The sequence below is a fragment of the Syzygium oleosum genome, unplaced genomic scaffold (assembly GCF_021117445.2).
Source record: "Syzygium oleosum isolate NSW1041296 unplaced genomic scaffold, Sole_v2.1 Sole_v2.14, whole genome shotgun sequence".
NCBI lineage: Eukaryota > Viridiplantae > Streptophyta > Magnoliopsida > Myrtales > Myrtaceae > Syzygium > Syzygium oleosum.
This window is the reverse complement of record NW_026607498.1, coordinates 50,364-194,542: the sequence shown is the minus strand read 5'-3', so window position 1 is coordinate 194,542 and position 144,179 is coordinate 50,364. Positions and strand designations below refer to the sequence as shown.

Here is a 144,179-nt window from a genome sequence, read left to right as displayed (position 1 = left end):
GATTTGAAATTCAAATTGGAGGTTAATAACCAGTTTCAGGGTCTGGAGTCCACAAGAAGTAACCTAGAGATGATTAGAGCAGTATATCTCTTTTTTGTGCAAGCATTTAGAGACTTAGCCTTTGGACAAAAGTAGAAACCTCCAAACTGGTAATCTCCTTTTGGTTCAAGGATAGCAGACTGATTGTGCAGCGACTGCAGTCTATTGGCGGCTGAGGAGAGTCTTGCATCCAACGGTTGGATTAAGAATTGGCAGATTATAAGAGGGCTCAAGGATTGCTGAGAAAAGTGGCAGAAAATAGAAAGCTTCTATTCCATCTTGTCTTGAATACTCTCGGGCTCTTTAGTGTGATTGCTGTTAGTATTTTGATTTACATTCTCTGAAAGGTATCCTCAAAAGAAGTGGACATGTGATATCTTCTGAGTCTGAGCCTTATGTGCCAAAAGATAAGTCCTCTGTGCCATTCAATGTGGAGCTTGAGGCGTTACGATATTTTGTTGAACTGTTTCTTTAGCTAATGGAAAATGGTAGGGAGAGGCGACTATTGCCAGCGGTCTCGTCTGGATGTTACCATAAGGGTTTCACACTCTCTACGGAATGTTTAATTTTAATCATAGCTACTCTATATAATCCACAACCCAAAGGTTCAAGCTTTGCGAACGCGTCATGCAGCCCTACCAAGGTATTAGTAGCCAAGAAATCTACCCACACGAGATATGCTACAGTTAGGAAACACAGCACAAGCTGTTCAGAAATCCACTCACTACGTGAATCAAATTCAAGACCTTGTGGAAGACACGTGAACCCTTTGTCAAAAACCTTGGCGTTACAAATTCCTCAAGCATTAAAAGGGTTTTAACAATATGTTCCTAAAGACACATCCAGATAAGACACAAATAAGGTTGACAAATAAAACGAGAGCTTTATGGCTTGAAGTTAAGCGAGTATTGCATGGAATTTGATTTTCACAGGGCAAAATTGACTAAAACTTTTGGGGAAACTAAAAGATTAATGCTCACTAAATTGTAAGTACATATACGTTATTTGACACAATTTGTTTTTTCGCGACTTGTCTACCTAAAATGGGCTTTCCTCTCGTAGAAAGTAAACATGATAATATATCTTGCGTTTAGAAGAAACTTCCGGACATAAGCATTATAATAGTAAAAGCTGCAAAAACCCTTATAGACTACTAACAGAATCACCTTTTAAACCCCTCATGGTCTCTGAACAAAACAAAAAAAAAACCCTCATGGTTGGCGCAATTTGTTGGGGCGTTTGAAGATTTTTAGCTCAAGAACCAAAGGTCACTTAGGGGGTGTTTGGTTCAACTTTGGGAAGGGGCTTTGAGCCTCGAAAGCCCCTTCCCAAAATGCTGGGGTGTTTGGTTCATCATTTGGCCTAGCATTTAGCCAATGCTAGCATTCCAAATGCTGAAAGCCCAAAGCTGGTCCGGACCAGCCTTGGGCTTTCAGCCTTTGCCAAATGCTACTGTTCATGCATCACTGTTCATCTTCTTCGGCAAGGGAGGGCGACCGGCAACTGGATCGCGCCGGCAAAAGGCCGGCGAGGTCGCACAACCCAGGCGACAGCCGCCGGAGGTCGCGCGACCTCAGGCGGCCGTCGTCTGGGTCGTGCGACCCCCGCCGAGGGTCGCCTGGCCTCGAGCGACCGCCGGTGGCGGTAGATCTGGCTCACCGGGGGTCGCCCGACCTCGCGCGACGGCCGCCGGCGCCAGATCAATCTTGCCGGCGGCCGTAGGCCATCGCCGGCGGCCGGCTCCGGCGATGGGTAGGTTAGTTTTTTTTTTTAATAAATAAGATAATTCTCAAAGTCCATTTGCAAAAAAAATTCACCAAACACTATATTTTGGCAAAAATAGCTTTACAAAATATTTTTATCAAACACCATTTGCATTTCCCCAATGGGCTTTCACCCAAAGGTATTTGCATTCCCCCAAATAGCATTTTCAAAGTTGAACCAAATAGGCCCTTATTTAAATCTCATCAACTACATGAAAACTATTCTAAATCAAGACAACTTGCATAGGCCAAAAGCTTAAAATCCAGCCTTGGACTTAACCTGTTTATTGAGCTTGCAAGGTGTCCAAATAGTCGGATCCCGACACTTGTTTAAGCTTCTAATTGCTTATGATCTAGCTTTTCTTGGCTGACGCTTGGAGCAATCGTTGCTTTGAGAAGAAGTCCCAATGCACTCTAAGATGCCGTTTTTCTAGATAAGTGGTCAACGAGAGATAGATAGCCCTCGCTTTTGTGAGCCAAAACTTACTAATGAATGTGTATTATGGAATTGTTTCAAATTTTAAAGTCAAGGGATGTGTTGAAGTATAGACAAACAAGGGTATGTAGTGTACATATCTAGTAAAATAACCAATTCAATAAAATCAACTCTTTGTTGGAACGTGGATCGAGTTGGCCAAAAAAACTAGTCACATATTGGAAAAACTCTCTCTCTCTCTCTCTCTCTCTCTCTCTCTCTCTCTCTCTCTCTCTCTCTCTCTCTCTCTCTCTCTCTCTCTCTCTCTCTCTCTCTCTCTCTCTCTCTCTCTCTCTCTCTCAATTCAATTTCCCATTTGTCGAATCGTGTTTGAATTTCCTTCTCATTCTATGCTAGAAATTTAAAATAGCTTGTTGGAGTTAGATATACATTTTTTTTAGTCAAATAGATTTAGATATTTTGTGACTAATTGATTAGTCATAATTTTTTTTATAATTTAGGAGACTTAGCTAATGGAAAGCTCATGAAACATCTTGTCACTCTTATGAATCAATTAAGTCTAAACTTTTAACTTGTGTGGATAGATTTGACTCAGAACAGTTTGCATGTTTTTTTGTAGGATTTGAGCAAGTAACCTTTGTTGTAAAACAACAAGAAAACTAACAAATTGTCTAATTCAATATCAAACGTGAGAGGACGAAATTACCGGAATAATTGATGAAGAGTGATAAGGACATCAGTACGTGGTTCGATTCGAATATTGATGTCTCAATGAGGAGAGCCAGCTGCAATGAATCCACTAATCAATCGACGAATTATAGATTATTTTCAATAGCTCAAATACTCATGTGTTTTCCAAGTCCGAGTACACAAATTCTCACAAGCTCTTATGCTTCTCTCACCAAGTTTTGCTAGAAAACCGTAATAGAAAACACCTCTCAGCTGTGATTATGTTCTATCTCAAAATTGGCCGACCTAGGCTCTTAAAGCATGAATTTTTGCTAAAACGGGAAGAAAACGACACCTCCAAACGTCCAGCCAAGGTAGCCTAATGTCCTAGACCAATATGGCGGAGATCTTCCAGATCATATGTCTGACCAACAATAGGTGCCTCAATAAGAAGAGCCGGTTGCAAAGAATCCACTAATCAATTGGAGAATTATATAGTCAATAGCTCAAATACTCATGGGTTTCCCAGGAGTATTTTTAAAACAATCATCTTTTATTTTTTTCAATGAAAAAAAAATCACCTTTTAATTGCTTAACATCGAGCTTTTCTTGGCTGATGCTTGGAGCAACTGTTGCTTTGAGAAGAAGAAGTACCAATGCACTCTAAAATGCCTTTTTTTCTTGAAAGGTGGTCAAAGAGTGAGATATCCCTCGCTTTTGTGAGCCAAAACTTACAAATGAATGTGTATCATGGAATTGTTTCAAATTTTAAAGTTAAGGGATGTGTTGAAATATAGACAAAACAAGGGCATGTAGTGTACATATCTAATTGGCCAAAAAAATCAACTAGTTGTCGGAACGTGGATCGAATTGGACAAAGAAATTAATCAAATATTGGAAGGAAAAAAGAAAGTACCTTTTTCTCTCAATTTAATTTCCCATTTGTCGAATCGTGTTTGAATTTCCTTTTCATACTATGGTAGAAATTTAAAATAGCTTGTTAGAGTTAGATATTTTGTGAGTAATTGCTTAGTCATATGTTTTTATAATTCATAAGTATGAGCACAGAGACTTGACTATCCGGAGGCTTATAAAACATCTTGTAAGTCCTATGAACCGATTAAGTCCTAACTTTTGACCTGTATGAACTAATTTGACTCCAAACAATTTGCATGTTGTTTGTAGGATTTGAGCAAGTGACCTTTGTTGTGACATAATACGAAAACTAACAAACCGTCAAATTCAATACCAAATGTGAGAGGACGCAATTATCAAAAAAATTAACGAAGAACAATAAGGACATCATACGTGGTTTGGTTCGAATGTCGATACCTCAACAAGGAGAGCTAGCTACAAAGAATCCACTAATCAATCTTGGAGTTATAGAGTTACAGTCAATTGCTCAAATACTCATGTTTCCCAAGTCCGAGTACACAAATTCTCACAAGTTCTTATGCTTCTCTCACCAAATTTCGCTAGAAAACCCTAAGAGGAAACTCGTATCAATTGTGATTGTGTTCCATCTCAAAATAGGCCAAACTGTGCTCTTAGAACGTAAATTTTTGCTAAAGCACGAAGAAAACGACGCCTCCGGACGTCCGACCATAGTAGCCTAACATCCTAAACCAATGTGGAGGAGATCTTCCGGATCGGATGTCTGGCCAGCGACATTCAAGCCCGCCATAGCTCCTCAACTTTCCGAACCTTTTGTCGGTCGTCCGACCCATAATCAAACTTCGACATCCTCTGTATGTCAACTTGAGTCGATTCTTGCTCAAATTTTAGCTAAAACTCGAGCCACAAGATAAAAACCTCAAGTTGGTTGAATTCATATTTGTGAATATTTGATGATATTGGTCAACATTAACCATCAGATTTGCACTTCTCATGTGGCATTTTTTAAGCAAGTAAATTGAGAGGATCCACAATCCTTAGAACGTGATCCCTAAAGCGGTCGTTGCTTGTGTGACGCTACTAAAGGGTGGGATTGCCGTCACTCAAGTTGTGCAAATGACCTTTTACCCAAATCACATCCACAACCGCTAATTTCGAAAGATACGAAGTTGTTAGGGTCTGTTTTTTTTTTTTTTGCAAAAAAATCCACGTCTTGGAAAGCATTTTTCGAAAAATGATTGTTTATATCGCTTAAAATAATTAGTTAATAAAAACACCGACAACAATTTATATATAAACATTCTTGTAAAGATGAAACTATTTATCGTTTATTTATTTTTATAAGTAATACAAACGATCAATTTTAAGAAATTATTTTATAAATCATTCATGTTCCACGTAATACAGGGATCCTAAAAGTTTAACTACTCGTATGTACGGCTTAACCAACGGCTCAACCGAAGAAAGTAAAACCCTTATAAGCAATATTTTACTCAGCCGGTGTATCTACGACGAATCTATAATAAATAAATAAAAACTAAACTGTACATAATGATTTTATATATCCAGAAAGCGTCTGGTCATGTTTGAAAAGCATCGTTCTGTGTAGGGACGAAGAAACGGCAAACTCCCAACAGGTTGGGTCTCCTTTGGGGCCAAAATATTAATAATTTTATAATAATTATAACAAAAATGAATATAGAAATCACAAAAAAAAAAATTAAAGCATGTCGGGTGGGTCGCCCTCACTTTGAACTTTGATTTACTAAAATATTCATTTTTTTGCAAAAATAAATAATTAATAAAATAAAATAAAAAGAGAGGTAGGAGCCTCATGCTTTCCCACCCTTCTTTTTCCTTACCAACCGAAAGACCTAACGGTAGAAACTGTGTCGAGTGGCGTTGACTATTGTCGCAATCCCATCATTACGACCGTACCACAACCGCTAGAAAAATCATTGAACTCGCCAATTACCTTCCATTCTTTTTCTCTCTCTCTTTTATTCGACAATTTTGACCGACGGGGGATTAAAATTAGGTATTGTCTAAAATAATTAGAAAATAAAAAAAATTGTGAAAGTATTTGCATGATTGCTCTTCACCTAATTGACCTGCTGAATCATGTCGATATTTGCACATGAGCTGCACATGAGCTACACATGCATGCTCGTATTCGATTGCATTGTCTTTTAGACTCCTTATGGTCACACCTCGGCCAAATTTGATTTTGAGCTTGTCAAATTTGAAAAGGGTCAAAATTCTCATTCTCGAATTATGGTGTTGGCTAATTAAAGGGGATTGAGTCCAATCCCACGGCTTGTCACACGATCATGGGAGATCATGGAAGTGCCAAGTTTTTAGGTTAATGACATGATGCACACATGCTTTGTAAGTATGATTTAGTGTGGAATAATGTGGTTCTTAGGTTCCGCTAATTTGCTTCGACATCGAACTAATCGGGAAAATTGCCCAATCGATCCTAAACTTATTGTACTGATATTGATTTAGTCATAGAGTTTCTAATTTTGCCGATTTAGTTGTGAACCTTTGCAAGAAATTTCAATGTTGTCCTTCCGAATCATTTTCTCCAAAAATCACCGACACGGCAAATCGGATGCAATTCATTACATGTGTGTTTGGTCAGCATTGGAATGGATTGCGGTGGTTAAAATAGTGAAAATAATGTAGCAACTTGAATGGGAAAATAATAAAAAATTTGAAATAACTATGAGAGAGGGGCTAACTATTGAGGACTTTGAGCTTCGTCACTACAGTCCCATTGCTGCCGATGATGACGTAGATGGAAACTAGTATTAATATTTGTCCTTCATTCCCTCTTTGCCAGTTAGTTCCATGGAAAAAATTGGTATAATGTAATGGAAATCGTTGTGAAATAACGTGGAAGCTAACAAAAAAATCAACGAGGAACTACGAGGAACGCCAAAGTTTCACATGATTTGATTCGAATTTCAGCATCTAATTCACCGTGAGAGCCAACTGCACAAAAGAAAAACTCACTATGAATCCGAAAAATTATAGAGTTACAATTGTTCAAGTGTTTCGCAATTTTAGATTACATCCAAAGCAAAATCCACAAGTATTATCTCATAATTTCTCATAGAGAACTTCCTCAAAAAATTCACGAGAGAAAACACTAACACTTTTCTCATTTGGTTCAATGTGCTAAAACCAAAATCCACCTTCGTATTTGATGCGTTACAAGGGGTGGATACTCATCTCGAAAAGCTATCTTGCCAGAATAGGGAAGCTAACCCATTATAAGCCTTAGAATATCTCCTTAGTTGCTCAATGTGGGACTTTGCCAACATCATCCTTCCACTCTTCAGGATTCTGTGACCTCACAGAACGGCCCCAAGGACGTAGCCTTGGGCCATTACCAAAGGACTGCAATCTCGAGGTTAAAGTGCTAGAAAGTGGGCATCCAAGGAGTGGCTCTGATACCATGTTAATACGTTGCCACGGTGGTGGAAGAACTCATCCTAAAAAACTAGTTTGTCGAGATAAGGAACTCAAATCATTATAAGCCCTAGAATATTTCCTTAGTTGCTCGACGAGGAACTTTGCCTACATCATTTGCCCTCCCTTCAAGATTCTGCGACATTGTAGAATAGCCCCGAGGACAAAGCCTCGAGCCACCACCAAGGGACCGCAACCTCAAGGATAAAGTGCCAGAAGGTGGGCGTCAAAAGAGTGACTCTGATACCTTGTTGATGCATTACCACAAGGAGGGGAAGCTTGTACCGAAAATGTAGCTTGCCGGGATAAAACCCAACCTATTATAAGTCCCAGAATATATCCTTACTTGTCCAATGTGGGACTTTGCCCACATCATTATCCAAAATAGAAAATCCCTTTAGCCGACTCAAACTGAGAATCCAACTCCAACAAGGATTTGTTATTGTTTCATCGGTACAGTTAACCAAAAGTACCAATCAAGACTTTCCGAATTTAAATCACGTGGTTGGGCTTCGAATCGGGTTTTATTCATGAATTCAAACTCGAGATGTAATTTGACAATTCTCCATCTCAGCTCGACATCCATAACCATATCATAATGCTCATCATCCATACCGACTTTCCTAATGCCCTAGCAAGCACTCAACTATCACAGACATCTATCAATCCTAGCTCGAAGTTGGACTCATATAAAGGGTTGAACTCAATTCACATGTTCGCAGGATTCCCGGCAGCAAGAAGGTCACCATTTGAAGATAAAGGTTGGTCCACACAAATCTAAGCCAGGCCATCGCAACATTTTTAACAACGATTTTGTTGACAAGTTTAGTGAATGGTTAAAAATATTAAAATAAAGAGCTTGTCATTTTAAAATGAAGTTTTTATGCAACACGAAAATACATCTTTGTTATGCATAAATGTATTCAAAGAACTTGTTAACACGACCCTTTTAATATAGATGTGTGTTTGTCTATATATATATATGACTCACCCGACAGATGAGCTTTCCTTTCACTTATTTGTTTATTTTTTCCCTTCATCACCTTTTCGATCTTTGCCAATTCCTTGCCATCATCATGAGAGGCTGTTAGGTCTTTTGAACGAGTGGGGAGAGCTAATCGATTTCACTGTTGCAAGGGAGGGAAGCACACTGATTGACCAAAACGCAGGTGAGGGTTGACTCAGACAATGATTATTGATTTGGATCCCAAGACCCATGCCATTGAGCACCTCATCATTATGAGGTGGTTTGTCCCCTGGACATCCCCTTTTCTTAAAAACATTAATTTTCCTTTTTCTAACAACTAATGATGATGTTAAATTCCCTTTTTTTTTTCAATCCTTAAAGTATAAAATTATTGTACGTGATCTAATAAATCCCGCATGCATGCTTTTGCGTGGCGTGACATAGGTCCAAGCAAAAAGGAGAGGAAAAAAAAATTAATTATACGTGCGCCTCCTTTAATTTCCGCTCCATTTCTGTTGCATAATGATGTAAAGCCCTATATTTCAGACCATTGAAAGGTACAGAGATGAAAAGTATAAACATCACCAACAAGGGTCATCTTCTTCTCGGCCAAATATTTAGAAAAACGCATAAATTTATGCCTTCATGACATAAATATTCTCAATTTTTTACGGTCCTACAAAAATGTACGAAGTTTCACTTGAGGAGCACAAGTACGAACCTTTGAGTTTTCCATCCATACTAGATGATATGGCATTTGATGTGGTTAACGGCGCTGAGGTGTACTATATAAACGTCGGCAATGCAACACAAGGCCACTTCTTTTGAACCAAATGATACCATTTTTGAGTTTTCTAAATCAAACACTTGATCCATTTCAATATAATAAGAAAAGGAGACAAAAAAAAAAAGCAGCACAAAATTTGAAAGAGTTAGGGCTTTTGAACTGAGTCATTTTTACCGCAAATGTATATTAGTTTTTGAAAAGGAAGGATAGTTTTGTTCAACAAGTATAAGTTCATGCATTTTTTTTGAAATATTTAGCCTATTTTCCTCCCACCCTGTTTGGAGAATTTCTCCAACTAACCTTGTGACCGATTGCTTACAAGTATAAATATCATCAGCCTTTAATATATATACATATATATATGGGTGATGTCCACACTGGAAACCTATCTATCAAAGACGTGATAGAAGGAAGTTGTCACGAAACTCATAAAACAAAAGGGCAAAATACATATAACCCATCTTAATTTTAGGCTCCGTTTGTTTCGTGAAAATAAATTATTTAGAAAATATTTTCCGAAAAAGAATTGCTTGTATCTTTTGAAATAATTAGCCAATTAATAATATTTTTATTGTCGGTAACAATTTATATCTAAATAATTTCGTGGATGATAAAAATATTTTTCGTTTGTTAATTTTTGTAAGTGATTCAAGCGATTATTTTTTGAAAAATATTTTTTAAATTATTCATTTTCCGTGAAACAGCTGTACCTTTAATAATTTTATCACTTCATATCCTCTCCTTTTACAAATGCATCTTCGCATCCTCGGGCGAATTCACGTTATTGAAAAGACCAATTAGTTCTCCTTTAAGGAAACCCCAATCGCTCACAACCCCTTATCTTCCCACCACCCCATCAGTACCACCCGCTATCTTCATCTGCCTCCAAGCATTGTACGCATTCTCAACACCGCCTCGACGACTGTTCTCGGCTCTGCTCTACAACAATTTGGGCTTTTTTTATTTTGCGGAAAGTGAGTGATTTGTAAAATGTTTTTTTTTAAATAATTAATTGTATCGCTTGAAATAATTAATCACTGAAAAATATTTTCATTATCGACAATAATTTACGTCTAAATAATTTCGTGGGCAGTGAAAAAACTTTTCATTCGTTTATTTTTGTTAGCGATATAAGCGTCAAATTTTAAGAAAATATTTTTCAAATCATTTATTTTCCACGAAAAAAACAGAGTATTCATCACTTTTCATCCATCTGTTATAGATGCATCTTTGCATCATCGGACAAGTTCGCATGACCGAAAAGACCAATTTGTCGTCCTTTGATAAACCCCAATCGCCCACAACCCCTTATCTTCCCACCATCCCATCACTACCACCCGTGATCGTCGTTTGCGTCCGAACGCCATCTGTACCCTCAGCACCGCCTTGACTATCGCTCTCGGCTCTGCTTTGCATCATCTCTCTCTCTTGACTGAGGAAGAAACAACCTTAGATTGAGGTTCTTTGTGACAACTAATAGGGCTGGACATATAAAGAAGAGAGTTGATGATTCCATTTTCATCGGGCAAGGAAAAATCGTCCAAAAAGTCCTATACCAACTGCACTTATGCCAATTCAATTGTGTCAAGTTAGTCCTAAGACTTTTCACATTTTACCAAATGAGTTCATCTGATTGATTTTGGCTGGAAATTACTGACATGGATGCTAGCCGTCCTACGTGATACAGCCGACGTTAACGTGAACAATTTTTAATAATATTTTAATATTTTTTCGATTTTTTTATTAATTTTTTTATTTTTCCCTTTTTTTCTTTTCATCTATATTCCTTCTTGTCATCAGCCATCAATGAGGCCCGACAATGGCCGGCGGAGGAAAAAATAAAAATAAAAAAATAAAGAAAGAAGAGAAAAGGAAAAAAAAAGAAAAAAGTAAAGAAGGAAAATAGAAGAAAAGAAAAAAATTAGAAATTTAAAAAATTAAAATATTATTAAAAGTTGTCAACGTCAGCACCAGCCGTATCACATAGGACAGTCAGCGTTCACATCAGTGATTTCCGGCCAAAATTGGTAGGATGGACATAATTGCAAAACGTGAAAATGTTTAAAATTCAATTGACATAATTAAAATGTTTATGACAGATTCGGCAAAAGTGTAGCACATTTATGAATTTTTGGACAATTTTCATGATCAGGCAATAGCCACTCAAACAACAATTAGCTACTATCCTTACACACTCAAGGCCTCTTTCTGTCTTTGTGGTCGTTGTCGTAAGATCTAATTTGTGGGTTTTAAGCAAAAGATTACAAAACCTCAAACACACTAATGGAAAAATAAGGAAAAATGTATAAAATGTCCTAAACCTATTATATGACCCTTAATTCATTCGTTGACATGGAAGCTAGCCGTCTTACGTGGCATGACCAAGAATCCAATGTGTCTGTTGGGGCTCAAAATGACATTTTTCCAAGAAAAAATTTCAATTTTTTTATTTTTTTGTTTTCTTTCCTTTCTTTTCATTTTTTTTCTTCATCTTCTCAGATTTTTAGCTGGCCGAGTCGCCAAGGTCTCGGTGATGACCGGCGACCCTCGCCTATGACTCGCCAGCCATCACCTGGCTCGGGCGACCCTGTCGATTAGAAATCTAGGAAAATGGAATGAAAAAAGAACAAAAGAAAAGAAAAGGAAAAATAAAAGAACTTTAAAAAATCTCAAAACAACGTCGTTTTGAGCCCTGTTGGACACGTCAAATTGTCGGTTGTGGTATGGCTGGTGCTAACTAGACGCCATGTCAACTATTTTCGGCTTAAATTAGCTAGATAGATTACTTAAAAAAAATTGCCAAAAAATTTAAGGCTACATTGGTCAAATCGGAAAGCTTAGGAGTAATTGTTGGTTGTACAATAGGCTTAGGACTTTTTAAACAATTCTCCCGTGAAAAATCTACCCTAAACACCACTAGAGAGAGAGAGAGAGAGAGAGAGAGAGAGAGAGAGAGAGAGAGAGAGAGAGAGAGAGAGAGAGAGAGAGAAGGTGCGGATTCAGTCATTTGTAGTGTTATTTGTTTCAATTTAAAACAAAATCCATATTGGGGGCCTCTGCAATCTGTCTGTTTGCTATGTAGTAACGGCGGGCTCTACGGATATATTTTTTATTTTAACGTACCGATGACCGCACGCCCCACTCCGCCTCATAAGTTGGGGGATAATTTTTCTTTCCTCACCCTAGGAAATACCCCCGTGTTTTAACGACCTAGAAGTCATACGAAACATTTTAAGGACAAGCTTAGATCCAAAATATAAGCATATTAGAGCAATAGTAAAAACGGAGCCTTTTGATTGGAAAAATCATAAGAATAGCTAAAGGAGGAGGCGCTAAGATTCGATAGTACTAGTCTAAGGCTATGAAGCCTTCACTTTATGAGATTCTCCAACTCTCTATATTTACTCATCCATTGGCTAGCCATTCGAGTACCAATTAGTCAACGTCCGTAATTATCAAAATTAAACATATTCTAACAACTAATAGCAATAATCTACAAAACTCTGGAAATAAAAAGGGCAAATGAAAAGGAGAAACTAAAATTGAGAGGGGGATGTCATATGTCTTGGTAATACCAAATTAATATAGAAAACTTGCTCATTAAAAATTTATCATAGAAAGAGATCCTCGCAGTCAAGCCCCTTTTCCAAATAACAATTCATTTATAATCATAACTAACGACCACACGAGCTATCGAAGAGTTGGTACCCTCCATATAGTTAAAGGCATCGAGATTTTTGCGAAAATTTTTGATATTTTTGGATTAGTATCAGTAATTTTATTATAATATAGAGAAACATGGGGCGAGGCGAGTGTGCTTAGTTAATATTTTTCGTCTTTCGTATTTAATAGGTACGAATTGACACATGTCAAGTTAAGATATCGAGATAGAATAGAGGGATAGGGGGCGGGATCGATCTATCCATCGTTGCACAACCTCCGCCTCAACTAGATGAGAGTCTCCTCACGCAAGATCGGCCACGGTCGTCGAATCACCTCGACCATCTCTCTCTCTCTCTCTCTCTCTCTCTCTCTCTCTCTCTCTCCTTCTCTTCCTTCGGCCGCGCCCGCCGTTCCCCAGTCAATCGCGAAAAGAATAAAAAAGAGAAAAACAAAAAGAAAAAGGGAAAAAAAAAATCCAAAGTGTGGGACAAAACATCAACAAAGGAGAGGGAAAAGTCATTATATCGCTAAAGAAAAATTGTCAAAAGGTGTCACGGCTGTGCCCTGATGTCGCCCTCGACACAAAATTCTCCCTGCTGCGCACTCATCCTTTGCTCTTCTTTTGTATTACTTGAGAGGAGGTGAGTGGGGCATTGCTCAGGTGATCCTTCCTATATATACATATAAATCCCACCTCCCTCCTTCAAGCTCCCTCTACACCTCTCCCCCTACCCTTTTTCCCTTTCTTTGTTTCCTTGAACTTCCTGTTGTCTTTGCTACTTTGACTGAGCCTAAAAGGCAAAACATATCAACCCCATTCACACACACGCATAGAGGCAGAACCAAGCAAGCAAAGCTGAGCGCACACTCAGACCAGAGAAGAGGAGGAATGAAGGAGAGCGGCGGGGGAAGGAAGCAGGGGACGCCGTCGCCGTGCGCGGCGTGCAAGCTGCTGCGGAGGAGGTGCGCGCAGGACTGTGTGTTCGCCCCTTACTTCCCGGCTGACGAGCCCCACAAGTTCGCCAACGTCCACAAGGTCTTCGGCGCCAGCAATGTCAACAAGATGTTACAGGTTCATCCCCTCCCCCCCTGTTTTTTTCTCTTTTCTCCACTCCACTCAAACTCTCTGACTTCACCAAGTTTACATAAAGTGATAGGTTATGCACCTCATCTCTATAAGATCATGTGCTACTTGTTCCATACAATCGTTGATGTATCTTAGATTTCTTTAAGCAGAAGGTTCGCGTGAAGCGTTGAGCTATTAGTATAGTTCTTTGCTTCTTGCATTGCTTGTCATGAGGATTAGTTACATGCTTTAGGTCCTTTCACTAACTTTTTCTCCTTATGGTCCACTTTTCTCCTTATATTTTATGGTGGTAATACGCGGTTTGTGGAGAGATAACCAATGATCGTAAACCAAATAATTTTGTTTTTCTATATAATTCTCCCAAGGTTTAGTTTTGTCTCCCCCGTGTTAAAAGATTTAGACATGAAAGGGATTGATTTGACTCTTATAACTTGAGAGATTTAATCTATACCTATAAAAAAAAAATAGGAGCTAGTAGAGACATATGGTAGGCTCACTAAAGTCCATCAGCTAGGTGGATAGGATAACAAGTTTCTACAGACACAACAGACGAGACAGAAAACTATATAGCGCTTGAATACATGTACTATTTGAATGTTGAAATTAAAAGTTTAGGCCATTAAGTGAGAGAAAACTATATTCATGTAAGGAAAAATAAAGCCCATAGACCAACAATTTGAAATCGATGAACATGGAGTTTCACAAGCAAAAATCAGGTTATGATATCATTTCAGAATGTCCAATTTGAAAATTTAAGTTATTAGGTAGAAGAAGACTGCGTTCATATGGTGCAAAATATGAACCCCATAAATTAACAATAAGAGCTACTTTATGTGCCATCCTATGTACAGAGCGTGACTTGTTCAAACATACGTGTCAAAAGAATTATCTTAACACTCAATAAATAATACAAGTTGGGTGAACTTTCTTATTAAAATGTCTCTGACATTGCTTAACTAGTAAACTTAGGGACATTCTACTTCATTGCCAGCTTCCGTACCAAGGTCCACATGAGCACATTTGATGCCACTCGCATCAACCTTTTTCAACAAATGTTTAGATATAATCATCTCGCTCGCGTCATTTTGATAAAGGGTTCAAAGTCATCTCTCTCTCTAGATACAACTTTAATCTCAATTCTTTTCCCACTGTTCGATTTTTTTTTTTTTTTTGAAAAACATGGTTTCACACTCTATAGTCAAATCGCATGTTCATCTAACAATATAAAGTTTTTAAGATAATTGGAAGTAGTCTCACAAAATTTTACACGGTATCGGAAGAAAAGGTCCCGCTCTAGACCCCTTATTTGCTTACCGTATTGTACAAAGTCCAAGACCAACTTACGTGTAAAAAGAAGTATTATAATATTTAATTATTAGATCACACATTCATTTAATAATTTAAATTTTCAGAGTAATTGATAGTGATCTGACAAAATTTACCGGGCAGCAATTCTGTTCTCGGTCTACTCTGAAAATTCCTGCATACTAATCAAAAGAAAAGAAAAAGGGGAAAGAAAACCCAATTTTCTTTATCTTGTTGGGGATAGCTTTTTTGAAAAACGCCTAAAGCCATACACACATCATGACAAAGCAGGTACATCAAAAGAAGTTTCAGGACTACATGTCTTCATCTTTGATGTCCCATTCATTGTTAACCCTCACCTTTTTGACAGTTTGTTGCTAGGACAAGTGCCCTTCGAGAGAGAAAAAACCAAAGCACAAAAGAGAACGTAGAAAAAGGGTCGGTCCACACACATACGCCAGTAAAATATTCAGATTTGGTTTCTAGATCCTACCCTTTTTCTACGTTTTCACCATTTTTATTGGATCACGTGAAGCTGTTTCCAACCAAAAACAATAGCATTCTCTCGCAAGAAAATTGGACATTCCACTTCTAGATTTTTCTCTGGGGTCCCATTTGATTTGCGAACATGGAAAATTCCGAAGAGAGTAACTTTTCAGTAGCCACTTACACGTGGTGTGGGCCACGCATAAATAGTCTCTTATATATAATAACAAGACATGGAAATCCGGCTTATCGATCTGCGTCGTCACGAGTTCAATTTAATATGCTTTACTTTCGTAAATTAGGAGAATTACAACAGTGAAGATTATTTAATTGGTATGAGGACAAATGATTTCCACCAATTACTGGAGAAGTTCCCGACATAATGCCGTGCGCCCACTGTCGGCAAAATTTGAACTCCCACGGTTCATAAAATCCTCGATTTTGTCGACAAGAAACAGAGGAAAAAATTACAAAAGAAAAACCAATTTTGATCTAAGTCTATGCTGTAGATTTAATCTGTAGTTGTCCATGGAATTTGATACAAGTGTTACTTTTATAATTTTTTTTTCGAAGTTTAGATTAGTTTTTCGAAAAATTAAAGAAATACTTCTTTAAATTTATATTCCCATCATCTTCTTTTGGGTTTAAACTTTGAAGAATGTCTTAAGAGAATATGTTCCATCTCAAGTCATTTAATTTTGATTTTTCTTGATGTTTGTATGAGATGTACTAAGTTCCTCAAGCAATTCCAAAAGAACGTTAAATTTATTTAGTCATAAAGTTGACTCAAATTAATTAATTAAGCTCTATAATGCATAGTCATGCATCACCATGTACGTGTGATCATTGACTCACTTGTGCAAGAGAAACTTTCCAGGACCTACCGGTGCACCAGCGCGGAGACGCTGTGAGCAGCATGGTCTATGAAGCCAACGCCCGAGTACGGGACCCGGTCTACGGCTGCGTTGGGGCCATATCGTCTCTCCAGCAGCAGATCGACATGCTCCAGAGCCAGCTCGCCCAGGCCAAGGCCGAGGTGGTGCACCTCCGGGTCTGGCAGAACGCGACCCTATCTAACCACGGTCCGAACCCGGCCAGCCCGAGCAACAGCGGGTCGCCTTCCTCGCGGCTCATGGCCTCCCAGGGCAAATCGATTTTCGAAATGGACATGATGGTGGACCAGCCAAGCTTGGGAGATACAATGTGGTGAAGCTTACCTTTTCCTAAACCACCATATACCGAATATACTTTTGGAGCCTATGATTCTAAACCAGCTCTCTCTTTCTTCTTTCTTCTTTCTTCTTTCTTCTTCTTCTTTTTTTTCCCCTCATTTGAAGAAATCTTAGATTTCGATTCGATGTATATCCCACATGAGCCGTAGAACGGCGGCGCCGCCACAGTGGATGATGGCTGAGCGGCCGCGGTAGGAGGAAAGGGTGAAGGCTATTCACCCGCAGTTTTTATTTTCTAAAAGGGTCACTAATTACTATTGACCTCAATGTAGCTATAGTCTTTTTTCGACTTTACCAATGTGAGTAATACTATATAATTATAGTGGATTGTGCACTTATGAAACAAAGTGTGTTGCATATGGATTCACCTTGTCGTGTACTTTTTTGTTTTTTGTTAATGTGGGCGAGTGGCAAGAACACGTCGCTAGGCAGTATATAATATTATTATGATAATAATGCTTGTTTATTTCCTCAAGGATTAATACCACAAAAAATCCCAAATTGATATAGTTGTAATAAATTTATTATTAACTAATTTTTTAACCACCAAAATCCCAAATAAGTATACCTATAATAAATTTATTCCAAACTAATTTTTTGACCATCAAAAATCCTAAACTGGTACAATTGTGACAAATTTATCCTTCGTTAAGTTGGATTAATACCACAAAAAATCACAAATTAGTAAACCTGTGTAAAACCTTAAATTGGTACACCCGTCAATTGTTACGTGTTATCCAACTCGGCAATTTGAAGGTAAAATTTAACGAAAATAAACGGAGGGTAAATTTGTCACATATCTATCAGTTTGGGGTTTTTTATGGTCAAAAAATTAGTTTTGAGTAAATTTGCTACAGGTATATCAGTTTAGGGATTTTCATGGTATTAACCATTTTGTTTATTGGGTATTCTTGATTCTTAGCAAAAGTTTTAATATTTTTTGTTGTTGTAGGAGTGCATATCACAGGTCACCTTTGGGAGCCAAAGGAAGAAAAACACAGCCACTTTTCTTAAGGATGGAGTTACTTTCACATCATTTTTTGACTAAAACAAGTCCTTTTTTTAGGTTGATTGATCAAACGAGCCTCCAATTTTGATTAAGTGTGTGTGGATATTTAGTGGGTTAATATCACAAAAAACCCTAAATTAATACACCTGTGACAAATTTATACTAAACTAATTTTTTAACCACCAGAAAGCCCAAACTGATACACTTGTGATAAATTTACCCTCCGTTAATTTCCATTAAATTAGATTAATAAACTGGTATACCCGTGATAAACAGAGAGTAAAACCCCAAACCAGTACACCTGTCAATTGTCACGTGTCATCCAACTCTGCAATTTGACGGTAAAATTTAACGGAAACAAACAAAGGATAAATTTGTCATAGGTGTACCATTTTGAGGTTTTTGTTTGTCAAAAAATTAGTTTTGAGTAACTTTATCACAAGTGCATCAGTTTGGGATTTTTCGTAATATTACCGCTTTCATTTATTGGGTATTCTTGATTCTTAGCAAAAGTTTTAATCTTTTCTATTGTCGTAGGTGTACATATCACAGGTCACTTTTGGCAGCCGAAGGAAGAAAAACACCGCCTCTTTGCTTGAGGATGGAGTTACTTTCACACCAATTTTTTTGACTAAAACAAGTCTTGTTTTTAAGTTGATTGATCAAACTAGCCTCCAATTTTGATCAAGCGTGTATGGATGTTTAGTAATTACACCTTAGGAAAATTAATCATCCATGAATTGCTACAATTTTTTATCTTAATATACTTCAAATTTTTTTTTCCTTTTGCTTTCCCATCTGCACTTAGCATGAAAATAATAATTTACTTTGTCCTCCAAAGGGACAAAAAACAAAACCTATCAAATTTATTTAGCTAGAAACTAGTTAATAACTTGGGTAGAATAGTACTTCGACTCTCCTATAGCAATTTGTGGAACATGCAACTCTTCGATGTCGTTTGGTTATACTTATATAAACAGTTCTTTTTAAAAAAATAAAAACAGTTTCTTATAGGCAAAAATCCTCTTCTCTCCATTCATAATTCGCCGACAATCATGTGCACACGTAGCACGTGCCTCGACACTAGTAAATAAGAAATTAATATTTCTTATTAAATTATTTATAACTGAGTATAAATTTTATTTCATTACACGATAAAATTTAGTTAACAAATAACTAGCTCTATTTAATGATGATAATTAAATTGATTTTAAGGAAAAGATTCAACTTATTAAAGTAAAATAGTAAAATAAGAAAAATGTATGAATCTACCCAACCAAATGTTAGCACAATAAAAAGTATATCTACTACATTACGTGAAGAAATTAATCTTTATTTACTTGATTCAATTATATAATAATTTGTTATGAAAACATTAAATTGATAAATTAGCTTAACTTATTCATATTTATGTTCTTTTTATTTCTTATTTCTTGATCCGATTAAATAAGCTCTAAACGAAATGAAAATAATGAAAAATTGAAATCTATATAGCATATTCAAAATATATAAATGTTGTTTTCATATAATTTATTTACTGCTATGGAAGAGTAGTTAATTTTACCATATATTCCATTGTTTTAGATTAAAAGAATGAAATTTTGGGACCAAAAGGCTCTTCTATTTAAAACATGTATTTCTTATTCTTGGCCACGAAAGGTAAGAGCTATTAGCACCTTTGAAAATTTTGTGGACGACGAAACTGCAAATTCAACCGTAGCCACATTTCATTACCATGACACCTCTCGCATTGATAAAAGCTATTAGCACGTTTAAAATTTTCGTTCATTTTTTTTATAATTAGAATTTGCTAACGTCTAATATAACAATAATTGCACTATTTCGATCCCAGAAATAGACTAATATTTTTAGTCTAATCAAGAAAATATGTTGTTTTGTTGGTTCTAACTAGTAAATATATATTTTAACTAAATAACTTATGAGTGATGTGCACAACCTGTAACCCATCAATCAATGTATGGTTAAAGGATTTTCCTCTAATTAAGAATAGAGAGGATAATATAACCTGTTTGTATAGCAATCACAATAAGCTTTTTAGCATTAGTCATGATCTCATATCAAATTTTCTCGTGACAGATTGCGTTACTAGAATTAGATCCCCATTGTATGCGCTGATCCGAATAAGGATGTGACTTATCAACCCTATATGTTCAAATAGAGCTGACGGGTCTTGTCACAACACGAGATTGTGACTTAAACATGATTGAAATTCACCGATAAAAATTCGAGCACAACACAGTACGATTAGCTCAAAAGTGGCACGAGTTGAGATATGTTTATTATTTTTTTTAAGGAAAAAAAACCTATAAATGACAAAATGCCACCGTTTGTTTTTTCAAATACCCCATTTCGGAGTGCATGAAAAGTAAAATAAGAAAATGGTGGAAAACAAGGAGCTCAATCACCTACCTTTGGTCCTGAGCAGGACCTTAAAAGACTCAAGGAGAAATAGGGGAAGGGACTTCCCGGTATGGTGGAGGCTCCTCCTTGCAAGTTCTCTCCGTATTCCCACTCTCCAAGGATGAAAAAGATTTGGATGGAACTTAGGGGGCTTCCTAGGTGGAGAAGGTAGACACCACGTTAACTTTGGTTGGCTATCGCCGGGTAGACAAGGTTTAGTAGCTTGTCATGCCTAGGATAACCGGAGGGGAAGTTTCGACTTCCTGCAGGTCAGCCTATGCTTCACACAGTGTCTATATGACCGACTTGCTGACCTGTACCCCCAGTTGTATAGACACCGTGCGAATAAGGATGTGACTTATCAACCCTATACATTCAAATAGAGCCGACGGATCTCGTCACGACACAAGATCGCGACTTAAACGTGATTAAAATTCACCGAGAAAAATTCCAACCCGACATGACACGATTAGCTCGAGAGTGTCACAAGTTGAGATATATATGTTTATTAAATTTTTTTATAGAGAAAAAAAAACCTATAAATGACAAAATGCCACCGTGTGTTTTTTCAAACACCCCATTTCGGAGTGCACGAAAAGTAAAATAAGAAAATGGTGGAAAACGAGGAGCTCAATCACCTACCTTTATCCGACCAAAAAAAAAAAATCACCGCCCTTTGAAATTAGCTTAGCAATTCTTCAACCCATTCGCATCCAGACTTTCCCTTTCAAGCATTTTTGTTGGACGAGCCTATTCCTTCTCTTTTCTTTCAAGTGTATTGACTCTGCAAATCTGACCAGCTGTGATTGTGAGCAGTTAGGTAACGATAAGTCTCTCTCTCTCTCTCTCTCTCTCAATCATTCTTAAGAAAACTGAAAACTCTTTAGACAATTTTATAGGGGATAAAAGAAAATTACGAGAATTAGCAACTCAAAAACTTAAGCTAAGGTGGAGCAACTACATATGGATAACGCACATGGTAACCACGCATTCAAACGATGCCAGATTATACTTAACACTCTTCCTCGGATGTAAGCCAATCCCTTACAAGCGCACGACTCGGCTCAATTGCTGTGAAATGGGTAGGGCTCCTATTTTCTACGAGCTAGTTGTTGTGAACCCACCACGGGCAATGAATTTGAGAGAAGAGGCGAGTGTTGGGTTATTAATTCTCGACCTGTGTTCTGGTATTATATTAGAAAGTCCGACCTAATACATTGGGAGAACCGACTCTAATACGATATCAGAAAGTTCAACTCAAAATTTTAAACTATTAGGTGGAGGGAGACTATATGTAAGTAAGGCATATCATAACTATATTTACGTGATGTGGAGTATACTTAATAATTAGAAAGTCTACATGATTTGTTAAACCATCTTGCTTGCTTAACAAAAGAAAATTAGTACATAAATGATCTTAAATTCCATTTTACTCCTTTAAAAATTGGTCAAATCTCACTTTGTCTCCTAAAAAAAAACTTGTGTGCTGCCTTTGTCCACTTTTTCAGCAGTTTCGGTCGTTTTTTCAATCCCCGAATTTCATCAACTTCTTGTAAAGGTTGACAAAAACTTTTCCCAAATTCTGCCTAAATAAAACTGAATCACGCATTTTTTGGAGGAAAAAAAGTTATAAGGCTACAAACTTATTTGAAAAGTACTAGGTCTCACTCGTTTAAGATGTTAAAAAATGAGTTTTGTGATACATCTGAAACACATTTTTCAACACATGTTTAGCACGTAAAACGAGTTTTTCAATTCAAACATAAAAATTATATATCCATAATCACATTAAACAGATGACTCGGGAGCGAAAGCATGTGAGCTAGGAAGACTCTTTTCGAGAAAAAAAAACTCAGGATTCAAGCTTTAATGACCCAATGTTAAACATCGTGCAACAAACTAATGTTGTGTTCAAATTTAAGGAGGTAAAATGCATCTCTCTCTCCCTTAATTCTTCGAAACTATATATGATCTGGAACCTAGTATTACAGCGGCAGGCCTTTAGTAGCAACGTTCGGTATTGTCAAAGACAGGTAAGGATCTCTCACTTTCGATTAACCCACCGTCAGCATAGAATCAGTCTTCCCTGGACCAAGATCCATATGGATCGGGTCAATCTCCACTATTGATTAAGTGAGTTCCACATGTGGGGCAGACAAGATCAATAATGGAGATCGATCTATTTCAGTGAACCTGGATCCATGCAAAGAATTTTAGTCGGCAGATCCAAGTCCGCACCGAGAGCGCCATGATGGGAGCTACGTGCATCTAACAACCTCAATCAGCTTCATGAGTAACCTAGATTTGGCATCTCTTTTAGACTTTCATCATCTTGGGGTTTGCTGGGAAAAAAGAATAGTAAACCTTGGAGTTTTTCCCCCTTATGTGGACTAAATGCCTGCCCAAACTTGACAATTTTCGTCAACTAGGAATCATGTCCTCACATGAACCAGCTTTGATAGGGAAAATTCTCTCATATTGTCTCGGAAGGTTGACTTTCGAACGCTGCTTTATGTCACAGTCCAGATTTTTTTTCCCTAATTCATAGGTTTTCTGTGTAGCACATTGCTGTTATGCTTGCCTACTTCTGGAATTTCTCGATAACACGTGGTATTACCCGGTCAATCAAACTTTCCCCCATGTGCTGGCATAACTTTCCTTAATGACATTTGATAGATCAATTTTTGAAATGTGAGTGGCAGGATGATATCATAATAGTAAGGCGCTCGATATTATTGGTGCGCGATTCTTCTCACGTGACTTACGGCTCAACGTGGTTCGAGAGGTGATATGATAGGGTACTCTTTGTCTAAGGTGTTTGCTTTTTGACCAACTACAGGAACTGGGTATTACTCAAATCATTTTGAAATAAATAATAAGTAGGCTACGTCTCAAATGGTTAGGGATGACAATTTGACATGTGTTACTAATAAGTACCCGGCATCGCTCGGTCTCCAATGGAGCAGACAAAAACCAGTGACTCCGGAATCTTCTGTGGAATTTGAGGACCGAATATGTTGGCTTACACGTGAAGGGAGGTGGTAATTCTCTGACATACTAAAGTTCGTCCTCGTTGTAAAATGGATCTTGATCGCCATTGTCGAAAATTGTCAATTAAATTACATTTTTGACAATCTTGTTTTCTTCGTCTCCGAAGGATCAAGTCTCCGGAGGATCAAATGTCTTGCAACACACTAACATTCGGCAATTTTTGGGTTAGAGTTAGGATTAAGATGGATATAAGATGAGATAACACAAGCTAAGATCCTCTTATGCCCCATGAGGATGGGGTATAAACTGACAGGTCATGAGCCACAAGTAGAGGTGATCAATGAGCGGTTTCGAGTTAGGCTGAGCTAATAGATCGGGCCTAGAGTGTTGCCCAAGTTTGCCCACAATAAAATTTTTATGTACAACATTGTTGGGATGGGCCGGGCTTCTATAGCTAGAAGTCTTGTCCAAGCCCGCTTAAAGGTGACTTTCGGACCACAGTAGCTCGGGCGGGCCTCTAAGCTGAAAGGTCTATGATAAGATCTAGACGCAGATAGATATGGAACATCCCCAATTATCATGGGGGCTGTGGAGATGTACCTCCCCCATTCTAGTACAAAAAAAAAAAAGTGAACTTAGTCTTGTTGAAAGCGGCAAAACAAGAAACATAAGACTAAAGAGGCAAATGAATTGCTGGAAAATCTTGAATGGATCTCTCATGGTGTCTCTGTCTCCTTTTTGACTTTTTGAGTGGCACACTTCGATCACCCCATGTTCTCCCCCTTTCAGCTTATTGGTGATCAGATTGATAAAATAGATCCCGCCCAACTATTGCACGAGGCAATTTTATTGACAAGTCGGTGCGATTTTATAGATTACGATTTGACATGTTGCACATTTCACGTGGTGACACAAGAAATGATTGATGTGAAATGCTAAATTGAACGGTCAGATTTGATGGCGACGACTTGAGATCCAAGTGAGACCCATCAATTTTAATAATATAGATTTAGTTAGTGTATATACTCCACTCATATAACAATTTCTCGTGCTAATTGAATTATATTTTTATTTTTCTTAAAGAAAAAGAAAACAATAACGGCATTGATGCTTCGTGTATTTCAAAATATTTTATTATAAATGAAAAATGTGGGAAGGGGTGATCGGTGGGCCACTTCTCTAGACAATATCACCAGCGTTGCACATTTGTGTGATCAGAATGTTTGATTTGAATCATCACTATTATTCATTTTAAGCAGACTCGTTACCATTGCATCACCGAATGCAAGTTGGGATAGAGCTAGAGTGATCGTACACCTGATGTACAAATAGAACCTAAGCCACAGACGCACCATGATTTTCTAAGACCAAGGAACGGCTAGGGAATTTGAACTCGTAATTAATAGAGGTAATCGGTTTCGGGGTGGGTCAGTTCTCACCCTGATCGGGAACCCAAACAATCAGATCAGACTGGACTGGTTCTCTGTTTATGGAACCGGGAACCGACCCTATCCATTGTGGCCCGGTCTGATTCTCAGATTGGACCGAGACTGACAATAGACCCTTTTTTTTCTTTCAATAATAATACCTGCATCAACAAGTGTATGTTTCTTTAGTCTTTGGTTCCTTTCGTAAAGTTTTTTTCTACTTTTATTTTCCAAACTAAAGCTGGAGGCAAAACATAACCATAGCACCTCCTGCGGCTCTCTCGCTCTCAATAGGGTTGGTCGCATCGTCTAAAGGTTTCTCTAATTTTTGCCAAAAGGATGTTTGTCTACCGGACCACATCCAATAGAACTTATTGACAAAAAGATGTTTCTCTGGAACTGTCTAGAACCGCATACCGGTTCAGTCCAGTTGGTTGGTTTCTCGTGCCAAATCAGGAACCGTCTAGAAGCGGCCGGTCCGGTCCGTTCCCAAGTTGGATCGAGACCGTGCTCACCTTGAGTAATCAAGGGAGCTTCAAACCACATTCGAGTAAATCTCATCCAAATCGCCCAACCACATCAATAGTGTAGAGAATATGGGAGCAAGGACCACCTCTAATGACCTTCAATATGATAAATGTTGAATTTGCCATGGGATTGGATAGTCGAATTTGATAAAAGGAAAGCTGACGTTTATTCTTTTTATTTACAAATATTCGATTTATTAAAAAAAATAAAAAAAAATCCATCTTCACATTGCCTAATATCAAGTCATCAATTCCAATACATAATATCTAGATGAAAACTTGATAGCTCAATACGAATTCACAAGTCCATTGCAAATTTTGGATGGAAGCAATGAATGTGGAGAGGGGACAATTGTTTCACTTTACTGTTTCTTGGGCTTTTTTGGGCCAATTTTTGTGGGCTTTCACCATTAGTATTGGCAGCACAAATTTAATTTTGTTAAGTTCCTTGAAATTATTCAACTATAATTCCGTGCTGATTACTATTTTATGCATTTATCATGATGAAAATTACACAATAGTGGCATATGCATATATGTATATTATACATGATCATGCACTTCCGAAAGTCATTTAGTTAGGGGTGCAAATAAGATAGTTTATAGGGTTAATATCACGAAAAACCCCAAACTGGTACAGTGACAATTTTGTCCCAAACTATTTTTTTGTGACCACAAAAAATCCTAAACTGGTACACTTGTGACAAATTTACCCCAAACTAATTTTTTGACAACCAAAAATCCCAAACTGTTACATTTGTGATAAATTTACTCTTCGTTAGTTTCTGTTAAATTGAATTAATACCACAAAAAATCACAAACCAGTACACATGTAACAAATGGAGGGTAAAGCATAAAATCGATACATCAGCTAACTGTCGCGTGTCATTTAACAAAGTAATTTGACGGTAAAATTTAACGGAAACAAACTGAGGGTAAATTTGTCACAAGTATACCAGTTTGGGGTTTTTGGTGGTCAAAAAATTAGTTTTGGGCAAAATTATCACAGGTGTACCAGTTTGGGGTTTTTCGTGGTATTAACCTTAGTTTATTTGAGGTCTGCTCAATTTTTGTTGTTATGAGTAGCTTGGGTATCATAACAAGGAGAAATTGTTCTTGCCTTCTGATTCTAAAGTTATGGAGATGCAACATTGTTCAAACGTGATCCAATGCTGCCCTAGTACCCAGTTAAGTAGATATTAAAAAGATACGGACGTTAGACAACATCGTTCTCTTCAAAAACTTATTAAAACTGTTACGAGACGGAGTAATAATATTTTTGTATAGCATCCCAATTAATACTTCTCCTCACGTGCAAGCGTGTAAGTGGATTCCTACACGCACGAAACAAGATGTAAACATAATCACATCAAAGAGACGGCTCGCAATATTGCATGTTAAAGATTAAAACTAAGAAACGTGGCGTCAAAAATGCATTGTCGGGCCGGCGCAAACCCTTTCTCTAAGTCTAATTGAATCCCTAGACCCTTAGATTTTGGCTTATGCATTTTTTTTTTCTAGATTAGCTTACTTTAATTTTGAGTCTGGATTTCCTCCGGCACTTGGAATTTTGAAGTTTCCAATCGATCTAAAGAAACTAATTGGTGGCAACCTAGTGCAAAGCAGTTGTTAAGAATCGAATTCCCTTCGGCTTGCCCCAAACCTGAAGAGGGGAAGTCTTTGGGAGCTTTAGGTGGATGTATATCCTTGGGTTGGATCGTTTTCGAGCAATTCACCAAGCGATAGCGATTAGGGCATTTGTTTAGTATGTTAATCTGTTAATCAGTGAACATATGTTTTGCAAGAATTCAATAAATATTGGTTGACATAATTCGGATAATCTTGTTCAACTTGCATACGCATGTAGGCATGCATTAGTACCACATGTTTATTCCTATTTTACTTCTATATATGAGATGTAGATACACAAAGCAAAACAAGGAGGATTTGAAAATATTAGCGGGTAAATAATTTATTTCAGATACATTACTTTCAAAGTTGTTAAACCAAGATCGACATAGAGCGATTGATTATCATGTTAGCCTCTCTCTTATTAACAGAGAATTGCATTATGGCCAAGCTTGTCATTATAGAGATTAATGATGAGGGTGCATTCATTACCCAACAATGGCCCAAATTACAATGTAAAACGATTCTTGAATTTTCTCATGCCTACTAAATCTAAATTAAATTTTACCCATACTGCGACGATCAATAAGTATTACTTAAAAAAAACTCTAATTATATTGTTTTTCTCTTTTTCAGTTAATATATAGAAAAAGTTATAGCGAACTCAACCGGTTCCTATGGCTTTAAAAAGGTAATGAAATCGAGACTCATATGCGATGTTCCTCAACGCATTCTACCCTATCGACATATATTCGGCTGGCTCATGAGGGGAGGGCTAGCCGGTGCCGATGAGCCCTCGCTCTCGTTCAGTGTCCGACGGGACGCATCCACGCCACGTGTCGCATTTCTATCGCATAGCATTGACGCGTCAGCATATACGACGGAGTCCTAATAAAATGGTTCTATTACACCGAACCATGCATGTAAGTTAAGGGTTTGTGCCCAGGAGCATCTCTGCTTTGTGAAGCGAGAAAGCCTTGGAGGGACAATGCAATTCCATGTCTCCACTAGTATATGTTACGTCCCTAGATTTCTTTCATTAAGGCCGAAACCATATACTATGTCGCCCTTTATCTGTCATTAGCATATATTTTCTGGGTTTGAATTTGGTAATTAACTCGATAACTAGATTTTAATCGTTCACACCCCATTTAAAAATTAATTTCGAGCCCAATTCTTATTCTTCTTATTCCCTCAAATTCAGCGCCATACGCATCAGATATACGCGGTCCCGTGATGAGATGCGTGCGAGGACGAATGTTAAGAACACACGTGATTTGTGGGGGCTTTCGCAACACATGTAGTCATTTTTTGCGCGATAATTTAAATTTTTTCACTCGACTTTCTAACGAGGTTAAAAAGTTTACGAGCGGTTTTTGGGGAGAAGGAAAGCGAATTATGAATATACCATACTGATTAATGACAAACTATAGGTAATTTTCACATTAAAAAAATTGGCTCATGACTTTGTCCTCAAGTACACTAACGCCAAAACCGGCTTTCATCAACGGAAAATTTTCCCCGATGCCCATGCTACAAGAGGCTTGGAAAGATTTGAACTCGTGACATTTTGTTCTGATACTACGTAAAATTTTGTGAAATCACCGCCAACTATTCTAAATAGTTAAATTATTACATGAATGTGTTATTTTATATTTAAATATCCTAATAAAGTGGCGGTCGAAGCAAGGAAATAAGTAATTTAGTGATAATATATCTCATATCTCGTGCGCAATAAAGCCACGAAACAATTCGTCCCCATAAGGTTCAAAGACCACGAACCCATTTGTCCTCACATATAAATTTGGCAAATTCGATCTTTTTCAAGAAAAGTCTTTAAATGTAATTATTTGAGAGAGAAAAAAACATGAGAAAAGAATTCAAATGATAATTCGACAAACAAAATATATAAATTGTAAATGCGTCGGTCGCATTGCGCTCTACGAAATAAATTAATCGAATTATGCAGAAGAAAAGACTATTAATTTCAGTAATTTTAGTATTCTGCATCGCATAAGTATTAAACTTTGTTACGAAGAGAGGGACCAAAGCCTAGCAAGCGATGCGGCAATTAAGGTGCTACTTGTCCGAAATTGTTACCGCGACTTTGTACGAATGAAATTGTTTAATTAGTAAAAAGTCATACATAAAAATAATAATAATTTACGCGGTATTCCGTAATGATTTCACTAAAAGAGAGCATTTTTACACAAAGTGCGAAAAGGAAGACCTCTTCTTTTAAAATAGGAATGAAAATTGAAAAGAGAAATGGTGTAATTTGAAGAGGAAAAAAAAAACTTATTAAATCCAAACAGTAAATTGTCTCGCCAGAAAAAAATCGAACAAATTATTTTCCTTTTCTTTTCTTCGAAAAGGTATTAAAATAATTTATTCTTTTTTCCAGTCTTCTTGAGGTTCCATCAAATTACATAATCAAAATAATTTAAGGAAAAACCAAGGAAATTCTTTTTCCAGATTAGGAAAGTCCCACTCCAAAGAGTGAAGTTTCAAAACTTGACTGTCAAGATTGGCGACGTCACTCGCCGCGTCCCATTCCAACGGTAAACTATATTGCTCCTCTCCTCCCTTAACCTCCGCCACCCTTCCTCGTCTTCCTTCCTCTTCTGTTCTCTCCAACGTTGTCTGTCTTCTCTCTTCTTCAGCTCTCTCTCTCTCTCTCTGAATTTCTCCCGCAGCTCTTGCCGTCTGTCGTCCTCGCTGAGTGCTTCTCTGTTCCTTCCACCGAAACCCCATGAAGCTCATCGATTTCTTGGGCCCCGGATCGCCGACCATCGGCGACGGCCCGAGATGCGATGTCCACTCGCCGCCGCCGCCGTCGTCGTCGTCGTGCGTTTCTTATCTGCACGGTCAGGAGAAGAAGAAACCCATCGGCGACCGCCCGAGAGTCGATGTGCACTCGCCGCCGTCGACGGATTCTTGGTCGTTCGTTCCTCGTCATCTGCACGATCAGGAGAAGAAACCCATTGGCGACGGCCGGAGAGGCGAGGTCCGCTCGCCGCCGTTGACGGACTCTCGGTCGTGCGTTTCTTATCTGCACGATCAGGAGGAGAATCGCGACGAAGGGTCCGGAGAAATTTCGTCCGCAAAAGCGGTGGTCGTGGCTCGCGAATTCTTCCCCCTCACGCCTGATCGGAAGGCTTGCGACCCTCGTCAAGAAATCGCTCCCGCCCAACCGAAGCGAAAATTTACGGCCTCCCTCGCCGGCGATGAGACCTTAATTGTGGAGAAGAAGGCGAGGTACAATACAAAGCAGAAGGACAAGAAAGAGGCCTCGCAATGTGAAGAAGAGGAAGATAGACGCAACGGCGTTTCCACAGAGTTGGTGCTGCTCTTCGACCCTTATAAGATCAAGAAGAAGCTTACAAAGAGCGATCTTGGCCACCTGTCGAGGCTCTTGATTCCGAGGGCTTGCGTGACGACCCACGTGCTCTGGTGCATGAGCGAGGAGACAGTGACTCGAGTCATGAGCGGCGAGGGTGCTGAAGTCGTAGTATGGGATGCGGACGTGCGATCCGAGCACCGACTGGTGTTTGCTTTCTGGGCGTCGTCAGGGGCCTACGTCCTGAAGGGGTGTTGGATCAAGGAGTTCGTGCAGCGGAGGGGTTTGGCGGCTGGCGATGAGATTGGGATTTATTGGGATCCTACTGCTAACAGGTTCCATTTCAGCCTTCTCCGCAAGGCGAATTAGACTTGATCTTGAATTAGTATTTCTCTTGTTCGATGACCAACAGAAAAAAAGTTTTGATCTTTAGAAAAGGATTTTAGTGATGGAATTTTATTGTATGCAATCAAGCAATCTCTTTCCTCCGGAAATTCAATTTTAGATGAGTGTTTCTTTTGAAACCTGGTTCCATGTCTTTAATTTTCTTGTGTGAGTTTCTTAGTCACTGTGGTGATATATACAATTTCCTGTTTTGAATGGGCAAAGTCGATTATGGTAAAGTAATCACTGTGGTGATCGTGTAGATAAGAAACGCACGACAAAGAGTCCATCAACAGTGGCGAATGGAGAGAATTTACGATACAGACTCGGAGGTTAGAGAGAAATATTTAGTTTACTGTTTCAATGGGATGGTGAGTGACGTAATCAATCTACACAGTCAAATTTTAAGAGTGCACTTGGAGTGAGAGAGGCTTTCCTAACTAGAACATTACTTGTTTGGTCGTCTTTTATGGCAGCTCCTTGTCAGGGACTGTTTGTATGTTGTAGGAAGAACAGACATAGCCAGAGCCGAAATTTAATTCTTCAGAGATTGTGCTGTTCAATAGGCAGTTTTGAACAGGAAGGAAGAAATATCAGATGCAGAGATTAGCTCTGTTTAGATTTATAGTTGTAGAGGTAAATGATTGTTGAGCTATGTTGGCCTTTCCGTTAAATAACCGAGTCATTGTGAAGTGAAAGATTACAATCCAAATAGATATTTGGTCATTGCATCGATATATTTTGATTATGTAGTAGCTGGGTTACTTGGCACATATGCACCAAGAGGCTAAGCACCCTTTTGGGCAGCATATTCTAGATTATTTCCTGCGGCCTTCACTTCATACAGGCTCCACCCTTGGCTAGAGATTAAACTAGCTACTCTTGGTTGTTGTAGCAAATGTACAGCATATGATTTGTTTCCCTTCCCATGTGTACTCGAGCAGACTGAAAAATCAACTACATTGATCCCATTTCTGTGACTGAGAATAGTGAGCAACCATATACATGTCCTGTAGAATTTCACTGTTGTGCTTCCATAAGGGCACGATGACAATGTCCATGTTGACTGTGCAATCAAATTCTGAATGTTGGTGCACTTTTTTGGTCTAGCTGATTTGCAATTGATATTTTATGGCAGTCTTTGGTGTATGTCTAAACTCAAATTTTCATGCACTCAAAATATTTAGCTTCTCTGTAGAGCGGATGATGTCACTGTATTTATAGACCAGCAGTTTCAAAGTGAAATTAGACAAACTGCTTCAGTTTATTTAGTTTGGCAGAATGATCACGGCACCCTAGTCCCTGGTGGTGTCATTGTTCATATGTAGCATTGTGCCTTTCTTATTTTGAAAATGTACTGATTCTTCCTGCTATTAGGCTATGAGATCGAACCTCCATCCCTTTGCCCCTGCCCCCCTCCTCCATCCACTAGACCAATTTCCCTGAAGCTTTTATCAGTTACAAGAATTAGGGAAACGGCCATATGAGTAAAGCGTAATGAAACTTTAAATTTGCCACAATTATAGTGAACAACTTTGTAGATCAGACAAATACTTTAAGCTGAGTTTGGGGAAAGAAGTTGGACTTCCTGGTTGAACTATATGAAGACTATTTGCAAAAATACAGGGAAGACTATGCTTTGCATCTTGTAATGGAGCATCCCATATTTTCAGGGATAACTCTTCATACCGTAGGATAAAATGGTGTTACCATCTTTTCTGGAATAGCGAAACTGCTTGTACCGATGTCTTTGGTCGACACCTGAAAGAGTAAATGAAGGGGAGGAAAAGAGAATAGATGTCACAAAAGAGTACAGATTTGTTTGTGTACTGAGAGTAGCCAAAAGAACCATTGCATATGTGGCAATTATGGGTTTTCAGTTGATTGACGCAAGGAGTTTTACTTCGGCTAATGGATAGCTGAGTAGCATCAGATGCCAAAACCGAGTTTTGCTCAATATACAAGCAAAAGGATGTGTAGTGTATTTTTTGAAAGTAGTGAATGCAAAGTGTGATTATAGATACTAGGGTAAATAAAGTGTAATTGTCTCTTAAAATGTATGCAGAAGGCCTAAGAAAGCATCTAAGTTCTATTATTTGGTCTCTTAAATGATTCATAAAGGATTCGGCCCCTCAGCTTTCTCTGGGCTTCCGGTGTTTTGAAATTCATTGGAATGGCAATTGACATCAATGACTTTTGCCTTCTGGCTGTTCTTTGTTGAAACATTTGCGTTTCAACCTCTGTTAGCTTGGCAATTCTACTTCCTATTTAATTGCAAGATTTGGCATTGCTGTTTCAGCCCCCGAAAGACCGTGTTCTCTCTTCTTTAGCCTTTCTACTCCCTACTACTCAGTTCATTTGTCTATGAATCTCTAAGAAATTGTTATCTTTCTGTGTAATCATTTGTTTTCCTTTAGGCTCAGTCGCTGAAGACATGTTTCACTGGCAAGCAACGTGTCTTTCTTGTTCCAATTCACTTCCCATTTCCCACCAGCCTATCCATTTAAACCACCAAAGGTATTGAAGGATGATGACCTAGCTGTACGTTGTGATACATTACCATATTATTGCTCTCTTCCTTTGGGCCTTTGCCATCTCATTTCTTCCTGTAATTACCTAATCTTGCCCTAGATGTTATCCTTTTGTCAATCATAAGTTCTTCCTCCATTGCTTTGGAAGGACCTGATCAGATAGTTGAGCCATCTTACAAATCTTGGCTTTACTAAATTCTCAAATATATTTTCTTCCTTATTTCCTCTTTGATGTCCTTCATTTCCTTGTCTGCATTATTACATGTGAGTAGATTTTGCTAATACTCCCTCCTTTGTGACGATAGTAGTATTTTTTTTAAATGCATCAACCAAGAGCCCTATTGGAGCTATTTGATCAATTTCATTTTCTAGTAACTTGACGATTAAATATATATTGAAAGACGGCCTGCTATTGAGTCATTGACCTTGGATATGGCAGTCTGTTGGAAACCATCAGTTATTGTTATGGCAGATGCCTTTTTCAGATGCCTACACCGAGATCTGCTTTCCTTGCTTCACTAAGGTCTGAGGACTGATTGTTGTGGCATTTAATGTGTTTAACACGTTAGAAGTCTAAATAAGGGAATAAGTTATCTGAATGCTGCCGATTGAAACTTGTCAACTGAGCGTGCTTTTAGGAAGTACCGAATTGGCAAATGCTGAAATCATGAATGTGGTGATTATATATTTCTGCCATGTGTTGCGTGCTATTTAGACTGGTAGAACAGGAATTATGTCCACTTCTTGCTGTTGCTGCTACTGCTGCTAACACAATTTCTGCCCATATTTTCTTCTTAATTTTTTCCTCAAGGTTGTTGCTTAATTGTTCCTTGGTTTTCACATGTTTGATTCAGGATGGAAGTCTTTCACCCGATATTTAGCATTTGCCTTGACATATTGAAGGAGCAGTGCAGTGGAGCCCTGCCCTCACCATTTCGAAGGTGAACTTTTAAAATGAGCTGATCTTATCTGGCTATTAGGCTATGAGATCGAACCTCCAACCTCACGCCCCTGCCCCCATCCTAGTTAAGGTAAATCTGAGGCGTCCAAGTACTGATGTTGTTTGTGAAAACAATCTGTACATTTTTATTTCCACGTAAACATCAAGGCGCATTTGAGATGGTGCATTTCTAGCCTTGGTTCTCTTGTACTTTGAGTGTATATGTCTTACCCCATATATACTTTGAAAAACTATTTTATCAAACTGCAATTTAGTTCCTGGAAACTGCAGTGTTACCTGATGGCCAATCACCAGTTTCATGCTACTTTGTTCGAGGCTTTCCCTAAAGACCTCAAAAGTTTTGTCAAAGACTACAGATTGTTCTTTTCAAGGAAGTCGGTTGGAGAAACCTAGTACCGAATTTTTTTGTAAGTATCCTAAATGCTGCTTTGCATCCTAGAATGTCATCAAATGTTTGGTTCTGTATGTTCAGAAGTGTCAATGTTGCTCTGTTGTGATCACTATCTGTTAAATGTGACCACTACCGCTGGGTGGACAACTGTTCTTATTTCTGATTTCCAGGTGCTGCTCTCAATCTGTTCACCATTGACAGACCCAAATCCCGACGACCCTCTGTCCCAGAAAACGCGCGCATGAACAAGACCGACAAGGCCAAGTATGAGCGAGCCGTGGGTAATTCAAGTAGGGTTTCGGGTCTCTGTGAACTTTGGTCTCGCAGTTCATATCTGTCAGCGAAAGACCGTCGTCCTTAGATCCGAACAAATGAAGTCTGTAAGATCACCCTCCTGAAAACACATGCTCCTCTACATTGTTTTGCAACATGATGCCATGAAGAAAGACTTATCTGTAACACCATAACCAAACCAAATCTTAACTTGGACAGCTCTATAACAATGGGAAAATGTCATCTGGTTCAACATCTTGACTTTAGGCTGTGGCTTGACTTTGGATATCAACATGGTTGAACATCTTTTATAAATATTATGCTCATTAATGCTTTTGAATAGTGAGCAATTTTGGTTATAAGAAATTTAGAGCTTCATTCTGAAAATATGCTGTTTAGAATATTTATTGGCTTTGTAGAGAACATGACTCTTTGGCTATGATTAATCTAGAACGTAAAATGCAAATTCCTAGTTATCTAATTTATATTGGCTGCAAATAGTCTTGAAGTCTTGCTTCCTAGGTGGAAAAATATCAAACATAAAGAACGCACTCTCTTATCCACTGTATGATGTCATAAATAATAGACATTCATTCTTGACACTGCAAAATGATTAATTATATGATGCATAAGCTTATACGAAGAAATCAATCATTAAAAGTAGGATCGGTTGCGCGAATTGCCAATCTCTCGCTACGATTGATAATTCCATACATAAGGAGACGATAAATGAGCCATTGTCCATACAACTTGTATGAAGCGTACAGATTTATGGAGCGAAAAATTATGAATAGACATTCAGTTCAAAAGTATAGAGATTGAAAGTGAGATTCAAATTGTTAATAGACATTCGGTTTAAAAGTATAGAGATTAAAATACGTGAGATATTTTAATATCTGCTTTTACATTTGTGCATAAAGCCCAAAATACCCCTTAACACATGCTCCATGTTTGAGGTAATCAGTATGCGTGTTTAGTATGTTTGAGGCAAGATGAGTAATTTCGCTTCATGTTATGTCTTGAGCATATTACTGATTAAAGGTTTTTTTTTTTATGTTTAACTTTTGTATCCCTATAATATATTTCTATTTTTGGACCTAAGCAAGTCCTTAAAAGGTTTCATCTCAATTCTCGTCCGGATCTCGGGATCACCAAGATGTAAAACTTTTAGAGGGTATTCTTTCTCCCTAAAGAAAACAAAAATATAAGGAGGATTGGAAGAACAGGACGTGCGAACATCGGCATGTTAATTAGAATTTGATCTCCAGAGCTCCTTTTTCAAGTATTGGATAAGAGCATACATTTTGTGTGACCTCTACACCACGCAATAATAACACGCAAAACATTACATCAATCAGAAGTCATTGGTTCCAAAATGAAGGCACCGTGCTATCGAGCGAGGCGGCGTAATTGATCTGTCACAACATATTAATTGTCCAATTCGCAGCACAGAATTTTTTTTTGACAAGAAAACATGTTTTATTCCTCTTTTCTGGAAAAAAAAGAAGGCTCGCGCTATTTTAACTCCCTTATTGGCTCCCGACACCCCCTTTGTATTGAATCGATTATATTATTCCTTGCAAGTCTCACTTTTGATTTAAAATAATTTCTTACCTTTTTTCCTCCTTTTTTTTTCAATTTTTACTGAAAGAAAAAACTTATCCACGTCTCTTCCGAACAACTTTTTTGCAAAGTAGTAGCCATTTCCCGATCCCTTCTGAACTTATTCTCCATTATAATAATCTAAGTGACCGCTAATTTTATAATGGAGTAAGGAAATGATAGTTTTATATGCAAATTGTTACTTTATTTCAATAGATCATCCTCATGATTGTTAATTTTTTGACTTCGATTTTTTTGTACAAATTTACGAGAATTTACTTAAAAATTGAATATTGTGGCAGATGTATGCATTATATACAATTTTCTCAAAGATTATTCTCTTATTTGTGCTTAAGTTATTTTTTGAATGACAGTTTTTTAGTAAAAAAAAGAAATATACAACACATCAACAAAATAATTAGTTTTTTTATCTGAAAAAAAAGTAGTTAGCTATCTACCAAATAAACTACTTTTTTGGAAAAGATATACACCAATTATAGAAGAAAACCTAAAAAAAAAAGGAAAAAAAAGAAGGCAAACATTAGTCTTATATCAAGAGTGGCCCCACAATTTAACCTTAATAAATGTTGTTCGAGAGGAGCACAGTAGTTTGTCCATAGTAGAATTGAAACAAAAGAAAAAAAAATAAAAGAGTTAAGAAATAATCTTAAATTAAGAGTGAAACTTGCAAGAGAGACCAATTGAGTTCTCTCCCCTTATTAATAATGTGGTAGCAAAGCTATATTGAGATTTGCCAAATTGATACAAGAACGTTTTCCTAAGGAATCGGGACTTTCCTATGTCCCCATTGTCATCCTAGAAGCTTGTCGAGAGGTGTATTTTGTCTAAGCACGCTTTGCTCCGATGATTTACTCTTTGCCCTCATAGGATCGGGGTAGACCACATGTGTTTCTTCGACTTTAACTCACTTACTGAAAGGATCTTGCTCTCATCTGTCACGGCCCCACACTTCCTTAGCTGCGTACAGCCTGTGTGATAGCACGACGGATAGCTTTATCATATCGGATCGTACCACTTCCAGTGTAAGTTCGAGTGTCTGGTCTATCGAGCAAAATACGCAGAATACTTTAGACACGATAACTGATTTTTGCCTGCTATGACCTCATCAGAAGAGCCGATTGGTTCGATCAAAATAAAAATTCAACCAAAATAAAAATTCAACGTAAAAGAGGTGTCGGGAACCGATAAGGGAGTGGAAATAGCGCGAGCCAAACATAAATAACATTTTGTACAACTGCAAAATCGGCATCATAAATACGTTTGTACATTTCCGCGCGGCCGGAAACAGATAGAGAATAATCGGCGGCCGGCTTTGCTGCGAAATGCAAGAGAGGAGTCCGGAGCGAAGTCATTCCACAGAACCGGTAGTCGTCTCTTGTGCAGTGCGCTCCTCTCTGAATCGAAATCTCCGGCGAGCCGTCTCGCCGGCGTTTCCTCCGACCGGTCAAGCTCCGTCGATGGCGGCTTCCGCTTCAGCTTCTTCCTCCGAGCTTTGACCTTCCCCTCTCTCTCTCTCTCTCGCTCTCTCCATCCATGGCGGTGGCCGCCAAGTCCCGGACCGTCGTCGAGCCCTCCTCAGCCCAGTTCGATCTCTCCGGTCACTCCCGCTCGCCGGTCCGATCCGTCGCCCTCTCCACCCTCTCCGACGCCCAAACCCTAGTCTACCTCGGGACCCAGTCCGGCGCCCTCCTGCTGCTCCAGGTCGTCGCCGCCTCCTCCTCCTCTCCCACCGACGCTCCTCCTCCCCCCTCCTCCGCCCTCGGCGGCGGCGGCGGCGGCGGGAGCGTGTCCTTCCTGCGGAGCGCCGCGGTGGCTCGGGAGTCCCCGGTGGACTCGGTGCACGTCCTCGCGGAGATCGGGAAGGTGCTGGTGCTTTCGGACGGGTGCCTGTTTCTGATCGATTCTCTCCTGGCGCAGCCCGCGAAGAAAGTCCCGCCTTTCAAAGGGATTTCGGCCGTCGCGAGGAGGTTCCGAGCGGGCGGTGCGACCGGGGGCTCTGATTTGTCCGATTACTCCGTCAATGCTTCGGATAATCCTAGCGCCGGCTCCCGGTTTTTGCAGAAATTAGGGAGTGGCATTCGCGCGAACGGGGTGAAAGTCAAAGAAGCGGAGCAATCGAGACAGCAACCCGAAGGTAGCTACATTTTTGCGATTGTGATCGGTAAAAGATTAGTCATAGCCGACTTCAGTGCTATTAGCGAGTCTTTGGTTGTTTTGAGAGAGATGCAATGTATCGAGGGTGTTAAGGCGATGGTGTGGCTGGATGATTCGATAATGGTTGGCACGCATAGTGGATACATTCTATTCTCGTGCATCACGGGGCAGAGTGGTGTAATATTTTCATTGCCAGACGTGGCTAGCTTGCCGCGGCTTAAGTTGCTGCGGAGGGAGTGGAAGGTTCTGTTACTGGTGGATAATGTCGGAGTGATTGTCGATTCGTATGGCCAGCCTGCTGGTGGGAGCCTGGTATTCCGGCGTGGTCTTGAGTCAGTAGCGGAAGTACCTTCCTATGTCATGGTCGTGAAAGATGGGAAGATGGACGTGTATCATAAAAAATCTGGGAGTTGTATTCAGACTCTTCTCTTTGCTGGGGAGGGTGTTGGGCCCTGTTTTGTTGCTGATGAGGAGAATGCAAATGGCAATCTGGTTGTTGTTGCATCACCCTCTAAGGTACGAATAATTCTGATCTAATTATGCTGGACATGATTTTGGATTATAGGAATGTATTCTCGACAGGTAGATTAGGTAAATGTATATCCACTTTTGAGTCATGGCTAAATAAATTGGTTAATCAATGCCGGTAGGGCTGCTATGAGCGAATGGTCTGTCTCATCTATGGAGATTGTAGCCTTAACTAAGTTTCTTTGATTGTTAGAGAGGAGAGGCATGTGATTGATCTTATAGAAGAAACCAGTTAGATTGCAGTATCATATACTTGTTATTAAGATCGTATACTTCCCATTGTTATGGACATTAGATGTAAATGGTTATTTGTGCTGTCCGATTTCTGTGCATTAATTAAATTCTGCCACAAGTTAATGTCTTTACTTTTTTTTCCTTGGATAAAAAGAGCACCATCAAATTGGTAATTAAGCATCGTTTTAAACCGGACGGAATTACGCCCTGATAGCCGAATATATGAAAGAATGTTTAAGCATCATTAATGTTTTTTCTTTTAAGAGTGGATGAGTAGTCGTATGCATTTCTGATTTTAGGCACACTAGGCGTTCTAAGGGAAAGAATCTTTTGAAGGAATAAGATATTGATTAAGTATCTGATACTGACAGAGAAGGAAGAAAACCATTTCTTCATATGTTTTCGCTTATACCAAATATGGAGTAGAACACCTATTTTTTTTGGTAGATCTTATTTCTTGAATGTATAGTGTCTCTACGAGTGTTTGTAAACCTGGACGGGGCCGACTTTTTTAACCGGTTAGACAAGGAACCAGACCATGATCCCATCAGGTTTTACTCAATCACCCTGACTAGTCAAGAACCGTTCAAACTGGTGTTGACCCGGTTCAACCGATCAATCTTTTGAACTGGTCAACAGTTTTAGCAGATCTTTGACCATATTGTTGACCTTGTGAAAAGATTTGAAGATGGGGCACGGGGGATTGATCCTCCAGCTTCATGAAAGTGAAAAAGGAATCTTAATTATCTAAGCTGGTAACTCATATTGGTCTAAATGGGTATACTTGGATGTATTGTATGAACTGTAGTTAATTGTCCAACTTGTAGACCTGGTGATTCATCTGGTTGAACCTACCGACTCGAGAACCAGAGATCAGGCCTGTCCGTTGACTGGTCTGGGATTAGAAACATTGGTCTCCATACATTCTACAGTCCTATTGAAAAAGATGATGTTATTATTGACATGTTAATTTGGCTTAGCCTTAGCATGTGTCCTTCTCGATAACATGGAAAAATAGGATTAGCTTAGCATCCCTAATTTGTTTAAAAATCTCCAAAGTAAATTTTCCATACGGAAACATACTTAGTAATCTCATGTGGACATCTGCTCCTTTGGCAAAGATGTTGCATAATGGTTGTCTCATAGGAAGAGAGTGGATACTGGAGAAAGAACTAGTATATCCTCCTTTCCTCTTGTAATATCTTTGTATGAGCTTGTCATCTACTCTCTTTTGAGGAGTTATCATGTTTAAACTTTGGTTCTTGGTAGCAAAATTTGTGTTGTAGACTACATTTTCTAATGGGATGACTACAGAAAAAGTTGAGCATAAACTTTAGCAATTTAGGTCCACATGTCTGGACAAAACTATTTACAGGCTAAATGTTTTTAGCTGAAAGTTTTTTCAAGGGAAACAATTTTCTCAGTAATATTGTCCAGTATTTATTATGTGCACCGAAAGAGAATTTCTTTCACAAATTTTGGATGGGTGGTCAGTTTGTTAGTAGAGTCTAGGGGTACCAGTGGGCTGGTTCACTACAGGCTGGGGGATATCTGAACCAAACCGGATGAATCATATTGGAAAAAAAGTGGCTCAATGAGGCCCAAACTTGGTATTTAATTGAGATAAACGTTATGGGGAAATGCATGATAGGTAGAGGTTCTCATGTAAAAGCGACTGCCTGATGCTCAAATAGCAAACTGCTTAGCAAAATAGTCTTATAGATACTGGAAGTCAGGATTAGGCCAAACTACACTTCAGCAGGCATGGTTGGGCCAAGTGCTGTGCCATGGCCCATTGGGAGGTGTTTGGATGTACTTTTAGCTACGTAGTGGTTATTGTTCTTCTACAAAATGAATTTGCTTCATTTTGTCATTATTACCTAATTAATTGCATAATCTGATGGGAAAGTAACTGATTAAATTTCTCCTTGGTGTCGATCATTTCTTAGGTGTTTTGTTATCGGAAGGTCCCTTGGGAAGAACAAATCAAAGACCTTTTAAGAAAGAAGAGCTTCAATGAAGCGATATCCCTGGTGGAAGAGCTTGAGTCTGAAGGTGAAATGTCCAAGGATATGCTCTCCTTTGTTCATGCTCAAGTGGGTTTTCTGTTGCTTTTTGACTTGCATTTTGAGCAGGCGGTGAATCACTTTTTGCAGTCAGAGATAATGCAGCCTTCTGAAGTCTTTCCTTTCATAATGCGAGATCCCAATCGCTGGTCACTGCTGGTAGCGGTCATATACTCTTATTACCATCTTGTTGTCTCCATAGTAGTCTGTTATCATTTTTGTTAAAAAAGTGTGTCGTAACATCATGGCGAGAATCCTAGAAAAATGTGTAACATTGCATTCTGTAGCGAAATTGGAAATTGGTTGCTTAGGGCAAATCGAAAGTTCTGCAGAAGCAGACTTCTCGTGGCAAACGTTTGAAGTCTTATGCTGCTCTTTGTTCTGCATTATCTAATGCTGAATTATCAGTACAAATGGAGGTGACTTTTGTCCTTTGTGTGCCCTTGTGCTTGTGCCCGCATGCGTGTTTAACACCATTTTAACAACCTTTTGTCGTCTCTAGTGCAAAGATTGAATTTGTGGAATTTTTTTTATTTCAAAAGAGTCAAAATGAGAACTGAGAAGATGTAGGTAAACGTTCTAGCTTAGCACTTTGTCTGTAAGGGTATTAGAATCAGGGGCAGCACAATGGCATAGAGATGCTAGGATTAGTGTCTCCTTTCTTTTTAAAATCCTGTATATAATAGAGGGAAAAAGGAAGTGCTAGGAATAATTAGAATAGACAAAAAAAATTTGGAGTAACATTGCCAATTTTCTATTTTCACTGGTTCTCATTTTACTATTCCAGTTGTATATTCATGTTAATCCGATTTAAGAGCTTGGAGTTGTTTCTTGCAAGTACTGGATGAAGTCATGTACATTGTTTTATTATGAACCTGAACAGAAAGCTACATGGATATACTTGTGCTGAGTAGCGATGTTATCAAGTTTTTTTAAGTTTGGTTCTCTCTCATGTATTAATCTTATAAGCTTCTTGAGTTTCCAAGAGTCTTTGGTGATATAGAGCAGACTAATTTTTTAGGTACCAAGAAACCGATATTGGGGTTTGCATCCTCCTCCTGCACCTCTTGAAGATGTTGTTGACAATGGATTAGCAGTTATTCAAAGAGCTATATTTCTTAGAAAGGCTGGTGTTGAAACTTCGGTGGATCATAATTTCCTTCTGAGTCCTCCCAATAGAGCTGATCTACTGGAGGCAGCGATCAAGAGTATGATAAGGTGTGTCTGATTCTTGCTCCGTCTATTTGTTATTCTCTGGATCTATTTTGTTGTTTCCTGTATATGTTCCTACTTCCTTTCCTTTTAAGCTGCTGATTTTAATGTTAGAATGTCATTTAATTGCATCTTGAGTATAATTTAAATATAATGCAGGTATCTTGAGGTTTCTCGGAAGAAGGATTTGACCTCATCAGTGAAGGAGGGAGTGGACACACTTCTGATGTACCTTTATAGAGCCTTGAACTCTGTTGACAAAATGGAGGAGCTTGCTTCCTCTGAAAATAGTTGTGTTGTGGTACGTTTCTTGATTAGCTTGGTTGGGAAATGGAAACATAAGATATTTGAAAGATCCTTTGAACTGAAGGTTTTGCACATGATGAGAGAACACTTGTGAAAGTTCAAGTTGCAAACTGTTCTTAAGTTAAATTAAGCTTCGCCTCCATCACTATTTTCGGCTTTTGCAATCTGCCCCATCAGATTTGGTGATTATCTATGGAGTCAGCAAACTTACATCTCTCATTGAGTTTGACGAAAAACTTAGAAACTTCCATTGAGATATTATGGAGAGTCTGAATTGAGTTTCATCAAGATTATTTATGGTAGTGAAAATTACTGTAGTATCTTTGATTCTATTGATATTTGTTAAACATCAAGAATGGAAGAGCCATCTAATACCTGTTTTTCATTTCTTGAATGGCCTATTAGGTATCTGCAGAATTATTATACCAAAAAATGGGGACGGGTTTTATTCTCTTTTGGATTTATCAGAGAAATCTCTTGATATGTGCCTGCATTTAGATGAAGCTACTCCTGGAATCGAACTAAAAATGTATTTCTTTAAAAAATAATAACTGTATCATAAGTTGAAATCCACAATAGTCTTATTGATTTGGAAAATATCCTTTTTAAGTCCTCTGGACCTGGAATCATTTTATAAGCCCCAGAATGTCACTCCGTCTGGTTGTTAAAATATGATGTGGTATTCTCACATTGTAAAACAGTGGTCCATGTTTAATGTGTTGCAAATTGGAGTTGCTGTTTTCAGGAGCGTGCCTGAAAGATTGACTGTATGATGTATGTGTGTGGTGCAGGAGGAATTGGAGAATCTGTTGGATGACTCCGGGCATCTTCGGACGCTTGCGTTCCTGTATGCCAGTAAAGGCATGAGCTCAAAGGCTCTAGCTATATGGCGTGTCTTGGCTAGAAATTATACATCTAGCATCCGGAGGGAGTCTGCATCTGATAATGAACTTCAGAATAGGAGTTCAGATACTCTAAATGCTCGGGAGACTGCTGCAAGTGAGGCATCAAATATTCTTGAGGAATCTTCTGATCAAAATTTAGTTCTGCAACATTTTGGATGGGTATGTGGTAATTTTTGAAATTTTAAAGAAACTTTTAACTATTTTTCTACTGTTTATTTTGCAATTGAACCACTAAAGGAGTTTTATCCTGGCATTAGATTGCAGATATCAACCAGGTTCTTGCTGTTAAAGTTTTGACATCCGAGAAAAGAGAAAAACAACTAGCACCAAGTAAGTATTACACCTGCAAACCTTTTTTAGCCTTCAGCAACTAATGTTGGTGTGTTTAATTTTGTACACTGGTGCTTATTGGTCCCTTTGTGCTTTACTTTTTCTCTTTCACCGGCCTTCTACCGGTGCCTTTTAAGTTTTTTCCTCCTTTTTTTCAATAAGTTTTTCTCTCTTTTATTTGTTTATTGCATATCATTGACGCCAGCACCATTGCCATCATCATCATAGGTGTAGCCATCATTGTAATGTTTATCTTCATCATCTTCTTCGACATGGATAGGTTGGAATATTACTTACCTTTACACGTCTCTAGAATTTATTGTGTCAAAAGGGTTGAAGTCCGTGTTGGAGAGACATTATAAAGGGAACAAACTTATTAAAGTCATAAAGTAGCAATACTTCCTTGTTTTGGGTGGGCGTGATATTCTTAGATTCTAGAACTCACTACTCAACAATCACAATGTGGTCCGCCATAATCATTTTCTTCCCACGATGATTCTTGGTCATCACTTCTTAAGATTGTCATCAAGCTTCCCTTCACAGATAAAACTGAGAGGTGACTTTAGCAGGAGCTTCCTATCATCTTTTCTAGGGTACTCCCACAGTGTGAACTCATATTCCACTTCTTGGCTGTCTGATCCTCTTTGTTTAGCTCCGAGTCAAAAAGTGGACTCTTTCCATGTTCCATTCCACTATCTCTTTCTATTATAGAAATCTTAGTACAAGTTACCACAAGCCTTATGTGGTACGGTTGTTTTCAGTTTGAGAAAAGACTAAAAGATGATTGCTTTTGGTGCTTTTACACTGCATATCCGGTGATATTTGGTTGTTAAACATGGATTACCAGGTGCTTCAGCAGAGAAATATCATACTTTTATTCAAACAAGGAGGTTTTACTATTTGACCTGCACTTTTCTGGTCACCTCTGTTGTATTCTTTTGGTGCAGCAGCTTCTATGCTTGTCTCCCAAGAATAAGGTTCTTTGCAATAGCTTGACTGCTCAAGTAGTTGCTTCTAGTGGGACTATGGGCCCGTTTGGTTCAGCATTTTCAATGCTCATTTGGAGAATGCAAATACCTTTAGGTGAAAGTCACTTTGGGTAAATACAAATGGCGTTTGGTAAAAAATCATTTGAAAGCCATTTGAGAAAATGCAATTGTGTTTGGTTATTTTTTTACAAATGAGCTTTGAGAGGTTTTTTTTTTTCAAAAAAAAGATATTCTTTGGATGAACAGTTCCGGCGAAGGGCTACAGCCGCCGGCGAGCCAGATCCGACGCCGGCGGCCGTCGCCCGACCTCAGGCGACTGTTGCCTGAGGTCGCGCGACCCCAGGCGGCGGTCGCCGGGATCGCGTGACCCCAGGCGGCGGTCGCTGGGTTGCTCGACCTCGGGCGACGGCCGCCTCAGGGTCGCGCGGCCTCAGGCGGCCGTCGCCCGAGGTCGAGCGACCGAGCGGCTCCGAGGTCCGCGACCCCGGCGGCGATCGCCGGTGTCGCGCAACCCCCAGGCGGTGGTCGCCGGGGTCGGGCTAGCCCTCAGGCGGCGGTCGCCGGCCGCCGGAGCTGCTGCAGGGAGAAGAGAACAGTTCCAACAGTACCAGTTGCATTTCGAAAATGAGCATTCCCAATGGACCTTTCAAGGTGCTTTGGCCAAATGAGCATTGGAAATGTAATTGCATCTCCCCAAAGTGAGTAAAAAAATTTGCCAAACACCATTTGCATTTGGCCAAGGGCCTTTAGAGCCCAAATGAGCATTGGAAATGCTGAACCAAACGGGGCCTATGTGCATTATCTGAACTAGTTCAGTGAAGTTTGTACTTCTAACCCACTCTGCCGCATAGCCTCCTTGGGTGTTTTCTTAGGCAATCACTTTCAGCACAAAAGAGATTTATGATTAAGACGACATTTAAATTCTAATCTGCTCTGCCTCATGTCCTCCTTTGATGTTTTCTCTGGCTATTAGTCAGCAAAACAGAGATCTTATGAATAAGGCGACATTGAAATTCTAGAATTATTTGATTCGGATTCTTATTGGGCTGTTCACAGATCTAAAAGAGAAACAAAATGAACGGAACATCTGAGGCTTTGAGCTAGAGCACTTAATCAATATGACTTGATACATATGTATAAATGTTATGCTGGCAGTTTGTCACCTAGCTTAATAGACTTGAAATGGGATTTGACACTTATTTGATGGTTGTCTCCAAGGGCTGCAACCAGTCTCAAAGTGAGTTATCTATGGCTGATATGCATGCAGTTAGTCTTTCCTAATTTATATTCCTGGATACATCTTCAAGGATGCAAATAGGCATGATTATACCATACTTGGTCTGGTCAGAGTTTTTTGTAGAATCTACGTACTCTAAGGCTCCGTTTGTTTGGCGGAAAATGTGACATTTTTGGAAAATGTTTTCCGAGAAGTCATTTTCCTAGAAAATGGCATAATTTTCTAGTGTTCGGTGACCGCCGCCGCCGGTCACTGGCCACCCGGCGGTAGCCGGCAACCGGAGGCGGGGGCCGGCGATCGGCGGCAGTGGCCCTGACGGCCGGCAGGGAAAGGAAGCTGGCGGAAAATGTTTTCCGCTTTTCAAAAGAGGAAAACATTTTCCTTACTTTTCTTCGTGTTTTCACTCGTTGAGGGAAAATGTTTTCCGGGGTTAGTTTATTTTCCGCCCCTGAACACCGGAAAACCCGGAAAATGTTTTCCTGGAAAACATTTTCCGAGAAACGAACGGAGCCTAAGTTATGTGAACTTTTGTTTCTGTCTGGCTGTAATTCACTCTCATCTGTTTATAGTGGAACCTTAAGTGTAAAGCAGCATTCCAATCTGTAATTTGGTAAAAGAGATCTACTTTATTATTGAGATAAACCAAGTATATATAGACTTAGGGTTAAGCCTTGATACAAAGACCTAAATACCCTTTCCCAAAATAAACCCAACTTGCTAATTATCTAATAATAAAACTAACACTCCCCCTCAAGTTGGGGCATACATATCAAAAAGACCTAACTTGCTGCAAATATATGAAACTCGTCCATGCCGTAGAGGTTTCGTGAAAATGTCTGCTAATTGCTCCTCAGACCGTGTATGTACCAGCTGTATATCACCACAATTCACCTTTTCCCGAACAAAGTGACAATCAATCTCTATATGCTTAGTTCGCTCATGAAACACTGGATTACTAGCAATATGAATGGCGATTGATTGTCACAATGGAGAGTAGACGATCCCGCCATATGTAATCCAATCTCGCTCAACAACATACGAATCCACCGAAGCTCACTTGTAACGTTAGCCATAGCACGATATTCGCTTCGCACTAGATCGAGAAACAACCGATTGTTTCTTACTCTTCCACGACACAAGATTACCTCCAAGGAATACACAGTACCCTGATATAGACCGGCGATCTACAGGACAACCAGCCCAATCTGCATCAGAGTATCTTGTCACCTCTAAAGAGTCTAGCTCAGAATAACCAGCTACATTAAGATGACCCCGATTATGGAATACAAGCCCTTGACCCGGGCTCCCTTCAAATATCGTATAATATGTAAGACACTTGCCGAGTGAAAGTAGTACGAGGAGAGCTCATGAACCGACTCACCACACTAACAACAAATGAGATATCTGGACGAGTAATGGTAAGATAATTCAACTTGCCTACCAACCGACGATATTTTTCTGGATCATGAAGAAGCTCCCCGTGTTCGTTATCAAGCTTCACCCCAGGGTCCATAGGTGTATCACCGGGCTTAGCATCGTGCAAGCCCACCTCCTTAAGAATATCAATGGCGTACTTTCTCCGAGAAAGAGCAATACTATCACCAAGATATGCAACTTCGATACCGAGAAAATATCGAAGTAGACCTAAGTCTTTAGTATTAAACTCCTTTTGTAGAAACCGCTTGAGTCGTTTTATGCCTTCAACATCACTCCCAAGAACAATGATATCATCAACATAAACAACCGTAATAACATACCCCTTCAAAGATGACATACTAAATACGAATGATCCACATTGCATCGATGCATACCAAAACCGGTAACAAAGATCACTAAAACGACCGAACCAAGCACGAGGAGACCGCTTTAGTCCATATAGAGCTTTACGCAATTGGCATACCTTCTCCCCCTGAGCAACAAACCCGGGTGGTTGCTCCATATAGACCTCTTCTTGAAGATCCCCATGAAGGAACGCATTTTTAACATCAAGCTAATGAAGAGTCCACTTAAAACGAGCAGCCAAAGAAATAATGACACGAACAGAAGGAATTTTAGCCACTGGAGAAAAAGTCTCGTCATAGTCAATGCCATAATTTTGAGTATAGCCCTTCGCAACAAGACGCGCCTTTAAGCGCTCAACAGAACCATCAGGATGATATTTAACAACAAATACCCACCGACAACCTACCAATTGCTTGTCAGGAGGTAAAGAGACAAGTTCCCAAGTCTTGTTGTGTTGTAGTGCAGCCATTTCTTCCTCCATAGCACGAGCCCAACCTGGATGAGCTAAAGCTTCCTGCACACTATTGGGCACAGACACAGATGCGAGAGACGACACAAATGATGACATTTGAGGAGATAAATTATGATAAGACACAAAATGAGCAAGAGGATACCGAGATCGAGTACGGTGTGCAACAGGAGAGTCAACTGGAGGTGATGGAAGAGGATCAGAAGCCGGGGCCGGAGATAGTGGTGAGGCGTCTGCTGATGGAGAGTCATGATTCCAAGCACGGCGAGGACCACGTGTATAGACCTGTAGTGGCTGAGATGAACTTGGATTTGATGGAACAACAGTAGAAGAGACATGGTGATTCTGCTGGAGATATAGGTAGGGGAACTAACAATGTTTGAGAAGGTGAGGAAGACGGTGCAGGACAAGAAACATTACCAAAAAAATGTCCGATCCTCGAAGAAGGTAACATCAGCAGAGACGTACTCTCGACGAGAAGTAGGATTATAACAAACATAACCCTTTTGGGTACGAGAGTAACCAACGAAGACACATTTTTCAGCACGGGGAGATAATTTGTCTAGGCCAGGAGACAACTGATGGACAAAACAGACACAACCAAAAATACGAGGACGAATAGACCATAAAGGTTGATTAGGATGAAGAAGAGTAAAAGGAACAGCTCCCTTTAACACAGAAGATGGAAGACGATTAATAAGATGACATGCTGTACGAATAGCATAGCTCCAGTAAGATTTAGGTACATGTGTATGAAGAAGAAGACACCGGGCAACATCGAGTAAATGACGATTCTTACGTTCAGCAACTCCATTTTGTTGTGGAGTGAGTGCAAGAACTCTGATGTAAAATACCACGAGATTCAAGGAAAGGAAGAAAGGTGGAAGAAGAAAAATACTCACGAGCATTATCTGTACGTAAGCATTTAACAGGATATCCATACTGAGTAGTAACTTCATTGTAAAATTGACGAAAGGAGTGAAATACCTCAGTACGATCTTTTATTAAATATAACCAAGTGGTACGAGTACAATCATCAATGAAAGTGACAAAATAACGAAAAAGTATAAAACTATAATAACTGTGTTTTGTAGATTGAATTCTATTTCTTATTTCTTACACTCAGTGTGGATGGAGTGATTAGGGTGGACTATAGAGGAAGATAAAAGACTAGAAAAAGTATTTCTTGTCTGGTAGGAGGGATTGAGATCAAGGGATTTGGAGGGATTATAGTCTAAAATTTCCTTGCTTTCTTTAATCTTATCAAACCAATCCAGATTTGGAGGGATTGTGGGAGATGCACAATTTTTTTTCTCTCTTCCATATATGTCCTCTATTGTATCAAAAAAATAAAATAACCTGTCATTTGAACATTGCTCCCCTTTAATGAGTAAAACACACTTTTTATTGTTGATTTTCATTTTTTATTTCATGTATTTCTTTTTTTAACTTGCCATGTTGTAATCCTATATCATTTGTTGTGGACGATGCATCTCCGACAACTTTGTCCAAAGTGTTTAAGCATTTTCAGATAAGTCACAAGACACTCCTCATTTTTATTTTTTTTTAAAGTAGTTTTCTTCTGTAACTTTTTTAGGTCGTAAGTGTGACATGCTTTTTTGAACTTGTTTTCATTATGTGCTTTGTTTTTTTTTTTTTGGATCACTTGAAAGCAATGTGTACTTTAATCGTTGAAAGTGCATGATTTCTGTTGGTTCACTACTTTAACATTTCTATCATTAACTCACACCTTGTCGCAAACAAATTAGAACCTATTTATGATGCAATTATTAGATAAAAATGTATGGACCTTTGTATTTACTACCATGGAGAATTCTTGCTGGAATTTTCTTAATAGTCAAGGTGAGAAAATTTGAAAATATTGCATATGGTTATGGTCATAGTATTTTAGGTTGTTTAGTTTGTTTTGTGTTATAACTATGAATGTGTGTCCTAATTTGTTGGCTTTTTGGGTTGAGTGAAGTGAACTTTTTATGCTACTATATCTTTTTTGATGAGTCAACTATTACATTATTTAATTTATTAAAGTTAATTTTTATCTATTTTTCGTATGATGAAGAAGGACAAAATAGTCATGAAGATATAGTTATATTCCTTTCCACTCTTCTCTCTTCAACCAAACATTATATGACTAAATTCCCTTCATTTCCTTTCTTTTGTTTCATAAGCATCCCAATTACAATAAAATCAAATCCTCTCCTTTCCTTTCTTTTGTTTCATAAGCATCCCAATTACAATAAAATCAAATCCTCTCCTTTCCTTTCTTTTCTCTCTTGAGCTCATTATCCGAATCCTTTCTATTCCTTCCCAATCACTCCATCCAAACCGAGTGTTAATTTGACCAAACCTCTGTGCTTGTAATTTAAGATTCTGTGGCTAGAGGTAGCTCTGTTTTTCCGCATGGACAGTTTGAGTAAGATATAGATTGGCCAATTATTTGTTATACCATGTAGCTTTACTTCTGTAGTCCTTATTATAAGCTGAAGATGTAAAAGATAGCAGGATATGTTCTTCTCGGTATGGATGTTGTTATGCCCATTATATAATATTATTAACTGAAACTCCAAAATTGGTATGCATAGAGCACTCTTTGATTGTATTGATCATGGTATATTTTTTGTAGGTGAAGTGCTTGCTGCAATTGATCTTAAGAAAGTTGAAATTCGCCAAAGGTATGACAGAATTATTCCGATAAATTATTCATACAAAATTGCAGTGGCAAACAGCCTTGTCCTTTAAGGATTTTTGAGATTTGGGAGTATTGGGGCAAACTTCTTACTACAGTCATTTCAAAAGAAAAAAATAAATAAGAAGCAGTTGAAAATTTCAATGTCGGGACGAGAAAGCAGTGAAAATGTCAATGAACTGACCTCCGAGTTCTTTTTGACATGCTTTGTGTTCTGTCTTGTGGGTTATGACATTTTTAACTCTAGATTTATCCAGTATAGGAATAATCTTCTCTTATACTTCCAATAGCGTATTTGACTTACTTTTTGTGTCTTGTTTAGTTGATTTTTGGCATCTGTTGTTTTCATAGAAACCTTTTAACTGTGTATTAGGCTGTAGTTTAATGAGGATTGCTTTCTCAGGTACCTTCAATGGTTGATTGAAGATCAAGACTCTGATGACACTCACTTCCATACGATGTATGCTATTTCACTTGCCAAATCAGCGCTCGAGTCTTATGAAAGGGAAAGTATGTACGGTGAACATGATGTGGGAAACATAGGAGGAAAGAGCACCTATGATTCAGGATCAAATTCAATTTTTGAAAGCCCTGTCCGGGAAAGATTACAAATATTCTTGGAATCCTCTGACCTCTATGATCCATTGCAAGTATTGGAATTGATTGAGAATTCGGAGTTATGGTTGGAAAAGGTTTTGCTGCCCTCTCTCTTTTCTTGTTTTTTAGCTATTAATTTGTATGGCTTGACTGCTTATAGGGCATGGCCATGATGGTGGGACATGCATTCGGCAACTAAAATGAAGGCTTCATATTTCCTCCAATTCATTTAAAGTTCTGTTTACCTTTTACTTTTTGAGTTCGTAGACATGTCTCTTTCTGGTGATTTGAAGCATCATTCGCTTTCTTGTGTGATCTTTCCTCAATTTGAGGCTATGCCACTGTTTATCGTGTTCTGCATTAGGGATATAACAACAGTTACAACCTTTCTTTCTCTTTTTTATTTTTATATGGATGCATGAGTATTCTAGCTTTTTAAGACGAAAGATGGGTATTTTTACTTGTTGCTTCTGGCTTTTGATACTATTGTGCTGTTTGGCAGGCTATTCTTTACAGGAAATTAGGACAAGAGACATTGGTTCTACAGATATTAGCCCTGTAAGTTCCATAACATTTTCAGTATTTTATGAATATTGTGGTTATCACTTTGTAAATTTTTCTTGGGCCCTTTCTCAATCCCACTATGGCATATTGCCATAGTTTTAATGCCAGTTTTGGTATCTTGGTGGTGCCTTTTGAATGTGGGAGGTGCTATTGCACCAACAACCACTTTGGATCATCACTTTGTACATTAGCATATGTGGTTTAGGCTATATTTACTGAATGATTTGTCGAGTCATATAAAGGCGGCGGAACTTTCTTTTAATTATGCTTATCATGAAAAGAGTTAGTTTGAGTTCTTTGTGTTTCGCTCTTGTAATGCCAATGATGGTGTGGTAATTAGACTTCATTTACAAGGAAAGAGTTGCATGGTTGATTGGTCTATGAAGCTTTAGGATGTCATGAACAACAAAATTAGTAAAACTAATTCTGCGTGCATCCTCTGAGTGCGCGCACGTGCGCATGCGCATGTGCAGTGTGTTGCTTTTGTGTGCATCCATTTAAGATGATTGTTTACTAAATAGTTGTTGTATGTACGAGGGCTCAGGAAGCTTGAGGACAGTGAAGCTGCTGAACAATATTGTGCAGAGATTGGCAGACCAGATGCCTATATGCAGTAGGTTCTATTCTTTTGCTACTTTTCTTTGGATTCTGAAAGAAGAATGTACAGTTATGATTATGAAAATATACTCTGCGTTCCTCACTTTAATATGATTTAATTCAGGTTACTTGATATGTATCTGGATCCACATGACGGTAAGGAGCCTATGTTTAAGGCAGCTGTTCGGCTTCTCCACAACCATGGTGAATCTCTTGATCCTCTACAAGTACTTGAGGTATTGAGCCCTCCCTTGTTTTCTATATTCTCTCACATTGCTTATTTTACATTGATTTCCTTCAAAATTTATTTGTTGTGGTATTGTTTATGCCATGCTCAGTGTGATGAAACCCTCGATAATGACAGTTTGCTGAAATTTAATAATTAATGTAGGTTCAAAATGCTGATTTGTGTATAAGGATTCTTGGAAAAAGAATCACTGTAAAGCCCTAGTGTAGGAGGTTACATGTAACATTATCATCAAATACACCGGCCTTATCTGTGTTTTCAAACCGGACTGCCAAGTTTCAACTAGTTGAACTGGAAATCAAAGCTGAGTTCCTTCGGGTTAGCCGTCATGGTGAAAACCAGAAATGAATCAGGTTTGACCACAGTTCAACAGGTAAACTGGTAACCCGATCAACCTGGTTCAAGTGGCTCATAAATTATGAAATTCAAAAATAAACAATTCTTTGTCATGAGTGTGGATCAGCCCAGCAATCTCACGGAAGTGGCTCCACCCCACTCATTTAAATCTCTGTCACTTTCTGATGTCATTTTTTTTCCTCATTTGAACTTCTAAACAAACCTGAAAAGCCAAAAAACCTCAAATGGGCATAGCAGAGAGCTCTGGACGTTATATGTCTTCACTTGCACGCATGTATTAAGTGGGCTAGGGTGAAGTTCTTGTTCTGATCTACCAATAACTTTTTTATAACCCTTGCATTACATGATGAAGTTATCAAATTCTGACCTATCAGTTCAACCAGTTAAACCGGGGTAGGCACGTGAACTGGACTCCTCACTGGTTTTTGCTCTGGTCCAGATTTGAAAACACTGGTCCTCATTGATTCTATGTGGAGTTCTTGAGTCAACATATTTTTGGATTAGTAACTTTGGGAAGGTTAAATTAGGAGTAACACTGATGTTTTCCTTATATATGGTTTTATCTTGCTGCATGACGTGTTTGAAGTACTTTTAATGTGTATTTTAGGATATAAAGGCCTGGAGATGTTGCATGGATGTGTGTTGGGTACAGTTCTTGCTACATTGTAACAATAAATAATTGTCATGGACATTGCAGAAATATTTTACACCTAATTGATAATTAAAGTAGGGTAAATTATTTTGGATTTGGTTTTAGATCTGGTCATTTTTGCTAAGATCTAGACACTTCTCCAAGTAGTATATCAAGATACTTCTATGCATCCTCACTTGGATTGAATACATCTTTTGTTTCTGCTTGGATTAATTGCCTGAACTAAACATTATTATTTTATATGTTGCAGACATTATCTCCAGAAATGCCTCTTCAACTGGCCTCAGATACAATCTTAAGAATGTTGAGGGCCCGGCTGCATCATCATCGTCAAGGACAAGTAAGTTTTAATAATGCCAATTTCCTTCAGTTGGCTGATGTAGGTAATGAAATGTGCTCTGTTAGATTAACCTTGCATGGGATTAAGTTGCTGGTGAACTAATCTATCACATGCTTCAATATAGTTAACAACTGCCTTAATTTATTGCTAAACTCTATTAATTTTCTGTCATATGAAATGGTCCTAAAGTTATTTTCCCCTCTTGGTTTTAAAATAATTTTCTCTTCCGTGTTAATTCCTTTTCATTGGTATAACTATTTTCTGCCCACTACCATGAATACGTCTTGAACATTTCATCCATCATATGCTCCGAATAGACTCACTTTTCACCAAACACTTGGTCCTTGTTGTGATTAAATAGTTTAAAGGTGGCTTCCAGTATAATGCAATACATAGGCCAAGATATAGCAGTTAATTACCGAGTTGTGTGAAAATTGGGTCACAATAGAATATCTGTCAACTTTTTGAGTTTTACTTCGAGCATCAGGCTATGAGTTGGCCTTCCCTACATAAGGAGCTGACAAGAGAAGCTTTGGAGTACATATTGGAAAGTTTTCAATGGCATGATCCTCTGTTATAAGGAATGTCACGAGAACAGTATACTTGGGGCTGGGGTTTTTTTTTTTCAGTTTCGATCCATGTTGATTGAGCATCTATATTTGGCCATAGTTCCATGATTCAAACTGAAAGAGCCTTAATGTTTTACTAACAAAATATCCCATTCTCCATTGGTTTATATTTGTTTGTTTTTTCTTTCTGTTTGTCCTTGTACGTTTCTGATGTTCTAGAACTCTCTTTGTAACATCCTTTATTATCTATTAGAAAATGCACATTTTCCATTGATAGATAAATATGAATGTGGGAAGCATCTTTATAACCCAATTTGTTGTTTTTCATTCATTGGTTGTCTCAGAAAATGGAAATCAATTTGATTATTGCTGCCATTTTAGACCTGTTTCACCCTTGTGCTTTTGTTTGATCTTTTATGACAGATTGTACACAACTTATCCCGTGCTGTAGACCTTGATGCAAGGTTAGCGATACTGGAGGAGCGATCACGGAATGTGCAGATCAATGATGAGAGTCTCTGTGATTCATGTCAGGCTCGTCTTGGGACTAAACTCTTTGCGATGTACCCAGATGATACAGTTGTCTGCTACAAGGTCAGTGATATACATTTGTTGCACATCTACCCAATCAAATAAAGAGAGAGATAAACTGCAATCGTTCCAAGATGATGAGGTCTTTTCTAATTCATGAACTTTTCCCACTGATTGTTTTATGTGTGGCAGATACACTCAAATTTCAAAATTATATTAAATTTAATATGATATGGTGTTTACAGAATTGTATTTTGGTTAAGAAAGCAAAAAACCTTTTGACACAATTCTATTATTTTAATTGCTAAAAGTTGGATGTTTCTGCAGTGTTTCCGACGTCAAGGTGAGTCGACTTCTGTCTCAGGACGTGACTTCAAGAGGGATGTCTTGATAAAGCCAGGGTGGCTTGTGACCAAATAACTCTAGATGTGGTATTCGAATTCTTTAAATCATTAAAGGCTCGAGAAGAGGATTATCATTTCCAGTTACTTCAGCGTTCTGACCTAGAGTTGTATGGAGTCAGCTTGTGGACGAACTGGAAGGCGATCGTCTTTGGCGAGGAACATTGATGACATCTGTGATTTCGCCTTCTGCCATGCTTAAATCGGAAGATTCTATTACCCATTGGGTATTCACAGGAGGATAATGTAGATGGGTTTTCCACATCGCTCAGGCTGTCTCCATTTCAAGCTGATAACAGCAACAATTTTTGGTCCAACTGAGCCTTGAGTCAGTTTTTCTGGCATTGTACATCTTTCTCAACTAAGTTTCTTGCATTGTCCTTTTAATGTGCTCTTGAAATTGATCCGGTTCAGGAGTTTTCTGTTTATCTGACCCCTTGAGGGGTATTAGGCAATAGATGTTGTACATGATCGATCTATACAAGAAGATGGTGAATAAGCAAAGTGTATAATTACTTCATTCATGGATGTTGAATTACACTGGTTGCAGTTGAACTGCACCTCCTCCGTCTTGCTGTATTGCATGTGGATTAAAGATCTTTTTCCAATCGATCACGTATTTTCCTTTTTGATGGATCGTTCGTCCATGTTTGCTATGTATGGAAACACCATGACCGTGCACTTCATGTGATTTTACCAGACTCGGCCCTGGAGGTGATGGCACCTCCTTAGTCACTGAGCTTGACATCAAAGTTCAAATCTTGATGGCCATGGAGAAGTCACTGAGCTCAATGCCGGACAAAGGATGCGGGTGACGAGGCGGCGGTTTGGCAGTAATGGAGGAGCCATCGAGAATTCAAGATCAATGCTAGACAATGAGAGAGAGAGAGAGAGAGAGAGAGAGAGAGAGAGAGAGAGAGAGAGAGAGAGAGAGAGAGAGAGAGAGAGAGAGAGAGATGTACCATCTCGGGAGGGAGAGAGACTTGGGCCAGAGAGGACACGGGGGAAGGGGGAGATATGTGTCGTCAAGGGTGATGAGGTAGTGGCTTGACTTGGGTGGTGACGCCATAGCAGGGTGGAGACGCCTTGATGAGTGTTGGTTGCACCGGGAGGAGAGATGCTAAGCTATGGGTGCATCAGGTTAGGGGTTTTGGGTACGTGGGATTTCACGGTAAGGGGCTTTGGAATGGTCAGAGAGGCAAAAATCAAAAGAGAATGACAACTCCGTAGATGACATGAAAATCATAATCTTTTGTGATGTAGCTTGAGATGGAATCACAAAAGTGGAGATGCTAACGGTAGATTTTAAAAGCTAAGAATGGTGTTTGATGTTCGGTACTGTATCCAGTCAGCTCACAACAGGGTAAGCTCTGTGTGAGATTGGATCTCACTAAGTTGTTAATGGGCTTTCGGTTTTAGCTATGACCGACATTACTTTCAGCGGTTGACAGAAATAATAGTCATCAAATGGCCAAGTGATGATCTCCTTGATTCAATTTCTTCAGTACCTTGACAACCAGTGAAATCTACACTACTTATGTTGACCAGTGGAGAGAAATGGACTACTTTCCCAATTGTAAAAGATCAATTCAATTTATTCACAAGCCAGAACAAAGTGGACTCTCCACACCACAATGCCTTAAGTTCTTGAGCCGGTCACCGTGCCTCGACACGTTCCCAATTTATTTGAATTACTCCGACTAGACAACACTTCCAGAAAGACTCTTCCAAGCCAAGAACAAGGAAAAGAAGACTCCCAGAAAGACTCGCCGTGACGATATTGACGAGTGGCACCAAGAATTATCAGAGCACACTTCGTCTGACCCTTTTATGCAGTTAACAATATAAGTGATTGGAATAGTGCACACATTTCATAAGAATTTCCATGATATATAGATTCCAGAAAATAGACGGTGGACCGTGCCATTGAACAGCCAGAGAGATTGTTCTACCAGGCTAGCATTACTCAGGCTCATAATTTTCCATGTCCCTCGCCAATGCCAGATCTTGAGTCTGTTAGGCTTTGTAGTTTCTCAAATGAACAACATTTGCGTACGGGAAGAAGTTAATTATAATCAGAGATGAAAGGTTTTTAAAGATGGGGTTCCACAGCTTCCGTTGATTTTTGTTAAGATTGTCTCCTCACATTGAATGCGGTGCTCAAAGCCAAAGAAGCTGTGGAAATGGCAGCTGCTGCCAAGAGGCAATCTTTTTCATCCCCATTCTTCGATTCCGAATGCAAAGGGATTGCACCACAAGCTGTTTGAAGTTTGAGAATTGAATTGAAAAACCAACCTGAGAGCCTGCTATTTTATTGATTTATTCCCGAAGATGAACATCCTATATACGTCGCATACACACTACGAGAATGATACTATTGCAAGGATTGACTACAACAGATGCATAATAAGCAACTATCAGAATCCCCAGTTGAATTTCCTGATTGGGGATGCACAATTCTAGATTTGGGGATAGATGTTAGAATTCAATAACGAAAAGAATATATAGATGTGTCAAAAAAGGGACAAGACGCCATGGAAATGATTCCAGTCCGCTCGTCATGCTAGAGTTGCCCTCTTTCCTTTCGCATCTCTCGACTGCAATGAATAAGTTGTCAACGGATTAATGTGGGGAAGCGTGTGTGTGTGTGTGTGTGTGTGTGTGTGTGTGTGAGAGAGAGAGAGAGAGAGAGAGAGAGAGAGAGAGAGACCTGAGCAGCAGTAGATCTTTTTGCATCGAGAAATTCGCTGTAGATGCTATACAGTCTTCTCTTCTCAGCATCTGAGACTGACGGCCTCGCCTTTGAAGCAACGGACTTCAGAAGAGAGTCGGTTATAATTGGCTTTTTCCCATGCTGATCGACCTCCCCTCTGTCGAGAAGATCATGAACAGCTTGAAGCTGTGCATCGGAAAGCAGAGCTTGAAGATCAGCTCCACTGAATCCTTCTGTCATATGAGCTATGGCATCTAAGTCCACATTGCTGGCCAAGGGGAGCTGCACAAGGGCATTAAAGCAGCACTTAGGAAAACTTAAGCGTTGCCCAATGGTTGCTATTTTTACTACCTGATTAAACGGAACTGAAGTTATATAATGAAGTGAATCCACCCAATATCTTCCTAATTACTGAAAAGAAAACAAAAGGAGAGGATGACAATGTTTAGAGAGATTATACTAAATGATAACCAAAGGTAAGTCTTAGTCCTGTTTCATGGATCAGCTGAACAGGCCTTTTTTACTTTTATCACAGCAACGTCAGTAGGTGTTATATCAACCTGAGCCTCACCTGAGCCTCAAGGTCCAAGGTTGAAAGTGATTTACTATTGGACATCCGAACTTACCTGAGCCTCACCTGAGCTGAGCCTCACCTGAGCAGGTTGTACATCCAACCCGCAATGCTTTTTACTATGTTTTCCTCTATTTTACAATGCCTAGGGTGATTTGGCGCAAAATGACTTTTAGGGAAGTCATGGGAGAAGGGATTTTAACTTATAACTTAACGAGTTGCACCAAATGCACTCTGTCTGATGCTGTAAGTTCTAAGCAGGATCTCAGCCGCTCAGATTAACTCTGTTTCTAACTCTTTCTTTTGTGTGTTTTTAAACAATTCTCTGTTCATATGTAATCTTACCAATGCATCTTCCTCGCAAAAGTAGGATTGCGGATATATAGTTCTTTAACAAGTAATCCCATAAATTTCAATAGGTACCACCTGTTTTAGACCATGTCAAAGATGAATTGCTAAAAGTAAGCATTGGCAGATGGATGGAAACAAAGTTTCTACCTTCCTCGATAGAACTTTAAGAACATCCAGCCTCTCCTGTATAGAAGGAAAATCACAAAACAGAAGACGATCGAGCCTGCCAGGTCTCAGAAGCGCAGCATCAAGTAAGTCCGGTCTACTGCTTCACATAAAATGCAACTTCATTAGCACTAAAAGCACATAACTAGACAAATATAAAATAAAGGAAAAGGATCACGATGAAGACAAGTGAATTAGAATTATTAGGTTATAGATGAACCCATGACCCCTGAGGAAAACAAATGAGCACCTCATGCAGCAAAGATGTCATGATATAAATGAGAAATTGCACTATGCTCAATGTCACAAGACTGAAACGATCATAAGGGTGAGCATTGTTCCAAGGTAGAATTTGGAACTTGGAAACCTGATCAATGGAAACCTGTAGATTCCAGGTTCGAAGGTATGCAGGGTAGGTTTCAGGTTTCAAAAGCCTGGAACCTAAAACCCTTCGACAAGTTTTTTGTATTTTTTCTTGATCTAAGTTTTCGCGTGATCCTGCGTTATTCCATGGCAATTAATAATGAGTGTATAATCTGGAATCACTAGTTTGAGCTTTCATTTTATGACTTGTTAATGTTTTATATTATTCGTGTCTCTAAAATAAGTTGTAGTCAGTAGATCGTAGTAGAAAGTGGTGGTCATCAAAAGTGATGATTCACTGCAATTGTTCAATTAATAATATAGGTGGAACCTGGATAGACCCTGAAACCGACCCTGGAACCTGTGACAGGGTAGGTTCCATATTCCAAAAAATGAAGAACCTATTCCCATGGGTAGGTTCCAGGTGGAACTTGTACGGAACCTGAAACCACTCACCCCTAACAATCAACATCAGTTGATGCTGTTGTAGAGGCTCAAGACCAGCTTAATACACTTAGTGTAAGCTACTTCAGCAAATGAAAAGTAATTCACGCAATCCAAACTTTTGTTACCTTCTCTGATACATATGTAGTTTACCCAACACCATGTATCTGAGGTTTAAACAATTTTAAATCAATGAAAAGTCATATGTAGCAGTTTATAGTCTGCCTTGAAGGATTATTACAAAGTCTCCACACTAACTGTTTCCTATAAATTGTTTGCTAAAACATTCATAACAGAAGTGCAATTTCTACTAGCAGCTTATAGTTAGTGTGCTATTGGAAGTAGCACTTTTTGTTACCATGTCCAACAAAATTATTACCTTGTTGCCGCGAAAACAAACACTCCAGTTAAAACTTCAACACCATCTAATTCAGTCAAAAACTGCAGCAAGGAATTACATAACATTAGTAAGTCAAACAATTAAATAGATTTCACATGACCACCTTATAAGTGCTATTGAATGCAAGAAACTAACTTGATTGACGACACGGTCAGTAACCCCCGTATTATCATGCCCCCTTTTTGGAGCAATGGAATCAAATTCATCGAAAAAGAGAAGGCAAGGTGCTGCAGCTGCTGCCTTCGAGAATATATCCCGAACCTGTAATTTTCTAATTGCCGTAAGTTTCGAATATTCAAAACTTCTCCAGTTTGCTGAAAGAATCAATGCAATCCATGTGCAGAATGTAAAATCCAGTACAAATTTAATTGCCGATTTCAAATTCCTAGTAAAAAAGCTTCAAATATTTTATATCGTAATCTTTCTCTCAATCAAATGGTCATAGAGATCCTCCCGCATCATCAATCGTTTTGACTTGGCCACTTCAGTAGGTATTGGAGGATCCTGATTGCTGTCGTTGGCAACGACATAATTAGAACACCTTGGCTGCAGTGGCAGGATCCTCATTGCTGCTTTTTAGTTTATCCTATTTTGACTGCTCGCATACATTAAGGGACCTCTATTAAATGCATACAAAAGTAACAGAAGAAAGCACAATATTGTGAAATGTCTGGAAATAAAAAGGTTTTAAGACACGATTGCACAAGATGGAACACAATCAACATCATTATAGTTGATAAGAAGCCACTTACAGCTTGCTCAGAAGCACCAATGTACTTATTCAACAGCTCAGGCCCTTTCACTGATATGAATCGAAGAGAACAAGCTGCTGCTACAGCACCAACAATGTGTGTCTTGCCGCAGCCTGGAGGTCCATATAAAAGAACGTTTGACCGTAGCCTTAGAGGAGCTTGTGAAAACACTTTTGGAAATTTTGAAGGCAATTCGATCATCTGATATTTCACCAAGTATAGAGACAAGGAGGCATTCAAAAACATTTCATCAGCACATGTAAGAATGATAAACAAGAAGATAAACTAGGTTTATATAACAAGTTAACATTAATGACATTATCAGCAAAGAGTTTGTTTTCCAGAACAACCGGTCTCTTCATAGTCCAGAGTAAATAAGAAGAGTAAATAAGGACTGTTGCTCAGTAATTATGTAAAAGCACATCAAGAAACAAATAGATCATGTTCATTGAGAATCGTGTGGGTTTAATATGGCAGCATTGACTTAAAAAGATCTGTTCTTCATTAAATTCCTAAATTTACTAAACAGTGAGCATAAAAATTAAAGGGAATCGTGGGAAATGATACAGAAGCTAGTGGGTTTGGAAAGGAAATAAGAACTGAACCTTAAGGCAACAATTTAAAGACCATATCAAAACTAGTAGAATACATTATTCACTCATTTACTAAAAAGTATCTAGTAAGCTCCAGGGGCACCGATGTTAATGCTCCAAGCTGGAAGCATGAATCTAACACATGAAACGATGAACCACCACCTATATCATCCTACAATAGTAAAAGTTGACATTATTGTTGACTCCTCCAACAGAAACATAATTTCGTTTAGGAGTATAGTAGATTCTCATCAGTGATGATGGCCAATAGCGAGATTACAAGCAGACAGCAATACATTCATCGATGAGCCTTCATGAGGATATCAAACAGGTGAAGGCAAGTGTCACGACCTAAGTGCAACTTGAGACATGCACGAAAATGAACAGAAGGCTGTATTTGTCAGATAATTGGTAGCTACTATCAGATGCTAGCTACTTGGAAAGGGGAATTTACTGTAAACTAGCTTAGCTTGTTTATATACTGCTCAAATTAGTGATCCACTTCTACAACTATCGTTTTATGAAAGTTCATGGTATAGGCGTCAGGTACCATCTGAAGCCCAACATATAGGTAATGTGTTTTCCATTAACACAGGAAGAGACTTAAGACAATAAGACACTTGACTTTGCATTTTCTTGATATCCTTGAAGAAACCTGAAGGGGAGCAATGTGTGTATTGAGATGCAAAAATAAAAAATAAAAAAGAGAAAAAAACGAATATTTAAGTCACAAACTTCAGCACACAGAGTAGCCAATTTTTTTGGCTAGTTTCCATCTAAGTACACAAATGTAAAAAGATTTATTGCAAAAAAATAGGGAATTTACGAAAGGGTCAGTAAGTTTGTTCATCTAACAAAAAGGCAAGAAAACATTTTACCTCCTTAATGGCATTCTTGATATCACTGAGTCCACCAACATCATCCCATCCAGAACGACCACCTTCAGGAGCAGTTTTTGTGATATCGCGCATAGCAACTGGAAGGAAGCCATGCAGTGCTCTCAAAAAATCATCTCTGAGAAGACTCATCTTCTCAGGCCTCTTCAAAGACAGTGAATAAGGCATAAAACGGCCAACAGCAGCATGAATAGCTCGATCAACTAATATTTCCTGAATGAAGTCAATAAAAGATTTTGCTTCCATTTATTTCTCAGGTAAATCAAATGTAGAAGACAACTAAAATACCAGACTGAAAAGACACTGATAAAATTGAAAGCATGCATAACATCGAGTTCACGACAATGATATAACTCAAAGACAAAAAAGGTACAAATCTGAAAGGTCATTTTCTTATTCAGAGTTTATCTATTCGCAACATCATCTGCTCAAGGACTAGCCTTAATGTACTACATTTTCCAGCACAACTTCGACAAAGTCTCATTAAACACATAGAATTCTAGTGGACATCATTTCTCTCAGAATTTTAAATAAGAGGATTTAAGCGTGTGTTTCTCCTATAATGATATTGAGAAAACTGTCACTCATCTTTTGTACACCAATCATGGACACAGCATATGAATAGCTCGATCAACTAATATTTCCTGAATGAAGTCAATAAAAGATTTTGCTTCCATTTATTTCTCAGGTAAATCAAATGTAGAAGACAACTAAAATACCAGACTGAAAAGACACTGATAAAATTGAAAGCACGCATAACATCGAGTTCACGACAATGATATAACTCAAAGACAAAAAAGGTACAAATCTGAAAGTCCATTTTCTTATTCAAAGTTTATCTATTCGTAACATCATCTGCTCAAGGACTAGCCTTAATATACTACATTTTCCAGCACAACTTCGACAAAGTCTCATTAAACATATAGAATTCTAGTTGACATCATTTCTCTCAGAATTTTAAAGAAGAGGATTTAAGCGTGTGTTTCTCCTATAATGATATTGAGAAAACTGTCACTCATCTTTTGTACACCAATCATGGACACAGCATATCTGCAGAGCCATTTATACTCCTTGAGCATCTTACTTTGGACTCAGATTCTACTGAGCAAAAAATTTAGTTGAGAGAGAGAGAGAGAGAGAGAGGATAATAAGAAAAAGAAGAGAAGGTACATTGTCCAGGTCAAAGTCACCATACCAAATCATAGGCATCATAACCATCACATTTGGATGCCACTTCATGTAAGATTTCGTCAGCGCAATCTAAAGAACGCTTCTGCATTTCATGTTTCAATATAGCTTCACGTTCCGTGGCAGCAGGAGCAGGCAGTTGCACATGGAAGTCAAACCTCCCTAGCAGTGATAAAATTTATAATCTGCAGTGAGAGTACCGAAAAGGAACAAAACAAAAATGAAGGAAAGCCATACAACACGAAACGTCTTCTTTAGAGATAAAGAAAACTCCAGCAAACACAAGGCGAACCTGAGGAACTCAAGGCCTGCGGTATTTTATCTAGAGCTCTCACCGTCGCAAGGAAAGCAATGGGTCCAATTCGACATGAGCTCGTCCTTTTTTCCTGAATGACATTTTTAAATGAGAGATGAATTGCGATAATATATCCAAACAATGTACTATAAAATACCAGTACTCTCTTTCCGTCATTTTCCTACTTGCTAGTTAACTATTGAGCAGGAAATGCCTCAAAAAATTTGATTCTCCATATCCAAAATGAAAGTAAATGGTTAAAAACGTGTGATTAGTTTTTTTTCCAGAGAAAGAAAACTCGAATTGGGGTTTTAGGAACATGGCTCAGTCATTCACTTTCCCCCGAACTCAAAGCTTAGCCAAAAGTCATCCTTGTTGCTAGGTTTCCACTCCTTGTCTCAGATAAAGGATCTCACCAACCTCCCCTCCATGAATCTAATTTTCACTAAAAGCAAATGAGCTCTCACACATGCAAGCATCAGATCATGCAGTCCTGCGCGCTAGAGAGTCCTTATGCCTTGCTCTTGAAAAGTAGCAATAAAATGAAATACCTTTTTGTTACAGATAAGTAATAACAGTCTTTGCTTTCTCAGCACTGACCTTTCTCTCTACTCACTTTAGCAAACTAATAGCCTTTAAGCTGCCAAAATTCCGTTGTGACACAAACAACATATAGGAAAATATGATATGACAACTTAAACAGTTTTCAACTTGACCAACTACCACTAGGATGGGAACTTCATTTGCGATTTATGTAGTCTCCTTACAATCAGCATTAGCTACTCCTTTCTCTCATCCTCTTAAATAGCAAAGAAGACAGTATATCCCAGCATATTGGAGTATTAACATAAGAAAGATGGAAGAATATTGCATATACCTCTTGTAAATACTTCAAATAAGGGCAATGCATACGCTGAAAACATCTTCTAAATGTTCACTTAGCAATTTGAGGAAACTAGCTTACCGCATAATCATCCACAATGTCTATGAGAAATTCTGTAAGCTCCATTGCAGAAGTCGACGATACTGGCCCTTCTGAGTCAGAAGAGGAAGAAATGATGCTATCGAGATCATCAAAGACCACAAGTGAAGGTGCATGATCTAAAGCATTGGTTATGTATCTAGATAGTTTCTGACGGATGAGGGAACCCTTTTCTAGGGCAAACCGAGAACAATGAATAAAAACTCTGCATAGCAAACAAAAGGCCGGGCTTAGATCTCCAGGTAGTAAACTCAAATTATTCTGGCTTAGTCAAAACTACAAAACCAGAGAAGTGATCCCACGAGAAGAAAAATAATATGAATTAGTTTTCATACATGTGAGCAAAAAAGTCAGGCTGATACTTCAAGTTCTTTGCAACAGCACCTGCCAATAGCGTCTTCCCAGACCCCTAATAAAAGATAGTCATGACAACTATTATCAAGTAAATTACAAGATACAATGCTCCAACGAAAATGTTAAATACATTAGGCCTACAGCACAATACATTTAAAAGAAAAGGGTCAAGATCAAAGTCCAAACTAATTGACCGATATTACGTAATTCACGTACCAACTTTTGCAGGCATTTACTTCTACTTATCTAATTAAACAAGGTCAAATTGAACTATGTCAGCAGAGAATATATTGTCAAGACAAATTCCGCAGGTAAGATCGAGTGAGAAGTATAAATGAGCAAGCGACCTCAACAATTACTTAGGCAAGGTGTAAAAGAGCAAGCAACCCAAGTAGTACATGGAAATAACCATCCCCAGTTAAAAGGTCCCATTTGTCATCTGAAGAACCTACTGATGAAGATAGCATATGCTACAAATGATTCATGGACTTGTGTGGCACTAAGACCCAAATTCCACTAACATTTAACAGCATGATGCACTCAAAAGCCATAAAATGTTTGGCAAAGAGACACTATAAGCGATTAAGATGTTTTGGAGTACATATTATGCTTGACAATGTTCTAGTTAGATGAAATCAAGAAATAGAAGAAATACATTTCGATAAGGAGTCAGAGTTCCTTATCGTAAATTGTCTGTTACATCGATACTACGAGCATACTTTGTCTGATGCAATAGATATGGGCACCCATCCACTACCGTAAGATCTCAAGAACAGCGTTTCCTTTGTCACTGGCTTAATGTTGCTCAGTCATCTCTTAAGCATACTAAGATGCCATAATCATTGAATTTTTACTTTCAGAATTGCCATAATCACCAACTTTGTACTTTCAGGACTGTGCTTTGACCATGGAACGTCATGAACTTAAACTGGGTAGATTGAAGGGAAACAAACATATAGCACAATTTCAGAGGCCTCTGAAGGCTAGAGTTGAAAAAAGAAAACATTAGAATGCTTTCTACATTACATACAGCGGGCCCAAAAGCACAAATAAGATTGTGGAACATAGAGTACAGAAGATGGGCACATGCTGCAATCACACAATACTCTCATCCACACCCAATAATGATTAATGTTGTGTTAGTGTAGTCAACATTGCTAACAAAAGCTGATCCCAAACTGTTAAAATTTCAAAGTTTACAGATGTACTCACAGGAGGGCCATGTATTAGGACATGTCCAGGCAGAGGAAGATCATACTTGCTGAACCACATCCCAGAAGCTGAAGAGAGCAAAACCATCAACCCTGCATTATAGAATTATAATCACGATGGGATCTGTCAAAAGGTAATTACATTTGCCCTTCTCTGTTTTCCTTCAGGTAAGTATCAAAAGTATAAGGGAGGATGGCCACAATACGCCAAAATCAGAGAACACCACCATAAAACAGCAGCATAAATCTGTCAAGAAAGTGATTACGTCCTCCCAGTTTCCCGCACAACAAGTATATTGGCAGAATGGGGTCAAATTGATTATTGCCCTAAGTGAACTTACACCACAATGCACAAATAGCAACCTCTTAATAAAAACAAAAGGCAGCATGCAAGAAGGTTTTAGAGCCTTGTTATTTAGAGAAGAAATAAAGTTGAGCTATACAAATTGAAGTAAAATGCACAACATGAAAGTAGCATTCAAGACTTCGGAATTTCCAGCAAATTAATTAAGTCAAAACACAAAGAAAGAATCCTTGCAACATCTTTGAATCTCGGCTTCTGCATGTAGGCGATGATCAATCTGGATACATAGATATTTAGCAATACAAAATCCACGTAGCACAAGAGTTCCCTTGATGAACATATAATTTGCTATTCTGAACATAAGTAAAAGCCAGATCCTGTTATCAACTGAAGAGATTGACCTCAAGGCTGAAATTGAATTTACCTCCTAAATGAGGCCTTTTCCAAACAAATTGTTAAGCTCCATTTTATGCTAGAATACCTAAACTAGTGCTTGGGGTTTCAACCTCTAACTGCTTGTCGTGGTGAAGGGATGAAGTCGATAGCTGAGTTCATTCCTTTCTAACAAACAATCTGAACTAGATGCCGTGAGATTTTTAACTCAGACGAGGTCCCTATGCCATCAAATCCCAAACACAGGATCTAACACATAGATTACATCAGGAGGAAAACTTCTTTCTGTATCAGTTACAGTTTACGCACACCCAATTCAAAAGTCAAATGTCATAACACTCTTCTCTTTCTTTTCTGTCCAAAAGCAATCTAGTCCTTAGTCCTAGTCCAGATATCTTTATGCGTCAGCTAGAAAAGGTGCTGTGTCTGACAAATGATTAAGGTTTCTGTTTTCTAGTCAGCATGAATATTTGGTGCTTTAGGAAAGGAATTCAAGCCAGTAGGGGTATAGCGTATGTATACATGCTCCTCTCTATCTCTCTCGCAGAGCAGGGTTATATGCTCAAATATAATCACTACAGTGATACAATAGTTGCAATAACAACTAAAAAGTAGATGCCTACAGCTCTAATTACTAAGAGGAAGTACCTACGGTTGACAACATCAGAAGCAGCTGTCCGAATCCAGCTCAATGAAGATAAATCTGCATCGAAGTCCTCCTCGTAATTTGTATCTTTGATATAATAAAGGGAAGTTGGGTCACCCCAACCCAACTTTTGGCCCAAGAACTTCATTTCTTCACTGAGCTTGTCATTCCCTTCATTTAATGCTAGCTCGTATGCACTGAACTTCTCATGTTGGGTTAACCCACCAGATATAGTCAGTGAGAATAATATTGAAGCCCTCTGTTCTTCCAATTTAGATCTGTTAGCCAATAAATTGTTTAATAACTTCTCCTTTCCTGGAGATCCAAACATGTCAATTTTTACAACAAAATGAAGCAAAGTCTGATTCCCCAAAAACAATGAAGTAACTTCCTTCTGAGAAGTAGAAGCAATAGTATCAAGATGTGCCAAAAGCCAGTATTTAAGAAGACACGGCAACCCAGAGCCATAAGAATTCTCATCATCCTTGTTTTCAGAAAGCGCACGAGACAGTGCATCAACAACTTTATTATGAGAAGACCAGTCTTCAGCATCCATAAAAAAGCCCGTGTGCACATCCAGATGCATCTTTTTCTTGCTTTTGTATCTGTGCAGATTAAGCTCTCCTTCCCCATTTTTCTCAGGAGTTTTTTCCTTCCCTAGCAACTTACAATGGGCAGGAGAGACCAACATCGACGAAATGTTCTTGTTCAAAATTGTAAAGGAACTCTTCATGTGAACCCCTACAAACAAGAGGGAAAATATTTCATGGCTTAATATTCTATGCTTGTTCTTCATCTACATGAAAGAAGTCAACTAAAGGAAAATACACATTAGCAAACTCAATTGAGATATTACAAGTACAAAACCAAATTATACAAAATCAAAAACTTGCTGAGTAGCCAGCCAACTAAAGTTAAAGATGACAGGTTTTCAGAGACTAGGATGAAAGGATACATGTATGCACAGCCGTATACAATATCAGGTTTTATTTCCGCATTGCCAACAGAAAATACAATACCAAGACATATCTTGGTTGACACTAAAAGAAAATTAGAATACAAAAGAGCTTTCAAATTGATAAGTAGGTTAACTCATTATGCACTGGTAAAGCATGGGAAGTTGTTGTGACACCGATCCTAGAAATAATATATGTAATGAACACATAAAGTTTGTAATGTACCACTTAGTTTTTTTTTTTTTTGGTCGAATGTACCACTTAGTTCATCAAATTTTTAGTGCATCAATTTAACAGTTATCAGGTACTTGCAGCACCATCCTTCAGCAATAAAAGCAGTGCTTCTTATGTCTTTTGGTCCTCGGACTAGAGACTTAAAAAGTCATTTTTTCTAATTCACCCCTAACTGTTTATTGTCTAAGCAAGTTTAGTTGTTTACGCAAACAAGCAGATAACTTAAAACAGCAGTTTGCAATGATAACACAGCGTAATTATGAACTCACAACGAAATAATGGTCTCTAAAAAGTTCCCAGGAGAAGATTTTATAGTTAATCATATATAAGCACTCAAAACTCAATTATCCAATGTACATGTAAAAAGTGAGCACTTTGGGACTTAAAACAATCAAATAGTGTAATGAGCTGAAAAGAATTTTGCATCTTTTACATAGTAAGAACCTCTCCCATGCCAAAATAAATGAGGTTATTTCCTCTGTTGAAAGGGCTTAAACTGGAACCCATTTATCTTTACTGGTAGACTAAACAGAGAGGCATTGCAACTCAGAATTTCAGGGAATAAGAAAATTGAAAGTTTAAGTTCGAAGATGCAACTACCTGCTACCTTTACGGGAGAAACTAGAAACACAATTCTCCGTGAATAAATCTTCCACTGGAGAGATTACTTCACTGATATAAAAAATTACTTAATAAAGTCAAAGTAACTTGACCTTAATTGGTTAAACTATCACCAACAAAAACAGAACAATTAAGAAAAAAATAAGAAGCTGCTAGAGCATTATAATAACATGAAGTACTACATGACGATAAAAATCAAACAGGCATTTGTGCGCTAACACCTATACTGACCCTGGAAATAACACGTGATTTTCATAGGCATGCAAGCAAAATGTTACTGCAGTCACATTATGCCAAAATCAAAACAAATGGAGTCATTACATTGATTCAAGATCTAGGAAACTTACGTACACGAATGAAGGCCAACTCCAAGATACATGCAAAGAGACCGCGAAATCATAATATGTCCTTTGGCCACAGATTCAGAAATCAAAAGGCAAACTACTGCATTACGTACTTCATTCTTCTCGATTCCTCTGCTCCCTTCCTTTCCATTCAAATTGATTTTCTGTTGGAAGGAATTGTTTGTAGGATTTTTGCTGCTCTCCTTTGCTGAAAAGGGTGTAATAATAACTGTACTAAGAGGATCAAAGCCAAAGTTCCTAGCAGTTTCTGGGTGAATATAAGCAATAGCTGTGAGAACTATTCCTAGATCAACACCGTTGACTTTATTCTTGTGTATCAATCTCTCATCCGGTTCTTGAATTCGCAGTAATGCCCTTTGTGGTTGTTGCTTCCTGTTGGGACACTGTGTGGAGTGATCTTCATTTCTCAGCAGATTTTTCCTGCGTCTCTTTGGGGCAACGGCAACTTCAGTCCCCGGCACAAGTTGGACTGAGAAAAATTCTCACGTCCGTCATGTTAGTACAAACACGCTCACAAAAACAGGTTACACATCTATACAACAAATTTGTACATTGCTTAACCTATCAGGAATGACGGTGCATCATATTCCACATTACTGGGGAATGATGAAATAGACCATATATTACATGCAGTTGTACCATGAGAACTTGCTCTGAATTGTTGTAAGAAATAGCACACAAGGCCACATTGAAGATAATCACTTTAGTGAATACACATATTGGATCTTAAAATCATACCACAAAAGCTAACACTTCATCTTCATCACGTTTAAGTTTGAGTAATCAGCAAAAAAGGTGCAGCTACACAGCAAACAAATGAATCTCTAATCATTTTGAAAAAAAAAAAAAAAAAAGAGCAAGGTGGTGATTCCATGGAGCTTAAACATCAAAGATTGCAACAATTGCTTGATAAAGTGCCTCAGCTACCGTAAAGTAGACAAAACAATTGCAGAAGATCTCGTCTGACCTACAGCTTTCTCTGGGTATGTCGAGATAACACGAAATGTGACGGCTTGGCCATGCAACCACAAGGGGAAGTTCATTGTTTCATGAAGAACCCGGACCTGCAAGGAAAAGAGAACCATGTAACATAGTAAGAAACTGCTTGGATGCTGCTTCAAACAAGGATGCTACATAGCCATTGTAGCAAAAGTGAAGTTAAGAGTAAATGATATATAAGGTAACATCAGTTACTTCATTGGAACAGTACCAACGTAATGCACAAACTAATTCAAAATACATCATTACTGAAATGACCTGCCTTCAAAGCTTTGATTTGAGAGAAAGAAAAGCAAGCCAAAGAGCTAGCCGTAATTCATCAATTATCCCCTAAAACTTTCTGCGTTGATAGACTCATCCCCCACCTCCACCTCCTTCCTAAGCAAGTTCAGAGTGACTTAAAAAACGATAAGCAAGTTAAGATGACTTATAACTTTCTTTCAGAGTCTAAGATTAAGCCTTAAGGAACTTCAAATTTTTTTAATTGCCGGTAGAGAAGGCATCGATGCGAAAAATGTTTAGTGCAAAACATGGCTTGTTCATATTCAACAAGACTTCCAGAAAAAGAGATCCTTATGCCAAGGATGATAAAGTAGCTACGATCCCGATTCAGAAACTGTTGACAGAAGTACCTGCTTCAACATAGCAGCCTCAGCATGCTCTGCGTTTAGCTCCAAAACTTCCCAATCATCCTCACTAAGTGGCTCCACCATAACTAGAGTAGCATTGGGCAAGTTTGATATAACTCGCACTTTAACAGTAACTCGATCAGGTAATGAAATGCACTCAGAAAATTGCTGAGAAACCTACAAAGAATATCAATCTGCAGTCACAAATATGGTAGATGAAGATTCCCAACACAAGCAACATGGGCACAAAACGACATTTATATTATGAGTCTCTAACGGAGCACAACATGTTTGAATGGAAAAACTCAAAAAGCAAGTCATAATGTTTGCTGCGAGGAGAAGAGACAAAACACGAACATTGCGTGAAAACAAAACCATAAATCTACAAGGATTCTATATTAAGGCCTATTGCATTAAGATCATCAACAGAAAACATTAAGATACTTTACAATTTCACTGAATTCATCATGATGCATAAGCAAGCATGCAATTCATCATCAGATACAATGGTCATACTGCTCTTTTTAGTGAATGTTCTATCAAGATGTAGAGAGAATCTCGGATTGAAGAACTTGGGACATACATGACACAACAAGCGAGATCAAAAGCAAGTGATAAAGTTTCAAGATCTAGAATAGCAAAAATCGAAGATAACGAAGCTAATTCAGAACAAACTGAAGAGAAGGAGGCTGATGGTTGCAAATCTAGTGATGAAGGGGATGTGAGCATGGATGGTGATGGTAATGATGTAGATGAGGTGGTTAATATTCATGAAAATTAGGCTATCTTAGAAGATAGAAGTTTGGATTTTGCCTGCTGAGTTTGAGTTTTATATTGATAGATATCAGATTCATTTCCATTTTAAGTTTCAAAAGCATTTTTTTTTTTTGTGAAACTTCTTGCATGATATCTCATTTCAGGATAATTTTTAAAGCCATTTACAAATTTTATAACTTGTCTGGTGAAGGATTTGTCGCCAATATTCAACTTAGTGCCTCCATCACTTGAGCAAGTGCGTCCCCTGGCTGGGTGAGGGCCTAGTTTAGCGCCTAGCACCCTAGGCATTTGGGAGCGTCTAGCGACTTAAGGGCACCTAGCGCTTTTAACAACACTGATCCTTTATATCTAGGACTAGATGGTTTCATCAACCAGCAAAATAAATAAATTGTTTCAGTGGTGGGATCTTTGTAATAGTTTGACTCTTGGAAAAAGCATTTCCTTGACTCTCGCTCTTACCTACGATCCATTCATCATTCCCACAGTTTTATTTCTTAAATTCGTGATCTTAACACTCTCCGAGAACACTAAAATGATCAAAACAACAAGATGCATTAGACAGTATTCAGTGATTAAAATCTTTTCAACTGGTATATAAAAATCTTCTCAATTCACTCAGAGAAGGCAACATAACTCTCGTAAGTTTTTTCTTGAACAAAGAAGTTGTACACGCCGGACCAAACCGGTAGCTGGCATTAGCTGCCGACCAAAGTACGAGAAAGAGCCATTGTATGCAAGTAACAGGACATATTTCAATCTTTCAAAAGCTCTATCCTAAAACGAGTACTCGCATCCTATCTCCATAGCTTTACCACCAAACCCAAACAAACCATTTCCACTACCATTTCTGCCGTCCCTCTGGCCATGTTGCCAAAAACAAGACTTTAACACAACCAGCCAGAACACTGAGCCACCCTGCCAATCGCAATCAATGGTTCACCAAGCAATCACTAAGCGAAAAAATCTACTCCAAACAAAAAGAAAAGAGCTTTAAGAGCACCCGCGTCGCCTCTAACGAACCAGAACCCACATCAAGAACTAATCTTCCCAATTTCCCAGAACAGTAAAAACGCCAATTCTGGACAGAGAGACACGCACGAACACAAAGGCCCAGTCCGTCTCTGCCTACTCTCAATTGCTCCGCACACCCAATTCAACGCGAAATTCACGCGCTAAGCGCAACTAAGCCTCGACCCAAAAGCACTCAAGCCATAGCAATTTAGCAAAGAACTCTTTTTTTTCCCCGCGCGCGAGAGAGAGAGGGCGAGCGAGCAAGAGAGCAACAGAGAGACCTCGATCGCCGACGAGGGAGACGCGGCGCCGGACCAGGCGACGACCCAGGAGCCGCGGGTGCGGAGGCAGCGGAGCTCGAGGGCGAGGGGGTGGGGGAGGAGCCCGGACGGCGTGGACTGCTGGAGGGTCTGTATCAGCGGCGGCGGGAGGGAGACGAAGCAGTCCTCCATGCCGCCGGCCGCCCTCACCTCGAACTCCAGCCCCATCTTCTTCTTCCTCTTCTTCCTCTTCTTCTTCTCCTTCAGCAGGTGCGGAGGTCCGGCGTGCGAAGAAGCAGCAGCAAACAAATCGCCGGGGAAGAAATAGAGAGAGAGAGGTTTGTATTCTCGAGGACACTGATAGATCATTCGGGGCTGACGTGGATATTTTAAATAATATTTTAAATTTTTTATGGTTTTTTTCTCTTATTTTTCCTTTTCTCTTTTTGCTTTTTTGTTTTGGAGTTAGGCCAACCGATTTAGAACTGAATTGGAAAGAGCGCATTAAGTTTAGGACTTTTTGGATAACTTTCCCAATGTCTTTGTGATAGAAAAAGGTTTTTTTCCCCTTTGCCACATGAAATTGGTAAGCGTCCAATCCCTTGGTCCGACTGAAAAATCGAATCCTAAAGCTTGATTTGACATTTCAATATATATAATAGAAAAAAAGTAAATATGGACCTAATACCATGTGAGATTTTCATGCTTATCAAGAAAACGAAAACATTTTGTTCATCATTATTCAAAGAAATGTCATCTTAGTTAAAAACTGACAATAAGGTTTTTTTGTTCTTTCTTGTGCTAAGATAAAATGTTTGCTATTCTAATGTAATAATTTACTTTAGCAAAAAAGAAAGAAAGAGAGTGATGATGAGATTAAGCTATCAACATTGATAGTTATGCTTCTCAAATTTATTTTCGCGATTATGGGCCGAAACCTACGGCTTTTACCTTTAGAGATGAAAAAAGCGAGATTAGAAAGAGTTTGACAAGCTTACACCGTAATTATCTAGAATATCGAATGAGAGTTTAGTAAAGAATGGCATTATTGCTATTAGTACTTAGATTAGCTTATTAAATTCGCGAGGAATAGCTTAGTAAACTATCAATACTTGCAAAGCCACGTTTTCCCTCAAGAAGTTTCCGAAGCTGAAAAAACAAATAAAATGCAGATGCACATGTTAGCACTCTTTTTCAATCCAATCAGGCGAGAAAGATCCGAAGTGCATGCGCGACAGTCGGGATAGATGCGTTATGCATTGCTTTGTGGGTATGATGCACCGCGCGCTCAATCTCGACTCGGTTGACTCGTACACCGTCACCAAACCTGTATAATGTATTCTGTCGGGCATGTGTCATGGACCAGAGGTTTCAGGGGACAATGGGCCGAGGAAGTGGCCGGGATGACCAGACAAGCCTTGAAGCTTCTAAGGGCCTACAGACTTCATGTGTACTCCAAAATATCCTTGAGGATGATATGGAAAATATACACTTATGTTCTAGAGTATTCATGTAATTAAAGTGGGCTATTGGTAGATAGGGAGATGAGATATTGGCCGTTAGATAAGAGAAGATGTACGATTGTAATTAAAGGGTTCGTGTATAATAAGGGTCTCGTCCCCTCATTTGTATCCGCCAGCAATCTAAAAATAAGGTATAAGAGTTCCGGAGTTTTAAAGTCATTAGGGGTCCGACCAATTTATGCATGAGAGGCTAAGACCGGTAGCCTATTCTGGTTAGGAATAATTTCTAAAAAAAATGTTTAAACATTGAAATTATACATCTTAGAATACTTAGCAAGTTTTATGAAGGAATACATGTGTCTCTTCAAGGAAGATTCAATCAAATAAGTTATCTTAATCGGTGACCATTTTCCAATTGATTAAACATTGAGGTTATGAGATTAATCATTTCGAAATAGCAATATCTGCAATTATTGTGATTTAAATGAAGAAGTACGTACTAGTTTCGGCTTAGTAACATGTGGCAATTTTGTTTTCCCTACTTTATGTTTCTTGAAAACTATGTAAACATTCTGGACATGAAACTATGAGAAGAAGTACAGTCCCATTTTCATTTACAGCAACGTGTACATGTCATTTGTTTCAAATTTCCCCTCTATTCGGCCATCGTGAACAAAATGGATGAGGAGAACCAGGATGCAGCTGCGGAGATAATAACCAAGAAATATTCAAGCTGACAAGATGCAGGAATCCAATAACATCTTGGAACAAAACGTGGGACAAAAAAAGAAACAGTGAACTCTCAAGGTTGTGTCAAACACGAGAAAGGGCATGCGGAAGAAATAAAGCCACTAAAAGAGGAGGAAAGAAAGTAAAAGTGAAGGAGAAGAAAATCGACCCCAGTGGGAGGAATGTGGAGTTGACGGATCACGAATCCAAGCATGTTTTCTTAATGAGCTGGTTAGAAAACTGGGCAACATCATCTTATTAAGAAGTTCAAGTTCAGAAACAGTTTCTATATCGTGACTGGCTCCATCCATCGAACCATCTATAGAATGAGCATATGCAATAGCTTTTTTTTTTTCTCACTTAGGTTCTCTAATCTATGCTTTACAATCGACCGGACAACATCGATAACGTCTATGTTTTCGCTGAGCTTGTAGAGAGCCTATGACAGCTGTACATTTCCCACTTAGCTTCTTTTTTTTTCATATCTTTATATGCTGATATACTCAAAATGATTATGGGATATGCAATCACAAATCAATTTGCTTAGACCAACATTGAACAGCGTCAAGAAACTAATTGAGCAATGGATCGTGGTGCTAGTGATGTATTCCTTTGAAGATGACGGTTGAATGTACAAGATATAACCCTTGCGGGCTAAGAATCCGTCTTTAAAAGAAAAGAAAATGCACTCAATTCTAATATCAAACTAATCAACACGGTTGATTTAGTTGCTAAAGTGATTTAGATTGTCATAATTTCCACTTAATTCAGTTTTGACTACTCTTTATTATTTCTTAAAGACAAATACCCATGCAATTTATGAGTCTTTACCTGTTCAAATAAAGTTCAAAATTTTTCCCTCAAAAGCACAAGTTTAAGATTGTTTAAAGTTCAAAGTTTTTCCAACAAAAGTATGGCTCTGATTTTTTCACGGAAATGAATAATTTGAGAAATATTTTTCTAAAAATGGTCGTTTTTATCGCTTACAAAAATGAATAAACTTAATTACACTTTCGTGACAAGTTTTGTAACTTTCAGTGCACTTATCCCTTATTTTAAAATAGATTCAATTTTTTCATAACTAATTTGATCCAAGTGCCGTAACTTTTACGTTTATGCTATTAGATAGGCACAGTCTTTTGGTTTTCTTCTAATTTTTAGGATGTCAAAAAGACAAGATCAATTAAAGCAACCCGGATGTTCACATGACGAGATATGATCTCAATAAGTAAGCAAAATGGCAAATAACCTCTTCAGGAAAAAGGTACGCAAACTAAGGGAGTTCCAAAACAATTTCGAAACAAAATACAATCCTAGAACTTTGCTTTAAAACGCTGAAAAACATACATGAGACATTATTAGAACCAGATAAGCTAGTTGATGCTGCGGCGCACAATGTTCCTATTCCAATCAGGTGTTTTCATGGCTAATGCGCAAACAGCCAGTTGTTATATTTCACTTCTTTCCGAGCCCTTCTTCCAGATAATTGAATATAACCTCAGCTTGCTTAGAAGCTCTGTGAAGACTTCGAAGTCGTTGGGCCACTTCAAGCAATTCGTGTGAATCCACTACCTCACGCTTAGGCATAACTTTGATGGCCATATTTTCCAGAATAGATGCATGTCCGAGCAAAAACTTCACCAGCACAAGCACTTCCTCATATTTTATCCTTGAACAAGCATAGAATCCAGAAATCTCAACATTCTTGAGATACCAAGCCCAAGCCTTGAACTTTTTTTTTATGTGCCAATAGCTCTCATGATCAACATTGCGAGAGCTTAAGTTAGATTTAAGCTGCACATGGATAAAAGTTGGTAAATGTTCGAACAAAAACGCGATTTAGTTTCCACGCTATAATGTTTTAATCACCCGAAAGAATAATCATCCCTTGTCAAATCAAATATCTAGCCTACAATAACGAGATTAGAGAAAATCATAAACAAGAGAAACCAAAATTTGGGCACTCGAGTTCATCAATGCATGCATAAACTTCTCATTGTCACATCACAATGGCCTTCACAGAAAAGAAAAAGAAAATCCAAATGAGACTGTTGTGAAACATCTAGAGCGTTATAGAGGGAGCATTTGAAACATAGATTGTGACAGTCAATAAACAAACATGTCATTGTATTAGTGTTATTAGTTCATGGACTCAAGAAGACAAAGGAAGGGAGAATTTATGGTACATTATCTAAACCTATGGATTAGAGTTTAAGGAGTATACCCAGTGGTCGCACCAGTCAGATCGCTTAAAATTATGACAAGCTTCTCCAAATTTGGAGTAGTTGCTAGCATATTAGCTATAGCAGGAAAGCTGAATTGCCGAAAGGGAATGTGTAGTGTTAGAGACTTGCAATTCGGCAGTGAAACCCGCACATCTTCTACCTTTAGAGGCCACAGAACCTAACCACGTCAAAAGGCAAAGTCAGATCAATAAAAAAAAAGTTTGCAGAGGGTCACATCATTCTATTTGTTACGTTAGCACTAACTTGGAATGATGGAATATAGACTAAACTTCTCTTAATTACTTCACAAACCAGTATTTTTTTTTCTCGTAGACAATTCCATCAATATAATCCCAAAACATCCATAAACTTTGATAGAATAATGCCCACTATCCTAAGTGAAAAAAACTACATGGAAAAAATGATGTCCATCATTAGGAAGTAAGATGAATATGCTCACCCCGTGGCACCAAGCGCCCAAACGAATTTGAGTAGCGTTCTGCAGCTTGCGAAGCATTTGCTCTAGCAGGGAGTAATCTGATTTGACTGGACTGTCGATATCTAATTCCACATTGACTAAGGACGGTGCTTCAATAATTCTTATCATCTCATAAAAATAATCCCCTCTTGCATGCAATGACAGCAAATAAGGAGTCGAAATCTCCTAAGGGGATTCCACGACAGGAACATCATCGATCACCAACTCTCTCAAAATTCTCGAATGAATTCTTTTTACACCTTGGGATCTTATCAAATTCAAGTATTCAATAACAGGGCTGCCTGTTGAGCGTCAGAGGCGCGGCAACAATATTGATTTGATGAAAGGAATTTTTGAAGGTGAAACAATCGCAATTCGCGTCTTTCTATTGCATGTCTCAATTACAAGAGAAACAGACTATATATAGATTATAGTTTGATTCAAAATAGCAAACCTCTTTCTAGGAAACCTATTCTAATTAGGAAATCTAATTGACTTAGGAAACTTTCCTAAAATATAACTAGAAACAATATCTCACAATATCTATCAAAATATGGAAATACGAACAGACTCAAAAAGGAAACAAGTACTAACAAATTTGGTTTAATTTCTAACACTCCCCCCTAAACCAAATTCTCTTCTATCAATCATTCCAAGCAGGCTCTTGAACTTTCTAAAAACATCGATCTTGAGAGGTTTAGTAAAAATATCTGCTACTTAATCTCCGGTCTTCACATGCAATACTTCAACTTCATTCTCTTTAACCTGTTCTCGGATGAAGTGATATCGAACATCGATATGTTTACTTCGCTCATGAAAAACTGGATTTTTCGCCAAAGCAATAGCAGAAACATTATCAACAAAAATCTCCGTTGCTTTCTTTTGCTCCATAAGAATATCTTTGAGTAGTCTTCTCAACCATATTGCATGACAAACGCATGAAGATGCAACTACATATTCAGCTTCACATGTCGACAGAGTAACACTTGATTGCTTCTTTGATGACCACGTGAAAGCAGTGTCGCACAAGAAAAATACAAATCCCGTGGTGCTTTTTCGATCGTCGATATCTCCACCATAATCACTATCCGAATAAGCTCTAAGTTTGAAAGATTCAGAGCAATAATAGTGTAAACCATGAGAAATAGTACCTTTGATGTACCGAAGTATTCTCTTTGCAGCTTTAAGATGAGATGATTTCGGCTTCTCCATGTATCGACTAACAATTCCAACACTATACATAATATCCGGTCTCGTGCATGTCAAGTATCTCAAACTTCCAATCAAGCTTCTATAATATGTCGAATCAACATCGGCACCATCATCAAACTTCGAAAGCTTGGTTCCACACTCCATTGGTGTATTGACCGGCATACAGTTCTTCATGTTGAATTTTTCAAGGATATTTTCTGCATATCCTTTTTGAGAAATAAAAATCCCATCGGCACTTTGCTTCACTTCGATACCAAGGAAATAATTCATGAGACCATTATCGGTCATCTCAAATTCTTTCACCATCGATGCCTTAAAAGCATCAATCATCGCCGAATTATTTCCTGTAAAAACAAGATCATCAACATATAAACAGGCGAGTAGAATATCACCTTTTTCTTGCTTCAAATAGAGTGCATGCTCGTATGGACATTGAGAGAATCCATTCGCCTTGAAATATGCATCAATTCTGGAATTCCATGCTCTCGGTGCTTGTTTAAGCCCATATAGAGCTTTCTTCAACCTTAGCACTTTGTCTTCATAACCTTTCACAACAAACCCCTCGGGTTGTTCGACATAAATTTCTTCTTCAAGGATGCCATTCAAGAATGCTGATTTGACATCCATTTGATAAATCCGCCAATTATTTTGAGCAGCAATGGAAATAATTAATCTAATCGTTTCCATGCGGATGACAGGGGCAAAAACTTCATCATAGTCGATTCCAGCTTTTTGCTTGTACCCCTTCGCGACAAATCTAGCTTTGTATCTTGTTACTTCACCTTTCTTATTCTTCTTGGCCTTGTACACCCATTTAACACCAATTGATTTCTTGTCCTTCAGAAGATTAGCAAGCTCCCATGTTTGATTTTTCTCGATGGCTTCAATTTCTTCGTTCATGGCTTTCCTCCACTTTTCTTCTTTGGCCGCATCATCATAAGCAAGTGGTTCATAATCTGCAAGAAGACATATAAGATGAAGCTCTTCGGTAGCTTCGTAAATTTCAGACAATCTTCTTGATCTTGGCACTAGCGGTTCATCGACACTATTTGAAGAGGATGATGTTGATGAACTTGAATAAGATGTTGGAGAAGAAGGTGAAGGTTGATCTTTTAACTCCGTTTGATCGGAATCATCACGAACATTCGCTTCTTCTTTTAGATTTTCTTCCCACATTCCATCTTCATCGAACTTGACATCTCTACTTACATATACTTTCAAAGTGTTAGGGTCAAATAATCGATAGGCTTTAGATAATGAGTCATATCCGATAAAGATGAGCTTTTTGCTCTTGTCTTCAAGTTTCGATCTTTTTTGATCCGGGACATGAGCATATGCAATGCTCCCAAAAATTCTCAAGTTCGAAACACTTGGTGTTCTCCCGGTCCATGCCTCTTGTGGAGTTACGCCTTCAAGTCCATATGTTGGACATCTATTTTGAAGATAGACGGCACACGAAACAGCTTCTGCCCAAAGTTCCTTGGACAAATTTTTGCTCTTCAACATGCTTCGAACCATATCAAGAATGGTTCTATTTTTCCGTTCAGCCACACCGTTTTGTTGAGGAGAATACGGGGCCGTCAAGAAACGCCGAATACCATGATTTTCACAGAATTTGTTGAATATGGCTGAGGTGAATTCTCCACCACGATCAGTCCTCAAAGCCTTGATAAAATAGCCGCTTTCCTTTTCAGCTAGGTTCTTGAATTGTTTGAAAATATCAAACACTTCTGTCTTTTCTTTCAAAAAATACACCCAAGTTTTCCGAGTAAAATCATCAATAAAAGTAACAAAATATCGATGATTACCATATGAGTGAGGATTGATCGGGCCACACAAATCAGAATGAATCAACTCAAGCGGCTTCTTCGCTCGATAAGTCGCCTCCTTCGGAAAGCTAGTTCTGGAATGCTTGCCGATAACACACCCTTCACATAATTGATCAGGATGATCAATATGTGGTAAGCCATAAACCATCTTCTTGCGAGAAAGCAAATTGAGTCCGCCAAAATTGAGATGGCCAAACCTCAAATGCCACAACCACGAAGGATCATCTACGCACGTCTTTAGACATCGAGACATCTCACTCTTTATATTAAGAATAAACATCATGTTCTTCGACATCTTCACCTTTGCAATCAATCTATTATTCCGATCTCTCAACATAAGATTAAGATCTCTCATATGAACAAGTATAACCTTTCTCCGAAGTTGTCCCAAACTCAAGATATTGCTTGACATTTTGGAACATAATAAACATTAGTAATAAACGACGTGCACCATTCTTTAAGCGAATCAAAATTGTACCTTTCCCTTCAACAAGAATTTTAGAGTTATCACCGAATGAGACATTCCCTTTAATTGTCTCATCTAACTCGGCAAACATCTCCTTTCTCCCACACATGTGATTACTTGCGCCGGTATCCAAATACCACGTATCGCTTTGACCTTCTTCATCTTCTTTGAATGCCAATAAGAGAACTTGATCATCATTATTTACCAAGTTCGCCTTTTAATGTCTGATGCTACTTTCTTTATTCCAAGCAGTTAGAAGCATAATGGCCAAGTTTATTGCAATGATAACATCGGATTTTAGATTTATCATACCATTGGCTTGTCGAGTTCTTTCCTCTTCCACGAACACCTCTTTGGTACTGGTATCCTCCATCACTTCGAGCAGGATCTCCTCTGCTTTGTCCGCGACCTCTTCCTCGAAAGTGACCTCGGCCACGACCTCGATCACGATCTTGATTTGTCCTGCGATTTTGTACGGGATCTCTTCTTTGCTCCTTTTCATCTCGTATGGTCAACTGCGTTTGGAGAACTTCCTCCACCGGTTCAATCTTTTTCTTTCTAAACCTTTCTTCATGGGCTTGTAATGAACCCATAAGTTCATCGACCATCATGGCATCCAAGTCTTTGGATTCTTCGATTGCAACCGCAATATAATCATACTTCTTGTCTAAGGACCGAAGTATTTTCTCAACAACACGAACATCGGAAACTTCTTCTCCGTTTCTTTTCATCTGATTAACAATTGCCAAAATTCTCGTGAAATAATCAACAATCGATTCAGATTCTTTCATACGAATTACCTCAAATTCGCCTCTCAAGGTTTGAAGGCGAATCTTCTGAACTTTCTGAACTCATTGATGTGTGTTTTGAAGAATCTCCCATGCCTCTTTAGCGGTAGTGGCGTTCGAAACTTTTTCGAACATGGAATCATCTAACGCTTGATAGATGATCGACAGGGCATATTGATCTTTCGTTCGAGCCTTCTCCAAGGCATTCCTCTGATTCTGGTTCAACGTGGCTTCATCCTCTGGCTCATCATAGCCAGTGTTAACAAATTCCCACACACAGTAGGCGCCGAGTAGAGCTTTCATTCTAACAGCCCAGTTACCATAATTTTCTTTGGTAAGACGAGGGTATTAAAGAGGAAGTTGATTGTTCGTTGAGGCCATGATCACGAACCGTAAGCTCTGATACCAATTTGTTGAGCGTCAGAGGCGCGGCAACAATATTGATTTGATGAAAGGAATTTTTGAAGGTGAAACAATCGCAATTCGCGTCTTTCTATTGCATGTCTCAATTACAAGAGAAACAGACTATATATAGACCATAGTTTGATTCGAAATAGGAAACCTCTTTCTAGGAAACCCATTCTAATTAGAAAATCTAATTGACTTAGAAAACTTTCCTAAAATATAACTAGAAACAATATCTCACAATATCTATCAAAATATGGAAATACGAACAGACTCAAAAAGGAAACAAGTACTAACAAATTTGGTTTAATTTCTAACACTGCCCATCAAAATCTTCCGAAGCGCATCATCACCAACACCTTCAATGGACAAGGACTTAAGCGAACTCCAACTAACGCTTTCGCTAGAGGAGAAACAGCAGCCTTTTAAGCATAGCTTAGTCAACGAAGAGCAATTATAAAGCAATGGAGACCAGTAATGCTTCCAACAAATGTTCACTATGAGAACAAGGTCTTCAACTTGATGATCAATCGCAAAGTGAACCCATAAATCAGTGGTAGAGGGGCAGAAGTCCCGCTTTGATATGATGTCAAAGGTGGAACTTTCTCACCTTAAATGACACATGGTGTCTCAAAACCCCGTCCACAAACGAATTATCATAAAAAGAGTCGAACCTGAGATCTGAAATAGTGGTCCAAATAGACCGCCACCTTTTCGACAAAATGCAAGTTTTGAAGATGTCCCTTGTGGGCAAAAAGGAGAAGATGTGGTGGATTAGGCAATCGGGCAAGAGACTGGTGTAATCCTCGTAATCATGTCGGCCTGTGGCCTGCGTCGAAGTACGCACCATGGCTTGTGAATGGATTCTAGCGTCTCTTTTTTCTCTCTATTCAAAGAAGCATGGGCTTGTGCATGATCACCCTCTCTTCGTTAGATTATGGCTGAGATTTGTGCTACTATATGCTGGAGGAAGTTCAAAATTTTATACTATGCTTAATGCATATATTCTTTTATCCTTCCAAATCGCATAAAAATGAAAGCAATATTTTATGCATTGGGTACATGCCTAACGTGGTGTAATTAACTAATCATATTACTTGCTCATTACATTGTATCTAATATACTTCAAAGAGTTGGACTGTTTCCTCAACATATACTGATTAAACCTGCTCCGGTTTCAATAAATGATCTTTTTCATGATTTTGCACCAATTATTATAAATAAGAAAAGCTTACATATCATAAAGGGCCATATGATAATAACTAAATTTTGTAACAAACATGCTGTTTAACGAGGAGTCACAAGAAGAAGATTATATTTATTCATGTTAATATGAAGTAAAAGAATTATATTTCCTGCATAAATGATTTTTCGAATTATGACATCATGAATTGACCAATGAAATATATTAAATAAGGTCACTTTAAAGATACGAGTATTAGTGATGTCTTTTATCTCATCTGGAAAATTGAAACTGAACACGCGCGATCCTGTAATAATTTTATTTCCTTTTTAAGGACCTCTTTGAACGGGAAAAGTATCAAATTAGCCTCATTAAAATCACTCTATTACCACATGAGTATTTGATCAATAGATTTTCAAGTGTCTGACAATCGTGGCACAACTTAACATGCGCTCGACTCTCTTTGTTTAGATTTAGCCAAAAAGTGAAGATCTGTACAATGTTCGCTCTCATGTTAGAACTATGAAATTAGCATTTTCGAGTGTAATAATTTTTAGGGAAAAAGTCTCCAAAAATTTTAAACTATGTCCATTGTGATATATTTACCCACAACTTTTGTTTGTGACACAAAAATAACTAAACTTGTATCTGGGTGACGCATTTACCCTTCGTCAATTTTCCGTCAATGAACACCGTGAAAAATTTGCCTTCATGGATGGCGGAAGACAAACTGTGTTGACAATGGTGCCTACGTGACTTAAATGAAACAAAAATGATGCCGTTTTGGCTAAAAAATTATTTTATTGAACCTTGATAAAGAGTAAATGTATCACGCAAGTACAAATTTGAGTTTTTTTATGTTACAAGAAAAAGTTTATGGTAAATTTACACGTTCAACAAGTGTGCTTGGGCACTCTTTTTTGTTGAGTAAAAAGATGAGCGGTGATTTCAATCCAAAAATGTACACATTCTCGATTTAGTCACTTAAAAGAGTGCCGGAGCAAACTCGACGAAAGACGAAAGACATCCAGCAGATGTATATGCACATTAGTGACTTTTCCGTGTGCAAGTGCAATCTTTCAACAACTCCGCGATCACTCCTCCTGCAGCTCCGAATCGAAACCATACTATCTTCTTCCGCTGATATATTCAAAGGAGTTGCATCATGGCCAAAATTAGAGAGACTGGATTGGTACATGTTACAAAAAACTAATCACCAATTTGGATATCCACAAAGCCTCGAATCGATGTGGTGCTCTCGTTCCACGCTCCAAAACTCTCGTAAAAAAGGATAACTATTATTTTTGTGTTCGCCGTCAGTGTAAAAAAACTTTTTACACGTTTATTGTTGGATGGGTGACAGGTGTACTCGGAGATTCGCGTAACCGCGCTCATTTGAGTGTTCACCCTTTCGACCTTAAACATGTAAAAAAAAAAATTTACATTGACATTGAACCTAATAAAAATCCAAAAATGAAAATAAAATTATTAGATTCACCCACTTACTCTAGTTTACGTATTAATATATATATATATATATATATATATATATATATATATATATATTACATGAGTATATAAATTTTGAGTAAAAAAAAAAGAAAAAGGGACGAATTGGTGGAGAGAATTGTCCAATGTCTATATCTTAATAATTTCACGCCAAGTGAGGAAGTACAATCAGAACCATGCCTTGCCCTTTTCCTTTCTTGTTTTTTCTTTTTTTTATCTTTTTCCTTGTACATGCTTCATCCTTCGCATGGCCAACCAAAAAGAAAAACTTTAACTTGGAAGAAAAAATGAAAAAGAAGAAGAAGAAGGAGAAAAGTGATGGAAAAGCTCTTTATATTCTTGATATAATGATTGAAAAAATATCATCACTTATAGGAAAATCAACATTTTTCGGGCATTTCATGTGCATTTGGATGACTATCTTTAGAATTTCGCGTTAATGACCTATCATCTAGTCACAAGATTGAAGAACAAAAGAGTAGAAGAGAACATTTTTCTCTAAATTTTTTGGAAGTTTAAGGTACAAAAAGAAAGAGATTTGTGAATGTCGACGACCATATGTTGGATTAATATTCATATTCGACCACATTAAGGAAATTAAAAGGGGATTAGAAAGGCAACAAATTATTTCGCATCGTCAATTAATGATTTCCAAAAAAGAAAAATAGGAACACCATGATTAAGAAAAAGAAAGAGAACATTTTATTATGTATCGTATTGTATTTACACAAAAATGAGAAAACCATCCCTCTCGATGGTTTTTTCCACATTATTCTCCAACTAAAAAGATATCAAAGAACCTCCCTATCAAAAAAAGAAAAAAAAAAGGGACTATTTACTTTTCCTCCCCTATGTTCTTTCCTTTTTCCCCTTTTCGCCCCTATTTTCTCTCCTTTTCACCTTTCCAGCCCAGGGCCCTTCCGACCGTCTACGGCGACGACAGATTCACGTGCACGCTCGCCGCGATCGCTGAGCCGCACGCCGGGCAGTTCCGGTGGCTGGGCCCGCACGCCGACGCGCACAGGCACATGTGCCTGCACGGCAGCAGCACCACCGTCTCCCAGCAGCGCCCCGTGCACCACCGCCCCGGCCTCAGCGATTCCACCGCCGCAGCAGCATCGCCGCCTTCCGCGCCCGCCGTCCCGGCATCGTTGCTCCCGCAGCAGGAGGACTCCGCGTCGTCGACCACCCCGCCGCCGCCGCCGCGGGCGAGGGCGTGCTCGAGTTTGGAACGGAGGAAGTCGGCTTCGGCCTCGTTGTCCTGGGCGAGGCCCCGCCAGATGCGGTTCTCCGACAACAGGGACTTCACTTGCTCTCGGAGGAGCCGATTCAATTCCCCCATCTTCGTGATCTCTTCGTCTTTTTCCTTGATTTTTCTTGCCAACCCCTGCGTCTGTAAGGAAGTCAAGAATAAAGTTGTCAGGATTTTGTTTGTGGAAATCCCAGAACAAGTCATAAACCCTAATCAGTCCATCAAAGACTTGTCGAAGCAACACAAACTCACGACGATGACGAGGAGAAAAGGCAAAATTTAAAAAAGGAAAGGAGGAAAGAAGGGTCATTACTTACATGTTGGGAAATCAAAGGGTCGATCTCCGATTCGTGCCCCAGAGACGGCGACGCCTTGGTCATCTTGCGAGGATCGTGATTCGCCGAGAAGCAATCGCCGCTCAAGTGGTCGTCGCCGATGGCGTCTCTGGACCGCTTGCGGTGGTGGGTCCTGGGGACAGAGGCGGCGGCGGCGGCGGCGGCGGCGGCGTTGTAGTCGCCGGTCGATGATTTCGCCGCGCAGAACTCGGGGATTATGCGGTATTTCCGGAGGCGGCGGCACGACGGCCGCGAAATCTGGTCGGGCGGCGTGGTCTCCGGCAGAGGGATGAAATCCTCCGCCGCCTGGATAGGGTAGAAACAGGTCGCCATGAGAGTCGTTCACAGCGACAGAGAGAGAGAGAGTTTCAGACGAAAAAGACAGAGAAAGGTGATTGGTGTGCGCGTGAGGGAGTTTGGCCCTTTTATTTTGGAGCGTTCCCGACCGTTGCGACGACGCGGGCGGGCACGCGGCGACCTCCGGGCGGTCGAGGGAGGCTTGGCACGCGCGCCTCGGCGCAGGCAGAGGCGGCTGCACGGCGGCGGCGTCGGCGGCGGCACACCCCGACGCCCTCCTGTCCCCGCCGCCGCACGCCGTGAAAATTAAATGTTTCTTTTTTAAATTTTAATCGACATTATTTTTTTATTAATTCTTTTTGGCACATTCCCCCACTGATTAAAATTAAAGTGTGCCGCTATTATTATCCACGTACTTGTCAAGTACATCCTCGTTCGTATAAAAAGTCAAATTGGGTTCGTGAATAAGATTTACTTTTTTATTTTCTTGAATTCTTTTCGCCTACAGAATTGACCCACATTTTCATTTGAAACACATTTGACAAGAAACATGTTCAATCTTCAATTAATTTTTTTAACTATTGGGTGGGTCGGAGATTATTTTTAGAGAAAAATATAAATATGTGCGTACGGATACTATTTCGCAAGTTTAAGGCGGAGCACGTTCGCATGGGCTTGCGGAGAAAACTTCTCCTTCGCTCGCGTTCTCCGTACGCATGAACTTCAGGAGGAGACTTTATCGAATCATACGGACAACTGAATTATAGCTGTGAAAACTGGGGAGACTTGTCAATAAGCATGCGACCCTATTGGTAAAGGGATTGGAGAGTGAAGATCCTAATATATACGGAATTCGACTCCGCATGAGGTAGAGCAAAAGTCAGAGAGTAAGGAAAGTTAGAGTTAAGATAGACAAAAAAAAATAAAATTGGGAAACTCCACATTTGCTGGCCGGCTTTGATAGGTGCAAAACCTACCCACCGCACATAATTTAACTCAGTACGTCGTTCTGAGGGATGTGTACAGGTTCAGCTTCCCCATAAATACACTCGAAAACTTGGAACAACTTGATTAATGTAATTATCATGATTAACGTAATTATCAGGTAATTAATGTTATTAATCTTTTGTCTTCTGCTTATCGTGATCAATGTGACCTTCACCATCGTTCCTCGGTTGGAATGTCATTCGACTTTGTCTCCTCTAAGGGAATGTGTCTTGTGGCTCATGACACCTGATTAATTATCATATCTAAATCTTACTTAGGAGCTCGCTGTTCACCTAAATAGTATGCAATTCCAAATCTCTGGTACACCTATCACTTTCTCAATCGATTTTGCAATAACACTTGCGATCGCTAGTTGAATATATGCTACACCCATACACGACACTATAACACAGTGTGTTAGCTGGGAGGGTGAGAGAGGTGTTCATGACGTTCAGGTTTTAGCCCAACTTCTAGAAAAACGATGGGTATAATCTGAAAATGCGTTGGCGGAGATAAGCGATGAAAGAAATATCAAGCGGTTCGAGCGATAAAAGTGCCCGTTTTCTCCGTCGAGACTTTGGACATGAGGGGATCATCACAATCGACGGGATTATTCACGTCTTTCATGTGTATATCGGCTACATCGCCAATAAGTCCAAACACTCGTCGGGTAAAAATGGTAAGATCTTCGATAAGGCAATCTTGCCGCGCTCAATATCAGGTGCTTGACAAATTGCTTGTCTACATATTTTATTTCATTAGCCACGGTGCAGAAGACATTAAGACTGTGGCATTGTCGGCATTGTGGAGATGGTAGAGATGAGGCTGTCCTGAGCCCGAGTGGCTCAACTGGTGCCGACACAATCACGCGGAGCACACTCGGGAGATCACCGACGCCGATCCTGTAGAACGCTGTCGGAGGCGAACCGGTCAGCTTTTTCCTGCAATGGGATCGGGGAGCGCAAGCGATCCGTCGAAGCGAGAGAGACCGAGGCGGAGATCATGATCATGACAAGGAATGAACCGGCCGGGATCATGAAATGGGGTCGTAAGTGGCGGTCCATGGTTACGGCTTGGGAGGGATGTCTTGCTGTTTTGGACGGCGATTGGGATGGTGCTCAAGAAGATTTCGCTCTCTTTGGTTTGTTTTGCTGTGAGTATAATTTATCGCTCTATATTGATAACTAATTCGTACATGTATTTTCATTTGTCACAGTCTCCTATATATATAATTTTATCTTGTGCTTGGTAAAAGTATACTGCTTGAAATGTTTAATTTAATATTTTTGTTAGGATGTGCGACTTTGAAATCGCATTTGCACTTGGGCCTCGTTTAGATCTATGTATCCTTAAATTTGTTCGGGATACCTATTCTAAAACCGAGCGAAGCATGAGATTATTCGCCCCGTAAGACATTATTGTAACCCATCAATGTATCGGATAGGATCCCATTCATACTGGATTGATACATGTTAAAAAAATTTGGATATGTACAAAGCCTCAAATCGATGTGGTGCTTTAGTTCCATGCTCCAAAAGTCTCGTAAAAGAGGGAAACGATTATTGTTTCATTCACAATCAGTGTCAAAATTAAAATAGTACTCGAAATTTAAAAAATTTTGTAAAAAATACATGTGAATTGACGTATTAATATTTACATTACATGAGTATATAAATTTTGAGGAAAAAAAAGAAAAGGCATGAACTCGCGGAGAGAAGTGAGGAAGTACAATCAGAACCATGTCTTGCCCTTTTCCTTTCTTGTTTTATCTTTTTTTCCCTTCCTTTTTCCTTGCACGTGCTTTATATCCGTTGCATACCCACTGTACTTTTTTGACGAATTAATAACAATTTACTATCCCCATTTAGAAAATTATTGAGACATTGATTAAAATAATATCATCACTTATTGGAAAATCACCAATTTTCGGACATTTTATGTGTTAGAATTTTGCGTCAATGACCTATCATCTAGTCACAAAATTGAAGAACAAAAGAGCCTAAGAGAATATTTTTCCTTAATTTTTTTTGGAAGTTTAAGCTACAAAAGAAAAAGATTTGTTACCTTACCTAAAAAAAAAAAAGAAAAAGATTTGTTAATGTCGTGAGGATACGTTGGGATAATATTCATATTCGAGTGAAGCAAAGAAATAAAAAAAAAAGGGGCGATTAGAAAGGCAACAAATTATTTCGCATCATCAATTAATGATTTCCAAAAAAGAAAAATAGGAACAGCATGATTAAGAAAAAAAAATATTTATTATGTATTGTATTGTATTTACACAAAAATGTAAAACCATCCCTCTCGATGGTTTTCCCCATTATTCTCCTTCCTATCAAAAAAAAGAAAAAAGGGTCTATTTATTTTTCCTCCCCTATATTCTTTCCTTTTCCCCCTTTTCGCCCCTATTTTCTCTCCTTTTCACCTTTCCAGCCCATGGCCCTTCCGACCGTCATGGCGACGACAGATTCACGTGCACGCTCGCCGTGATCGCTGAGCCGCACGCCGGGCAGTTCCGGTGGCCGGCCCTGCACGCCGACGCGCACAGGCACAGGTGCCTGCACGGCAGCAGCACCACCATCTCCCAGCAGCGCCCCGTGCACCACCGCCCCGGCCTCAGCGATTCCACCGCCGCAGCAGCATCGCCGCCTTCCGCGCCCGCCGTCCCGGCATCGTTGCTGCCGCAGCAGGAAGACTCCGCGTCGTCGACCACCCCGCCGCGGGCGAGGAGGTGCTGGAGGGTGGAACGGAGGGAGTCGGCTTCGGCCTCGTTGTCCTGGGCGAGGCCCCGCCAGATGCGGTTCTCCGACGACAGGGACTTCACTTTCTCTTGGAGGAGCCGATTCAATTCCCGCATCTTCGCGATCTCTTCGTCTTTTTCTTTGATTTTTCTGGCCAACCCCTGCGTCTGTAAGGAACGAGAACAAAGTTGTCAGGATTTTTATTTTTGGAAATCCCAGAACAAGTCATAAACCCTAGTCAGTCCATCAAAGACTTGTCGAAGCAACACAAACTGACGACGACGACGAGGAGAAACGGTAAAATTTAAAAAAGGAAAGGAGGAAAGAAGGGTCGTTACTTACATGTTGGGAAATCAAAGGGTCGATCTCCGATTCGTGCCCCAGAGACGGCGACGCCTTGGTCATCTTCCGAGGATCGTGATTCGCCGAGAAGCGATCGCCGCTCAAGTGGTCGTCGCCGATGGCGTCTCTGGACCGCTTGCGGTGGTGGGTCTCGCGGACAGAGACGGCGGCGGCGGCGTTGTTGTCGCCGGTCGATGATTTCGCGGCGCAGAACTCGGGGACGATGCGGTATTTCCGGAGGCGGCGGCGCGACGGCCGCGAGATCTGGTCGGGCGGCGTGGTCTCCGGCAGAGGGATGAAATCCTCCGCCGCCTGGCTAGGGTAGAAACAGGTCGCCATGAGAGTCGTTCACAGCGAGAGAGAGAGAGAGAGTTTCAGACGAAGAAGAGAAAGAAAAGGCGTGTGGTGTGCGCGTGAGGGAGCTTGGCCCTTTTATATCGGAGCGTTCCCGACCGTTGCGACGACGCGGGCGGGCACGCGGCGACCGCCGGGCGGTCGGGGGAGGCTCGGCACGCACTCCTCGGCGCAGGCACAGGTGGCTGCACGGAGGCGGCGGCTGCGACGGCGGCGGCGGCACCCCCCGACCCCCTCCTGTCCCCGCCGCACGCCGTGACAATTAAATGTTTCTTTTTTTATTTTTTAATCGACATTATTTTTTTTATTAATTCTTTTTGGCACATTCCCCACAGATTAAAATTAAAGTGTACCATTGACCAAAAGAAAAAAAAATTAAACTGTACCGCTATTATTATTCAGGTACTTGTCAAGTTCATCCTCGTTCTTGACATCCTCGTTCTAGATTAAAAAAAAAAGTACATCCTCGTTCATATAAAAAGTTAAATTGGGTCGTGAATAAGATTTATTTTTTTGTTTTCTTGAATTCTTTTCACCTACAGAATTGACCAACATTTTCATTTGAAACATATTGACGAGAAACATGTTCAATCTTCAATTAATTTTTAAATATTGGCTGGGTCGGAGATTATTTTTAGAGAAAAATATAAATATGTGTGTGCAGATACTATTTCACAAGTTTAAGGTAGAGCACGTTCTTACTTAAAATACGGAGTTGGTGCGATAATTCATATATTTATTTTTTATAGGTGCAATTTATTTATCTTTTCGTAATAAATATTTCAATTATGAAAACATATGATTTATAAAATCAATCAAGTCTCACAAGATAAGCCGGGCTAATTCCCAAAAAAACCCCAAACATTTTGTCCCAATTATATCCTGAATTTTTTTTTATCTCAAGAAAAACCTCAAACTTTTATCCGAGTCTCAAATCTGCCTTACTGTTATAAATCCGTCCAATTAACGTCAGAAAAAAAAAAAACAGAACCAGCGGTTGCGGCGTGGCCAAGCCTTCGCCGGTGGCCGCCGCCACAGCCGCCGGGAAGGAGCGGCGGCCCTCGCCTGGGGTCGCCCACCCTGGGCGAGGCCTCGCCTAGGGTCGGCAGCCCTCGCCTGGGCCTTCCCGAGGGCCGGCGACCCTCGCCGGCCCCGGGCGAGTCGCAGGCGAGGGCCTGCTGCCCCCGATCTGGGGGAGGGCGCCCCTCCCCCAGATCGATCAGAATTATAATATCAATTCCGGCCGACAAAGGAAACCGTCAGAATTATATATTCGATTTGAGACTTGAGTAAAAGTTGGTGCTTTTTATTGAGATAAAAAAAAGTTCAAATCAGAATTATCGTTGAAAGTAAAGTTGTTGCTTTTTTTTTGGAATTAGCCTCGATAAAAGACAACACTACTTTAATATAACAGATTTTCGTAATATATATTTAATAATTTATAAAGCGATACAACTATTGTCACAATACGACATCTTTCGTCGCCCAAATCGAACGAAAGACAACACTCCATGCAAAGTACATGCACGACACCCATCGAATGCTAAGTCAAAAAACTCGTCCTTTTTTATTTCATCATTAGTTTAATTAGATATCTTATGGCATAATAGATGAAGAAATATAAAGAAGGGAAACTTTAATGTGGCCCTATCATTTTTTTTTCCTTTGAAATCTTTTCTTATTGTTGGGTTTTTTGAGAAGAAAATCGAACGGGACGGCGTTTGGGGCACCGCAAAATTAATGGTAGGTAATTCGCGGACTTTATACTTAACCTGTTTTAAACAATCATGCCATCTTTGTTTGGCCTATGCCATCATTTTTTAATTTATTAAAATTCGATGTGATGTGATAAAATGTATTTGTATTCAGAAAATGCTCAAGCCTCAAAATTCAAAGTAGCTTTGGACCTGCCTTAGGCTAAAGGTCTTTGGAGATGCAATTGTATCTCTCCAAAATTCTCCAAAAAATTAGTCAAACATCATTTGTATTTGCCCAATGGCCTTTAAGGCGCAAAAGGGCTCTGGCAAAGTGTTGCCAAACGCAGCCTAAGAAATACCACTAGATAACCTAAATTAATAACTTCTATATCAAAATAAACAATATTTGTATAACCCTAATTAGATCTAAAAGATAAAAAGGTGATAAAATTATCCCAACCTCTAAGATAATTACATAAAAATTCTAAGATCTTAAGGGCGCGTACGATAATCATTCTATTTCTGGCCAGATCTATTTTTTTGTTCTTGGGAACATATTTGAAACAGATATACGTTTGGTAACGCAATTTTACTTTTCTACTTTCGAAACACATTTTTAGTCCAAAAATAAGTTTAGAACAAAAATGAAAATTAAAATTTTTTCTACTTTTATGTTTTGGAAAAAAAAAATAGAAATTAAAACTCTTCTCATTGCTCGTCTTCGCCTCCCGCTGCCTGCCACACGTGGCTGCTGCCCACTGCCAACCATCGCCACCCCTCGCTGGCCATCGCCACCCCCTGCCGGCCGTTGCCTCCCGCCACCATCCCCCACTAGTTGCCTCCCGCAGCTTGCTGTTGACCACTACCACCCCCTGCCAGCCACTGCCTCCCACCTCCCGTCGTTGAATGGAAAATAGTGTAAGGGGGAGATATTTAAGAAGGCCTATCAAACGAATTTCTATTTTGGAAAGAGAAATTTTGTGTCGTTATCAAACGTGTATCTCTGTTCAGAAACTTGTCTAGGGAATTAAATTAGAAAAATTTGGTAAAAAATCCATTTCAGAAACATAATGATTATCATTTGCGCTCTAAAATAACAAACAAAATATATCGTAATCTCGAAACTTGTCACGTTCCACGTCATTTAGTGTCTCACTTTCTTGTTTGGGGCCTTCGGGGCATCAAGCCACACTACTCTAGCAATGAGCAATAGATATGGCTTTTATCTTCTGCAAAACATAAAAGAGAGAGAGAGATGTTCAGTATCACTAGCAGAGCATTCAAAATCCACAAGTTGCTCGTTTCTTTACCTCTTCAAACAAAACATAAAACATAAATATATATATATATATATATATATATATATATATATATAGAGAGAGAGAGAGAGAGAGAGAGAGAGAGAGAGAGAGAGGAAGCAGGCAGTATCTTACCAGCCAAGAAGCTTCAGCATCAGAGTCAACTCAGGGTCAGTGAAGCAGAAACCAAATCAATGATGTAGCAAAAACCCAGCTTCCAATACCTTAAACCTTCTGACAAAAAAAAAACAACCTTAAACCCAGTATTTATGTCCCATCGATCAGCTCTTTAAACCACGAACAATGGAAAAAGAAGAGAAACAAAAATCTCCAATCTCCAATGAACGAAATCACTGAAAAACCAACTCGTGAAGCCGCTTTGAACCTTGAGCCAATCACTGCGCAAAATATCTTCACTTTCTCGGTCCGACCAACAATTCTCCAAGCAAGATCCAAACTTCCGCTACAGTGAAGAACTAGAAAGAATTCCGAATGGACTGAGAAAAGCAACATCTCATAAAGAACATACCAGACAAGATACATCGAGCGTACGAGGTTGGTTTGTTGCTGCAGATGATAAACTAAAGAAAGAACAAATAATTTCTCCGACATGCCACCAACTTCTGCTCAAATCCGCAGAATCTTGACGTTATTTTAACAAGTGGGTGTCGTCGTCGTTGGTGTTGCTGGTAGTGTAATGATTCGAGAAAGATTGTTATTCAATGGACACTATCGTTTTCCCATCCTCGAATGAGTCTTGGCCCGTAACGTTTCAAGAACAAGAGAGAGAAACTTAGGACTGAGGAAGTCACATGGTGTGACAGTTGGAGAGGAGGGACCAGCGGCTCAAAAGCTTTTCAAAGTTCCGTACTTTTGCTCTGGCTTTCCAGAGAAAATATTAGCAGTACGATACTGCCACGTCATTGTCTTACGTGGCTTATCTGTTCCATTTAGAAAGTGACACGTGTCACTTGACGTGAAAAAAGAAAAAGAGAAAAAATGAAGGGACGGGCGAAAAGTTGAAATCCCGCTTAAAACACTTTCTCTCTCCTCTTTTCAATTTTGGAGGCCTTCTTTACCTGCTCTCGTGGGGGAGAAGACGCTCTCTCTCTCTCTTTCTCCACTGCCTCCGCCTCTCCCAAGAGCCCGGCCGTCGCTCCGAGTTCAGATCTGTGTCTGGCCCGTCGCGGCTGCTGGATCCCGAGCCCCTCCCCCTCCGCCTGCACCTCCGCCTCCGTTGTTGCCTCCGGAGCCCCATCGGGCGGCTACGATTTACGATTCGTCGGCTGATTCCTCTCTCTCTCTCTCTCTTTCTCACGCACCAAATTCCTGGCTGTTTCCGACGCGGCGATCGAGCACAAAGTCTATGCTCGCGTCAATTTGGGGAACCCTAGCGACGTCTACCTACGGCCGCACCATCTCTCTGAGCCTTGGCAACTTCTGGGCCTCCGTTCGATTGCGTCCCCCGAGACACTGCGGAAGAGGTCCCTGGTCGAGCTCGGGGCTGGGTCGATGGTGAACCTGGAGCGGGCGGTGCAGCCAACGAGCCGGATGGGCGGGCACTGCGTGCAGGGCCACGTGGACGGGACCGGGGAGATCGTGTCGATGGAGCCGGAGGCCGACTCGCTGTGGGTGAAGGTGAGGGCGGGGAAGGAGCTGCTGGGGTACGTGGTGCCCTAGTGGTTCATTGCCGTCAACGGGACGAGCTTGATGGTGGTGGGCGTGTTCGATGGGGAGGATTGCTTCAATTTCATGCTGGTGGCGTATACGCAGCAGAAGATGGTCATTCCCATGAAGAGAGTTGGGCAGAAGGTGAATTTGGAGGTGGACATATTGGGGAAGTATGTGGAGAGGCTTCTCAGAAGCGGGTTCGTCGATTCGATGAAGACTTCTCGATCGTGAAGGTGATGATCACTCACTCTCTGTAGGTGGTAACTTGATTGTGAAAGTGCATTAATCTAATCTAAAGCTGTTTGGTTCGCTGTTAATGGAATTGTCTCGGTCTGTCATTGAAGCTAGTGATTTCATTTTAAGATCTGTGGCATAAATCATTGCAGATGCCGTGCACCACAGTTTTGTATCGGGCGAGAAAGTCGTTAGTTCTTTCATGCGAGGGCTTGAGTGATAAGATGGGAAAGGGGGTTTGTAACTCCATGCTTGCATAGACTCTGTCAGTTCTTGAAGTGAGAATGCAGTTGTTCGACCGATGATCACCTAGTTTAGTCGCTAGCTGCAAGACCTGGTAGAGGTGTACAAGTGTTGTAGTGACTAACTTGTCTAGAGAAAAACATAACATGAGACATAAGAATTGCATTTTGATATCATATTGCGCTTGGTGGTGCTTTTTATGGTTTCTGTGTTCACTTTATTTTCTATCCCACTCAATAGTTATGTTCAATTGTGAGTTAGGACTTGTGAATTCGCAGTTAAGGAACAGTATATGTTTTTATTTGGGAACATAAATATCATAAAAATATTTCAATGCTATTGTGAAAAAAAGTTCTTCAACCGAGAATAGCATACTTCTATACAAACTGAAAATTGCCAGTTATATATGGTGTCATGATTTCTGTATTGCCGCCATTTGCATGTTTAAGGGAATAGATATGCTGAAAATTAAGGGGGTAAACTGACTAAACTGTTCTTTTTCCTGTTAACATTCTAAAGAAGCAACGAGGTGTTATTGGAAAAAAAATTGTAAGAGGCAATGAAATGCATATAATTCCTGACCCATCCTCTTTCTCCTCTGCCTGTGTCATTGTTTCCTTGCACTTCACTTCCCTCCATCACAGCAAATGTCAACCGAGATATTTTCTTCATTGTTTGCTCTTTCTAAATTTTCAGTGAAGCTATTTGTGCAGTCAATGTGTGCATCGTGTTTTAGTGGCAGTAATGAAGTCATTGATAGTTTGTGTTAAGTATAATGTATGCATTCGTTTATTCAACCGAAAGATTTGAGACCGAGATTAGAAGGTCGATCGCATTTTCTTTGTCGCAAGCAATGAGCATTACCCGTCAGTAAGCTTACATTGTCCAATATGTTAAAGTTTTAGTTTCTTTTGTTTCTTTTGTTTCTTTTCTCCACGATTAGACTGTTAGTTTTGCGGTAGATGGCTTGTTACAGATGCTGATATTGTGAGTTCATATACTTGTGATGGTTTTGCCATTGCTACTTGATAGGTCTTCGTCATTGCGGCAAGAGTTGCTGAGTTGCTGGCTAAGGTGGACGAACAATCTCAGTCCAGACATTAAACGTGGCCCTTTTACTCCTGAGGAGGAGAAGCTTGTCATTAAGTTTCATGGAATAGATCTTTTTGAAGCATTTATGGGGAGATCAGTCTGCTTGATTGAGAAAGTGGAATTAACTTTGAATTGATCTTTATCTTTGTACTTGGTATTGAGAAGGCAATATAGCGTGTGTGCTTGAAATTGAGAAGGCAATATTGAAGGAAAAAGGCTTTGTCTATATTATACTTGTGAACTGAAATTTGTGTACCTTGCTAAGCTTGGTGATAAACAGCCGATATGTGGCTCCATCTTATTGTAAGAATATCGGGTTATTGCAAGGTTGCTTCCATGGAGGACCATCATTTCCTTTTGGCTGTGATGAATTTCTAGTAATCCCCTAGTCAACTTTTAATGGTAAAAACCGAGTTATGTATCTGGGTGATCGGTTTAGCACCCCTACGACCTTCTATTGGCATGCAACAGTAATTCACTGGCAAAAGGTGAGGCGCAATTGCAGGTCTGGACAATTTTCTTGTTCTTGCCCTAACTTGAGAACAGAAACGCATTTCTTGGAAGGAAAGGGGTCCATCTCTTCTCATTTATGTCTTTATTTGAAGCACCAACGAGTGACGCCCTCCTATTTCACTAAGAAAAATTTAGAAATGTCGATTGTGTTTAGGTACCATAATTCCATGGCTTCTGTCCTAATCTCAGCAAAGTCGAATTTGCTATTGTTCTATCTTTTGCATAAAAAGGTCTCAACCTATTCAATAGATTGCGACTTGCCCGGTGCATGTCATCGTTTTCGCATCCTCGAATGAGTCTTGGCCCGTAACGTTTCAAGAACAAGAGAGAGAAACTTAGGACTGAGGAAGTCACATGGTGTGACAGTTGGAGAGGAGGGACCAGCGGCTCAAAAGCTTTTCAAAGTTCCGTACTTTTGCTCTGGCTTTCCATCTCTTCCGAGTTGCTGTTTGCCTTCATCACTCCCGCCGTAATCATTTCATCTTTCGTGCGAAACCGAAACGATGACGTCTCTCTACACTCGACCTCCTTTCTCTGGAGGTGGAGCTGAACCACACTTCTCTTATGTGCTTTTCTCTGTCAAATGTCAAGCAGCGACTTTCTTTTTCCACTTATTTCCTGTTCCTTTAGCTTAGATCATCTGTCAAATCACATTACTTTGATAATTTCATACTAGTTTTTTTTTTCAATGGAGTAGTTTCCTCTCTCTGTAGTCTTATTTACTGAGAATTATGAGCTAGTGAAGTATTATGTCAATAAACTTGTTGACTATATTAGACATTATGTTTATCCAGTTGACCTTTCCAAATTACAACCCAAATAAGAAAAAAATTAGTTTGAACATGTGCCAAGTTAGGGACCAGGCAGGTCCTAGGTGGTCATTACCTGATATTTTGACCAATTCAGATGTTGCACCCCAAGTCCAACTATGAAGGAGTTTTGAGCTGATATAATTAACCTGAGAACTTCAATTATTTAGCTATTTCCAGTACTTCTTTTGATGATAATATCCATGTCAACTGGAATCCCAGCTTGGAAGTACTTTCAGTTTGGTAGTAAAAGTTTCATATATTATATCACATGCGCGACTTTACGACACCATGTAATAAGTTGAATAAAGCAAAATCATCACCAAGCAAGCACATAACAACGTAGTCGAAAGTATTTTCGGATTACCCCATATATGTTAATTAAACATAGGAGAATAGTTAAACAAGAAATGTTGGTAAGCAACTCAAATGAGAGCTGGTATCCTAAAATTAGCTAGTAACTCAATTATAGAATAGTTGGTTAGTCGCTCAAATAAAGGTTGGTACTTTCATATAACAATCGATAAATTCAAGTTGTCAGTAAGAAAAGGTAAATAAAAATCTGCCAAAGATAAGAGAAGACATTTTTGATAATGCTGGGTGCTGATTTTGTACAGCTTGAATAACACCAGCGGCAACTAGCTCAATATGCAATTGTCATTCTCAATAGCCAGCCTAACTCCATGTATCAGTGCCCATAATTCAGCTGCACAAGCACTAGCTTACTGGCTATAGAAGGAATAACGTCAGAATTATGCTTCCTGGGCTGAAACTTTCTAACTGGAAGCATTTTCATACGCAGCAGCACATTGGGCACACATACTGGACAGGCCACTTGCCATTGCTCTCTCGTTTTTCGTCACGTCTGCTTATTTTCTTTAATCAGGTATCATCATAGCTAAGCTCATCTTAAACATCAAGGCTGACATATGACGAAAAACATTCCAGTAAGCAATTATACAGTCACTCAACATTCTGCATGGAGAAGCTATGCTCACAACCATAGTTCGAATTGCTGCGTATAATCCATAAAGGAAGTATCTTTATATTTAGTGCAGGTATTTGTTTTAAGTACATCGATCGTTCGATAGTTACATATAAGTATGTGATAAGCATAGCATAAAGAACTAGGCATCGGTCCATGTAATGTCAAGCCAGCCCCAATTGTCCTTGGGCACCCCCAGGGCCTCCCACACAGCTCTGGATGCATCGACAATGTCGTTGTCACATGGAGGTTGGTAATCGTGATCTTCATCGCATCCCATGGTCGAGTCGCATTCGTCCACCACCATAGCCTGGGTGCTCCTCCCATTGCCGTAGATCGTTATGTTCCTGAGGCACCTGCTCATGTTATCGAACCACCCCGTGGATAGTGCCACGACAGGCGTGTCATCAGAATGGTACTGGTTGTCGCACTCAGATGGGCCACCTCCATCTCCGCCCTCCTCAAAGCTGTTCAGGGTGAGGTGGGCGCTGGTGTGGCCCGACACTGGTGGCGAACACTTGTAAATCGGGTACATTTGGCCGTTTTTGCAACACTCCGAGTCGTCCCCGGTGTTGCATTGTCCAGGAGGGGGATTCTTCCCTCTGATTCTGCCGCTCGGTCTGCAAGACTGACCTTGAACTTCCGTACAACTCATAGCCAGAAGAACAAGAAGCAATGAGCCCAAGCATTTCAAGCTAAAGTTATTCATTTTCTGTGTCTATGTAAGATGTTCTGGCCCTTTATCTCTCGATGCTAGAAACAGGAGTCATGTAGAGCTATATATGAGAAATCAAAGGCGGTACTAGTAAGACAGCACAATATGGCACGGCAATTTTCAAAGGCAATCGAAAGCTGCATGATACAGAAGGAACTAACGATGGTTACTTCCCATCAACATAAGCGATACGGCCTTACGGAGACGCAAAACAGTTGACTACTATCTCATATGTGCTTAGTCCATCCTCTAAGCGATGAGAAGAACTTGGATTCGTCACTGACCGAGACTTTGTCCGATTCTCATCCGAATCACCGAGACATGATTGAACATTTCGAATAGCAGACATGTAGATTGGAATTGTCTTCTAATTGCCAGCAAAATAAGGCTCCATTCCCGTTACGGAACTTGTTTGCCGCCTTAAGATCCTAAAATACACCCATTAGTGTTCCAAACTTGAACCAACAGAAGAAGTAACCAAACGTCTCCGTGACACTGACATCTTTTCCTCTGTTTTTAGCAGAATCTCATACTGTAAAATAAACAATCGGCCTGCTTGGCTTGCTACATATATCTACAATTGAAATTGATGATAAGAGGTCCTGCAAATACCCAAATTCCAAAATTTGATGAACTATATGTCATGAAAGTAAATGACAAAAGAGCTACATCATGGGATTTTGACGACGACTTTGATTCACTTGCAAGTCGGACGATTCTATGGTCGCCTTTTCTATTTCTGTGCCTTCTCATTTTCCATAATAGTAGACAAGATCATTACAAATTCAGGAAAAGAGAGAAGGAACAAGAAAAGAAAAACGAAATTCCATTGCCGGGACTTAAACCCGGTTCTCTCGGGTGAGAGCCGAGTATCCTAACCAACCAGACTACAATGGATCTTTCGAGGTGTCTGCAAAATGAAATACGTAACAAAAAATTATCGATTCTACATACTATCAAAGCTCCCTGCATGACTAAGATAGCCAATCGTGATTAGTGTTAAGTTTTTTGAGATTAAAAAGAAAAGTAAACAGTAAAAGTGTGTGATCACATAAAATGCAAAGAATATTGTAAATTACATATAAGGAACGAAACGTCTAGGTAAGTGCCTCCATTAATTCTTAATTTTATTGATCAATGTTAGCAAGTAAAAGGACTGTGTTCATACTTATCTCGACCTATTTGCTCATTAAGTTTTTTCTTTTCTGTTCCTCTTTTCTTTTTTTTTTTTTGGTTAAATTCTGTTCCTCTTTTCTTGATAGTTCCTTCACTTAAGAAATGGGGTCCTGAAATGGGAAAACGATACAAATGGTCTTTGAACTTTGGCCCTATGTGCAATATAGTATCTGAATTTTAAATTTATTTAATGTGGTTCCCGAACTTTGGTCCAATGTGCAGTGTTGTCTCTAAACTTTTTATTTGTTCAATATAGTCCTTAGACTATTGGTACATGTTCAATATAGTCCATGGACTATATGAATATATTCAATATTATCTCTGAACTTGAACTAATAGAAGGACAACATTAAACATTTTTATACAGTTTAGGGACTAAATTGAACATGTACCAAAAGTCCAGGGACCATATTGAACAAATTAAAAGTTCATTGACGATATTGCACATTAAGTTAAAGCTCAAGGACTACATTGAACAAATTTAAAGTTCATGGATCACATTACACATTGGGTTAAAGTTCATGGATCATTTGTATCATTATCCCTTCAAAGAATATTGTATATTACATATAAGGAACATATCTAGCTAAGTGCCTCCATATTTATTTCTTAATTTTCCGGATCATAATTAGCAAGTGAAAGGACTGAGTTCATACTTATCTCAACCTATTTTATCAGTTAATTTTTTCTCTTTTCGGTTCCTTTTTTCTTCATAGTTCCTTCATTTAAGTAAAGGGGCTATGAAATCTTTCACATTTGAAATTCCAGCTCTTTTTGCAATTTCTTTCTAAGTTCAAAACCACGACATACATTTATATTGACGGGAAATTCCAAAGTGGTTATTTGGAAGAGACTTTTAATGCCTAACCCAATGAATATAATGGTTATCATTGGCGTCTTAAAATAACAAGCAAAATATTTCGTAATCTCGAAACTAGCACGTCCCGCGTCATTTAGTGTCACTTTCTTGTTTGGGGCCTTCGGGGCATCAAGCCATACTACTCTAGCAATGAGCAATAGATAATAGGTATGGCTTTTATCTTCTGCAAAGTAATTAAGAACGAGAGGATTATGAACTGTACGTATCCTTGCGAAATTGAAAACTCATAGAGTTCGATTGCATTTAAAAAAAATCGAAAAGCCAGAAAGACCTGTGATCAGTCTTTTTTGTTTATTTTCTTCACAATATACCAAGAGAAAATTAGGTATTTTCAATAGTACAAAGGATTAAACTTTACCCATGAAAATTCCCATAACCTCCGTGGGCATAAGTAAGTATAGTGAGACAAAGGGCCAACATAAACCCGGATATCCTATAAATGATAAATTCAAGTCTTTTTACTAGGTCATTTGCCACTGTTAGAAGTAAGTTACACTTTCACCGTTGGATAGTTAACATTGAGTGAAATTGGTTGCATAACTATCTCTAAGTTTTGTCATACATCCAACGCTAAATGTGCAATAATATCGTAAATTTGACATATTAAAGCTAGCTAGTAATGTCAACCAAAGCTGACTAAGCAAGGTAGCGAGTATCAAGGTAGCGAGTATCAAGCCATACTACTCTAGCAATGAGCAATAGATAATAGGTATGGCTTTTATCTTCTGCAAAGTAATTAAGAACGAGAGGATTATGAACTGTACGTATCCTTGCGAAATTGAAAACTCATAGAGTTCGATTGCATTTAAAAAAAATCGAAAAGCCAGAAAGACCTGTGATCAGTCTTTTTTGTTTATTTTCTTCACAATATACCAAGAGAAAATTAGGTATTTTCAATAGTACAAAGGATTAAACTTTACCCATGAAAATTCCCATAACCTCCATGGGCATAAGTAAGTATAGTGAGAAAAAGGGCCAACATAAACCCGGATATCCTATAAATGATAAATTCAAGTCTTTTTACTAGGTCATTTGCCACTGTTAGAAGTAAGTTACACTTTCACCGTTGGATAGTTAACATTGAGTGAAATTGGTTGCATAACTATCTCTAAGTTTTGTCATACATCCAACGCTAAATGTGCAATAATATCGTAAATTTGACATATTAAAGCTAGCTAGTAATGTCAACCAAAGCTGACTAAGCAAGGTAGCGAGTATCATCTTTCTAATCATGGGTCTGGCGACCTACTGAAGCTTGCCTGGTTGGACTTGTTAGGACAATCGAAGCATTTCGGGTAGATCCAGGCAAAGATTAGTCGCTTTTAGGCTCGAATTGGCCCACTTAGGCCTGGTCAACGCGAGCCTAGGACCGATTATGGTACGAAGAAAATACAGTAAATGTTACGTCACGGACAAGTTTGGACAAGGACTTTTAGATCATGAAAATGCATTGAAAATGTAAAACCAAGCTGTATTTTTTTTAAAATATTTTTTCGATTTTTATTTTCTGGCCTTCTTCCATTTGGCTGGTCGCCAGACTGGCCAGAGTCGAGGGTCGGCAAGGCAGCCTCGCCGGCCCCTGGCTGGGCGAGGTTGGCCTCACTTTGGCTACACGAGGTTTGGCCTCGCCGTCGCTAGGCGAGGAAGACCCAGGTGATGGCGAGGACGCCCAGCCAGAAGCTGGCGAGGCTCGCCCTCAACAGTGGCCGGCGGAGGCGAGCTTCGCCAGAGGCCGGCGAGGCCTCGCCTCTGGCTGGGGAAGAAGTCCAGAAAAAAAAAAGAAAAAGAAAAGGAAATATAAAATAATAATAAAATTTCGAAAAAATATTAAAATATTTAAAAACAATGCTACGAATTCTCTCTTTCGTTAGACAGATTTCTTCTTGGCAAATTATACTTGGGCTCTCTGAACGGTTTCTCTTGTAGCTTTACGGAATTGATCGACTTACATGAGGTGTCAATTGACTTACATTGCAGGAATTGGAAGATAGTGATTCTGAAGTCAACGCCAACGTGCAAACGAATGTGATTGAGGAAGCGAACCCGCGCTGGAACAAGTACGCCTTCGGCTATGCCATTGCGGCCTCCATGATGTGCATTTTGCTTGGTTTTGGTTAGTCCTCTCTCTGTCGCGATGCGTCCAATATATCTTTGCGAATCAATTTTCCATATAGCGAATCGATTCCTTGCAACTTAATTATGTTGCCAAAAAAAAAACGATAATAATGATTTGAGTTATATCTTGGTTATTGCACTTTAATTTGTCTAGCTTTATTACCGATAAAAACGATAAATTTATTGCCAAAAGGTCATTTTTTTAATGCATAAAAAAGAAAAAAAAAAGATTATTTAAGCTCAGTTCGTTTCACGAAAAATTTGACGTTTTTGGAAAATGTTTTCCGGAAAGTTATTTTTCAGGAAAATTATAATATTTTCCGGTGTTGAGCTGAGACTTTAAAATGAACTGAAAAATATTTTCCGTCGTTCAGTATGGGAAATCAGATTTGATTTTCCTCCTTGCCCTCCTTTTAATTATTTTTTATTTTTTAAAAAATAGAATTTTTAATTATTTGTAATTTTTGGATTTATTAATAATTTTTTATTTCTTTTCTTTTATTTTTTAATCTTATTTTTTATTCTTTTATTTCTTCCTCTGCCAGCCACAGGCTAGCCTCGCCGACCTTGGACGAGCGAGGCCAAGCCTTGCCTGTGGCCAATCGTTGGCAGAGGAAGACAGAAAATAAAAAAAGAAGAGAAGAAAAAAGAAAAGAAAAAGATTAAAAAATAATTATAACTCGAATTTTATTAAAAAATAAAAAAGAAAAATAAAGAGAAAATGTGTTTTGTGAAAGAAAGTGAGGTGAAGGAAGATATAGAAAATGTTTTTCTGCTTTCTGAAAAGTGGAAAACATTTTCCTCACTTTTGAATGTGCTTTTTCATTACTAGTTTATTTTTCGTGAATGAACGCCAAAAAGCCGAAAAATATTTTCCTGGAAGTTATTTTCCGTGAAACGAATGGAGCATTAATTTCGGATTGTGTCCATTGTAGTTATTATTTATCATCATTCTTATCTGGCAATAATATATTATAGTGAAAAATAGGGCAAGAAATATTTTTTTTCATTTCTTGTGTGTGGTTACGATTTACTTGGGAATATTGTGATATTAAATAAGATTTTCATTTTGAATTTTGGCAGACATAGGAGTGATAAGTGAGGGGACAGAATTAGTAAGGCCAACAGTAGCAAGGCAGAACTTGAACATGGGCGAAGAGCATGATGATTTTCTGATAGGGATTTCTAAATTGTCTTGCCTTTTCGGGTCGGCACGGGCTGGGTGGACCTCCAACAGGATTCGTAGTCGCTGCAAGATTGTGTTGGCAGCAGCCTTCTTCTTTGTCGGGGCCCTCCTCATGGGCATTGTGCCCAACTCATTCTTCCTAGTGTTGGGCCGCCTCATCACCAATATCGGTGATGGCTATGCTCTTACTATTGCTGCTGTCTACATCGTCGAGATCTCTCCTACTCTTTACCGCGGCTTGCTCACCTCCATTTCTGAGGTATTCATTTCTTTTCTTTCTTTTTTTTTTCCTAATTTTGTAGCATATTTTTTATTTTTTAATTTATCATCAATTTTTGTTGGATGAAAAACTAAAGCTAGAAAATTAAAGTTAAAGGAAGGTGATTTCTTTTTTATACGTGTTTTGGTTTTTCAGGTATTCATCAACGTGGGCACCCTTCTCGGCTACATCTCCCATTATTGCTTCTACAGGTTACTCTCCAACATTGTCGGGTGGCGTGTCATGCTTTATGCGGGAGGAATCACCTTGGGCCTGCTCGCTTTGGGGGTCCTTGCCATGCCATAATCTCCCTTGTGGCTCGTCATGCAAGGCCGCTTGGGCGACGCGAAGCGCACCCTCGCCTGGATCTCCAACTCTGAGGAGGAGGCCGCACTTCGGCTCGCCGAGATCAAGGAGGCTGCCGGCATCCCTGAAGAAAGCAACGATGATGTTGTCAAGGTCACCGGCCACAGCACTGAGGGCATGTGGCAGGAACTCCTCCACCGGACCCAGTCTGTCTTACACATGCTAGCGTGCGCCGTTGGAATCTACCTCTTCCAACAAACTTCTGGGATTTACACCATCATCCTCTACAGCCCTCGCATCCTCGAGAAGGTTGGCATTATCGATCATACCAGAATAACCCAAATCGCCATGCTAGTCGAATTTACGAAGACAGTGTTCTCCATCGTCGCCACCATCCTCCTTGACCAGGTCGGGTGGCGACAGTTGTTGTTGAGCAGCCTAGGCGGAATGATTTTGTCGCTTGCCTCCCTCGGTGTGTGCCTCACCGCCATCGATAGACACTGGAAGGTCAAGTGGGCGATGGACATGTGCATCCTCTCGTTGGTGTGCTACGTGGCCTCCTTCTCCATTGGGATGGGGCCAATCGCAATAGTATACAGCTCGGAGGTCTTCCCTATGAGGTTGCGGGCGCAGGGGTGCGCAATCAGTGTCGCCGTGGGCCAAGTGGCGAGTGCCTTAATATCAATGAAGTTCATGATTTTGTACAAAGCGATTAGACTGGGTGGGGCTGCCTTCTTATTTATGGGAATGGCCATCTTGGCATGGAGGGTTCCTCCGCAAGGTTCGTCCACGGAGGGTGAGTTAGGGCCTAAGATCAGGACGAAAGGCGTAGTCGATGGATAACAGGTGAATATTCCTGTACTACCCCTTGTTGGTCCCGAGGGACGGAGGAGGCTAGGTTAGCCGAAAGATGGTTATCGGTTCAAGGACGCAAGATGCCCCTGCTTTTTCAGGGTAAGAAGGGGTAGAGAAAATGCCCCGAGCCAATGTTCGAATACTAGGCGCTACGGCAAGGGAACGAAGATTAATTTGGTCTTGATCCTTGTAGAGTGAAAAAAGGACTCCACTGGATCTGCATGAACCCCCTGATAATATCCATAAATGGCTTGTTTTTGGTAAAAGATGGACATTACTATATGTAAATTTAGGTGCATGGTACACATCGGTACTCTAGTGCATTTCTCCCTCTGATTCAGAATAAATATGTTTTCAAACCCTCTCTTTCAAATTGAAAGTGTATGTTCCCGCAATCACGTGTTCTGATTCTACATATTGATTATTTTGAACCAAATCTTCCTATACTTTCTCGTGCCTGAGACCAAGGAAGGTCTCTAGAGGAGATAGCACAATTGTTTGGCAAATGGACCAAATGGAGGTCCTCGGCTAGAGAACTGGAATTGCGACAGAGCAGCGCGATCGAGGGAGGCGTATGATCAGTAAAACTTATTTGCAGACTCAAACATGGCTATTAAATATCGATTAATGCAGAAAAGGAGGCAATTAGGACGACCAAGCATGTTTGTTTCTCTATGTTGTTTTGTTCCGTACATTGTCTCTATGTTGTTTTATAATTAATTACAAAAAATTAAATGATTTTGAATTAAATTCATTACCATATTCCAAATATACCTTTCAAAAATACTATATATATATGACATTTTCTCATATAAATTGATTAATTATGAAAATAAGAAGGATTTATATGTTTCTTTTCCTCACACGTGGATTGCACAAATATAGCACGTGGATTGCACGTGAATTGCACGTGTATAGTAATCTTTTTTTTTACCTATAAAAAAGTATTTGAGAGGAAGACCTATGCCATAAGTTATGTACGATGCTCACTTTAGTGTCAAAAATTTTCGCCGGCTCACTTAAGTACCAAAAATTTTTTTACCTATAAATTGGTGTCTGAGTAGCTAGTGTGTCCGTCGATATCAGAGCCATTTGGCGAAGACGACAGTTACTTGCCGTTCCTATTACGGCTATTTGAGGGAGGAGAGGACGACGAAGATGAAGATGTGTTGGCTCCTGCTTGAGTTAACGAAATACAAGAAGAAGCGGATGTTGAACCAAGTGATGGTAACCACCATTCTCAAACATCTACGCAGCTAGGTTTCTTCTATTTTCTCCTGCGGCCTCAAAAAAGTGATAAGATGCTACAAAATTATGAAAAAAAGAAACGAAAATGAGTGAGTACCTGGGGGAGAAATAACTACACAATGATTTGTCTTTCTTTTATTTTTTAACTTCAAAGATATTTTGCAAATAACTACACCAAAATCACTAAATTAATAGTATTTTCTTTGAGCATATAGACCTTGAGGAGTCATTTTTTTTTGTAAGGACCTTGAGGAGTCCTTTAACCATAAGTTATTCTAAAAAAAGTGCACGTTATGTGCACTAAATGTTCATGAAGTTTGGACCCACAAAGTCTACATTTGCTTGAGCTTGAGTTTTGGGGAAATGACTTTTGGTTCAAGGTGCATTTGCCTAAATACCATTGATTTAGTTATTTTGATGTAGTTATTTTTAAAATAGCTTTGAAGTTGAAAAAGAAAGTTAAAGACAAAGAAATTCACTTGATGTAGTTATTTTTAAAATAGCTTTGAAGTTGAAAAAGAAAGTTAAAGACAAAGAAATTCACTTGATGTAGTTATTTTTAAAATAGCTTTGAAGTTGAAAAAGAAAGTTAAAGACAGAGAAATTCACAGAATTTTTTTATTTTTATTCTTTCAATTTCTTGCATATAGTTATAAACATTGTAATGATAAATAAGATTTTTCTTATTTTTTTTAAAATTTTGACAGTCCAAACAGCAATGAGCGGGGTGGCGGCATATATAAACGTGGACGTGAAATTGTCCGAAGCGCATCTTGATGTTTTGACGGGGTACCTGAGCGTGTTCACATTCCTCAAATTGGTAACGACGAGATGGATCTCTGACCAGTTTGGCCGCCGCAAGATGATTATGATAGCGGGGGCCATGTATTTCGTCGGGCCCCTTTTTATGGGTTTTGCCCTCATCTATTTTGTTTTCTTGGCCAACCGCTCCTATGCCACAGTCGACACCGGTTTCACCCTCACGATTGCACCCACCTACACGACTGAGATTTCCCCTGTCTTCTTCCACGGCCTCGGAAAAGTGATATGGATGCTACAAAATTAGGAAAAAAAGAAACGAAAATGAGTGCGTACCTGAGGGAGAAATAACTACACCATTATTTGTCTTTCTTTTCTTTTTTAACTTCAAAGGTATTTTGCAAATAACTACACCAAAATAACTAAATTAACAGTATTTGCTTTGAGTATATATACCTTGAAGAGTCCTTTAACTATAAGTCCTTCTAGAAAAAGTGCACGGTAAGTGCACGATACGTGCACGGAATGTGCATTCGATATTGTGAAGCATGTGAAGAGTCACCCCTGAAGTCGTCCATGAAGTTTGGACCCACTAACTCTACATTTGCTTGAGCTTGAGTTTTGGGAAAATGACTTTTGGCTCAAGGTGTATTTGCTTAAATACCGTTTATTTAGTGATTTTGGTTTAGTTATTTGTAAAATAGCTTTGAAGTTGAAAAAGAAAGTTACAGACAAAGCAACTTCGCGGAATTTTTTTATTTTTATTCTTTCAATTTCTTGTATATAGTTATAAACTTTGTAATGATAAATAAGATTTTATTTTTTTTAAAAAAAATTTGATAGTCCAAATAGCGATGAGCGGGGCAGCGGCATATATAAAGGTGGACGTGAAATTACCCAAAGAACATATTAATGTTCTGACGGGGTACCTGAGAGTGTTCACGTTTCTCGGATTGGCGACGGCGAGATGGATCTCTAACCAGTTTGGCCGCCACAAGACGATTATGATGGCAGGGGCCATGTATTTCGGCGGGCCCCTTCTCAGGGGTTTTTCCCCCACCTATTCTGTTTTCTTGGCCGGCCACTCTTGTGCCACCTTCGGTGCTGGCTTCGCCCTCATGATTGTCTCCATCTACGCGGCTGAGGTTTATCCTATCTTCTTCCACGACCTCAAAAAAGTGATAAGGATGCTACAAAATTATGAAAAGAAGAAACGAAAATGAGTGAGTACCTGAGGGAGAAATAACTACACCATGATTTGCCTTTCTTTTCTTTTTTAACTTCAAAGGTATTTTGCAAATAATTACACCAAAATTACTAAATTAACGGTATTTGCTTTGAGCATATACACCTTGAGGAGTCCTTTAACCATAAGTTATTCTGGAAAAAAGTGCACGGTATGTGCACGGAATGTGCATTTGATATTGTGAAGCATGTGAAGAGTCACCCCTGTAATTGTTCATGAAGTTTGGACCCACTAAGTCTACATTTGTTTGAGCTTGAGTTTTGGGGAAATGACTTTTGACTCAAGGTGTATTTGTTTAAATACCATTGATTTAGTGATTTTGGTGTAGTTATTTACAAAATAACTTTGAAGTTGAAAAAAAAGTTAAAGACAAAGCAACTTCATATAATTTTTTTATTTTTATTCTTTCAATTTCTTGTTCATAGTTATAAACATGGTAATGATCCAAAAATGTATTGAATTAAATAATGAAGAGATAATGGTAGGGCTAAGGCAGACATGATCTCTTCACAATCCCATGTAGAGTTTTGTGTACTTAAGGTTGTACGGCTAGATATTTAGTCATCGCCGCGTCCTTGCATTTCCCACAAAGAACCAGCCATGTACGCATGTCAATTCAAGTAAGGCTTTTTAATAAGTAATCTCAATTAATTGGCTGTTGACACCTGATTTTTGTCAATCTGGTAAATTGGTGCCTTAAAATGCGAATGGCCAAAGTAGTGTAAGAAGGAGAGAGAACAGAATAAAATTATTAGAATATATATTTAGATTAAAAAAAAAGAAAGAAAGAAAGAAGAAAGGAACTAGGCCGGTTCGATCCGGCCCGTTTGAACCCGGCCCTTCTATTTTTCCTCCCCTTTATCTTCGTTTGGACCCAGCTCATACCTCTACCATAGTTTTCAAAGCCCACAAACTCATTACTCTGGATTTCCATTTTAGACATTTCAATTTAAAGGCCCATGAAACAGCTTGGGGACTCAACAAGTCCAGCCCGGCCTTTCTCTCTTTTCATCACCCTCACGCTCATTTCTCTCTCGCGTAGTTTATGAAGAGGACAGAGTACACAAGCCATAATGTAGAAAAGGCAAAGGGAAGTAAGGACAAAAGGCCAAAACGGCCGGGGACAGGAAGGATAGATAGATCCCAACGTCAAGGGGAATTGTGCGGAGAGGTACAGTCCTTTGGGAGGGAGTGAGCCGAGCAAGACAAAAAAGAAGGGGAACGCTCGGCGCAAGGGGGGGGGAGAAACAGAGACCAAAAAAAAAAAAGGGAGAAAGAAGAGGGGTGTTGGAAGAGGAGAGCGCTCCGGTTCCTCCACCCGTGAGGATTGCCGGCAAATCTCTTCTCCCTCCCAGTCAGTCGTTCATCGCCGCCGGACGCCATCGTCTCCGACCGCCCATTGCCTTGTCCGAAGACCTTCCGGCTCTATAATCCTATCGTACCGAGATCAAATCGCCGCGGAAGTCAAGCCTGGCCGCAGTGAGGAGCTTTATCCTTCGCCGACATTGTCAATTCCGCTCCATTCCCGAACCAGGTAACTCCTCCACTTTATGCTCTGTTTTGTCCTGCTTGTCTGGCTTGAAAACACCGAACCGAATTAGTGACTTTTCGAGCAAATTGTGCGAAAACGAAACAATTCCATGATGATTTGTAATAATTTAGAGATTCAGACACTGTGTTTGGACGGAGAAAAGCTTTAAAAGTGGGTCTGGAATTCGTATTCATCTACGCATACTAGCTGTTCGCTGAAATGTCTCAATGAAACAACATAGGCTTAGAACGTTGAATCTGGTTTTGACGATTCACAGTGTTTCTTTGTAAACCGAGACAGATTTGTGGTGAAATATGGCCGTTTAGATCCTTGCACTTCATGTTTGAGCCAAAAATCGCATTAAATCTCGGTTTTAAGCTCAGTGCCGAACTTGCCCGCCACTGTTTGATAAAATGCTTGAACAAAAGGTCGAGACTGCTGTTACCAATATCCGTTCTTGTTATCTTCGTTCTACGCTTTGTTTGTGCTTGAATCTGTTGGGATTTTGTCACCAAAATCCCATAGAATTGAATGAGAAGTGTGTGGGTGAAAGTGTCCCACATAGGGTAGAAGAGAGATGGGAGATGAGTTCAAATAGTTGAGCCTCACAAATGGGTTTGGGCCCCAAGGGGTACCCCACTTTTGTGGAAGAGAGAGGACCTACGTCAAACTAGGTCGGTCCACCCCCCGCGCGCGCGCCGCCGCCCGTCCGGCCGGCTCGGTTTCGGGTCCACTCTCTATCGGTTTTTTATTTTTTTTATTTTTCGAACAGACACGTTGTTTAGAAATTATTTATTTATTTATTTTTTGGACAAACAAACATGTCTGTTCGTGAGGTTCGGTTCGCCCGAACGAAAACCGAAACCCTTTCGCGCGCCTGTTCACGAACCAAACCGGTTCAAGGCTCGGCTCGTGACTGTTCACGTAGAACCGAACGAAATTGTTTGTTCGGTTGGTGACTCTTCAGTTTCATCCTTATATATCCGAAATTCCTTGGTGACTATTCATATTATATATATGACGAATTGAACATTTCGGAAGTCTCTTGGCATTTCATCTTTTCACGGCATTCTGCTGCACTCTCATTCTTCATCGTATTCATCTTTTTGTGCGATTATTCTGCGAAGTTGCGTTCGAAGATTTCCTTTGAAGAAGTACCGCTTCATAGGAAAGGCGATCCGTTCTATCCTGGGAGGCAATTGTTCAACGACCTTTGGGTACCGGTAGAGGGAACAAATTGTCTTAAGGACACAACGTGAACTCGTTGGGCTCGGATCAATCGTCAAATTCGGATCACTCATTTCAGGTTTGTCAAACAACTTTACTTTATATGCACATACAAACACGTGTATATTGAACAACAATCTTAAGACAAATCGCTTATTATCGTGTTTGTTCAGTTACATTCTCAATCATTTCTGTCTTCGTGTCAGAAATGGCTACAACATCGACGACGCCTATTGCGTCTGTTCCAACTCATGGAGAGAAGCCGGAAAAGTTCAATGGGGCTGATTTTAAGAGATGGCAACAGAAGATGTTGTTCTACCTCACTACATTGAACTTGGCAAGGTTCCTCACGGAGGATGCTCCGAAGTTGGATGAAGGAGAGACAAACAAGGAAAAGGTTGCTGCTATAGATGCATGGAAACATTCTGATTTTCTGTGTCGCAACTACGTCCTCAATGGTCTGGACAATTCCCTCTACAACGTTTATAGTCCGCTAAAAACGGCTAAGGAGTTGTGGGAAAGTTTGGACAAGAAATACAAAACGGAAGATGCTGGATTGAAGAAATTCATCGTCGGCAAATTTCTGGACTTCAAGATGGTAGATTCTAAAACCGTCTTAAGTCAAGTTCAAGAACTTCAAGTGATCACGCATGACATTCATGCTGAAGGTATGATGATTAGTGAATCTTTTCAAGTGGCTGCTTTCATTGAAAAGTTACCGCCGTCTTGGAAAGATTTCAAGAATTATCTCAAACACAAGAGAAAGGAATTATCACTTGAAGATTTAATTGTTCGATTGAGGATAGAGGAAGACAATAGGAATTCCGAGAAGAAAGTTGGCAGCAATTTGGCGGTCTCAAGAGCCAATGTTGTTGAAGAAGGATCAAAACCCAACAAGAAGAGGAAAATGCCTAGCAAGTCTGGAGAGGGATTCACCCAAGGCCTGAAGAAGTTCGTTGGCAAGTGCTTCAACTGTGGCAAGTCTGGACATCGAGCCAAAGACTGCAGAGCCAAGAAAAGACAGAAAACTCAGGCTAATGTGGTGGAACAAATTTCCAATGGTGTTGATGATATCAATCTAACTGCTATGATATCCGAGTGTAACATGGTGGGAAACCCCAAGGAGTGGTGGATTGATACTGGAGCAACTCGTCATATTTGCGCCAATAAATCAATGTTCTCATCTTACATGCCTATGGAAGGTGATGAAAAACTCTACATGGGTAATTCATCGACCTCTAAGGTTGAAGGTGTTGGAAAGGTTGCTCTAAAGATGACATCTGGGAAAGTTGTGACACTAAATAATGTGCTACATGTGCCAGACATACGCAAGAATTTAGTGTCCGGATCTCTTCTTAGCAAGAATGGCTTCAAGTTGGTTTTTGTATCCGATAAGTTTGTACTCTCCAAGAATGAGATGTATGTAGGAAAGGGTTACCTCAGTGATGGTCTTTTCAAGTTGAATGTAATGACTGTTGTACCCAATGATGTTATGAATAAAGTTGTTTCTGCTTATGTGCTTGAGTCTCCTAATTTATGGCATGCTAGATTAAGACACGTTAACTATAAGTCGATAAAGAAATTAATGAACATGGGATTATTGCCAAAATTCGAATGTTCTAGTGAGAAATGCCAAGTGTGTGTTGAATCTAAATTTTCTAAGCCTCCGTTTCATTCTATAGACAATAGAGTTTCAGAACCTTTAGATTTAATACACACAGATATATGCGATATGAAATCAATACCGTCAAGAGGTGGTAATAAGTATTTTATCACATTTATAGATGACTGCTCGAGGTATTGTTATGTTTATTTGCTTAGTAGCAAAGATGAGGTGTGAATGCTTTTAGAATTTATAAGTCCGAAGTTGAAACTCGGTTGAATAAGAAAGTTAAAATGATAAGAAGTGACAGAGGAGGTGAATATGAATTTCCTTTTGAGGAAATTTGTGCTGAGTTTGGTATCGTTCACCAAATGACTCCTCCTTATACGCCGCAATCTAATGGAGTGGCGGAAAGGAAAAACCGGTCTTTAAAGGAAACAATGAATGCATTGTTGAATAGTTCCGGTTTACCACAGAATTTGTGGGGGGAAGCTGTTTTGACGGCGAATTTTATTTTAAATAGAGTACCCCACAGAAAGACACAACAAACTCCTTATGAGAAATGGAAAGGCAGAATGCCTAACTTGAATTATCTCAAAGTGTGGGGGCGTTTGGCTAAAGTTGCGGTTCCTAAGCCTAAAAAGGTTAAGATAGGACCAAAGACTGTTGACTGTGTCTTTATTGGATATGCTCAGAATAGCAATGCATATCGTTTTCTTGTTCACAAGTCAGAGATCCCAGATATACATGTTAATACGATTATTGAATCAAGGGACGTTTCGTTCTTTGAAAATATATTTCCGTATAACATAGTATATGAGCCAATTGATAATAACAAGAGGCCTCGAGATACTATATCTAGAAGTGATCCAATGGAGGATGAACCTAGACGTAGTAAAAGACAAAGGACTTCCACGTCTTTTGGACCTGATTTCTTAACGTATCTGTTAGAGAATGAGCCTCGGACATTCAAAGAAGCTGTGACTTCGCCAGAAGCCCCGTTCTGGAAAGAAGCCATCAATAGTGAAGTTGAATCCATATTGTCAAACCATACATGGGAATTGGTTGACCTTCCTCCTGGTAATAAACCACTACAATGTAAGTGGATTTTCAAGAGGAAAATGAAAGCGGATGGTGCTATTGATAAATATAAGGCTAGGCTTGTAGTAAAAGGATACAAGCAACGAGAAAGTCTTGATTATTTTGATACTTACTCACCTGTTGCTAGAATTACATCTATAAGGATGCTAATTGCCATAGCAGCGGTGTATAAGCTTGAAATCCATCAAATGGATGTTAAGACGGCCTTCTTAAACGGGGATTTGGAAGAAGAAATATATTTGGAACAACCCGAAGGGTTCATTGTTCCAAGTCAAGAGAAGAAAGTATGTCGGCTTATCAAGTCACTCTATGGATTGAAACAAGCACCGAAACAATGGCATGCTAAATTCGACCAAGTCATGTTGTCGAATGGTTTCAAGATCAATGAGTGTGATAAATGTGTATATGTTAAGAACACTCATAATGGTTTTGCCATTTTGTGCTTATATGTAGACGACATGCTTATAATGGGCAGCGATAGTGAGGTTGTTAAGGCGACCAAACGCATGCTCACAAGTAAATTTGATATGAAAGATATGGGGGTTGCAGATGTTATTTTAGGAGTTAAAATCCATAAAACATATGGAGGATTAGCTCTATCACAATCCCATTATATCGAGACGATTCTTGGACAGTACAAGAATTTAGATATTGTACCAGTAAAGACTCCGATAGATGTTAATTTACATCTTTCAAAGAATCTTGGTGAAAGTAAGGCTCAAAATGAGTATGCTAGTATACTAGGCAGGTTTAATGTATGTCATGAGCTCGTACTAGGCCGGACATAGCTTGTGCGGTTAGCAAGCTAAGTCGATTTACTGATTAGTCCAAATGAAAATCATTGGAAAGCAATGAAACGTTTATTGGGCTACTTAAAGCATACTCAAGATTATGCTTTGCATTACACGAATATCTGCGGTACTTGAAGGATCTTGTGATGCAAATTGGATAACCGGCACTAAAGACACAAAATCGACAAGTGGATATGTATTCACACTTGGGGGAGCGGCAGTGTCTTGGAAATCATCCAAACAAACTTGTATTGCTAGATCCACTATGGAATCAGAATTTATTGCTTTGGATAAAGCCGGTGAAAGAAGCGAGTGGCTGCGAAATTTCTTGGAAGATATTCCTAATTGGCCTAAACCGGTGCCCATTGTTTGTATACATTGTGACGGTCAAGCGGCAATAGGAAGGGCAAGGAATGTCATGTATAACGGTAAGTCTCGACACATACGTCGAAGACATGACACGGTAAGACAACTTCTTTCTAGTGGAATTATCACAATTGACTATGTGAAGTCAAAAGATAATATTGCGGATCCATTAACAAAAGGCCTAACTAGAGAGATGGTTGCGAAAACATCAAGGGGAATGGGTTTAAGGCCTATAAACAAGTCATCATAGCGGAAACCCTACCTAGTTGATTTGGAGATCCCAAGATCTAGGTTCAAAGGGACAACTAAGTTATGAAGACGATTGTAAAATCTTGTCAAATTTTTACTCATTCCCGGATGAAGACAGTACTAATATGTGAAGGTTAAGCAAAAGCTTTTAATGATTCTGAATTGAGTATGTGATATACTATATGTTCAGAAATCACCTATGTGAGTGTGAAGTGAGGGCCGCTTCTGTGAGAATTGAAAAAGGCTGAATTCTCTAAAACACTCATGAGACCAGGCGGTGTTCATGGCCAAAACGAACACAACAGTGAGAACCAATTTTGTTCGAGAAAAAGTTGTGTGATTTCTATTGTCTAGGCTTACACCAAAGGTAGACAGTTCAAAGACATCAAGTCTACTGATTGACTGAGTAAGTCCGATAGGTTTCACTAAGGAAAGTTCAAAGTCTCAGACTACTTATCCTGATGCAACATTTTCTCATGGAATAATCGCACATTGCATCTCATGCATACACGAAGAGTCGTGATATCTGAACTTCTCATTCATGTGGGGGATTGTTGGGATTTTGTCACCAAAATCCCATAGAATTGAATGAGAAGTGTGTGGGTGAAAGTGTCCCACATAGGGTAGAAGAGAGATGGGAGATGAGTTCAAATAGTTGAGCCTCACAAATGGGTTTGGGCCCCAAGGGGTACCCCACTTTTGTGGAAGAGAGAGGACCTATGTCAAGCTAGGTCGGTCCACCCGCCGCCGTCCGTCCGGCCGTCTCGGCTCGGCTCGGTTCCGGGTCCACTCTCTATCGGTTTTTTATTTTTTTTTATTTTTCGAACAGACACGTTGTTTAGAAATTATTTATTTATTTATTTTTTGGACAAACAAACATGTCTGTTCGTGAGGTTCGGTTCGCCCGAACGAAAACCGAAACCCTTTCGCGCGCCTGTTCACGAACCAAACCGGTTCAAGGCTCGGCTCGTGACTGTTCACGTAGAACCGAACGAAATTGTTTGTTCGGTTGGTGACTCTTCAGTTTCATCCTTATATATCCGAAATTCCTTGGTGACTATTCATATTATATATATGACGAATTGAACATTTCGGAAGTCTCTTGGCATTTCATCTTTTCACGGCATTCTGCTGCACTCTCATTCTTCATCGTATTCATCTTTTTGTGCGATTATTCTGCGAAGTTGCGTTCGAAGATTTCCTTTGAAGAAGTACCGCTTCATAGGAAAGGCGATCCGTTCTATCCTGGGAGGCAATTGTTCAACGACCTTTGGGTACCGGTAGAGGGAACAAATTGTCTTAAGGACACAACGTGAACTCGTTGGGCTCGGATCAATCGTCAAATTCGGATCACTCATTTCAGGTTTGTCAAACAACTTTACTTTATATGCACATACAAACACGTGTATATTGAACAACAGAATCGACGTTCCATCACTTACTCGATGTTTTCTCTCTTGGTTGTATGTCACGATGTTCACCACCGAGCGGGCCGTATGTATGTCCTTCCCGTCCGAGATGTCTCTCGTACCAGCTGAGTTTGAGGTCCCACACCATCCTGAGTTAGACCATCACTCGTCCCATTGGGGTGCATTTGGGTCTGCTCGGATAGAAATGATCAGGTTCCATTTTGAAGTTTTGTTCTTTTTCTTCTCTGTGTGGACTGAAAATTCTTCTCCGGTGACACAAAGAAAACGCCGGCCAACTAGTGGCCGGCACTGAGTTGGTGTCGGTCGGAGCGGCCGACCGATGGGGAGTGGTTCGGCGATGACCTAGGCTCCGGTGCCTGAGAAAATGTTATTTCGGTGAAGGCGTGAGGAACCAAGCTCTCGGTGACGAGCCAACGTGATGGGGGGACGATGGAGACGTCCGGAAGGGAAGAAGAAAAATGGAAAACGAAAAAAGAAAAATAGAAAAGAAAAGGATAAAAAGAAAATCAGAAAAGAAATAGGAAAATGGGGTTTAATATAATCAGGTCAGACCACAGTCATCGGACCCCCGGTCCCAAGTCCCTTTTCCGGAATTAAAAAATAATAATAAAATGCCGAAAAATTCAGAAAAATTCAGAAAAATTAGGAAAGGTTTAGAAATTAGTTTTTGGGTTAATTTCATTAGATTTTAGTGTAGATTTTATTCTAGACTTAGTCTAAAAAATTGAAAAAAAAAGTGAAAACCTTTAAAAAATTGCCCCAAAAAATTGAACAAGCCATTAGGGTTTTGCCATAGGGCTTTTAATTGCCTTTTTTTTTTTTTCTATAGAAGATAATAGGTTGTTGGTTGTGCGTTTTTCATATATGGTTGTAATTTTCCACTTTAGCATGGATAGGATGGACTTTAGGAACTTCGATAGGCTGCTTTAATCAGTTATTTAGCAAATAGTCAAGTTTAGATATCAAAAGGGTACTAGTTAGATGACTAGTGTAATCAAATCCTCGATCCTTAGAATCTCTGGTTGCGTACGTATCGAGATGATACTCCCATGTCTCGATTAGGGTTTCTAACCAACTTTTAATTATGACTAGTGGCGACTCCAATTGAATGTGTAGATTAGAAACTAGTGTTGCGGGATGTATGAGGCTTGGGAGCGCCTCCGTCTTTGGATAGATGAGTCTTTTAGTTCGTCCTTCGAACGAACCAATCGATGTTCACGTCTATTAGAAAATACCTCTATACCTATTCATACACTCTCTCCTCGATCGGGACGAGTAGGTTGCGACACATATACATATATATGTTTTATGTTTATGGGGCTTTAGGTGAATATTATGGGGATAATTTTCCAAAAAGTTATATATTTAGTGTATAGCGACCAATTCGGTTTTAAATTTTTCAATTTAATAAATTTAGTTATAAACCTTTTGACAATGTAGTTATTCCGGTCAATTTTTTAGCTAGAAATCACTCACGTGGACGCTAACTATCCTACATGCTACGTGGCCCGATTGACGCTGACGTGGATGATTTTTCCTATGTTTTTATAATTTTTAAATTTTTTTTCTTTTCTTTCCTTTTTTTTCTTTTTTTTTTCCCATTTTCTCCATTGATCGCCGACCATAGGCAAGGAACGCCCTCACTGGATTTGGCAAGGGGAGGTTGATGAGGGCTGCTACAAGGATCACTGAGGCCTCGTCAACCGGTAGAGGGAAATAGGGACAAAAGGAAAAGGAAAGAAAAGAAAAAGAAAAAATTCAAATTTTTTTTTAAAATTGCGAAAATCATTCCATTAGCAATTTTTGATCAATTTGGTCAGAATGATTACGTTGACAAATTATCAAAAGATTTTAAACTAAATTTGGTTGTATTTTTTTTTTTGATCGGAAAAAGTGCCACATTGAAAAGTTTATAACCGAATAAATTTAATATTTTTGGGCAATTTTCCCGAATGTCAAGAGTTCGTAATTTCCTTTCATACTTAGATTTTCGTTCATTTGTTATGTTGTTGTGATTATTATTTTTCCAGATATATTAGGCAGTTCCCAAAAATATACTAAAGAAGTTAATTAATTGCACCGGTATCAACTAAACTTGGGAAACCTTAACGTCGACTTCGACGCAAACTGACGTTAAATTTCTAGATTGTTCATATGGAAACAGCCCCTCAAGTTTCTACTCTAGTGGGTGGCTTGATTAGCAGACATGGTACATTTAATAAAATGACAACATTCTTGCATAGATAAAGATCATATTCGTACAAATTACGTACAAAAAAAAGTCCTAAACCTATTACGATTGTACCAATTCAATCCTAAACCTTTTAAAAATTTGCCAATATAATCTATCTGTCTAATTTTCACTAGAAATCGTTAACTTAGACACCAGTTGTCCTACGTGGCATCACTGACGCTGACGTTGAAAATTCTTACAATTTGTATTATTTTTTCTGATTTTTTATAATTCTTTTTTTCTTTCTTTTGTTTTTTGCCCTTCGTCCTCTGTGATCGCTGGCTTGGTCAGTGGCCGGCGACCGGCCACAAATGAAGGCCGACGAGAGCTGCCCTCTCCTCCCTTTGGTGAGGCCTAACCTCGCCCAGAGAAATCTCTCAAATTAATCCTACGCTCCAACATCTTAATGATACATGATTAGAGAAAACATGCAAAAAAAAATGAACCACAACGATCACATAATCGACCGGATCAACCAGCAGATATGATTCCGAAGAGAGTTTCAGTCACAAAATACAAGATTAGAAACAACAAATTGTGCAATTCGGAAATGGAACGTTGCGGTGGTTCGGGAGAAGAAGTGAAGGAGAGTGGGAGAGTGAAAGCGGGAGTCATGCCATCAAAGCGAAGCGCTAAAATATTTAAAAAAAATCGAAGAAAAACCTTGAAAAATATATTTTTTTAAAATTTTAAATTAATGTTTATTTGGCAGTGCTGTGTTTTCGGGTACAGAGCGGATGGGCTTTGGGCGGGAAAGTTGAGTTTGAAGAAATGCCCTTGGAGATGCTCACTAATTACAATGACGCCCCCGTAAATTGAATTGACGACTTGACCCCTTGCCACGTCACATCAATGGTATGTTTTTTTTAGAATGATCTTTTTTTTTTTTTTCATTTTCTCTCTATTTCCATTCCTATTCCCGTCAATTAAAACCATCAAATTGTCAATTCTATGGTGTGATTCGGGGAATGCCAATTTCTATTATTAAATTTAGTCAAAGTCATGTACTAAATAAAAAAGGCCGCAATTTGTAATTTAAAAAGAGTCGAGATGACTATAAGGAAATCTCCTAAATCTCTCGCACACTTTGTAAATCTATCCTAATAATTAAACAAATCCCATAATGTCTTAAATCTCACCCTTTTACAAAAAGAAGAAGGCCTAATACCCTAAAAAACCTAAAACTTTAACTTTTGTCCCAATTTTACCTTTTGTCTCATAAAAAACCTCAAACTTTAGGTTATGTCCAAATTCTACCAAAAACTTTTTTTTATCCCATAAAAAACTCTCAACTTTATATCATGTCCCAATTTTACCATAATTTTTTTTTCCTATGAAAACCCCAAACTTAAGTCTTGTCCCAATTTTACCGTCGAGTCCCAATTTTATCCTAAAATTTTTACGCTTTCATAAAAAACCACAAACTTTTACTTGAGTCACAAATCTACCCCCATTAACTCTCAGTCCAAAATTTCTCATTGACAATCGAGAGATGAAAAACTCCCGAGCACGAGCTATCTGACCGCAAGAGATGGAACATTCCCAAACACGATAGATCGAAGACCGAGCGCAAAATTCCTAAGAGCAATTTTGACAAAGGGTTAATGGAGAGTAGATTTAGGACTCAAGTAATATTTTGTGATATTTTATGAGACAAACAAAAATTAGAGTGACATTGAATTGGACCTAAAGCTATGATTTTTTTTATAAGATAAAAAAAGTTTGGATTAGAATTGGTAGTGAACTTAAAGTTAAGGGTTTTTTATAAGACAAAAAAAGTTTATGGTAGAATTGGGACTGAACCTAAAGTTGGGGGTTTTTTATGAGACAAAAAAAAGTTTAGGGTAAAATTGAGGCAAGACCTAAAGTTGGAGGTTTTTTATGAGACAAAAGGTAGAATTGGGACAAAAGCTAAAGTTTTAGGTTTTTTAGGGTATTAGGCTAAAAGAAGAAGAAGAAAGTTCATGAAAAATCTATGTACGTATTTACCATGCCCTACGATTACAAGTAACTCTAGATAGCAATCGTAATTTATAATGCTTAAGATAATTGACAAGTAATCTATGAATGTTTACCCTTCTAAATTTGGATTAAAAAAAAATTATTGAGTGTTACATGAATCTCTCGTATTCCCTTATATGACGATGGAAAGTATGTTTAAAAAATGGATCGAAATCCTTACATATTATTGTACTTTCTATTAATTTCATCTCACTATTTCTATCATCACACACAAAGCAAGTGTGTTATCTATTACCGATTTGAATTAAAAACGAAATCTTCTTATTATCTTACAAGTTAGGTGAAGTTTTTTTTGAGACGGATAAGATCTTCAAATATTACCTCTCCTTTTACTTAATAAACTTTTCCATCTTTTTCCAGACGTGGCACTATTAGATTTTTACCAGCAGAGGATGAAGGAAAGAAAAAAAGAAAAAAAAGAAAAAAGAAAAAGGAAATAAAAGTTATAAAAAAGTTCAAGAAAATCAGAAAAAAAATAATTAAAAATTATAAAAATTGTTCATGTCATCTCTTTGCATTTGTAATATACCATGAACAGATTCCATTTTTTTTTTAAAGTAGCTTGAATTCTGCCACAAATAAAAGGGTAATAGATCTTCCCACAAAACATGTTATAGATAACCATCTTTGAATTTGGCTTTATGACTTTTTTCAGTAACTTTAGGCTTGATAAGATCTGTTAAAATCGGAATTACTGTTCAAACTTATTGCACATTGTTGCCGAAGGTTGCCTGTTAAAATGAAAAATGGACTTTGTGGTTCAAAAGGCAGGCCCCGTTATCTTGCGATTACCCATGCATGCAAATTTTCTTTTTTCGGCCAACGTTTCTCGCTTTCATCCTCCGAAACCCTAGAAACTGAAAGCCCTCTTCCATGGCGTCTCCTCAGCCGCATTCCACCCCGGCAACGGTGGCCATCGGCTACCCTGCTCCTCATCCTCCGCCGAGGGGACATCACCGTCCCCACCCGCCTCAGAGGCACGCCCCCCCTTGCAATCTGCGGCCGAAGTGCAGGATGTCTCTTCTCTGTTGCACGCTGACTACCGTGGCGATCTTTTTGGGAGTGATGATTTGCTTCTTCAAATAAAATTGAAAATGATGATTATTATTCGGCACTCTCAATGCTCAGAGTCCTATGTATGAGTATGCGTAACATGTTATAATTGATCTTTTTTTTAAACTAAATACGAAAAATATACGTATCATCTTATTATAAATCAATTTACGCATTTCATCTGAAAAATTGAGTTTTCTGCTAATGAGTTTGAATTTCGATGTAAAGTGTTTGATAAATCACTTATCGTCTAAATAAAAGAAAAAGAAACTATCTTTAATTAATTATTGTAGTCAATCTAACTAACAAGTTAATATATTTTATTTTCAAAATTTAAAGATGCGATATACTCTTAATGACCCTCGTAATCGATGAACATCTCATTTGATATACCCTTAATGCAACTGCCAAACAAGACCTCTAAAAACTTTCCGATTTCCACAAAGAATGTAAATGTCTCAGCAATTTTGCATGCGTGGCTTGGACATTGCAAGCATGCATAGGTGGGTCCACTCGTCCAAAGTTCCCGCAACATTGTCCTTTAATTTCAGACGCAATTTGAGAAACAATGTCAAGAAAATGTGAAATACTACTACTACTAATAATAAGATACTCGTTTGGGATAAATTTTTTTCTATTTATAGTAAAGACTTATTACTTAGACGTTTTCTCTAAGTTCTAAAAATAAATCAGTTGTACAATTCAGTATTTGATGTTGAATATTTTTGAAAATTTCCAAATATTTTGGTGATAAATAAAAGTCAAGATGTCATAAATGGACCGACGCTGTAGTATTTGATATTTCAACATTTTCAAAACTTTCGAGTATTTTGTGACGACGTTTGACAAAGTTTTATTGTAACAAAGTGCAACAATGAAATTTTTTTAATATTACGGTTATGACAGTATACGAAGAATTTCCAATTTTATGGTATAAGTGCAAAACTTTATAAAATGTGAATATCTTTATTTACAATATGTAAATTTCTAACGTTTGACTGCGTGATATTAATTTTTTAATTTTGGACCAATATTGACCGTCTAAAATTGCATGGACTTAGGACTTTTTACTAGTGAGGCTAAAGAAAATTACGGGTTATTTTAGATTTTCAATATGGGGAAAATTGTGTCCAAAGTTACACCGTATTAAGTTTTGGTTAAACAATAAATCCAAAATTTGTTTGGCAACACCAAAAGTAAAATAAATCTCAATCCCGCAACATGTCTACAAATAAATCATCACTGCGTATTTGCAACATAATTGCTACAAACAGACCACATTTTTTTTATATAAAAAAATAGCTTTGAATTCTCGCACAGATTAAAGGATAATAATAGATTTGAAATTGGTTTTACCATTTTTTTCCAGTAATTTAAGACTAATAAGAGGAAACGGGACCGTTGCGGTTAAAAAAGGCACTGTTATTCTTAACGGTGCCGTAACTGCCGTTGAGGAAACGGGACCGTTGCGGTTAAAAAAGGCACCCTCGTGGGAGGCGACGGCTCGTGGGAGGTGACGGACGTCGCTTGTGGGCAACGGTGGACCTCGCTTGTCGTAGGAGTTGTCGGCATCGGCGTCGGGCTTCGTTGGAGGCGTCGGGGGCTAGGGCGGAGGCGGAGGCTAAGGCGTTGCTCGTCAGAGGCGGCGTCGGCATCGGCGCAAGGAGACAGACCTCGCTCGTCGGAGGTAGTGGACCTCGCTCGTCGGAGGTGACGGACGTCGCTTGTGGGCAGCAGCGAACCTCGCTCGTCGGAGGCGTCACGTGAATTTCCGAGTACGGATGACATGCACATTTAGAAGCGAGTTATTATATGATCGAACTTTTTATACATGTCAGTCATCTCGCGGTATGGAGTTTTAGAACTTTTCATATACTTGCCGAGTATCAAGGCCAGCCACGACGATATATTTGTAGGAACCGGAAATGCTCTTAATCCCAGCATTCCCGGCCATCCTAAGTTAGTTCATTTATTTCATATGGGCATTGCTTTTGCATTCAGTTTTTCTTGAAAATGTGCTTTGTTCATAAAAAAAATTTCCTAACGTTATTAGAAACTTTAGAAACTTGTTCGGTTGCTTTTCCTTCTGAAGTTGGAACTTCGGAAATTGAATTTTTTGTTTATTAATTTAATATTAATAAACAAAAAATTAGGTATTTTCAATAGTACAAAGGATTAAACTTTACCCATTAAAATTCCCATAACCTTGAGAAAAAGGGCCAACATAAACCTGGATATCCTATAAATGATAAATTTAAGTCTTTTTATTAGGTCGTTTGCCACTGTTAGAAGTAAGTTACACTTTCACCGTTGGATAGTTAACATTTGAGTGAAATTGGTTGCATAACTATCTCTAAGTTTTGTCATACATCCAATGCTAAATGTGCAATAATATCATAAATTTGACATATTAAAGCTAGCTAGTAATGTCAACCAAAGTTGACTAAGCAGGGTAGCGAGAATCACCTTTCTAATCATGGGTCTGGCGACCTACCGAAGCTTGCCTGCTTGGACTTGTTAGGACGGTCAAAGCATTTCGGGTAGATCCAGGCAAAGATTAGTTGCTTTTAGGCTCGAATCAGCCCACTTAGGCCTGGTCACTGCGTGCCTAGGCTCGATTATGGTACGAAGAAAATACAGTAAATGTTACGTCATGGACAAGTTTGGACAAGGACTTTTAGGCTCGGTGTCAAGCCTAGCTTGCCCATTGATCGGGTCTAATAGATAGTGGTTAGTGATCAAGAGGGGAAGACGCATAAAAGAGGCGAGGGAGAAAAATAAACAGAATTGAATGGGTAGAATTAGAGGAGTAAAATATTTATAAAAAAAAGCATAAAAAAACTCTTTAGCCAAAAACTAACAATTCCCTTAGAAATGTACAACTTAGGTGATCGATAACTCTTTTAAAAATTGTTAGAGCAAGCGCGTGAATACCTTTATCTTGATAATACACGATTATCCCAATTTTATGGTTAGTATTTGTCATTACCAAGTACATTATTCCGCGAAACGGAGGGCTTAAAGCCAAGAAAAGAGAAAAGAATCAACACATGAAATCTTTAGCGCCAGCTTCACCTCTGATTAAAACATAAACTAACTATTTCGACTATTGCTAAGTTGTGTACGCCTTTGCCCTCCGTTGACATTCTCTCAATGGTTGACTTTCTATCGCACCACTTCCTCGGCTACACGTGGCGATTATCTATGGATGACTCTTCGTCAACTCCTAGGTCAAAGCTTTTGTGCATCGAGTGTTTAATTATTTTTGCTAAGTTTGTACTTGCTTTGAAAATAAGTGATAAATATATGTTGAAATTCCAGATTTATTTTCCACATGAGGTGATAAATTTGTTGAATTTTCGCAACTATTGATAGTTTCTTCGCAAAGAATGACAATATTGATAGTTCGTTTGGCTAAATAAGTTTTAGATAATTTCTAGAAATATTGTATTGAGAACATATTCTCCGTATGTTGCTCTCATTTATAATGATGGGTCCAACCTGAGTCAGGCATGAGAGGCTGAGACCAGTACCCCATACTAGCTAGAAACGATTTTTAAAGATAAAAGGTTATGTGTTCAGATTATTATAAATAGTAGAAATTCTATAAACAAAATTGCACTATATGAAATTAATGAGCAAATATTATATGGGCTGAGAAGAAATGCGATTGTTCCACAACTAAAAAAACGATAACGAATTTAAAATATGAATTGTGCTGGTTTCATATTTTAAAGCAAAAAAAAAAAAAACATTATGTTACCTTTCGGTCTGTTGGTTCTAGGACGTCATGTTATTGAACAATTGAAGCTTTTTTAAACTCGCTCGATATAGGTGAAATGGTACATAAAATAAATGTTGACAATTGAAGCTTCAAAAGAAGCTCGATAGAGAGCCACTTATCGCTTAAGATTTGGAACGGATATTGTTGATGTGCAATCCGGTCTTGAGGATCTATTGAAGCTTTTGCCAAAGAAATGGACCTACACGCTCAAGTACGAGTTAGATGTTTGGTTGTTTTTACCAGGATTGGCCATCCGATATTTATGTTAGTATGTGACGAAGAGTAATTACTCGAGTTTGGAGATTACTGTTCATAGGTACCTCCATTCTTGTCCTACGGATGATTATTGACCGGTGGCGATTTAGTCGTGACAAATGTGAACTTATTATGAGAAATGGTAACATATCATGGTAAGTGTAACATGTCTTCAGATGTAACGCTCAAACATCTCTTGCGAAACATGCAAGTGAAGCCAAAATCAAGTTGCGACCCCCAAGACTTTACATTTCATTCATCATGAAACCATAGGAATCCGTACCCTACATTAATTTCCTCAATCCATCAACTAGACATAAGGAATTTTATATTATCCGCCAATAGCTCGCCGGATTCCATGCTCATCTGTCTCGTTTTCCCACTGAAAAGAATTTATTGGAAAGAAAAGAATTGTTTGTTTTATTATCACGTGCAATTTATAAATAAGAAAAGTGTCTGAGTTTTATATAAAACCAGTAGATTGTTTATTTTTGGGAAAATGATACAAATAGTCCATGAACTTTAGCCAAATATGCATTGTGGTCCATGAACTTTTAATTTGTTCAATGTAGTCTCTGATACATTTTCAATTTAATCCCTGAGTTATATGAAAATATTCAATATAGTCATTCCATTAATTCAAGATTAGAGACTACATTGATCATTTTCATATAGTTTAAGGACTACATTGAACATGTACCAAAAGAACTTACTAAAACCATGTAGACACTTCTTGTGCCCTGAAATTAAACCTCAAGAAGTTTCCTAAGCTAATAAATTTTTACAAGTTAGCACTCTTTTTCAATCCAATTTGGCGAGAAGGTCCGAAGTGCATGTGCGACTTTGAGTTGACTCGAGGGCACTAAAACAACAGCAGTCTGGATAGATGCATTATGCATTGTTTCATGGGTAGGATGGATGCAGTGCATGCTTAATCTCGACTCGATCTGAACCTATATAATATCCAGCCATGCATCATGTGTTATGGACCGAAGGTTTCTAGGAACAATGGGCCAAGGAAGTGGCCAAGATGATGGGACAAGCCTTGAAGCTTCTAAGGACCTACGACCTTCATGTGTACTCCAGAATATTCTTGGGGACGATATGGGAAATCTACGCTTGTATTCTAGAGTATTCCTTGAAATTAAAGCGGGTCATTGGTAGATGAGGAGATGAATATCCATTGTTAGATAACGGAAGATGTACGGTTGTAATGAAAAGGGTCTATGTATAAATAGGGTCCCTCTCTTTCCTTTTATCACCCAACAATCTAAACACAACATATAAGAATTGTGAGCTTCTCTCTACAAGTTTCTCTCTCTTAACTTCTTGTGTGGGTGCGAGTAAGGCTGATTTGGCAATGAATTTCCTAAAATTGCATGGTATGGAATGCTAAAATCAGCATGCCATGACACATGCATGCCAATTTACTAATACAAAATGAAAGTATCATACCATAACAGATATGTGCTTATATATTTTTTGGTCCTAGTGGTGCTAACACAACCATATGTGAGATTCGTTGGTGAAGTAAACATTATAATGGGAAAATTGTCAGAAGAGAGTTGGTGATGACTTGGCGTGTGAGCTTAGTATGTAATGAGAAAGCTAGAGTAGAAGAAGTGAAAGGAACTCTAGAGAATAAACCTAAGTGCCTTTAGAAGGGACATGACAAGTGTCCTCCATCATCGATCCGTAGGAACAAGGAAATGTCTAGTCGTTAGTATAAAAGTAAGCATCGACGCAGCTAGTGAAGTACTAACCGAGGCACGTCTAATGCTAGTTGAAAACTATGAGGTGATAAATTTGTTGTATTTTTCTAAATATTGAAAGTCTCTTTGCACAAAGACGGTGTCAAAGTTCATATACAACAATGCGATGATGCTAGATCTTATGAAGAGATTCATGGGGTGACAGAGGTCACATTTGTTTGTTCGAAATCATGTTGAAGTGCGAAGGAAGAAGAAGCATCCTGTGGAGACAGAAAATGTTTTCTCATTTGTTTGTTCAATTGAGTACATAATTGCAGTATAAAGAGCTTCAGTTTTTGACGTTTGAGATATTCAAGGCCTTGCTCTGTATTTGTTATTAGCAGTTTTTTTATGAGTTTTGAGTGGTTTGCTGGAAAGTTGAGCCTTCCCTTTTACGTGTGGAACTTCAAAATTGCCTGGATAGTGAGTGAATTTCACAAAATATACAGTATTCTTTCAGCCCGACCGTCTCCGTAAACCCTTCCTGGCGATGGGGGCCAGCGGCCCAATGGCAAGACTCATTTTTTTAGCTTGGGTTTTTTAATAAAAAAATTTATTATTTTTATTTTTTAATCTAATGTAAATAAGATTTGTGAAGGAAAACGATAAAAAAATGCCACTTAGGAGGGTGAAAATAATTTAAAAAATGTTACATTAGCATTTTCCTGGTCGGTGATATAAAATTAAGGTTTTCATCTAAAGTTTAATATCCTTACTATTGGAGCGATGGTACTAACAGATTGTTTCTTTGACCAAAAAAAAAAAGTGCTAACTGATTCGTGTCTATTGCTGCTTGAAAATTATATTTAAATCCACTCTTTAGCCTAGGTTAAACGCCATTGAGAATTTCTCGGGTAGAGCCCTACAAATATTAGTTCAAATACGTTGAATATTACAAAGAATTAAGTTGATTTATTTATTTTAAAATAATTTTTATCTCACAAAAAATTCAAATTTTTTTAATGAAATTAATTTTCATCTCGTGAAATGTCCCAACCTGGAAATGAGCCAAACTTTTTTACATGTCTTGAAAATACATAAATCTGTTAAAGTTCTAGAACATATTTCCGATATGAGGTGATAAATTTATCAAATATTCGTCAATATTGATAGTCTCTTCGCAAAGAAAAATATAATTGATAGTTTTTTAGCTTAGTTAATTTTGTTAAATCTTCACTTATATTGATAGTCTCTTAGTAAAAAAAGAAATTGTTGATAGTTTTTCTGGCTTCGTATATCTTAAATTATTTTTAAAAACATTGTTGATTGAGAACATATTCTCCCCATGTGGCTCTAACTTTAATGGGGCCAACCTAATTTAGTCGTGAGAGACTAAGTCCGGTAGCCCATACTAGGTAGAAATAATTTATATATATATATATATATGAGTTAAAAATAGAACTTAGAAATTATATACAAAAACTTAAACTATATATTCTACAATCAGAATCGATGTCAAATTTAAAAGAGCACAGCGTGGAAGCAAAAATACTTAATAAAGAAATATTATCTTACCTTTTCTGTTTGATAGGTCTAGGATGTTGTTTTATTCGACAATTGAAGCTTTTTTAAACCACATGTATATCGCTGAAATAGTCATCAAATTACGTGCTAATAAAACAAAAAGTTATGTAAAAGGCTGGGAGTTCAATCATTTAACGGTTTGAAAAAACAGGATGCCCGAGTAATAAACAAAAGTGCATTCGAAAATTAAGCATCTTTGCTCTTGGGGCAATGAGGCAGCTAGTAATGCACTAATCAAGACATGTCTATTGGTTTAAAGTATTTCCAAACCCCTCTTCGGCCTGGGTTTAAGCCCTGCCATTGAGACGGGCTTCTTTCGGTAAAGCCATACACCTATTTGTTCAAATACGTGGAATATTATTTTTGGTTCATATCTTAAAAAAAAAAATTCAAGCTGATCTATTTATTTTAATTTATTTTTTAACACAATTTAAAAAAAAAATGAAATTAACTTCCTTCTAACGAAAAGTCCCAAGCCATTAATATGTCAATTTTTATACTTGTCTTGAAAATAGCTCTATGAGGCGATAAATTTGTTAAAATTCAAGACATATTTCCGATATGAGGTGATATTTGTTAACTTTTCGCAAATATTGATAATCTCTTGGCAAAGAATAATATCATCGATAGATTTTTGAGTTAATACCACGAAAACCCAAAACTGGTATATTTATGATAAATTTACCCAAAATTAATTTTTTGATCACAAAAAATCTCAAAATTGGTACACCTGTTAACTGTCATGTGTTATCCAACTCAACAATATAACGGTAAAATTTAACGGAAACTAAGAAAAGATAAATTTGTCGCATATGTACCAGTTTGGGAGTTTTTTGTGGCATTAACCCTAGTTTTTTTTAGCTTAGTACATGTTAAATTTTCACAAATATTGGCAGGCTCTTCACAAAGAATGACATTGTTGACAGTTGTTTTAGCTCAATATTTAGATTAATTTTAGAAAGATGGTGGATTGCGAACATATTTCCGTATGTGGTTCTCATTCTTAATAGGTCCAACCTAATTTAGGCGTGAGAAGCTAAGACCGCTAGCTGGCTAGAAATAATTTAAATATATATATATTCGTGTTAAAATAGAACATAGAAATTATTTAAACAAACATAAACTATATGAAATTAATGAGCAAACATCACATGGACGGAAAGAAAATGCATTATTCTACAGTCTGACACGATATCAATTTTAAACGCGCATAGTGCGGGTTTCATATTTTAAAGCAAAAATATAGAATAAAGAAACATTATGTTGCGCATAGTGCAGTTGTCATCCCATGTGAATGTGATATATTTTTTCTTGGGCATATGCTCATTAAAAGTCCTAAAACTTATCACAAAAGTGCAATTAAGTTCTCAAACTTGCAAAAGGTGTAATCGAGTCCTAAAACTTGTCAAATTGATTCAATTGAGTCCTAAAATTAACATCATCTAATTTACTAACGAAAAATACTAACGTGGCGTTGGCATCTCTTATTTTATTAATTTTCTTGGGACATGTGGCGTCCAACAAGTGCCACGTCGAAAAAAGTTGAAAAAAATATAAATTAAATTAGAAAAAGCTATAAAAAAAAATTAAAGGAAAAAAGGACCCATAACCAGCAGCTGTCGGAAAGGGCCGGCGGAGGTTGCCTGGGCCTTCTCAAAGCCCAGTGGTAGCTCATGATCTGGGAGAGGACACGACCCTCGTCCCAGATCTAAGTGAGGGTTGCATCCTCCCTTAGATCGGGGGCTACAGGCCCTCACCAGGGACCGGCGAGGCCTTGCCCGAGGCTGGCGAGGGTCATGGGGCTTTGGGAAGGCCCATGCGACCTTCGCCGGCCCTTCCTGGTGGTTAGGGTGGCGACCATCGACAAGGGCTTGGCCACCACCATAGCCTCTAGTCGTGGCTCTCTATTTTTTTTAAAGCTTTTTCTAATATAATTTAATATTTTAACTTTTTCTGACATGGCGCTTGCTGGACGCCACGTGTCTCAAGAAAATTAATAAAAATAAAACACGTTAGCGTCATGTCAGCATTTTCCGTTAGTAAATTAGACGGTGTTAATTTTAGGACTCGATTAAATCAATTTAACAAGTTTTATAACTCGATTGTATCTTTTGCAAATTTTAGGACTCAATTGCACTTTTATGACAAGTTTTAGGATTTTTAGCGTACATTATCTCTTTTTTCTCCTAATACATTGACATGAAGGACTGCGCGCGCCACCTAATCTCTTGTTTCCAACGCACGAAAGGGCAGATGGTCAACGGTTCTGGCTAGAAGCTGGGCAGAAGTTTCCTTTGCTTCGCTCAATCTTAATTCCCCAAAGTTCTTTCCATGGACTTTCCCCAATCGTTGACTTTCTATCATAACACTTCCCTTAAAAAAAAAAAAATCCGTGATGCATCGCCATATCCATCAACTCTCGATTCGATTCAGAGAAACTCTCGACGAAGAGGACCAAAGGAGGAAGAAGCCTGAAAAAAATGGGGTACGTCATGATCGTGTCGCTCCCGATGCTGATCCTCTTCATCGTCCTGTGCTTCGCATGCTACCACATGGGGAAGCGAAGGGGCCAAGAAGAAGGCCGGGTCCTCGCGGCGCAGGAGCTCACTGCGGTCAATGGCATTTCCATGCCGCCGCCGGCGTCGGGATATCCTCTGCCGATGCCGCTGGCGGGATATCCTCCATCGCCGCCACCGCAGTACTTCCCTTCTCCTTCTCCTCATAATCCAAATCCTAGCTACACGAAGCAAGAACAAGGCACGAGTTATTAGTAATTTCTTTGTGAAAATTATCGAGAAATCCATGAGGGTGATGAGTGCCTTTGTTTCAAGATGTGTGAATTGTTGGCCATGAAAATGGCACGCCCAGGATCACCATAATCAGAAACCGAAACACGATAATGGAGAAATTGTCGGTTCGCGTACCTGGTTTGGAATCCATCGGACTTGACGCGGAATTGGCGACGGTTTCCGAACACGAACTCAAGATCTTCTCCCCTATACCCTTCGTTAGAACACTGGCCTAATGAGATTGCCACTCACGAGAAGAAAGTTCTCTCTAGATCCGTATGTGAGTCAAATTGTGCATCATCAGGTTAGGGGAGGGACTTGAGCGCTATTTATAGAGTCTTCGACCACGGGCCCTCTCATTACGGGCCGGGCCGTACTCGGCCCACACCAGCCATCCCCATATTAGACTTATTAAGAACCCATATATCTTACCTTTATTAGACCAAACTAATTCAGTTAATTTCAATTAATGAAGCCCACATTAGGAAATTCTTACATTCTCCCACTTGGGCGATATTAATTGAAACAGAACTCGTGTGCGCACCCTTATATTGGTCTAGAGATTATTCTTAATAGTCAATCCGATCCCATAAGGTCTCGAACACCGAATCATGGCGGTAACTGCATGTACTCACGCAGAGCCTTCCATGGTCACGAGTGCTTTCAACTTTACTGATATGGATTCAATATGGTAGTGTGTCAAATGGACAATACCTCAAAATGAGTGATACTTTATGTGTTATCCATTTTGTTAGTCCAAATTCTCTCTCCGTTAAGTGTCACAAAACCTAATGTGTCACCAGAGAATATACTTCATGGTTCCAACGAACCTTCATATGTCTTACCTTGATAGTTAACTGTACTTTATGTGTAACAAGACATATCGTTAAGGCTAATACTAAGAATGCCCCATAGCCTGTACTCAAGGTTTACACAATGCCTCGAGATTTTCATCAAATATGTATACTCAACTTGATAAATCTACATTCACAAATACCTCATTGAATGCAAAAGAGTTGATACATATTCAAATATTACAAAATGTAACAAAATCAGATACAAACTTCATAAGAGCAACATAAAACTAAACAGCTCCCACTAATTAACAATGATCCCATGATACTCCTAAGCCCATGTTAATGACATGTCGATCAAATACACAAGGGCGAAGGCCTTTAGTTAGCGGATCTCGCAATCATATCATCCGTTGAAATGTGCTCTACCGCAATGTCACCATCCCGAACTTTTTCCTTTATAGTCGGTACTTGACCTCCATATGCTTAGATCCCTTGAGACCTCTGTTGTTGTTAACAAACAACACTGCAGAGTTATTGTCACAATACAACTGTATGGGTCTATCCACAAAATCAAATACGGTCAACTCCTTAATGAGGTTCCGGAGCCAAATTGCCTGAGTAGCGGCCGAAAAGCATGCTACAAACTCCGCTTGCATGGTAGAGGATGTCATTGATTTCTGTTTCTCACTTTTCCATGATACTGCACCTCCTACTAACTTAAAGATGTAACCTGTTGTCGACTTCTTTTCATCCTGACAGCCAGCAAAGTCTGAATCCTAATACCCAACTAGCTGTAGGTCCTGAACATGTTTGTAAATCAGCATATAGTCTTTTGTCCTCTTTAAGTACCTCAAAACTTTCTTGGCAGCAACCCAATGATCGTGTCCTGGATTTGACTGATATCTACCTAGAAGTCCTGTTGCAAAAGCAATATCTGGTCTAGTACATACTTGAGCATACATAATACTCCCAAGTGCACTAGCATAAGGTACATTCTTCATTTGGGCTTTCTCAAAATCTGAATGAGGACATTGTGACAGACTCAACTTATCACCCTTACTGACAGGAGCAATTCCTGGCTTGCATTGTTGCATGTTGAATCTTTCTAAGATACGATCAACATATGCCCTCTGAGATAAGCCCAATAGTCGGCGAGAACGATTCCTATGAATCTCAATACCAAGGACAAAAGACGCCTCACCAAGGTCTTTCATATCAAAGTTCTTAGACAACATCCGCTTTGTCTCATGCAGTAAACCAAGGTCACTGCTTGCAAGCAGAATATCATCAACATAGAGTATAAGGAAAATGAATTTCCTCCCACTGACCTTGCAGTATATACACTGATCTACTCTGTTCTCAACAAAACCAAATGAAGCGACAACACTATGAAACTTCAAGTACCATTGTCTAGAAGCTTGCTTGAGACTATATATAGACTTTTTCAGTCTACATACAAGCGTACCTGAATCATTTGCCGCAAAACCTTCGGGTTGCATCATATAGACTTCTTCATTAAGGTCTCCATTGAGAAAGGCAGTTTTAACATCCATCTGGTGTAACTCCATATTGAAATGAGCTACCAATGCCATGATCACTCTGAAAGAATCTTTCGAAGAGACTGGAGAAAAAGTTGCTTCATAGTCTACTCCTTCTCTCTGAGTAAAACCCTTGGCTACCAGTCTGGCTTTAAACTTCTCAATCTTTCCTTTGGAGTCCCTTTTAGTCTTATACACCCATTTGCAGCCAATGGGTCTATGACCTTCAGGTAATTCAACAAGTTCCCAAACTCCATTATGTTTCATAGACTGCATTTCATCTCTCATTGCATCCAACCACAGTTCCGACTGAGGACAAGAAACAGCTTCCATATAAGTCACTGGATCAGCTACAGAACCAATATCGTAGTCTTGCTCTCCTATATAGACTAAATAGTCTGGTGGTATAGCTGATCGTCTCTCCCTAATGGATCTCCTCACTGGAGCAACAACAGCCTCATCCCGCACCTGAGAGCCTTGAGGAACTTCATTAGGAGCTGCCTCGACAACAGGGTCTTGAGCCTCAACAGGTTCAGTCTGTGGTGTGAGAGTCTCCACAATTATCTGTATGGGAGGAGATAAAGATACAACATTACCCACCGTACTATTATCCTCGATAGTCTGTGAGCAGCTACTTTCTTCGGCCACATCAAACTCCAGAAACTTGGCTGTCTGTGATTCCACAATTCTTGTGCCTCCATTGGGATTATAGAACCGATATCCCTTCGAATGATCCGGGTAAGATACAAAGTAACACCGAGTGGTTCTAGAGTCCAACTTACTTAATGTTGGATTATATAACTTCACTTCTGCAGGACATCCCCAAACCTTAAGATGGTTTAAGCTAGGCTTACGTCCAAATCCATAACTCAAAAGGAGTCAATGGAACAGCTTTAGTAGGTACACGATTCAGAATGTACAAAGCTGTTTTCAAAGCTTCACCCCACAGAAAAACAGGTAAATTTGTCCTACTTATCATACTCCTCACCATTTCCATAAGGGTGCGATTGCGCCTTTCGGCTACACCATTTTGCTCAGGACTTCCAGGCATAGTAAACTGAGCCACTATCCCAGAATCCTCTAAGTATTTGGCAAATGGCCCCTTAAGCTGTCCGGCATCGCCATGTTTGCCATAATACTCTCCACCTCGGTCAGATCTAACAACCTTTATGACATTTCCCAACTGTTTCTCGACTTCAGTCCGAAAAATCTTGAACTTGTCAAGAGACTCAGACTTTTCTTTAATCAAGTACAGATAGCCATATCGAGAATAGTCATCAATAAATGTAATGAAATAAAAATTTCTATATAAGGTTGCCGTATAGGGTCCACTTATATCAGTGTGAATGACCTCCAACAGGTCAGAACTTCGGACTGCAGTTTTCTTCCTTATTTTGGTCATTTTACCTCTACAACAGTCTACGCATGTCTCTAGGTCATTCTTAAGAGTAGGCAGGATATTAGTCTTTATCAGCCTTTCTACTCTATCCTTAGAGATATGACCTAGCCGTTTATGCCACAATGTATAAGACTGTTCCTTAGGTAGTGGTCTTTTGAAACAACCTTTTCAAATGTATAAGCGACGTATATGTCATTGGGAGATAAACACAATCTGTACAATCCATTGGACATATAACAGCACCCAACCTTATTTGAATTAAGAAACAAAGAAATAACATTGTTCTTGATTTCAAAAGAGTAGCCATACATGTCCAAACACGATACGGAAACTAAGTTTCGTCTAAAAGAAGGTACATAAAAGGTGTCTTTTAACATTAATCTAAAACCAGAGTCTAGAATTAAGATTACATCTCCCACAAACACAACATCGGCTTTCTCGTTGTTTCCCACAGTGAGTCTTGACTTATCCTGATTTGGCTTCCTCCGGTTTATGAATCCCTGTATGGTAAATGCAACATGATTAGTTGCACCGCTATCGAGCCACCAACAACTGGATGGTGCTTTTGATAGGTTGGATTCACAAACAAGTGCCAAAGAATCATTACCTGTAGGCTCACGTTTAGACAACCAAGTTTTGAACTTTCCACAGTCCTTCTTTATGTGACCTTTCTTCTTACAAAAGAAGCAGTGGTCACGATCCCTTTTAAAGGATGTTTTCTTTGGACCCATATTGTCAGATTGACCGGTAGTGTCATGAGTACCTTTATGAGTACGATTTCTGGACTTCTTATCCTTCCTTTTGTGGGAACTAGAAACATATAAGGCTAGATGCCCTTTTTCTTTCTTAAGTTTCTCTTCCTCTGCCACCACCCTTGCTATCAAGTCATTCACTGACCAAGTCTCATCTTGGGAATTGTAATTTGTCTTTATAATCCCAAAATCAGGTGGAAGGGTGTTCAGGGCTTGATGCACAATACAGGCATCAGGAATGGAAACATTAAGAGCTTGAAGCTTCGTCTTTAGGTCTACCATCCTAAGGACATAATCTCTAACCCCAGCAGTACCATCATACTTCATATTGAAGAGCTTTTGAAGAAGTGTACCAACCTCAGCATTAGATGAAATGCGGTTTCTAGCCTCTAAGGCTGCCATCATTTCCTTAGCAGTACAGTCAGCTGGCAAACCACTTTTCAAGTGTTCTTGAATGGATTTCTTCATTGTCAATAAGCAAATCCGATTGCTCTTTTCCCAGGCAGCATAGTCCGTTTTCTCGGCTTCAAGATCGGTGGCCATGATATCTCGCGCTTATCCTTTGTAAGAGCAATGTGAACATCCGCCAGCCTCCATTCCAAATAGAAAATCCTCTTTCCATTTCTTAAAGTTCAAACCAGTAAGGACCTCAATGGAAATGGAATTGCCGTTTACAGAAAAGGTGACTGGAAAACAAACAATACAATACAATCGGCATCATGTGAGTACTTATACAGAGAGTTACATACATCATCACATAATCACCTTTGGGCAGAAAATATGACATGCAGTTGTACACTCTCCACATGACAGCGGCCATGAGAACATATTCTAATCTTTCGTGAAATCACCACCTTTGGGTGTATGAACCACTAAGATCAGTCATTTCTCAAGCACATGCTATACATGTACCCCTCCATGAACCAGTACGAGATCACCTCCTTTGGGAGTATGATCACGCAATAGAACATGAGACATCCCACCACAATATGAGACCGATATTTCTCAAAACCAATCAAGTGTGCCACTTTGGCGGTCACAACCCAACTGAATTCTTGAAAATCTCTCATACCAGGGATATGAGCTTTATGTATCACATTTACTAGATGCATGTAATGCTAGACGTAAAGACAGGGGCGTATGTCTTTGAAATTACATGCCATGCTAATTATACTGTTCCATTCATTGATAGACAATGAATTACACTCTACACAGTCCTTATGTGGTGATATACATGTGAGCTACCATATGTATTTCCGAAACCATAGAGAAATACAAGAAAATACGCAAAAAATACCCTAAAAATACGCATATATAGGGTTCTATACGTATTTTCACATCTGTAAAAACCTCAAACATGCAAAATAAATACACCACAGTGTAGAGAATCTCGATACGAGCGTGTCGGTACCAAGAACGTCCAAAACGGACGTTGGACGCGCCCTCACGCGCCGCCGGAAGACGCGGCGCGTGCGCGCGTGAGAAAACCGGTCAAACCGGTCAGTAAAGCCGGTCCGACCGGGGTGACCGGTCCAACCGGTCAACGTACCGGTCCGACCAGTCACGGTCAACGAACCGGTCCGACCGCTTGACCTGTCGGGTCGGGTCACCGATCGGGTCGGGTCAGGATCCGGGTCGGGTCAACGGTCGGGTCGGGACCCGGGTCAAGCCGGATCCGCGCCTCGCTGACGTCATGCTGACGTCAGCATGCGGTTTGCGGCGGAAAGACGCGCCGGTTGGCACGGACGCGCGTGTCCGGCACGCGCCGCCGCGCCTAGAGCGCGTGAAGGCGCGTGACGGCGCGTCCGGCCTCCTCCGGCGACGTTCCGCCCACCATTTTTCTCGTCTCGACGAGTAGATTCCAAATGTGTAATAAAATTTAACTTTTATCCGACAAAAAATTTCGAAACTGGGCAAAAACCTCTCGGACAAAACGAAAACGGTCCTAATCCGCATGTTTCAGTTCTAATCTATGGCAGGCTCTGATACCACATGTTGGCCATGAAAATGGCACGCCCAGGATCACCATAATCAGAAACCGAAACACGATAATGGAGAAATTGTCGGTTCGCGTACCTGGTTTGGAATCCATCGGACTTGACGCGGAATTGGCGACGGTTTCCGAACACGAACTCAAGATCTTCTCCCCTATACCCTTCGTTAGAACACTGGCCTAATGAGATTGCCACTCACGAGAAGAAAGTTCTCTGTGGATCCGTATGTGAGTCAAATGTGCAGATCATCAAAGTTAGGGGAGGACTATGCCGCTATTTATAGTAGCCTTCGACCACGCCCTCTCATTACTGGGCCGGGCCGTACTTTCGCCCACACCAAAGCAAATTTCATATTGAGGACTTATTAAGAACCCATATATCTTACCTTTATTAGACCAAACTAATTCAGTTAATTTCAATTAATGAAGCCCACATTAGGAAATTCTTACATGAATGTGATCATGTCATCAGTGAGATGAATTGTATTCGCTCTGTTTATCTGATTTTTGATTTTCCATCTGGAAATTTCCTTCTTATTAAGTCTTGCTGGAAAAGTTGGGTTGTAAATCAGTCTACCAATACTATTATTTTTTCAAGAATACGAGTATTGGTTTTCCCTTTTCCGGGCGAGATTCAAGAATCAAATTATTGAGTTTATAACCATTAAACGGATTTCTGTTCCAAATCTATTCCTTGGCTACTTTTCTATTCTAATGAATAGAAAAAATTAAGTGACGTTATCAAACAGATTTCTGTTTTTTTTTCTATTCCGAGAACAAAAGAACATAAAAACAGATAAATAAAAACATTACCAAACAAGTCTTAAGATTTTGGTCGCGATTGCCTTTGACACTTGATAAGCAACAATTTGGGTAATTAATATTTTGAAAAATGAAACATTTCTTATTGATTGTACTTAGCAAGTGATGATAATTTATTGGGTTAATCTTTTATCCATCGGCAATATATGGATTTGATGCACGACCAGGTCTTTTTTGGTGACAATGGTAGAAATAGACTTAACTGTGGTTATTTGTACGATGGAAAAATTTAGATTAAGGAAATTTCAAATTTTTAAAATCAATTACAAAGTATCAACATCGAAAGATTTCATCTCATTCTTCTGATTTGCATTGTTGCTGTAATTCATGAGAACATACTTAATTAATATCTTTTACCACAAAAAAATAAACTGATTTCGTTCAATTTTAGAGTAAAAACTAATGCATTGTGAAGACTAATTACTATTTGAATATTAACGCGAAGCTGAAAGTGTACTTTGATTTCATCGTCAAGCAATTTTTAATGTTTAACATTTATTTTGAGATATCTGTAATCTGTCAATTCTGTCCTAATCTGTCTTCCTTAATTTAATTAAATTTTTTTAGTTTTAATTTCTATAGTAGTGACTTTTTGCTTTTTTTTGTCTCTAAGCTACTTAATTAAACTAATTCTTTTTTTTTAATATTAGTAATAATTTCTTCATTATGAAACCTTTGTATCATTCATTCTCATATCTTCTTTTTGTTTCAACTTTATTTTTTCTATAA

General features: G+C 39.0%; 8 protein-coding genes, 1 non-coding gene and 2 pseudogenes across 12 annotated transcripts; 6 read left to right on the top strand and 5 right to left on the bottom strand.

The window, feature by feature from the left end:
- Window positions 1–13,393: 13,393 nt before the first annotated feature.
- Window positions 13,394–17,152, top strand: LOC115693654 (LOB domain-containing protein 4). Its single transcript, XM_030620688.2, has 2 exons — window positions 13,394–13,767; window positions 16,451–17,152. Exons 1-2 carry the CDS (start codon window positions 13,585–13,587, stop codon window positions 16,781–16,783), a joined length of 516 nt encoding a protein of 171 aa, XP_030476548.1. The 5' UTR covers window positions 13,394–13,584; the 3' UTR covers window positions 16,784–17,152.
- Window positions 17,153–29,447: 12,295 nt separating this feature from the next.
- On the top strand, window positions 29,448–33,063 carry LOC115693659 (putative B3 domain-containing protein At1g78640). Its single transcript, XM_056318049.1, has 2 exons — window positions 29,448–30,483; window positions 32,950–33,063. The coding sequence occupies exons 1-2, from the start codon at window positions 29,561–29,563 to the stop codon at window positions 32,960–32,962; spliced, it is 936 nt and encodes a 311-aa protein (XP_056174024.1). The 5' UTR covers window positions 29,448–29,560; the 3' UTR covers window positions 32,963–33,063.
- Window positions 33,064–37,586: 4,523 nt separating this feature from the next.
- Window positions 37,587–56,652, top strand: LOC115693656 (vacuolar sorting protein 3). 2 transcript variants are annotated; one of them, XM_030620690.2, is made up of 14 exons: window positions 37,587–38,981; window positions 41,177–41,452; window positions 42,315–42,511; window positions 42,665–42,806; window positions 43,603–43,875; window positions 43,974–44,046; window positions 51,168–51,216; window positions 51,634–51,922; window positions 52,330–52,385; window positions 52,936–53,004; window positions 53,113–53,224; window positions 54,495–54,584; window positions 55,577–55,747; window positions 56,012–56,652. In XM_030620690.2, the coding sequence occupies exons 1-14, from the start codon at window positions 37,845–37,847 to the stop codon at window positions 56,102–56,104; spliced, it is 3,027 nt and encodes a 1,008-aa protein (XP_030476550.1). In that variant the 5' UTR covers window positions 37,587–37,844; the 3' UTR covers window positions 56,105–56,652. The 2 variants fall into 2 exon arrangements, with proteins under 2 accessions (XP_030476550.1, XP_056173825.1); XM_056317850.1 differs by having other exon boundaries at window positions 55,577–55,826.
- Window positions 56,653–58,469: 1,817 nt separating this feature from the next.
- On the bottom strand, window positions 58,470–74,868 carry LOC130139898 (peroxisomal ATPase PEX1-like). The gene is made up of 17 exons (XM_056317868.1): window positions 74,580–74,868; window positions 72,514–72,687; window positions 71,850–71,946; window positions 70,869–71,351; window positions 68,713–69,447; window positions 67,365–67,456; window positions 66,134–66,207; window positions 65,781–66,003; window positions 64,814–64,907; window positions 64,529–64,683; window positions 63,316–63,546; window positions 61,845–62,045; window positions 61,228–61,353; window positions 61,072–61,133; window positions 59,868–59,985; window positions 58,796–59,080; window positions 58,470–58,682 (listed from the first exon to the last, which is right to left on the bottom strand). Exons 1-17 carry the CDS (start codon window positions 74,784–74,786, stop codon window positions 58,644–58,646), a joined length of 3,396 nt encoding a protein of 1,131 aa, XP_056173843.1. The 5' UTR covers window positions 74,787–74,868; the 3' UTR covers window positions 58,470–58,643.
- Window positions 74,869–87,524: 12,656 nt separating this feature from the next.
- LOC130139959 (probable BOI-related E3 ubiquitin-protein ligase 3) lies at window positions 87,525–88,789 on the bottom strand. Of its 2 annotated transcripts, none has more exons than XM_056318001.1 (2): window positions 88,415–88,789; window positions 87,525–88,238 (listed from the first exon to the last, which is right to left on the bottom strand). In XM_056318001.1, exons 1-2 carry the CDS (start codon window positions 88,763–88,765, stop codon window positions 87,774–87,776), a joined length of 816 nt encoding a protein of 271 aa, XP_056173976.1. In that variant the 5' UTR covers window positions 88,766–88,789; the 3' UTR covers window positions 87,525–87,773. The 2 variants fall into 2 exon arrangements, with proteins under 2 accessions (XP_056173976.1, XP_056173977.1); XM_056318002.1 differs by having other exon boundaries at window positions 87,525–88,232.
- Window positions 88,790–92,058: 3,269 nt separating this feature from the next.
- LOC115667777 (probable BOI-related E3 ubiquitin-protein ligase 3) lies at window positions 92,059–93,182 on the bottom strand. Of its 2 annotated transcripts, none has more exons than XM_030589320.2 (2): window positions 92,800–93,182; window positions 92,059–92,624 (listed from the first exon to the last, which is right to left on the bottom strand). In XM_030589320.2, exons 1-2 carry the CDS (start codon window positions 93,136–93,138, stop codon window positions 92,169–92,171), a joined length of 795 nt encoding a protein of 264 aa, XP_030445180.1. In that variant the 5' UTR covers window positions 93,139–93,182; the 3' UTR covers window positions 92,059–92,168. The 2 variants fall into 2 exon arrangements, with proteins under 2 accessions (XP_030445180.1, XP_056173969.1); XM_056317994.1 differs by having other exon boundaries at window positions 92,059–92,618; window positions 92,800–93,181.
- Window positions 93,183–97,447: 4,265 nt separating this feature from the next.
- Window positions 97,448–99,211, top strand: LOC115668649 (riboflavin synthase-like; annotated as a pseudogene).
- A 2,626-nt stretch (window positions 99,212–101,837) lies between these two features.
- Window positions 101,838–102,404, bottom strand: LOC130139907 (kiwellin-1-like). Its single transcript, XM_056317904.1, has one exon. The coding sequence runs from the start codon at window positions 102,402–102,404 to the stop codon at window positions 101,838–101,840; it is 567 nt and encodes a 188-aa protein (XP_056173879.1).
- An 830-nt stretch (window positions 102,405–103,234) lies between these two features.
- On the bottom strand, window positions 103,235–103,307 carry TRNAE-CUC (transfer RNA glutamic acid (anticodon CUC)). The gene has a single exon. It is a non-coding gene; the product is annotated as a tRNA-Glu (tRNA).
- Window positions 103,308–106,122: 2,815 nt separating this feature from the next.
- On the top strand, window positions 106,123–110,371 carry LOC115693648 (polyol transporter 5-like; annotated as a pseudogene).
- A 1,677-nt stretch (window positions 110,372–112,048) lies between these two features.
- LOC130139906 (polyol transporter 5-like) lies at window positions 112,049–112,417 on the top strand. Its single transcript, XM_056317903.1, has one exon. The coding sequence runs from the start codon at window positions 112,049–112,051 to the stop codon at window positions 112,415–112,417; it is 369 nt and encodes a 122-aa protein (XP_056173878.1).
- Window positions 112,418–144,179: the final 31,762 nt, after the last annotated feature.

Coding starts and splice junctions, on each gene's coding strand:
- LOC130139907 (XM_056317904.1), bottom strand. CDS start 102,404: ATGAATAACTTTAGCTTGAAATGCTTGGGCTCATTGCTTCTTGTTCTT.
- LOC115693659 (XM_056318049.1), top strand. CDS start 29,561: ATGAAGCTCATCGATTTCTTGGGCCCCGGATCGCCGACCATCGGCGAC.
- LOC115693656 (XM_030620690.2), top strand. CDS start 37,845: ATGGCGGTGGCCGCCAAGTCCCGGACCGTCGTCGAGCCCTCCTCAGCC. Junction 43,876..43,973: donor TTCTGCAACATTTTGGATGG/GTATGTGGTAAT, acceptor TCCTGGCATTAG/ATTGCAGATATCAACCAGGT. Junction 53,005..53,112: donor AGACCAGATGCCTATATGCA/GTAGGTTCTATT, acceptor GATTTAATTCAG/GTTACTTGATATGTATCTGG.
- LOC130139898 (XM_056317868.1), bottom strand. CDS start 74,786: ATGGGGCTGGAGTTCGAGGTGAGGGCGGCCGGCGGCATGGAGGACTGC. Junction 64,908..65,780: donor ACATTGTGGATGATTATGCG/GTAAGCTAGTTT, acceptor AATGTCATTCAG/GAAAAAAGGACGAGCTCATG. Junction 61,134..61,227: donor CTGACCGTGTCGTCAATCAA/GTTAGTTTCTTG, acceptor TCCTTGCTGCAG/TTTTTGACTGAATTAGATGG.
- LOC130139906 (XM_056317903.1), top strand. CDS start 112,049: ATGAGCGGGGCAGCGGCATATATAAAGGTGGACGTGAAATTACCCAAA.
- LOC115693654 (XM_030620688.2), top strand. CDS start 13,585: ATGAAGGAGAGCGGCGGGGGAAGGAAGCAGGGGACGCCGTCGCCGTGC. Junction 13,768..16,450: donor ATGTCAACAAGATGTTACAG/GTTCATCCCCTC, acceptor GAAACTTTCCAG/GACCTACCGGTGCACCAGCG.
- LOC115667777 (XM_030589320.2), bottom strand. CDS start 93,138: ATGGCGACCTGTTTCTACCCTAGCCAGGCGGCGGAGGATTTCATCCCT. Junction 92,625..92,799: donor ACCCTTTGATTTCCCAACAT/GTAAGTAACGAC, acceptor CGTTCCTTACAG/ACGCAGGGGTTGGCCAGAAA.
- LOC130139959 (XM_056318001.1), bottom strand. CDS start 88,765: ATGGCGACCTGTTTCTACCCTATCCAGGCGGCGGAGGATTTCATCCCT. Junction 88,239..88,414: donor ACCCTTTGATTTCCCAACAT/GTAAGTAATGAC, acceptor ACTTCCTTACAG/ACGCAGGGGTTGGCAAGAAA.